This window comes from Hevea brasiliensis, chromosome 6, assembly GCF_030052815.1.
Source record: "Hevea brasiliensis isolate MT/VB/25A 57/8 chromosome 6, ASM3005281v1, whole genome shotgun sequence".
NCBI classification, from domain to species: Eukaryota; Viridiplantae; Streptophyta; class Magnoliopsida; order Malpighiales; family Euphorbiaceae; genus Hevea; species Hevea brasiliensis.
In genome coordinates, this window is record NC_079498.1 from 2436302 (window position 1) to 2545445 (window position 109144).

At 30.8% G+C, this 109144-nt stretch overlaps 8 protein-coding genes and 1 long non-coding RNA gene across 14 annotated transcripts in view; 1 reads left to right on the forward strand and 8 right to left on the reverse strand.

Annotated features, from left to right (window-relative positions):
• The window catches only part of LOC110649792 (uncharacterized), a 6023-nt gene extending 1437 nt beyond the window's left edge, over positions 1-4586 (reverse strand). Inside the window, exons 1-7 of one of the 4 annotated variants that reach the window (XR_009149352.1) lie at positions 4130-4584; positions 3789-3975; positions 3552-3685; positions 3357-3469; positions 2915-3164; positions 343-498; positions 65-233 (exon numbers count right to left, since the gene is read on the reverse strand). Coding sequence is in view for 3 of the 4 variants with exons in the window: in XM_058148192.1 (XP_058004175.1) it covers positions 154-233; positions 343-498; positions 2915-3164; positions 3357-3469; positions 3552-3685; positions 3789-3975; positions 4130-4504 (1295 nt within the window). In the remaining variant the exon portion in view is untranslated. Of the gene's footprint in view, positions 1-64; positions 234-342; positions 499-2914; positions 3165-3356; positions 3470-3551; positions 3686-3788; positions 3976-4129 lie in introns of all 4 variants that reach the window. The other 3 variants (XM_058148192.1, XM_058148191.1, XM_058148193.1) reach the window with 3 other exon arrangements.
• Positions 4587-8920: 4334 nt separating this feature from the next.
• On the reverse strand, positions 8921-83988 carry LOC110649795 (uncharacterized). 2 transcript variants are annotated; one of them, XR_009149351.1, is made up of 9 exons: positions 83447-83929; positions 83106-83292; positions 82869-83002; positions 82674-82786; positions 82232-82481; positions 79663-79818; positions 78130-78739; positions 9594-9675; positions 8921-9499 (listed from the first exon to the last, which is right to left on the reverse strand). XR_009149351.1 is itself a non-coding variant. In XM_021804499.2 (9 exons), exons 1-9 carry the CDS (start codon positions 83819-83821, stop codon positions 78984-78986), a joined length of 1494 nt encoding a protein of 497 aa, XP_021660191.2. In that variant the 5' UTR covers positions 83822-83988; the 3' UTR covers positions 78874-78983. The 2 variants fall into 2 exon arrangements, 1 of the variants encoding a protein (XP_021660191.2); XM_021804499.2 differs by lacking the exons at positions 8921-9499; positions 9594-9675; positions 78130-78739 and adding exons at positions 78874-79132; positions 79216-79265; positions 79477-79556 and having other exon boundaries at positions 83447-83988.
• Positions 11848-12901, reverse strand: LOC131180932 (uncharacterized). The gene is made up of 3 exons (XM_058149244.1): positions 12512-12901; positions 12219-12405; positions 11848-12118 (listed from the first exon to the last, which is right to left on the reverse strand). Exons 1-3 carry the CDS (start codon positions 12899-12901, stop codon positions 11949-11951), a joined length of 747 nt encoding a protein of 248 aa, XP_058005227.1. The 3' UTR covers positions 11848-11948.
• On the reverse strand, positions 31163-34615 carry LOC131180726 (uncharacterized). The gene is made up of 9 exons (XM_058148195.1): positions 34241-34615; positions 33917-34103; positions 33711-33844; positions 33503-33615; positions 33119-33359; positions 31802-31954; positions 31630-31709; positions 31490-31539; positions 31163-31407 (listed from the first exon to the last, which is right to left on the reverse strand). The coding sequence occupies exons 1-9, from the start codon at positions 34613-34615 to the stop codon at positions 31277-31279; spliced, it is 1464 nt and encodes a 487-aa protein (XP_058004178.1). The 3' UTR covers positions 31163-31276.
• LOC131168981 (uncharacterized) lies at positions 58694-61387 on the reverse strand. Its single transcript, XM_058148194.1, has 9 exons — positions 60936-61387; positions 60596-60782; positions 60389-60522; positions 60205-60317; positions 59845-60085; positions 59405-59557; positions 59229-59308; positions 59089-59138; positions 58694-59006 (listed from the first exon to the last, which is right to left on the reverse strand). Exons 1-9 carry the CDS (start codon positions 61308-61310, stop codon positions 58891-58893), a joined length of 1449 nt encoding a protein of 482 aa, XP_058004177.1. The 5' UTR covers positions 61311-61387; the 3' UTR covers positions 58694-58890.
• Positions 66004-69174, reverse strand: LOC110643359 (uncharacterized). The gene is made up of 9 exons (XM_021795712.2): positions 68702-69174; positions 68409-68595; positions 68176-68309; positions 67861-67973; positions 67529-67775; positions 67050-67202; positions 66745-66824; positions 66316-66365; positions 66004-66177 (listed from the first exon to the last, which is right to left on the reverse strand). Exons 1-9 carry the CDS (start codon positions 69089-69091, stop codon positions 66044-66046), a joined length of 1488 nt encoding a protein of 495 aa, XP_021651404.2. The 5' UTR covers positions 69092-69174; the 3' UTR covers positions 66004-66043.
• LOC131180933 (uncharacterized) lies at positions 75126-77575 on the reverse strand. Its single transcript, XM_058149245.1, has 9 exons — positions 77221-77575; positions 76900-77106; positions 76679-76812; positions 76470-76582; positions 76111-76354; positions 75848-76003; positions 75665-75744; positions 75515-75564; positions 75126-75432 (listed from the first exon to the last, which is right to left on the reverse strand). Exons 1-9 carry the CDS (start codon positions 77573-77575, stop codon positions 75302-75304), a joined length of 1470 nt encoding a protein of 489 aa, XP_058005228.1. The 3' UTR covers positions 75126-75301.
• A 4159-nt stretch (positions 83989-88147) lies between the features above and the next one.
• On the reverse strand, positions 88148-103735 carry LOC110672177 (vacuolar protein sorting-associated protein 41 homolog). Of its 2 annotated transcripts, none has more exons than XM_058148197.1 (19): positions 103329-103735; positions 102118-102387; positions 101849-102028; positions 101420-101680; positions 100536-100668; positions 100350-100440; positions 99317-99419; positions 98591-98694; positions 98425-98518; positions 98176-98331; positions 98029-98091; positions 97768-97833; positions 97376-97576; positions 96236-96313; positions 96013-96132; positions 95347-95427; positions 95143-95228; positions 88828-88909; positions 88148-88733 (listed from the first exon to the last, which is right to left on the reverse strand). In XM_058148197.1, exons 1-19 carry the CDS (start codon positions 103575-103577, stop codon positions 88323-88325), a joined length of 2829 nt encoding a protein of 942 aa, XP_058004180.1. In that variant the 5' UTR covers positions 103578-103735; the 3' UTR covers positions 88148-88322. The 2 variants fall into 2 exon arrangements, with proteins under 2 accessions (XP_058004180.1, XP_058004181.1); XM_058148198.1 differs by having other exon boundaries at positions 103245-103381.
• Positions 103736-105219: 1484 nt separating this feature from the next.
• Positions 105220-105953, forward strand: LOC131180943 (uncharacterized). Its single transcript, XR_009149608.1, has 2 exons — positions 105220-105766; positions 105870-105953. It is a non-coding gene; the product is annotated as an uncharacterized LOC131180943 (long non-coding RNA).
• The last annotated feature ends 3191 nt before the right edge of the window (positions 105954-109144 follow it).

Consider the following 109144-nt stretch of genomic DNA (forward strand, 5'->3'; position numbering starts at 1 on the left):
CTTGCCTGCCTATACCCAGTTAATCATGAACTCAAGACATAATTTGTATGGTGAGGAATCTCACCATATTTATGTTTTGAGTGTGATGTACTAGGTCTAAATAAGGAAATTTCTGTAAGTAATTGGTTCAAGGAAGTTCTTCAGGTTTTTTACCCTCCTGCGCTCCACGGATCACGGAATCCATTGGAGAAAATGATATTGCTCGCAAAATTTTCAAGTGCAGATTTTATATCCTGAAGATTAATCAGCACATAAATATTTCCAAGTTTCCATATTCAGAGAGAGAAAAATTGCTAAAACTCAAAACTCTTTTTGAGATAGGGAGGAAATTGAGGAGCTTACACGGCCACCAAATTGTACAGGGACCCAACTGGGCCTTGGGGTGACACCGAAAACTTCTTGGCAGGTTTTTGTGAAGTTATTGAGATCAAAGGGTGATAACTCGAACATTGTGTTATTGTTATCAACCCCCCTTGGTATTACCATCTCGGTGCATGTCTGAAAATTTTATGAATATTGTTATTGTAAAGTTGCTAGGAGAGGGGAAAAAATGACACATTGATACTACCCCCTATCACGGTTCAATTCGGGGCAATTTGCCAAAGGATAGCTACCGGAAAAAAAATTTACCAAAGGGGTGCAACTTTAAAATTATTTATTAAAAGGGGGTATTTAAGCTGATGTTGACGAGAGAGAGAGAGTTGTTTGCTAGTAGATAGCGATCAGTAAAAAAAAAAAAAATATACATATATATATAATTACTGAAAAAGTAGCTAGATGCTACTTAAAGTAGGGTCTGGCTATTAGAATCTACTCTAAAAAGTTATCAACTACTTTTTTGTCTTTAAAAATATATATTAATTACTTTAAAGTTTTTTAAAAAAATTTTAATTACAAAATCATTCACATATTTTATAAAATAATCCTAAATATTATAAATATTTACAAACAAGCTCTTATATTTTTATAATTAATAAACATATAAGGATTAATTTGTAAAATTAAAAAATTAATATTTATTATATATAAAAAATTTGAAAATTGTACATAAAATGATAACTATATAACATAAAAAAATTTTAAAATACAAATATTATTTATATGTAAATGAGCATTAATATTTATTTGGCAAATTAATAAAATTAGTATAGTGAATAAATTATATTAAATATTTTATAAATATTTGAAAATTGATATTATTTAATATTTATTAATAAAAAAAATATGAATAAATAATGGTTGAAATAAATTAATTAAAGATAAATAAAATAATAAAAGTAATATATATATATATATATATATATAAGATTGAATTATCTTATAAATTTTAATATATATATAGATTTGATGAAATCTGATTTAAAAGAAAAAAAAAAAAGGAAGATTTTTGGTTGAGTTTCAAGGACATTTTCATAAATCTTCAGGATTTCACTCTAAAAATGGTAACTTAGAAAAAAAGATAATATAAGTAATATATAAATATTTTAGTGAAAATCTATTTAATTAGGAAGAATATATAGGATAAAATAAACGAAATAAATTAAAAAATATAATCAATTGTCATAACTCGATTGTCTAATTATCAATTTTTTCTTCCCATATAATTTTTTATTAATAATTATTAAAAATTATTTATTATATACTAATTATCAAAATTTTATGTTATTAAATATTGAAACTATATTTAAAATATGTTTACATTATTTTTATTATTTTGTTTATTTTGATTTTTTTAATTTCATATTTCACAAATATTAATTTAATATTTATAAATTATTTTATTTATTTTTTAAATAATTTATTTCAAAAATTATTTATTCATATTAATAATATTTATCATAATTTAATATTTTGTTAAATTAATAATACTAAATAATAATAATTTTTAAATATTTTTAAAATATTTAATATAATTTATTCAATATACTAATTTTATTAATTTGCTAAATAAATATTAATGCTTCTTTACATATAAATAATATTAATATTTTTAAATTTTTTTTATATTATATAGTTATTAATTTTATGTACAATTTTCAAATTTTTTTATATACAATAAATAATAACTTTTTAATTTTACAAATTAATCCTTATATGTATATTAATTATAAAAACATGAGGACTTGTTTGTAAATAGTTATAATATTTAGGATTATTTGTAAAATATATAGATGATTTTATAATTTAAAAAATTTAAGGACCTTAAAGTAATTAATACATATTTTTAAGGAGAAAAAAGTAGTTGAATATTTCTTAGAGTAACGTCTAATAGCCAGATGTTATTTTAAGTAGCGTTGAGCTATCTTTTCTGTAATTATACTTTTTTTAAAATTTTTTATTTACCGGTCACTGCCTATACTAGCGACCAACTATCTTTCTTCTACATGTCAGCTAAAACACCCCCTTTTAGTAAATAATTTTGAAGTTGCCCCTTTAGGTAAATTTCTTTTTCCGGTCGTCACTTCCCCTTTCAGTTAAAACACTCCCTTTTAGTAAATAATTTTGAAATTACCCTCTTTTGATAAATTTCTTTTGCCATTAGTCACACTTTGGTAAACTGCCCTTCAATTCGAGTCTAGAATCGATTTGGTTTAACTTAAGTTTGGAACTAAACTGTTTTCTTTCTTTTTGAATTAGATTAAAATTAGTTGATTGGGTGTAATTAAGAATCAAACCGATTTTTCTTAAAAAAATTAAAAAAAAAATTAATTATGCCATTAAATCAAAACCAGGCATTTATATATTTTTATAAGAAATTCATTATTTTAGTAAATTTTTTTAGCGATCAAATCGATAAAAAAAAATTACAAAAACAACATAACTAACTAAAAACAAAAAAAAAACAAAATAACCTAATTTGTTTGATTAATTATATTAAAATTCCAATTATAAATGAAAAACAATATATAAATACCTGCCATGACCATGCACTCTGTCTGGATATAACTGGAGGTTCATATACATAAAGGCACGAACCTTCTCCAAAAATAGTACTGGCATTGAGACCAGCAGCAACTCTTCCAAGAGTATCAGTCCCTTGAGGTGCTCCATCAATGGCCTTACACAAATTCTCTACATAATAATCTGGAGGATTGTCAAATTGTGCTGACAACTTATAAATTAGCGCTAGGTAGTCCTTCAGCTCTTGTGATGAGTTCAAAGGCCTTAAAAAAGAAAGGATGGAGAGGTCAAATCAGAAAAAATAAGGAAAAAAAAAAGTTTACGTTGCTGATGAGCTTTAACTTAGGTGGGACTGGAGTTGTTTCAAGAACTTCAACTCCAGTTCAAGTTTTCATCAAACCCAATTATATTAAAAAGAAAAATCTACACAGTAAACTAAGTTCTTATTGAATTACATGCAAGAATTGAAGATGTTGCCAAGGGTTAGAAGACCATTAGTTTCAGCTCCAACTCTATCAATTTCGGACCAGGACTTTTTAATGGTATTGTAGCAACTTTCACTGGTATTCTGCAGAACTCAAAATTAGCATTGAAACAATGATCAATCTAATCGAAGAACAAGCTTTGTTGGATTAACTTCTTATACGTACTCTGAAATTCCTAGATACAACAGCATGGTATCCATCCTGTGGTGTGATATCCTCAAAGTACAGTATTGGAGCAGATGATGCCAAAGCACCAATTATAATATGAGGGTATTTCAGACGAAACCAGGATGCGAGCACTGAATAATTTTAATTAAGCAAGAAAATATCAATATAACTTATGAGATTTTCAGGCTCAGTTGGTATATATTCTTGCAGGCAATTTCAAGTTCATGTACTTACTTCCACCATAAGATGCTCCAACCGCAATAGCTGGACAATTTTCTGCCGACAGGTTCTTCTTAACGTCTACTATCACCTGTGCATAATCTGCTAAGGCTTGTTCTGAGCTCAAGTATCCAAGGGTGCTGGAATTTTGAAATGCTTGATTTTCAGATCCAAAAGGCATTGATTTTCCATAGTAACGATGCTGCAACGAAAGATATCGCCATTAGTTGTTAGTCCAGCATAAGGAAATTAAAATTGTTAAACTAAATGCAGATGAAAGCCTTATAAGACTACAACAATCAAGCCCGGTGATTTTTGTTACATCAAGATCAAATGAATAAAGACAGTCTAATTACCTCTATATACAATAGCAAACCTTTAAAACCAGCAGCAAGATCAAGAATGAAACCCTCAACATCATATGTTATATCGTCCTCTTCACCTGTATAAACAAAGATAGGCGAGCTAATATTTGCCCCACCCCAGTACTTGTAATTCAAAATATATCTGTGCTGAAATGTAGCATAACTCTCTGGTTTATAGTTGAAATGATCGAGTGTCTGTCTGTAGTAATGTATTTCATATTCTGGTGGAAGATCGCTAAAGGACCTGCTGGCGGCTAATCTTTTTAACCCACCTAATCCAGCAAATATCCTAGGATTTACTGCAGATGCACATACTGCTGCAAGCAGCAGCAACGCAAGCCATAATTGAAATGAAGGTAGTGCCATTTTAAGCTATGAACCTTCTGCTCTCACACTATCTTGTTTGAATATTTAAAGTCCCTCTCTTGCCTTTATCTTTGTAATCTTTTTATGCCATTTGATTTACTAAATATCATTAATTCAACCCCTTGAGTGATGATTATGTTTGGATTTTAGCTTCTAGCTGGCTAAGATTAAAATAACATGGGTTGAAAACAAATTTTCAAAAAAATTATTATAAGTATATCTATTTATATAAATATAACAAAGTTGGTCTCAAAATAAATTTTAAGAAAGAGTATCAAGCGACAAGCTATTAAATTTTTTCTCTATTTATCCATTTTACTCCCATTCCTCTAACAATTTTATAACATCAATTGATAATGTATAATGCATGTAATAATAATAAAAAAAATTATAACAATGGTTATAACTTAATTAATATAGGAAATTAAGAGTCATAGTATTAAATTATATAAATTAAAACCACCTTTTTATAGTTCATTATAATTATAAAATCATATACTTAATTACTTATAATAAACAAAATAAAAATAATTACAATTTAATTAATATACTCGAAAAACTAAAAGTCATAATTATAAATTATATGAGCCAATATCACACATTAAAAATCAAATTACTTTCTTCCTAATGTAAGTAGAAGATATAATATCCTATCAAGATTTTCTCTCAAACTTATCAAATGATATTTTAGTAAACAAGACATTAAAAAAAATATAAAAAACAATTTACACAAATAACACAAAAGTAATTTTTACCTTGTAAAAATTTATTTATATATATTTTATTGGTATCTCATCATATGTTCTTTATATTAATTTTCAATTTATATTTATTCTCCCTATATACTTTTTTACAGTTTTTTAAAATTTTTTACAAGCTATTTTTAAAATATTTTAAATATGCAATATAAAAGATAGAAAAAGTTATATAGCTATATTTTGATTTAATTAAATAAATAGTGATTAACCCACACAATACTTCCTTTAATATGTCTCTGCAAAATGGACGAGGAAAAATAGAATAGAGTGTTGAAGCCATTAAAATCACTTGTCTTAATATATAGAAGCAATTGACTATTAATTTTGTATTTGTATACTTTAATTTTGGTTATTTTTTGAACTTTTTGAAAAGTAATACTCCTAAACATTATATCGGTGGTTGTGTATGTCTTCTTGAGTGAAATCTCTTCTAAAGCTTGATTGCGATTAGGGATAGCAACTCCACTAATATTTTAAATACTTAAATTTATTTTAAATTTGATTAAAATTTATTATAAATTATTTAATTTTTTTAATTCAATTATTATTATTCGAATAATTCCTAAACCCATTTAATTTTATATATTTTAAATAATAATTTACATAAAAATACATTTTTATTGATAATTTTAATAATTCTATAAAATATTTAAATTTTATTTATTTAATATATAATATATAAAAAATTTAAATATTGGTATAAAATATATATCTTATAATTAATTAATTATTTATATAAATAAATTTGAAAATAAATATTTAACATATAAAATTCAATCCCATCTGAGCCTAATATAAGGATTATTTTTTAAATATAAATTCGTATCAAATCCGATTATATATTACCTCATCCATTTTAATAGAGTTTGATTAAATCAATTATCTAAAAATACCGACCTATTGCCATCCTAATTGAGGCGGCAATTGTGGCAACACCCATAAACTTGGAGTTTTCTTTAAATTTAAAATTCAAAGTTAAGGTCTATATAATCTTGTAATTTTGCTACCCAATTTCCACTCTATCAAGCTCTTAAATGTTTGTGGACCATTTAGAAAAATGCATGTGGAATATATAGCAAGTCTCCAATGAATTGAGAAGGGAGATTATGAATTGATTGAAAAGAACAAGTCAAGTCAATGCCTTTTATTTCTACAAAATGGACTAAGGAAAATAGAATTAAATGCTGAAGGAGCCAATAAAATTCATGCCTTGGTTGTCACGGCCATATTTTTTTATCTTGATGGAAGCATCCTGGGAATGGATGAGAAGACTAATGATTTGGAGCTTTCAAAATCGATATTTGGTATCTTAAAGCAGCAAGCCAAAAAGATAATAAATTTTAAAAATAGCAATTATTTATTTATTTCTAATAATATTTTCCTAATTCTCAATTTCCTTAATTAAAATTAATTTACTAATTTTAATACTGTATTAAATTACTTGGCTTTCAATCATCACTCTAATATCTTTTTAAATTTTAATTTAATCTAATTCGATATGGTAACTGAAGATATATTACTTACTTAAAAGACTATTAATTTTAAAATAAATTTTATAATAATAATAATAATAATAATGTAAAGGACTGTAGACGAGCAAGCATAGGCATTCTTCATATCAAATGGGAAACTCTTTTGATTGGGACTCCCTTTAGAAAAGTATAAATAAATAGTATTCCATTTTGTGGAAAGCTTGGCATGGTTCCATACGATCCAAGCTGAATTGATTTTGATCTCTTTGTCTCGTTGTGCAACCAATCAGTCATGGTCATTTGCATTTGCAAGGCACTTAGATGAAAAATAAAAAATTGCAAGCTGAATTGATTTTGATCTATTTGTCGTTGTGCAACCAATCAGTCATGGTCATTTGCATTTGCAGGGCACTTTGATAAAGAATTAAAAATTTATATATATAAAATGTTGAGTTAGTGGCTCAAATTAGCAGTATTACTAAACATTTAAGCTCAAAATGAAGCGAACGTTGTCTCCAATTGTTATTGTGATGTATTTACTGTTTGTATTGTCCCTGTGGTACAATACGATAATTTTTTAGTCAAGATATTTTTATTTTTATTGTGATCATGTTCAATAATATTAGTTATTCTAACAATTATTAGTTATTAATGATTAGATATTACTATTAGTAATTAATTGTTTATAAAACGACTTAAAGTAAAAGTATTCGGTAAAAATAGCAGTTACATTACTTTAGTCAAAACATTCTCCTAAAAGCTAATATAAATATTATATTATCAAATAGTATAAATAAAAAGAAATAGTGTTTTAACTTGAATAAAAATATTAAAATTAAAACGCTAAACACTATTTTAAAATAAGGGCACATTATCATGTTTTGAGTACAAGGGATGCCGGCTATATATTGATAACCTAATATGATGTGTTTGCTTGAATTTAATCATAGCAAAAGACTGCAGTGACTCTGCAGACGTAGGCACATTATCAAATCACGTAAAATCTATATTCTTTTATTTTTTGATTACTCTCTTCGATTATTCTGTGTGTGTGTGATATAATTTCTCAACAAAAAATTCTGAAATTAGACTAAGTTGTTATTGAATTACATGCAAGCATTGAAGATGCGGCCAAGGGTTAGAAGACCATTAGTTTCAGCTGCAACTCTATCAATTTCAGACCAGGATTGTTTAATGGTGTTGTAGCAACTTTCACTCCAACAATTAGCATTGAAACATTGATCAATCTAATCGAAGAACAAGCTTTGATTGATGAGGTTAATTTTTTTATTTTATTAATATTTATACTTTTTTTAGAGATTAAATATTAATTTTGGGAGGTATAGGTTAATAATTATTCTTTTTAAAGATTAAAATTTACAAGTATAACATTTAATCCCTTCGACTAAACACACCATTAAAGAGAATAATCGTTAACTTAAGCCCTTTAATAAAAGATAAATATTAATAAAGCAAAAATTTAACCTAATTTTTTTGAAGTATTCAAATGACATCAATAAAAAGTTAAAAGTTACGAGAGTATGCTAACATTGTGTCAAACACCCTCTTAGGAGCTTAAGCCTATTGAACTGAGCTTACAAAATCACATACATTTTAGTTTTTATTACAAAAACAATGAACCTAAAATGTTAGCCTAGCTTGGTTATTAGTTAAATGCATATCACTCTCTTTAAAAGATCTAAATTCTGAATTCCTATCCTTCCAATCCTCTACGTAAAATAATTAAAAAAAAAAAAACTATTGTTTATGTTATACGAGAATTTTAAGGCCTATATAAGTGAAATTTGTGCTACCAAAGAGAAAAAGTTATATCCTTAATTAGAATGAATGAATAAAAAATAGTGATTCACGCTTGTGAAGATTATTTTGCAATAAAAAATGAAAAAGAAGACCCAAAATTTTATCGGTTTAATTCCTTTGATCCTTAAATACGAAGAAGGTATGGAATCTACACGCATCAAACTGGCAAATTGCAGCTTTAAATTCAAGTCTTCCTTCGAGGTTCAGGAGAAACTCTTGGCTGGAGGCTGGAGTTCTGCTCACAAATACCTTGATATGCATCGTTGTACAAACACACACGACATACCCTTCCACGTAAAATCAAAACTTTTCCATTTCTAATATATATATATATATGTCTATATATATAATACAACAATTTAAACTATCAAAAATGGCATGTTGATGAATACCACACATATATCATATATTGACACGAAAAAAATGAAAGAAAAAAGAAAAGAAAAGCCTGGTAAAATAGTAAAAACTCCTACAATACCCACCCATTCCCCACTCCCCAGGCTAAAAAGGGGGAAAAAAAGGAACACACTATCTCAACTGGCAGCAGTAGTACACAAAATGCATCGCAATCGAGGACTACAGGATTGAGTATCATCATCTTCTTCATCGTCATCATCATCATATTCATTGTTTTCTCCACTCACTTTTTGGCCACTTACAGTATGCATGGAATCCATTAAACAAGTCATGTGATAAGCATGACAGCAAAAGAATACAATAACCGACACATTTTGTATAGAGAAGGGATCAAAACACATGCAACATCTTGAATCTCCCCTTGTTTTCGACTTGACCTCCATTGTTCTAATGCTCAATGTTCTCTCAGTCGCCTGAGAATCCCTACTATCGTCACTTATCGCTTGCGTATCATATCCTTCACTACTTAAGCAAACTCCCCGTCTTGCTTCCTTGTAGTATTTGACTAAGAGGTTCACACAATCTGCCTGTACATTTCTAAGTAACACCAAAATGCTAATGATGAAAACTATATATTATTTTCTTTTCAAATGAAAAGCAAGGGCATGTGAAGCTTGGCACCTTAAGAATATCATTGCACCCATGTCTAAGAGATGTTTCAGTTCTGTAATCAGTGACAATTTTGACTAGGCAATCCCTAAGCCTGAAAACAACATAGAACAATAGAGAAGTAGACATAATTAGTACAAACATTTGCTAAACAAATGTCATTATTTAAATAAAAGTTGAAGAGTTAAATATTATAATGAGTATATACTTTTCGTTAGGAGCTCAGCCTGTTTCTTATCAGGTTTTATGAGCGAAGAGTCCAAGTGAAGTTGGGGTTGGTTAGGGACCTGGATCCTTGTTAGGGTTTTGGATCCCTAACAAGAGAAATTAGGAGAATAGAAGAAAGAAGTAATGGAGAGAGAAGAAGTAAGAAAGAGGATCGGAAGAAAGAAGAATTAGGGAGAAAATTAGAGAGAAAAGAAGAAGAATGTTATTTCTGAGATTTCAATTATGCTATTACAAGGTAACTCTCCTGTTTTATACACTTTAGCAGTCGTAACTACTTATCTAATCAATTCCGGCTGTTTATTTAATCAATTCCAACTGTTTATTGGCTTCTATAACTGCCATCAACTACTCTCCTTCAGTTACAATAGTCTTTCCCTCCTTTTTATTCCTAAACTTCTTACTATAATACGTAACAATACCTCTCCCATTACAACATTCTTGTCCCCAAGAATGTAAAAATTCAGGGAATTGAGCTAAAAGAGAAGCTTGATCTTCCCAAGTAGCAGCTTCAGCAGGTTGATTATAGCCCATTTAATGAGGCCTTGAAGCACATGTTGTTGGTCTCTTGTAATAACTCTTGTCTGTAAAACCTTCTCCGAAGCAACAATAACCCTTTCCTCTACCATTGTTGGTAATTCTGTCCAAGGAGTTACTTTATCTCCCAGTTTCCTTTTTAAAAGAGAAACATGGAAAATAGGGTGCATAGAGGAACTAGGTGGCAACTGCAATCTGTAGGCCACTGATCCAATCCTTTCCAACACCTGATATGGGCCATAATACTTGGCAACGAGCTTCAATGAAGTCCTAAGGGCAATAGAAGATTGTTTGTAAGGCTAAAGTTTCAAATAGACCCAATCTCCTACAGCAAACTCCCATTCACTTCTCTTTTTTTTTTTTTTATCGGCTTGATGCTTCACCCTGTGTTGTGCCAATGACAAATTTTCCTTGAGAACAGAATTCACATGTTGCCGTTGTTCCAAGTATTCACTCTGCCCCAACAAAGAGGCAACTCTGATGGAATTACTGGCAGAAATGAAGAAGAATACCCATAAAAGCTTCAAAAGGGGACATCTTAATTGCACTGTGATGAGAAGAGTTGTACCACCATTTTGCTAAAGAAAGCCATTTACTCCAAGAAGAAGCTTGCAAGTCGCACATGCATCTCAAATAGGCCTCCAAGCACTGATTTAATCTTTCAGACTACCCATCAGTTTGAGGGTGATATGTTGTGCTAAAAGCAAGTATAACCCCCAAACATTTAAAGAGATCCTTCCAAAAGATACTAGTGAAAATTTTGTCTCTATCTAACATAATAGATTGAGGAATGCCATGAAGCCTAAACACAGAATCCATAAAGATTTTGGCCATCAAGAAGTGTAAATGGATGTGTTAAGGGAAGGAAATGGGCATATTTTGTCAATCTGCAAATAACTACTAGAATAGTATCTTTCCTAATTGATTTCGGCAAATGCTCTATGAAATCCATAGAAATTTGTTGCCAAGGTTGAGTAGGAATCTCCAATGGTTGCAATAAACCAGGGGAAGCACAATGCTCAGATTTGCACCTAGCACAAGTATCACAAGTTTTGATATACTGCATAACATCAGCCAACATACTAGGCAAAAAAAAAAGTCTTTTCAACCTCATGTGAGTAGCATGCACCCCTGAATGTCCCCCAACTGCTAAAGTGCTAACAAATTCTATCTCAAAACTATAGCAGCCCCCACATACATTCTATCCTTATAAAGGATCAGTCCATTTTTCAACTTATAACCAGGATGTGCATCAAGATCCAATGAAAGAGTTCTTTGTAACTTCAATGCTTTCTCATCACCCTCATAACTATGAACCAAATTGGACATCCAAGTTGGTGTAACAGAAGAATTGGACAACTGTAATACATTGACTTGCTAAACTGTCCTATCGAGCCTTCTAGATAAATCATAAGGCATAATCCACTTTATTGTCAACTCCTTTTCTATAGAGAATTTTATAATCAAGGCCCAATAATTTTGAAATTCTCCTTAATTGTAATCCATACTTGTGGGCTTTCGTGGCTCGAATATGTGATCTCCATATCACAAGTGGAGTAACTTTATCGTTACACCAAAGCCACTGTCTTAAAAACAAGTATAATATTAAATAAAAAAATGGCATGAATGAAGATAGATTACTCTAAAATCCTTGGTGACAATGGAATAGTATCCATCCTGTGGAGTAATATCATCAAAGTAAAGAACAGGTGCTGATGAAGCCAAAGCTCCAAGGGCTATGTGAGGGTACTTAAGTCGAAACCAGGAAGCCAGCACTATAAGAAAACTAGTGAAAAAAAAAATTAATAGACTGAATTTAAAATATATTCTATGTAATGGTTGTGAAGAAATTCAGATAAAGAATCGATGACATACTTCCACCATAGGATCCTCCGATGACGATAACCGGAGAATTTTCAGCTTGGAAGCTTTTCTTGACATGAATGATAATTTCAGCATAGTCTGCAATAGCTTGAGCAAAGTTGAAATATCCAAGAGTGCTTCCATTTTTCAATGCTTCTTCTCTTGATCCAAATGGGATTGATTTCCCATAGTATCTATGCTGATGAAAAGAAAAAAGGAAGAGAGGATTGTTTCAATCATAAAATTAGGAATTAATATGCCAATAAAACAGGTTATAATATGCAGGAAAAATCATTTATATATACTTCTATATATAGCAGAAGAGCATTAAATCGAATAGCATTGTCTGATAGAAACCCAATAACAGCAAGATCACCATCCAGTGGTACTTCTGCACCAAAATACACAAGAATTGGTGCACTAGCATTAGCACCACCCCAGTATTTGGAATTGATCACATATCTTTGTTCAAAGGTGCTGTAACTTTCAGGTTTATAGTTGAAATGATCGAGAGTTTGGTAGTAAAAGAATGTTTCTAAATCATCTGAAACTAGTTCAGACAAAATCTCAGCTGGGCCTTCAAGAATTCTTGGTCCTATTGGACTAAGCCTTGGAATATTAAGCCGTGCTGTAGTTGAAGAGATTAAGAGAATAAAAAAGACCAGAAACCATTGAAACAGAAGTATTGAGGACATAGCAGAAATGTGCCCAGTAGAATATTTTTTGTGAGTATTTGCTTGCGAATTACAACTTGTACAAGAACTTGCTTATATAGCTAGAATACGAAGAACTGATAGAATTATGACTTAAAATTCTAGTAGAATTTGGAGAGAGTTTTTCTTAATTTGAGTGCAAGAAATATTCCTTAATAGGATAGAGGAATATTTCCTATATAAAGTAGAATTCTTATTTTAGTATTATTCCTAACTTGAGTGAGACTCCTAATCAGATTAGGATTGAGCGAATTAACACTATAAATAAGAGAATGGTAGAAAAAGGTTATTTGGCTTTCAGCTTATGGAGTGAGGCTGTAGCGCATTGTAGAGAGGGCTTTGCCAATTTCTAAGGATTTGGCTCTGCCTATTGATGAGGGGCTCTGTCCATTGCAGTCCCATGGGGGGAAAAAAGGCTTCGGCTTAAAGTAGAGAAAGGGCATAGAATTTAAGAGAAAGTAATTCTTGTTCATTGGTGAGAGGGCTCTTACCCATATAGTTGAAATCACTCTTTATGGTGTAGCAGTTAAAATAGTAAGTATATTGGGTTATATCTAGAGGAGATTGAGAGGGACTAACTAACATGTTTACTATGAGCAGTTTGATGTAATGTGGGTTCTCTTAGGTGTAATTAGATTTATGAGTAGTATAATTTGAGCTTGTAATTGATGATTTATTATTTGAAAATAGTGAAAGATGACATGCCCGTGGATGTAGTCTTATGTTAAGAGGGTGAACCACGTAAATATTGGTGTTTTGTGTGTTTATTTTATTTCTTTGCAGTTTACACACTTCCGCAATACACAACAAATTGGTATCAGAGTATGGGATAATCTTAGTGAGTTTGGTTGAAGGTGTAGCTGCTGCGAGATGTGAAAAGTCACACATGCAACAATGGTGACGCTGAAGAGTTGAATTTAAGGTGAAACTCTTGATGTAAAATCAAGAAAGTTGATAACATGAAGATTTTTTAAAGAAAAAAAAGTAAATTACACTCAAGATGAAGATTAGAGAGATTCATGATTTGAAGGGTTCAAGCTCAAGCATGGATATGTGATGATTGAAGGCACTAAAGAATTAAAGATATGTAATGGTTTATAGATTTTGAGTCAAGGTGTAGATTGTTAGAATTATGACTCAAAATCCTAATAAAATTTGAGAAGATTTTTCTTAATTTAAGTGTGAGAAATATTTCTCACTATGATAGAGGAATATTTCTTATATAAAATAGAACTCTTATTTTAGTGTTATTCCTAAATTGAGTAGGAATCCTAATCAGATTAGGATTAAAGGAATTAACACTATAAATATAAGAATGGTGGAAAATGTTATTTAGCTTTGAGCTCATGGAGTGAGGGTTTGCCAATTGCTGAGGATTTGGCTCTGTCCATTGATGAGGAGCTCCTGCCTATTGCAGTCCCATGAAAGGAAAGAGGCTTTGGTTTAAAGTGGAGAAATGGCATAGAATTTAAGAGAGAATAATTCTTGTCTATTTGTGAGAGGGCACTTGCCCATATAGTTGAAGATATTCTTTGTGGTGTAGCACTTACAATAGTAAGCATATTGGGTTATATTCAGAGGAGACTGAGAGAGATTAACTAATATATTTACTATGAGCAGTTTGATGTAATGTGGGTTCTCTTGGGTATAATTGAGTTTATTGTTAGTATAGTTTAAGCTTGTAATTGATGATTTATTATTTGAAAATAGTGGAAGATGGCATGCCTGTGGATGTAGTCATATGTTAAAAGGGTGAACCACGTAAATATTAATGTTTTGTGTATTTATTTTATTTTTTTATAGTTTACACGCTTCCACAATGTACAATAAGAACCTTAGTGGTTTACATGAGAAAAGCATATATTGTGCATCCTACCATTAATGTTGGCACATCATGGACTCATGGTGCTCTCGCAGTAAGATGGTGGACTCCAAACCACCATGTGGGTTTTTTTATTTTCTAATACTTTAGATCACTATCTTAGATAATCATTCTATGTGTTCGCATTACACTTAAGTTTTGTTTGATATCATTATTCAGACTGCTATTAAGAAAAATAACTTAAATATATTAATCAAAGGCTATTAAAATTAATTATAAGTAAAATTTAACAGGAATTTTTGGAGAAATGTTTCCATAGATATAATTGTTACAATATAGTGATTTTCGAAAAGGAAAACTAGAAAATGATTTTCCATAAATTTTCAATTTTAAATAGAAATATTGTATTCATATTAAAATATATTCTATGCATAGTCCTTAATAAGTATATCATATTATCTTCTACGTCTTTAATTAAAATAAACAAATATTATTAAGAACTAAATTATATTATATGACTAATCAACTTGTGATTTAGTAATATAATTAAGAATTATAAAATGATTTAATATATTTATGACCGAAATTATTAAAAAATATAAAAAAATAATATTAAATTGTATGATATTAAAAATAATTTATAAAATCATTCTTCATTTTGATTTTACTCGGTTTTTAATAATAATAATAATAATAATTATTATTATTATTATTGAACCAAATCAATAAATATAAATCTGATTTAATACAGTTTAATTCTTACAATAATAATTCTTTTTCAGTTTTAATATGGTCTATTTTACTTATGAGTTTTTTTCATTTCGGGGTTCATTGTGAAATAATAAATTATTTTTAATTTTTTTATTTTAATTTAAATTTAATAAATTTTAATTATAATTTTTTTAAATAATAAAATAATTATTAAAATTAAAATTTTAAAATTATTTTTAACAACATTTAAATTAATATTGTTTTACCCTCAGCCAAAATCCTAACAGAACTCGAACTTTTGACAAAAGAAAGGCCGAATCCTCAAGAATTGGATCTTGAATAATTTTCATCTGCTTATTAACTCAAATTATTACTTTTTAAATTAAATTTTAATTAAAATTAAAACCATCAATAAAAAAAAAAACTCATTGATAATCTAAATTATTAAAAAAATATTTAACTTAACTTATAAAAATTAGTTTATAAATTAATATAAACTTATAAATATTTAAAATTTTAAACAGTTATATATTTGATTGAAATATTTTATCAGTGGTTGATAAGTAATAGGGGTGAGCATTCTGTTTAAACAAAATCAAACCGAATTAAATCATGAAAATCGAATTACAAATTTTAGAAATCGAACTGAATTAAAATGGATGAAAATTGAATCGAATCGAACCGCTCTATTTCGATTCGGTTCAGTTCAAATTGATCATTTTTTATTATTTTTTAATTTAGACTTGATTTTCAAGTTATTTGATCTGATTTTGACCTTGATTTGAACCTAATAACTATTCATCAATGAAATTAAATAATTTATATATATAATTATATATAATTTATAATTTCTCATAAAAATAAATCAAATAAAAAATCAATAAAATTATTCAATTCGATCCGGTTTAACTAATTTTTTCTCTTCTAAACCGAACCAAACCGAAATAATTGAAATTTTTATAATACAAAATCGAACCGAACCGAATTATTTTAAAAATCAAATTGAATTATCAAATTAAAGCGGTTCAATTCGATTTATTCAGTTTAAACCGAATAATGCTATACCCTAATAAGTAATTGATATGTTTGATTAAAAAAAATAATTTATAAGTGCATTTATTATGAAAATGACTAAAAATATACTAAATTATTTTCTCAAATAAATAAATTATATTAACTTAATATTTTATTATAATATTATCAAAATATATTTTAATCATAATATAATATAATATAATTTTAAATTAAATTAACAAATATAATTTATAGACAAATATTTAATTAAAATTGATAAAAATAATTTTGAATTTATTAAAATTGATGTAAATAATTTATTTAAATTATTGTAAGAAAATAAAAATTTTTAACATAAATATAAGAATAAATACTATAAAAATATCTAGAAAAATTATAAAATTAAATGAGAATAATATAATAAAATATTTGATTAAGCTAACTTATAATCACACTCAATTTATCAGTACTAAAAATGAAGATTTATTTTCTCTCAAATTATTATTATTATCATTATTATTATTATTATTATTATTATTATTATTATAATAGAATGACCTGAAAGCCTAGCCCACTTAAGAGCCCAACCCCATAAACCAACGACCTTGGTTAGGCTAGGAAAAGGGAGATACAGCGGCAAAAAGGGTACAACGTCTCTCCACTAGTCAACCCGAGTATGTACAGCCGTCGAGAAGAATCAGAGGGCCATGCAAGGCAAAGACCCGAGAAACAATCCCCAGAACCAACTAGTGAGCCATGCCAAGGTTCTAAACAGTTAAAGAAGACACACAAAACCATGGGGGTGCAGAGTGTGAGAGGAGGGTGGCGACGCAGAGCTCTTCGACATTTCACAAACATATTTTTTTATTATAATAGGATAGTGCAGCAATCTATCCCTCTGGCCTAACCCTTGATGGAAATCATTTCCCTTGCTATAAAATTTGTTTTAATTGGTCATTTATTCCCCACACAAATAAATTCCATTTCAATTTTTTCAAACTATAATTCATTACTACGAAGGATAAGGCATGCCATCATGGGAATAATTAAATGGTAGAATTTTGCTTGAACGATTTGCAAAGTGGACTATATGAGCATCATTTCACTTAGTGATGTCACTTATTATTACAACATTAATCCATCATCATCGATTTTTGTAAGAATTTAATTTAATTTTTACTTTTAATTTTTAAAGAAATTCAATAAAATATAATAAAAATATACCAATTAATTTATAAGTATTCTGTAAAAAAAAAATTCCCATCAAATAGGATAATCAACAAAGCTCAAGTGCAATGCCCATAGACATATATAATAATGCAGTTAGCCACTTAAAATCCTGGCCATGTGTTTGACCTGTTTGTTCTAGAAAAACGAAAGGTTCCTCCTTTTCAAGAAACCAATACATAATTTTTAATAAACAAAATTATGTTCTTGCTTGGGTATCTAATTTTCTGTTACAAACCGACTTCACAGGCCTGTCGACATTAAGATTTAGGCTAGTATAAAGCTCTCGAAGTCCGTAGTAAACCACACGATTCCAAAATCCATAACCAGGATTAAAATTAAGGGTCAATATGTAAATAAAATATTATTAATTTATTTTAGACCAACTCAATCCGATAACTATCATAAAATCCAGAACTAGAGGGAGCCCAACTCAACTCTGATACCCACCATGCACAAATCCCTTAATCCCCATTAATTAATACAATATAGTATATCCATAAATCAATGTCATGGCAGAACTCTAGTTATTAAACAAATAAATAAATAGACACAAACTATTAAACTAAGAAGAGCAACTTGCAGAGGAAAATGCAGGTTAGACTCGAAAAAAATAAATTTACTCCTTCTGCAACCTAGGAAAAATATTTGAATATGAATGAGCGTTCAACTCAGAGAGTTTAGATATTGATTATGAGTGCAATTTCTATAACTATCTAAAACTAGTACAAGCCTATTATGAAATGCATATCCATCACATATAATAAATAATTCACCCAATGTTTGCATGAGAAGTTAATTTGGAGGTACTCACACACAAAGTGTATCACATAAATACATATATGGGAGCTGATCTCCTATATAAGATTTCTTAATCCAATACCTGCTAGTGAGGATAACTCAAGCCAGACTTTCGTTTAATAATCCAAGTGCAGGGGGTCAGCGAGATCAACTTAAAGCCATACTCTCCTCGGCTTATCCATATATAAGAGGATCAAGTCCCAGCGAGTCAAGCTCCGGTCGCGACTATCCATTCTATTTTTATCCATATCCACACCGTACTTACGCTAATACATACACACAGTTCCAAATTATTTTCAGGACGGCAATCATAAATAAATAATAACAATTAAATATGTAGCAATTAAAATGCTCATAATATATTAACTATTTATGTGTATAATTAATTATTTATAAAATATAAAAGCATGTAAGATATATAATTAATATTAAAATTACAAAAATAATCAATATCTAACTCACAAACTGATCGACTCGATTGCAGTTAGTCCGGCTGGAGAAGTTAGCACCGATCACCTATACAGACATAATGACCCTTATCAATTTACTGACAGAATTAACCAATTACTTTAATTAAAGAAGCAAAAATAATTTCCTAAGGTCTTGCCAAAATTTCGGTAGAATCTCCCATATAACTGAACCTAACGCCCCTGTAAGAAAACACAACATCAATAACACACCAGGCCTTAGGCCCGCAACAACAATTATAACATCTATCCGGGGCCTACAAGAATCCTAATCTAAGTTCAATCCTCTAAACTCCAACTCGGGTCACTAACTCCTCTACAGTCCAAATAATTATTTTCAGCACTTCAAAAATTATAAAAATATTCCTGGAGGTCTTCTACATCATCCTTGTATTGATTAAATTTATTTCACTCAATTTAACTAAGTCAGGAATATTTTACAGATTTATCAGCTAGCTTAGCCAAGGTAAAAAATTATACAACTTAAGTTTGGTATTACTTTTGCAAATTCTGCTACCTGAAATGCGTCCGCGATGTTTGAAAATGCTAGAAATGACTATAAACACGAACTATTTTTGGGACAGCCTGCTGGGCACCTAAACAGGGCCGAAAACTCAATTTTGAGTCCGGTGAGCCATTAACGATCCGATCGCACGTAAAAGAAGCCAATATATTATTAATAATTATTATATAATTATTTTTAATTTATAAAAATCAAAAAGGCCTAAAAATCTCACTAAGCAATATGATCGCCTTTTTCAAACGGTGTCCGATTATAGTGAGGTTAGTCACATCTCAAAGTCTGAGTCCATTGGTAGTCTTGAATCATCAATCCAGTAGTTGAATCGTCCTAGATCTGATCGAAAAGCTTAAAAAACCTAAAACTTCTCTCCTTTATAACTTTTTCCTTCAACTACCATTTGATGTAAAATTGATCCCAAAAGAAAGCTTATGGAATGAGGATTCCAACAGCACCAGAATAACGTCCATTCGACGTCGGACGATGCCGAAATCACGCTAGAAAGATTTTGCCTTTATGCGTGCCATTTCTCTTTCCTCTCTTGCCTACCGCTATTGCAGCTATTTCTACTACTCTCCATGTTCATTGGTGTGTCGTCGATCAGTGTGGAGCCGCCAGAAAGATCACCGATTTGTGGCTTTTAGGCCTTATCAAAAAGAAGAAGGAGAAAGAGGAAAGAAATGAAGTGGAGAGAGGAGAGAGAGAACGAGGGGGAGAGGGGAAAGAAATCTGCTGCTTTTCTTTTTTTTTCCCTCACATTTTAGGTGCGCACACTGCCCAAGAAAAATTTTCTTTCAATACTCAAATCTTTTCATGTGCTTCTTTGACTTATATATATATATATATATATATATATATATATATATATATTAACATAACAATAAATTAAAAATATTTTAATTAAATTTATCAAGAAAATATATTTTCAATAATAATAATAATAATAATAATATAAATAACAAGTAAAATAATAATAATAATAATACATGTAAAAAAAATAATATCCATTTAAAAAATATTATTATAAAATATTAATTTAAAAAAATAAATAAAATATTAGTAAATTATTAACTTAATAAAAAAAATATTTATAAAAAAAATTAAGTTGTTACATTTTCAAAGAAGCCTAGACGATTAATGTACATGCCATTATCATATATTAAAATAAACAACCTCTTTCATGTTTAGAAGGTGACTTCGCAGATAATATTTAACTCTTTATTCTTTATATGATGGTGTAAATATTTAATTATTTGAGCTATTAATTAATAATAAATATAAATTATTATTATTATTATTAAAAATTTTGCATAGCATTTTTCTTGCCCACAAATAATAAAATTGAAAGAGAGATTAGCGACCCTAATCATGATCATATCGACTATATATTGGTTATGATTTGATTTTGATAGAAACAACGTCCGCTATCACAATATGCTAGTAATATTTAAAATTTTTATATAATAAAATTGAATTTAAATGGATAAAAAAGAGGTTTCATTCTTGTTAATTCAATTGAATATAACCATCATAATATATTTTTTTAAATATAAACTTCATTACTCTTACTTTCGAGACTTCACTCATTATATCTTAAAAGTGAAAAAAATTGATTATAATAACTCCTAATTAACAAGAATATATAGCTTGAACTTACATCTTATATTTTTCATCCGTTTAAAAAATATGAAAAAAAAAATTTAATTTGATCTGATTAAATTCATAAAATTTTTCATAAGAACTATTATTACTGTCACGACCCAACCTATGGGCCGGACCGGCACTAGGACCTGGGCCAGCCTAAAGCCCCCGAGGCCCGTAGTAAGCCTAACTGTTCATTAACCCAACTCTAAGGCCCATTTGGGCCCAATTTCAAGAAAACAAACGGACAGAGTCCGGCCATAAAATGGACTTACCAACGGGGAGTTTTCGACTCACCCGACCTGTAAACACAATATATAGTCAATTGGGGAGCTCAGCTCACCCTCCACATACTCATCAACATAATAATAAATGGGAGCTCAGCTCCCTCATCCAATCCATCAAACATGCATAGTATATTAAGTTTACAGGTCCCAAAATAATAATTTAGTTTACAGACCCAAATCAAATAAACATTTCTAACACATGCGGAAATTCTAAGATTTAACAAGTTTATACAAACAGTAATAATTGACCTGCGAGGGAGAAAGCAGGTTAACCTCAAAAAAATATCCTCCTGTGGCCTGTAAAAATTTTTGAACAGGAGTGAGCGTTCGACTCAGAGAGTAAAATATCAATTTTAACTATAATCTCTATAACTATCTAAAACTAATGCAACCTGTGGAATGAAATGCAACATCAACAACATTTTCACATCATAACATCAAAAAGGTAATTTGGAGCACTCACGCACCCTGTAGCATCAATCATAATATATGGGAGCTGATCCCCTATACAGCTCTCTTAAATCCAACCTGGTGCCAGCGAAGAACTCAGCTCGGACTTCCACTTAATAACCAAATCGGGGGTCCCAGCGAAGAACTCAAGCCGTGACTACCCCCCGAAGGATCGGGTCCCAGCGAAGAACTCAAGCCGTGACTACCCGTCCTATCCATAGTCCACACCACATCACACGCACGCCAACGCACGCACACTGCTCCAAATTACCACAACAACATCATGGCACTTTAACATTTATCAATGCATCATAAATCGTGCATAGAGTTTAACTACATAAATATATGCATATAAGTGATGCATGGGCATGCTTGAACATATAATAATATCGAAATTACAATTAAAATTAATATTTTACTCACAGACTTGACGGCAATCACTGTGGCGGCTGGGCGGAGGAAGAAGGCTGTCCCGGCTCACCTGACAATTATATTACAATTATTTAATACAAATGACCCAATACAAATCAAGAAAAGACCCAATACGTCCTAAGTCGTGCCGAAAATCCGGCAGAGTCTCCCCTATACCTAGGACCTACCCAACCTGCAAAAGGGCTCAAAACACACTTCTATATCCACAATCCATATATCCACAACTCAATCACATCACACAGCCCCTCCTGGGCCCATCAAATCAATCATTCATCACAATATGTAAAATTTCAATTTAGTCCTTATAATTGATCATTTTTGCAAAAACTGCTCAAATAAGCTCTAAAAATTATAAAACTCTGCCCCGCGGTCCTTAGAAATATTACTAAGCTATTGCAAAAAGAATCGTAATTTTCTAAGCTACCACGAATATTTTATGGATTTTTAATCCTATTTAAGCACTAGAAAATTACGAAAAAGCAAGGTTCGGGTTTACCTTTGCCGATTCCGACTTCGGGAACGCGCTCGGGATGCCTGACAATGGTGGGGTAGCCAAAACCTCGATCCAATTCGGAGACTTTTCCAGAGTCTGTCTGGCCGGAAATTCACAGATCCGGACAACTGTCGAATTTCCGCGAATTGAGGATACCTACACGAAGCCCAATAATAATATATAAAAAATCAGGGGTGTTACATTCTTCCCCCCTTATAGAAAATTCGTCCTCGAATTTTACACAAGGCAGAATAAAGTACATGATTACACATTGAACAGATAAGGGTACTTGCTACGCATGTCCCGTTCTGACTCCCAGGTGCACTCTTCCACTGACTGGCTCCTCCACAAAACCTTAACCATAGGGATCTGTTTTGATCTTAGCTGTCTCACTTGGTAGTCCACTATGGCTACAGGTTGCTCCTCAAATGTCAAGTTCTCCTTTAGTTCTATTACATCTGACTGTAGTACATGAGAAGAATCGGGAATGTATTTCCTGAGCATGGAGATGTGAAACACGGGATGAACGTGAGAAAGGTTGGGTGGTAGCTCCAACCGGTAGGCAACTGCTCCAACTCTATCAGTAACCTCAAAAGGTCCAATATACCGAGGTACCAACTTGCCCTTCTTTCCAAATCTCATGACTCCCTTCATTGGAGAAATCTTCAGGAATACATAGTCGCCCACTGCAAACTCCACATCCCTCCGTCTCTGGGGTCTGCATAACTCGTTTGCCTCTTGAAAGTTGTTTTACCCTTCCCTGATTAAAGGAACTATCTCTGAAGTGTACTGCACTAGGTCTACATCATGCACCTTCGCTTCCCCCATTTCCGTCCAACACAGAGGAGACCTACACTTTCTTCCATATAATGCCTCATAGGGTGCCATCCCTATGCTGGAGTGGTAACTGTTGTTGTAGGCAAACTCCACCAAAGCTAGCTGCTCATCCAATTGACCTCCAAAATCCAAGACACTCATGCGAAGCATGTCTTCCAGTGTTTGGATTGTCCTTTCGCATCATGCATGCGAGGGTGGAAAGCCGTACTAAAGTTCAACTGTGTGCCAAGTGCCTCCTGCAACTTTCTCCAAAACCGAGAAGTGAACTGGGGCCCTCTGTCAGATATTATGGAAGCTGGAACTCCATGCAATCTGACTATTTCTTGAATGTAGAGTCGGGCGTACTGTGCCATAGAATATGTAGTCTTCACAGGCAAGAAGTGAGCTGATTTGGTCAAGCGGTCTATAATTACCCATATCGAATCATATCCTCGCGTGGTACGAGGCAACCCAGTCACAAAATCCATAGTACTCATTTCCCACTTCCATTCTGGGATAGGGAGCTCTTGCAGCTTCCCTGACGGTCTCTGGTGTTCAAACTTCACCTTCTGACAAGTCAAGCACTTGGACACAAAGTCTGCTATGTCTCTCTTCATGCCATTCCACCAATAGCTATCTTTCACATCATGGTACATCTTGGTGGAACCTGGGTGGACACTGTACAGTGTGTAGTGTGCCTCTCGCATGATTTCATTCCTGAGGTTGTCCACATCGGGCACACATATCCTAGAACCTTGCACTAGGGCGCCATCATTGGCAAACCCAAACTCACCACCTTCACCTTGCTGTACTCTTTCTATGATCTTCATCAATTGTTGGTCTCTGTGCTGGGAAACTCTAACTCTGTCCCTCAAGTCTGGCCTCACTGAAAAGTGAGCCAACAATACCCCATCATCTGAAAGATCTAGGATTAAACCTTGATCCATCAACTCATGTACCTCCTGAATCAACAGTCTCTTCTCTGCTGAAATGTGCGCCAAACTGTCAGAAGATTTTCTGCTTAAAGCATCTGCTACTACATTGGCCTTCCCAGGGTGGTACTGGATGGGGCAATCATAGTCTTCCAGAAGCTTCATCCATCTCCTCTGTCTCAAGTTTAAATCCCTCTGTTGGAAGATGTACTTTAAACTCTTATAGTCGGTGTATATCTCGCACACTTCACCATACAGGTAGTGTCTCCAGATTTTTAGTGCAAAGACTACAGCCGCCATTTCCAAATCATGGGTGGGATAGTTCTGCTCATGCCTCTTCAGCTGCCTTGAAGCATAAGCCACTACTTTTCCATTCCGCATCAAAACACACCCTAGGCCAACTCTGAAGGCGTCACAGTACACGGTGTATCCTTCACCGCTCATAGGTAGTGTTAACACAGGGGCAATGGTTAGACACTCCTTATCCTCATCATTATAACTGACTCTATCGAGCTCTCTTCCTGTCCTTTGCATCTTATCCACTTCCCTTTTCCTATTTTTGGTATTGTTGGTATCATTTCAACCTGCTGTACTTATTCCTTAATTTTAGTCCTATCTCATCCTTACACCTTTTCCTTCAAAGATGTCTATCCCATCATCAACTTTAACTTTCTTTTTATTTCTTAGTCTTATCTTGAATACTAGTTTCATTACTTCAAGAATTCTAACCCTATGATTTACTCCTAAAGACATTCTTCACCTTCTGTAACACTTATAATTACCCATAGAAAAATTTTTTTTTTTCTTGTATCCCCTTTTTTTTTTTTCCAACTTAACTATCAGAACATTATCATTCCCTATCAGCCTTAGTAGGAAATTGCTTATCCTGGATGAATATGAGCCCCATAAACTATAAGTTCCATCTGAACTAACACGGCTGTAGGAAATATGTGTCATGCCTTAATTCCAAACAAGATACTTCACGTGTTCATTCTCATTAATATAATCATATATCTGCCCATAGCTTTCTAAACTTCAACCTCAAATTACCCATCAAGAACAATTTCATCTATTGAATCTCAACCATAAATAGTACTTCCTCCAAATTTCATAGTTTAAAACAGTTGCAAGCCTTAGTAGCTAACTCAATTTAACTCACATTACTCTGTTCGTCCTTTCATACTTAATACTAGGTATGCACTTACTGTCATTCTCATATCAGGAAATTATGTATGAATTTGTGCCTACCAAACTCTCAATAACTAGGTCTCCTTGACTCAGTTTCTGTTCCTTATATAACCTTCTAGAACCAAAAGCACAAGCTAAACTTGAAAAGAAAGAAAATATCCTCTTATATTCAACTACACCCGATTGTCATATTATAACGTTTCACCTAAGTTTCTTGGTCTTTCTCTCCAAATTTCATCATCTCCTAGCACAATTATGCTCTACCTATAAGGTATCATCTGCATGAACCCTTTACCGTACCATTTTCCTTCTTGACATAATAATTTATAATTTATTAACTTTACTTATACTCGACCTATGATTCATATCTATCATCGTTTTTATTGTGCCATTAACTTTTGTTGATTCCTGAAAGATTTCTCTCACTAATAAATTATTCCAACACTAATTCCACCCTTATCTAGGGTCATTAATTTGATCCTTGAACTTTCTAGTGATTTATAACCATCCAGACTTGTCACTTTTCGTTCTACCCCTACTATTGTCCTGTCGTTATTGCTTCACTACAAAGTGATTCTGTTGATCACACTAAAAATGTTTGCCTGACATTCATAACGAACCTCTAACTACCTTCTCACTATCTCAAAAGTCTAACCTAAAACCTATGTGTCATTATCTATCATTCTTTTCCTCTCATCATACATATTTGATCCCTTAGACTGACTTTTATTCAACTTACTGCTTACTAACTTCTCTTTCTCTACCTATTTAGGTAGTCCGCAATACCATCGCACACCTTCTAACATTTACTCATTATTATTGTATTCCATACCTCCATCACTTTTCTCACTAATGTGGTCCCATTTTGGGTTTTCCATCCTTGTCATTCTCCTTGCCAAGAATAACGCTTAGCCTATCCTATATCTTAACTTTGTTCCTTTTATTATGCGCTCTTTAGGTTGTCCTTTCATTTATTTCCTTTATCTTACCCAAAATAGAACTTGACTATTCTATCCCTGGTTCCATTCTTTTTCCTAACATAATAGCGATTACTTGCTAACTATATCTTCGAGTCTCTATCGCGTTATCATATGTCCTGCTACTCAGATTTGGTCCTTTGACCACTCTAGCTAGTACTTCCACTAGCATTTAGATTATATTGCATCTGCAATCAATTGTCCAAACTTTCATTCTGCACTTTCTTTATCCATTGGCCTTCTGTGATTTATCTTCGCTAATTTATTACTCTTAACACTATTATAATTATTATTATTTTCCATGTTTACTCAATTCCAAAACTTAAGATTTCGGGCACCCAAACCCGTCATCCAATTCAAAGGATTTACATCCATCGTGATCTGATTATATATGATTCCTATAATGGAACTTGTATCCTCTCCAGGATACCCGAGCCAACTACTCTCTACCACACTCTACAGTCCCATCTGGGACACTATTCCATAAGTCATCATTATCAGTAATAACCTTCGATCCATTCTGAAAAGATAGGACTATATCCTAACTTGCTGCAACAAAGGTACTACATCTACCACCTTGCCAGAACCATGTCAAGTTAATGACTCTTTTATCATATCATAGCTCTATAAATCATCAATTCATAGTTTTGACCTTCTCTAGGTAGTAGAGTTGTACTTTATTCCATACTGATACACACAAGGTATACTATTCTCACTCTATAAGTGTCACCTTTACTTTGCAACTAGTCAGAAACCTCTGGTCTGATGGCAACTATTGATGTAACTCTAGCTCATGCTGGGGTAACTGAGTCACTGACTCTAGTTATCACCCAACTGTGACCTTTCAATATTCTAACTCTAGACTCTTAGCCAGGAGTTCCCAACTCCTCTGCAAATATAGAACTCTGTTCTGGCATAACTGTACCAAAACAGAAGCCATCTCAAACACCCTCATTATGGAGCACCACGGGGATGCACGCAGCTCTACACAATAATCTCATGTCGGTACTGTAATCTGCAGCTTACAGAGCAGACATCGAGAACATTGTATAGTTACTACGATACGTCTGCCCCGACTAGGTCTCCTAATTTCTTATCTCTCACGAATCTTCTATTATCACAAACTTATTCTCGACCGGGTCATCTACCGATGACCGCCAGAGTAGTATCCTCATCCTTATCTAGGCAACAGCTGTACTTTTAAGACTCACTTTTATGTACTCGTGCCTTACACGAAATGGGCACACCATTTAAACCCATACTGACAAAAATATAACATTTCTTGGAGTACGTATCCTCATGATAGATCTCACATGTCTACTAACTCTATTTCACATTTCTGTGTACTCCACGAAAATCAAGACACTAACTGAGGTAATCTTATATTTCCCGAGGTATAACGTAGAATCTAGAAACAAAGAATTACAGAAAAAGACGAAACAGAATCCTATACTCCGCATGTGACTCCTAGTAGACTCTTCCCAACACTTAGATGATTTTTCCCTATGAATCTGGAGCCTAAGCTCTGATACCACATTTGTCACGACCCAACCTATGGGCCGGACCGGCACTAGGACCTGGGCCAGCCTAAAGCCCCCGAGGCCCGTAGTAAGCCTAACTGTTCATTAACCCAACTCTAAGGCCCATTTGGGCCCAATTTCAAGAAAACAAACGGACAGAGTCCGGCCATAAAATGGACTTACCAACGGGGAGTTTTCGACTCACCCGACCTGTAAACACAATATATAGTCAATTGGGGAGCTCAGCTCACCCTCCACATACTCATCAACATAATAATAAATGGGAGCTCAGCTCCCTCATCCAATCCATCAAACATGCATAGTATATTAAGTTTACAGGTCCCAAAATAATAATTTAGTTTACAGACCCAAATCAAATAAACATTTCTAACACATGCGGAAATTCTAAGATTTAACAAGTTTATACAAACAGTAATAATTGACCTGCGAGGGAGAAAGCAGGTTAACCTCAAAAAATATCCTCCTGTGGCCTGTAAAAATTTTTGAACAGGAGTGAGCGTTCGACTCAGAGAGTAAAATATCAATTTTAACTATAATCTCTATAACTATCTAAAACTAATGCAACCTGTGGAATGAAATGCAACATCAACAACATTTTCACATCATAACATCAAAAAGGTAATTTGGAGCACTCACGCACCCTGTAGCATCAATCATAATATATGGGAGCTGATCCCCTATCTGACTCTCTTAAATCCAACCCGTGCCAAGATCTCAGCTCGGACTTCCACTTAATAACCAAATCGAGGGTCCCAGCGAAGAACTCAAGCCGTGACTACCCCTCGAAGGATCGGGTCCCAGCGAAGAACTCAAGCCGTGACTACCCGTCCTATCCATAGTCCACACCACATCACACGCACGCCAACGCACGCACACTGCTCCAAATTACCACAACAACATCATGGCACTTTAACATTTATCAATGCATCATAAATCGTGCATAGAGTTTAACTACATAAATATATGCATATAAGTGATGCATGGACATGCTTGAACATATAATAATATCGAAATTACAATTAAAATTAATATTTTACTCACAGACTTGACGGCAATCACTGTGGCGGCTGGGCGGAGGAAGAAGGCTGTCCCGGCTCACCTGACAATTATATTACAATTATTTAATACAAATGACCCAATACAAATCAAGAAAAGACCCAATACGTCCTAAGTCGTGCGGAAAATCCGGCAGAGTCTCCCCTATACCTAGGACCTACCCAACCTGCAAAAGGGCTCAAAACACACTTCTATATCCACAATCCATATATCCACAACTCAATCACATCACACAGCCCCTCCTGGGCCCATCAAATCAATCATTCATCACAACATGTAAAATTTCAATTTAGTCCTTATAATTGATCATTTTTGCAAAAACTGCTCAAATAAGCTCTAAAAATTATAAAACTTTGCCCCGCGGTCCTTAGAAATATTACTAAGCTATTGCAAAAAGAATCGTAATTTTCTAAGCTACCACGAATATTTTATGGATTTTTAATCCTATTTAAGCACTAGAAAATTACGAAAAAGCAAGGTTCGGGTTTACCTTTGCCGATTCCGACTTCGGGAACGCGCTCGGGATGCCTGACAATGGTGGGGTAGCCAAAACCTCGATCCAATTCGGAGACTTTTCCAGAGTCTGTCTGGCCGGAAATTCACAGATCCGGACAACTGTCGAATTTCCGCGAATTGAGGATACCTACACGAAGCCCAATAATAATATATAAAAAATCAGGGGTGTTACAATTACCACAAAGGAGGTCCAAGATTTCCCTCGAGTTTAAAATAACAAATTGATTAATGAGTTTTAATTTAATTTTGTAGGCATCATTTTCAAAATTATGAGGTCTCAAGTTCGAGTTGAAGTTAGAGTTATTTATAAAAATAAAAAAGCTAAATTCTAAAAGAAAAAAAATTCAAACACATGGGTATACGTGATGTGAAACCTCAATCAAATTTATACTAAACATGCATATTTCTTGATTAAATTGACCATTCATGTTGGTTTTCTTGTCTTTTTACTGAAATATATTTTTTATTTATTATTGTTCACTCTATTTATACTAAAATAAAATTAATTAAGCTTTTTCATAATTTAAAAACTGTATATAATTTTTATTATTTAAGAGAAATGTTAGATTTTTTAAAGGTTTTTTTAAAAAAACTTTGATGAAAAAATCTTTTTAACCTATCAATTTAGTGGATTTAAAATATTTTTTTTTTAATTTTCAAAATTCATACTTTACAAAATTATGAATTTTTTAAATATAAACTTATAATTTTAAAAAATCTTACATTATTTTATATTTTCTTTCGTAACAAAATGTTTGATATTTTAAAGAAAAATACTAAGTTTGTTTTGGGGTTGAGGTTGAGCTGGTTGTCTTTTTATTTATTTGCAGCCCAGCCAGAGAGGCTAAAGCAACAATCGAGGACAAATGGGCTAGAACAGTGCAAGCCGAGCTCACTATGGCCTAGCTAATCAATCCTTTGCAGTTGTTAATGACCACTTGTGAGTCTCCTTCGATGACGACTCGGTGCAAATCCTTGGCTATAGCAAGTTGGACAGCTTTCCTGCAAGCCAAACTTTCAACAAGCAGGGGATCCTCAATGTGTTGATATATATAAAGTTTTTAATAGTAATTAACATAATTTTGTATTCATAATATATTATTTAATTTTAAATTTTAAAATAATTAGTTGATTAAATATTGAAATCAGTTAGTTTTATTTCAAATCACATAAATCTATTAGTAGTTATAATTTAATTTCAAAAGCAAAAAATAATTTACTCTTTTTTTAAGATATGAAATTATTAATGTTTGTTGCATGATCGAATAGGAAGAAAAATTGAAAATTTAAGCAAGTTTTGGTATATTCATCTTCACAAGTCTCTGTAAACAACATGTAGAGAACTTCACACCAGCAATAATATACCTTCTTCACATCAAATACGAGAGAATGTTATTGAAATCTCACTAGGACTCCCTTTCAAATTTGATACAATGGTCACTGACAAGAAAAGTATAATAAGTACACTATTTGGCGGAAAGCTTGGCATAGTACTCTGCAATCCAAGCCGCAATGATTTTGATCTCTTTGTCTCGCTGTGCAACCAACCAGTCTGGATCATCTGGAGTTGGGAGATCTATGTCCAAGCAATGGGCTCCTAATTACGAAAACAAAATCTCAATCAAAATCTTGCATAAATAACTATGAAATTGAAACACTTTACTAGGAAAAGAAAATACCTTGTTCTGTATACACCGCAACAACACTGTCTGATATGTCTTCTAGAACACTGCAGTAGATTTTCAAAGAAGAAGATTGAATTATACACTTATAATATGAACAAAACGTATAGCAATTGAGCAGAGATATGATTGTTTACCCTCCAATGCTATATGGGTCTCGAAGTCCATTGGAGAAAATGATGTTGCTTGCAAAATTTCCTAGTACAGTTTTTATGTCCTGAAGGTTTTTGTTAAAAGTATTGTTATGCTCTGATTTTCTCGAGTTAAAAGAAAGAAGAAGGAATAAGACATAGCAAGTGAAAAGCTTACATGGCCGCCAAATTCTGTTGTTATCCAATGAGGCCTAGGCACAACTCCAAAATCATCTACACACTCTTTGGTGTAGTCCTCCATATCGAAAGGTTCAGCTTCGAACATAGTCTCATTACCACGTCCCATTGGCATTACAATCTCAGTACATGTCTGAAAGATGCAGGGAAAAAAAAAGCTGTATCACTTTTCAGAAAATGGATTGCAAGTCTAGTTGGTAAGGATGGAAGATCCATTTCCTTATCAACCAGATTCAATTCCATTCCCAATGACAGCAGTCCAAGAATAATAATCTTAAATGTACCAAGCCGATACCGTGGAGTGCCCCTTAAAATTGGCCAGGAGGGAATTAAGTTTGCTAAATTATACCCAGAGCGGAACCAAAAGAATTTTGATTAGAGGCCAATTATAATATATCAACAAAATATTCACAAATATATAGTGCATCATAAAATATTAAATTATAAATTTTTTTTACCGATTTAAAAAAATTATAACAAAACTTTTATAGTAAATATAAGTATTACATAATTATAGTTTTGATAATTATATATCTTCATAATATAAATTCTATTATTCGAAGAAATAAAAATAGTTCTCATCAAAGTATTATATTAAATATTTGCATAAAATTTATAAACTCGAAAATCAAAAAATAAATATAAACCTTAAATATCTAGACTATATAGCATAATAATATAATATTAAAAAAATAATCGTCATTAAAATTAAAAAGATATGAAAAATAAAGACTAAACATGTCAAGCTAAAATAAATGTATAAGTTGATCAATTCAAAATTTACATTCCAGTTGAGATAAATATTGTAGAGAAGAGAAAACTAATGAGAGAAAAAAAACAAAGAAAAATTAATATTGTACCATTAGAAAAAGAGGGAGAGCAAAAATGCAAATTCAAAAAATCATATCTGATTTAAAATTATATGATAGAAAATTAATAGATTGACCTTTATTTAATTTTGAAATAACACATAACGATCAAATTTTAATTTCTAAATATAAATATTTGAACTAATGACAATCAAGTAATTTTGAAAATTCAATTTAAAATATAATAAATAAATTATAAATTATTAGGATAAACAAAAAAATTTAAGGACTGATTAAAAAAAAATTATATTTTACCATACATATTTAAGCTTTTTTTTAAATTTTTGGAGGGGTTAATAAAAATTTTAAATGACAAAGTAATAAAATATTAAATTTTATTCCACCTGGTAAAAGAAATTAAAAATGTTTTGTTTTGGGGAGGGGGGAAGGAGCAAATTGGAGATATATAGTTGTATGATATAATATACCTGCCAATCCCATGCATCCTGGTTGCTTTGTTCATATGAAAGTATATCTTGGCATAAACCCGAACTATTGAGACTACTGAGACCTGCAACAACTCTTCCAAGAATATCAGTTCCTTCTGGTGCTCCATCAATGCCACGGCAGGTATTCTGGACTGGATAATCAGGAGGATTATCGTACTGAGCAGAATCCTCATACATGAATCCTAAGTAGTCCTTGAGCTCTTGCGATGAGGTCAGAGGGCTTGAAGATGGATACAACAAAAACAAAGCATAATATTAGCAGAGATTATGAGCATTTGTTCTTCAAAGAATATCAGTCTCATATTCCCAGAGGTTATCAGTCTCATATTCCCAGAGGTGCTTAGTCTAGCCCTTACTGATTACCTGCAAGTATTGAACAAATTGCTAAGTGTCGTTAGCCCATTTGGTTCAGCTGCCACTCTATCAATCTCTGACCAAGATTGCTTTATTGTGTTGTAACAACTCTCACTAGTCTCCTGCTCCAATCAGTACAAATACAGGATAATTAGATCCTGAAAATTCCTGTATTATTTAACTAAGTTCTTCCTGTATTATTTAACTAAGTTCTTACTTTAAAATCTTTGGTGACAACAACATCGTATCCATCTTGAGGTGTGATATCATCAAAGTAGAGTATGGGAGAGGAAGATGCCAAAGCACCAATGACAATGTGAGGATATTTGATACGAAACCAGGATGCGAGCACTAATCAATAACAAGAACAAGAAAATATTAGTATTTTTTAACAACAAAATCTTGTAGTCTAAATTGACTTACTTCCACCATAAGATGCTCCAACTGCAATAGCTGGACAATTTTCTGCTGACAGGTTCTTCTTAACATGTACTATCACCTGTGCATAATCTGCTAAGGCTTGTTCTGAGCTCAAGTATCCAAGGGTGCTGGAATTTTGAAATGCTTGATTTTCAGATCCAAAAGGCATTGATTCTCCATAGTAACGATGCTGCAACGAACGACATCGCCATTATTGTTAGTCCAGCATAAGGAAATTAAAATTGCTACACTAAATGCAGATGAAAGCCTATAAGGCTAACAATCAAGCTAGGTGATAGATCAAATGAATAAAGACAGTCTAATTACCTCTATATACAATAGCAAACCTTTAAAACGAGCAGCAAGAACAATAATGAAAGTCTCAACATCATCTGTTACTTCGCCCTCTTCACCTGTATAAACAAAGATAGGTGAGCTGGTATTTGCCCCACCCCAGTACTTGTAATTCAAAATATATCTCTGCTGAAATGTAGCATAACTCTCTGGTTTATAGTTGAAATGATCGAGTGTCTGTCTGTAGTGATGTATTTCATATTCTGGTGGGAGATCGCTAGAGGACTTGCTGGTTGTTAATCTTTTTAACCCACCTAATCTAGCTAATTTCCTAGGATGCATTGCAGATGCACATACTGCAGCAAGCAGCAGCAATGCAAGCCATAATTGAAATGAAGGAAGTGCCATTTTAAGCTATGAACCTTCTGCTCTCATACAATCAAGTTTAAATAGGTAAATCTAGAGCGCCTTTCTTTTCTTTATCTTAATCCTTTTATGCTATGTGATTTACTAAATATCATTAATTCAACCCATATCAGGCGACTGTCCGGTTAGGACAATGAAACAGACCCGGATCGGCCCGGGTCAAATATAAGACCAGACAGAAACCGGTTTGAGAGGGGGCTGATTATGGCTCCTCTCTTCTGAACTAGAACCATAACCAGCCTGAAATCAGTAGGTTCAAATCGACCATTCGATTTGATTTTAATTTGATTTAAAATTTTTATAATTATATTTCTTTTAATATTTTTCTTAGATTATATAAATAATTTTAAGCATCTTTAATTCATAAACCATTCTCAAATAAGATACATAATCATTTCGTCATAAAAATTGAGATAACAATAGCGATAATAAATATAATTAGAAGAAAAAAATTAAAAGGAAAAAATTAAATAAAAAATTTTAATACTTAGCATAATTGACAATACTTACTATTATTATAAATAATAATCCTTATATATTAATTGCCACGTGATAACACCAAGAGTAAATTTATCATATGGTGGATGCATGCATCTATCAGTAATTTTAATTTATATATCTTTTACACAATAATTAATGAAAAAAAAATCTCCACTTATATTTATAGGAAATTACTCTATTATTTTTAATTAATTTTGCATTTTTTTTCTTAATTAATAATTAATTTTCACCCATTTTAATAGGAAATTCCTCTACTAATTTTTAGCATATTTCCTTTTATTTCTTAATTGCTAAATTAATTTCCACCAATTTTAATAGGAAATTCCTCAACTATTCTTAATAGATTTAATTTTTTTCCCTTAATTAATAAATTAATTTTCACCTTTTAAGATATTTTCTTTAATTGTTTTTGTATACAGATATTATTACATAAAAATACCTTATTTAATTTTTAATTATTTTTCTTACATGTATTAATAGAAAAAATTGATTTCTTGTGTGTATAAAATTATTAATTACATATCATAATTAACTTGAAATTAATTTAAAATTTAATCATTATTCTAAAAAAAATTAAAAATAATAATATTTTATTATCTTTGTACATTTCACATAATCATTGTTATACCCTTTTCTTTTCTTCTTTATATATTTAGAGGATACTAATATAATTTTGATATAGATAAAATCATAAAAATAAGATATGGAGTAATTAATTAAAAAATAAGAAAAATATTTATTAAATACGTTAATATATATCTAAATAATAAATAATTAAAAATAAATATATAAAATAAATTATTAACTATTATGCAAAGCATAAAAATTTTAAATCTATAAAAAAACAATTTGAGAAAATAAATTTCTTAAATATCATTCAATTTCATAATTTATTAGTACCATTTATTATCGTTATATTCACTTCACACAAAAATTTAAAGTTTATTTTTTAAAATTATTCAGAGAAAAATTAATTACTATGCGTAAATTAATTTTAAAATATATTTAAGTATAAATATTGAAAAGTATATAAAATATAACTAAAAAAATTTAATATAAAATAAAACATTAATAATAACCATGCACTTATTATTTTTAGAAATATAAGGAAGCAAATAGCCAAATCCAATTATTATAGATTTTTATATTGAGATACGTCAATGTAGTTAATATGTATTAATTTTAAAAATGTGAGATCACAAATTAATAACCATTAATAATGTTTATTATTATTATTATTATTATTATTATTATTATTATTATGGAGGGTGACATATAATAAATAATATTTTTTTATAAATAAATTTAAAAAAGTATACAAAAAATTTTTTTGAATGTTATATTTAATCGTAAAAGGTCTTAATTTTTAAAAATTAAATTAAAAAAAATATTTAAAATTATAAAAATAAAGTAGTAATATAAATAATAATTTTAATTAAAAGAGAAATAAAAAAGAATTGAATAAAAATTAGTATAAGAAAAAGTTATTTATAGAGGGTGACATGTGACAAGCTCTTTAAGGACAATGCCACGTTGCAACATTATGTGAATATCCTTCTTTTTATATATATGACAAGGGAATTGTCCATGCTAATACACGTAACTACTGATAATTTTAATTTATATATTTTTCTTTTATAGTTAATATATGAAAATAAAATAACTTCTTAAATTTTTTATTAATTTTTTCATGTTTTATTTGTATTACATTTTATACATACTAAACTTTTTTTCTCTCAAACATTTTAATAAATATTTCGAAATAGAAATAATACAAATATAGTAATATAATAAGAATATTTGTTAAAGATATAAAATCAATTGAAGTTGGTTGAACCATATGATTATTTTCATCATTTTAAATATCAAATTTTTATTACATGCACTTAATATATTAAAGAAATATAATATATTTAAATATTATCTTTATTTACTAATATTAATATAATCTTAAAAGTAATATTAATGATTTGAAAATGTATAAATATAGTGTAAAAGGAAAAATATATACATATATATGTGTGTACTATATAAAATTATAGGTATGTATAATAAATATATGCTTATATATTCTAACTTATAATAATGGCTACGTATTAAATCATTTATAATTTATATGTATATAATTAGAGAATTAATAACTTAATTAAAATTTAAAGTAATTGAATAACTAATTAATAAAAATAAAAAAATTTATTGAAATTAAATAAATTATATTTTATAATTAAATTACCACTTGAAATAATTTTATAATTTTATGTAGCAACATCAAAGATATATATATATATATATATATATATATATATATATATATATATATATATATATATATATATATTAAAAAAATATTATTATTTATATCTTTCATTAAAAGAATGATATAATAATTTGTACATAATAAATTTTACTTACAAAAATCTTTGACAATTAGTTATTAAATAAAATAATTATTTAAAATATAAAAATTAAAATAGTAACATAATAATAATGATACTTAAAAAAATGAAAGATAATTAAATACAGTGTGAAATGATAATAATTACTAAGTAAGGTAATAAATTATTTATATAAAATGAATGCAACAATATCATGAATAATGCAATGTGTCAATTCCTTTGAAATATATATATATATATATTATTTTAAGATATATAATTCTTAATTTTTATAATAAAATATAATATTAAAACATTAAATAAGAAATTTATAGAAATGTAATAATAAATAAATTTTTTAATAATTTAGTCATGAAAATTAAAATAACAATTGCAATAATAAAAATAATTAAAAGAGTAAAAAAGAGAATTTAAAAAAAGGAAAGAACTAAATATTTAGCATTAGACAATAATTATTATAATTAAAAATAACAATCTTTATATTTTAAGTGTTATGGGGCAACACTAATTAAAAGAAAAAAAAAAGAGAGAGAATTAAATAAAAAGAAAGAATTAAATATTTAGTATAACAGATAATAATTACTATAATTATAAATGACAATTTTTATATGTTAAGTGTTACGTGGTAATATTAAGAATAAATCTATTTATATGTTAACACAAAAAAAAAATTATACCTGCTTTATATATATTGATAGAAAATATTTTTATTATTTTAAGATATACGATTCTAAATTTTATAAAAAAATGAAATATCAAAACATTAAATAAGAAAGTCATAGAAATGTAATAATAAATAAAATTTTTAATTATTTAGTCATGAAAATTAAGATAATAATAGTAATAATAAAGATACTTAAAAGAGTAAAAAAGATAATTAAAAAAATAAAGAATTAAATACTTAGCATAATAGATAATAATTATTATAATTATAAAAGATAATTTTTATATGTTAACACAAAAAGTAAATCTATCCACATAGCAACACCAAAAAAAAAAAATTTGTCTTATATATATATATATATATATATATATATATATATATATATATATATATATATATATATATAATTATTATTTTTATTATTTTAGGATATACAATTCTTAAACTTTAAAAATAACATAAAATATTAAAATGTCAAATAAGAAATTTATAGAAATATAACAATAAATAATTTTTTATTAATTTACTAATGAAAATTGAGATAATAATAATAATTAAAAGAAAAAAAATAAATAAAAGAAAGAATTAAATACTTAGCATAATGTATAATAACTATTATAATTGTACACGATAATTTTTATATATTAAGTGCCACGTAGCAATATTAGAAGTAAATTTATCCATACGGTAATACAAAAAAAAAAATTATCTGCTTTATATATATATAGATAGAAATTATTTTTATTTTTTAAAAAATATACAATTCTTAAATTTTTATAATAAAATGAAATATTAAAACAATAAGAAATTTATAGAAATGTAATAATAAATAAAATTTTTAATCTTTTAGTCATGAAAATTGAGATAGCATTAGCAATAACAAAAATAATTAAAAGAACAAAAAAATAAATGAATAAAAAGAAATAATTAAATACTTAGCATAATAGACAATACTTATTATAATTATAAATAACAATCTTTATATGTAAAGTGACACATAACAATGCTAAGAATAAATTTGTCCACATGGAAATAACAAAAAAAAATTGTGCTTGTTTTATATTTATATAGAAATTACTTTATTATTTTAAAATATATTATTCTTAAACTTTTATAATAAAATGAAATGTTAAAACATTAAATAAGAAAATTATAGGAATGTAATAATAAATAAATTTTTTTAGTCATTTAGTCATGAAAATTGAGATAACAATAATAATAATAAAGATAATTAAAAGAAAAAAAAGAATTAAATAAAAAAATTAAATATTTAGTATAAATAATAATTACTATAATCATAAATGACAATCTTTATTTGTTAAGTATCACGTGTCAACACCAATTAAAAGAAAAAAAAAGAGAATTAAATAAAAAGAAATAATTAAATACTTAACATAACAAACAATAATTACTATAATTATTATGAATGACAATCATTATATGTTAAGCGCCACATGATAATGCTAAGAGTAAATTTATCCATATGGCAACCCTAAAATTATTTTTACCTGTTTTATATATATAGATAAAAATTATTATTTTTTTAATTTTAAGATATATAATTATTAAATTTTTATAATAAAATGAAATATTAAAACATTAAATAAGGAATTTATAAAAATATAATAATAAATAAATTTTTTAATCATTTAGTCATAAAAATTAGATGACAATAATAATAATAAAGATGATTAAGAGAAATCTATTCACATGGTAATACTGTAAAAAATTACATATATATATATTATTTTTATTATTTTAAGATATATAATTCTTAAAATTTTAAAATAAAATAAAATATTAAAAAAATTTATAGAAAATAAATTTTTTAATCTTTTAATCTTAAAAATTGAGATAACAGCAGCAATAATAAAGATAATAAAATAATATAAAAGATAATTAAATAAAAAGAAAGAATTAAATACTTAGCATAATAGACAATAATTACTGTAATTATAATTGACAATCTTTGCATGTTAAGTGCCACGTGACAATACCAAAAGTAAATCTACCTATATGGCAGCATTAAGAAAAATTATGCTACTTTATATATATATATATATATATATATATATATATATATATATATAAATTTAAATTTTACTATCAATGGATATTTTAATTTTTATTTAAATTTATTTTAAAACAATGCAAATTTAAAATTTAATTTAAATTTCAAATTAATGAATATATTAATGGAGAAATTTATTTATGTCAATGGATAAATTTGAAAATGATTTAAAATTTAAAATATCGATGGATATTTTAACATTAACTTAAATCATCCCCATTATTTTCATTTATTAATTTTATTAAAGAATTAATTTTGTAATAACTTTTATTTATTTTTTAATTGGATATTAATTTTAAAAATAAATTTTTAAAGAAAATTAGAATTTTGATTTAAAATTTAATTTTTATCTAATTTTTATAAAGATTAAAATTTAAATTAAAGTTTAATTTTGTGGAAAGCTAGGCATGGTTCTCTGCAATCCAAGTTGAATTGATCTTCATCTCTGTCTGCTTGTGCAACCAACCGGTCATGGTCATTTGCGGGGGCCGTGCCCTTTGATTAAAAAAATAAAAATTTTATCTACATTTGACAAAATATTTGTATTTGTGAACTATTATCTTATAAATTTTAAATTTTATTCTTTAAAAAAATATTTATATAAGCTTTTTTAAGGATATAAATTTTTAATATTTATATTTCTAATAATTAATTAATAAGTATTTTTCTCATTAAATTTTATAATAATTATTTTAATTATGATTTAACAGTTTATATCAAAATAATTAACTAATTTTAAATGATTCTATATCTTTAATCAATATTTTTATTATATTACTATATTTTTATTATGAAATCTACATTGAGATAAAAAATTAATAAAAAATATAAAATAATATTGATTAATAAAAAAAAACTTGAAATAATTAATAAAAAAAATTTAAGACTTTATTTAATTTTCATATATTAAAATTAAAAAATATATATGTAAATTAATATTATTTATATATTAAAATTATTAATAGCATGAATATTAACATAAGTAATTCTCTAGTTTACACTATATTTCTTGATTAAATTGACAATTCATACCATGTTGATTAAAATTTTGAAAAATAATACTTTATAAAATCATGAATTTTTTAAATATAAACTTATAATTTTAAAATTTTGAAAAATCTAGCATTATTTTATACATATTTTTTCTTAACAAAATGTTTAATATCTTAAAGAAAAATGCTATGTTTGTTTGGGGGCTGGGTTTGAGCTGGATGTCTTTTTTCTTTTATTTATAGCCCAGCCACATAGGCTAAAGCAATGATCGAGGACGAATGGGTTAGACCAGTACAAGCCCAGCTCATTATGGCCTTGCTAATCAAACCTTTGCATTTGTTAATGACCCCTTGTGAGTCTCCTTCAATGACTACTCCTCGCGAATCCTTGGCTATGGCAAGTTCGACGGCTTCCCTACAAGTCAAACTTTCAAGAACCGGAGATCATCTAGGGGACTTCAATGTGTTAATACATATAAAGTTTTTAAAAAGTTGACATAATTTTGTTGGTAATTTTTAAATTATTATTAAAATTCAAAAGTTTTTAAAAAATAAATGTTTAAATTTAATAAATAAATTTCCAGTGAATAATTAGTTAAATATGTATTTTAATATCATTTTAAAAAAATAATTTACCTTTTTTAATCTGACTGAAATTTTAATAAAAAAAAAATATTTTCTTAATAGTTATTTTTTATGTATAAGATAAGATTTTAGAATTTAATATTCAAAATTATTTAAATGAAAAGTTGATTTTATTTTAGTGTTAATTATAAATTTTTTTTAGTAGTAATTGATATAATTTCATATTTAATATTATATAATTTAATTTTAAATTTTGAAATAAGTAGATTAATAGATTTTTTTATTATTTTTTGAATGAGTTAATTTTATTTCATACAAAAAAAAACAAATTAAAAGAGCATATATCATGTGGCGATTTTTAAATTATTATTATTAAAATTCTTAAATTTTAAATATAAGAAATATTTTTAAAAATAAATATGTTCAAATTTTATAAATAATTTTCTAATGAATAATTATTTAAATATATATATATTGATATAATTTTTAAAAAATAATTCACCATTTTTAAAATTTAAGTGAAAATTTAATTAAAAATAATATTTTGATAATTATTTTTTAATATGACATAAGATTTTAGTGGTTCAAATTGGAAAACAATTAAATAGAATTTAGATTTTATTTGAAGTGTTAATATATAATTTTTAACAATAATTGTTGTTGACCCCGCAAGCTCAAAGGAGCATAGATTTTGATGATACCAAAACTCAACTAGAATCAAACTAACATTGTTTTAAGTGTTGTGTATTTCAAAGAAAAAGGACAAAAGGATTTCATGATGGATTCGTGCTTATGAAGAAAGGATGACATTCTAAGGATAACACAAGACGAAGCAAAAGAGATAAAAGAAGAAAATGTTACCTTCCAAGGCTGTATTGGAAATCAGAATTGAAGGTACATATAGTATTAGAGTTAGTTTTACTTCTTAGGATTACTTGTGAAAAGAATTGAGGAGTAAAAGTCAATGATCCTTATTTTCAATCCCTCAAATGATTTTTTCTTTGAAACATCATTATTATTGGCCTAAAAAATGTTTAACTATGATTTGGTGTGAAGTTTTATAGTTTTGAAAGTTATGCAGAAAAGTTTTCCTGGTATGCTAACTGGTTTGCTACTTATTTTAGTATGCTAACTGGTTTGCTATTTTCTCAAGTACGCTAACTGTTTCAACTCTGCACAACATCGCAGAAAACGACAAAATAACGGCTATTTTCTTGAAATTCGTATCTATAACGTTCAAATGAGTTCTGCAACGGTAAAAAACGTTCCAAAGCTATAAATACACCTTCCTTTGGCCATTTTGCACTTAATGAAAGTCCCTCTACTGTTCAAAATCTTTAAAGCTTTCATTCAAAGTGCTCAAAGTGATTTATTGCTCATCATTGGCTTATTTACTCAACTCTTCTTTATAGTTTCTGTTGTAATTGAGTGAGAGTGAGTTTTTAAACACATTATTATCATTTGTGAGAGGTCTTTCAAGCACCTATTGAAGCTTGGTTGTGATAAGTGTTTGAGATAACACTTGGTAGAAGTGTGAAGCTACTTGTAAAAGCTTTGTTGAGAAGATTTGTAAAGGGCTTTGTCTCTTGCCTTGAAAAGAGAAGAATAGTGGAGTGAAGACTCAAAGTGGGATCTTTGAGAGAGTGGATGTAGGCTAGTTAAAGCCGAACCACTATAAAAATTCCAGTGTTCATTTTCTCAACCCTTGCTCTTTACATTTTTGCAATTTAGCTTTATGAATGATATGCTTTTGCTGATATGAAAATTGATATCATATCTTTGTTGATCTTGCCGCTATCCGAGAAAAATAGTTTATCGCAAAATCACGATATCCGATATATTCGCTGGTTATCTCACAGTCTTTGTCGGATAGGATATCCGTATATCGCTTCTAGTTCTTTGTGATAAAAACGTATTCGCCATCGATATATTTACTGAATGCTTATATAGTCTGTTATATCAGTATACTGATTGCATATAAGTTAAACTTGAATCAACTTGTTAATTGAGTTATATTGTTCATATTTAGCATTAGTTAATTAAGTTGAACTTAGCTGCAATTTTCAAAGGTTTTGAGCAAGAACCGAAAATTGTTTTTAAAGTCCAATTCACCCCCCTCTTGGACATATTTTGGGACATCAATTTGGTATCAGAGCTTGTCTCTCTTGCTTGAGGATTAAACCCCTTAGAGTGATCCACACACATGGCTAGTTCATCTAGAAATTCTCACGTATACACGCCTCTAGCTGAAGGTTATTCCATCACTAGACCACCACTTTTTAATGGCACAAATTACTCCTTTTGGAAAACTAGAATGAGAAACTTTATACAATCTGTTGACATTGATGCTTGGAGAATAGTTAAAGATGGTCCTTATATTCCTTATAAAACCAGTGAAGGAACTGTACAAATTCCTAAAGCTGAAGTTGAATTTGATGATAATGATTGGAAGAAAATTTCTACAAATGCCAAGGCTATTAATATTCTTCATTGTGCTCTTGATATTAATGAGTATAATCGTGTTTCAGGATGTCAAACTGCAAAAGAGATATGGGACAAACTAGAAGTCACATATGAAGGAACTGATGTGGTAAAAGAGTCAAAGGCAAACCTCCTCATCCGTGATTATGAATTATTTGAGATGAAACCTGGTGAAACTATTGCTGAGATGAGTACCAGATTTACAGACCTTGTAAATCTACTTAAAGCTCTTGGAAAGAGATTTGAAGAACAAGAACTTGTAAAGAAAATTCTGAGGTCTCTTCCAAAGACGTGGGAAGCAAAGACTACTGTTATTCAAGACACCAAGGATTTCAGAAAATACACCTATGATGAGCTGATTGGTTCTCTCATTGCACATGAGATGATTTATAAGAAAGATGAGAATGAAGGTGATCAAAAGAAAAAGAAAGGGATAGCTTTCATATCCGAAAAAGTAGATGAGAAAAAGAAAAATGTTGCTCTTAAAGCTGGTTCAAGTGATGATTCAAGTGCTTCAAGTGATGATGATGAAGATATGGCTATGATAGTCAAAAGATTCAAAAGAGCATTTAGAAAAGGTGGAAGCAAATACAAGAAGTTCACAAAGAAATATGCTCCAAAGACTCCAAATCATTCAAGTGAAATAGTTTGTTATGAGTGTAACAAACCAGGCCACATTAAGCCAAAATGTCCTACATTGAAGAAGAAAAATAAGTTTAGAAAGGACAAAAGCAAAAAGGCAATGGCAGCAACTTGGAGTGACAGTGATTCTTCATCAAATGATGAAACAAGTGACAAAGAGGCTGCAAACACTTGTATGATGGCAATTGAAGAAAAAGGTGAAAGCTCACACATCGAAGATAGTGAAAATGAGGTAAATCTTGAACTTTCTAATGTTGATGAATTAGAACTTGCATTTGTGAAGACATATGATAAGTATAGAACTTTTAAAAAGAAATGCAAAATTTTAGTTCATGAAAATTGTGTTTTAAGATCAGAAAATATTTCATTGAGTATGGTTTCAAAGGAAAATGAATTTTATAAATCTCAAATGAAATTATTTAAGGAAGTTAATGATGAGCTTCAAAGATCAAAAGAAGTATGTGAACAACTTCTTGAGAAAAACAGAATTCTTGAGGAAAATGTTGAATCTTTGACAAGAGATTTATCTAAATTTACAAAAGGAAAAGAAACACTTGATATACTTCTTGGGAATCAAAGATTTACAAATGAAAAATCTGGAATTGGATATGATGGATTTATGAAGTATGGAAAATACAAACAATTTTTTGTTAAAGCTACATCCTTTTCTCAACCAAGTATTACATGCTTTTATTGCAATCACAATGGTCATATGATTAATGCTTGTCCTATTAGGAAAGGAACCTTTAAGGCAAAGAAAGTATGGGTGCCTAAAGGAACCCTACCTAATGTTACTAACATTCAAGGACCCAAAGTTGCTTGGGTACCTAAGAACAGATTAATCGATTTGTGTCCGCTAAGGAGTATCTTGGAAATGTAACATTGGTACATTGATAGTGGCTGCTCTAGGCACATGACAGGAAATAAAGGCAAGTTTTCCTCTCTTACTTTGAAAGAAGAAGGTTATGTGAAATTTGGTGATAAAAGCAAAGCTAAAATTGTTGGATGTGGAACTATTGGTAAAAACCCTTGTATTGAGAATGTTGCATTAGTTCAAGGATTAAAGTATAATCTTTTAAGTGTTAGTCAATTGTGTGATAATGGTTTTAAAGTGATTTTTACTTCAACACATTGTGAAATTCATGGAAATAATGTTATGTTTGCTGGTGCTAGAATAGATAATATTTACTTACTTGATTTAACAAGTCTTGAAGAAAATTGTGAAACATGTTTTATGACTTCAGATGATAGTGCATGGTTATGGCATAGAAAATTAGGACATGCTAGCATGAGTACACTTGCTAAACTCTCTAGAAAGAACCTTGTTAGAGGACTTCCAAAGCTAAAATTTGAAAAAGAATTTCAATGCAAAGCTTGTGCACTTGGTAAACATACAAAATCATCCTTTAAATCAAAAAATGTTGTAACTACGTCTAGACCATTGGAATTATTACATCTTGATCTTTTTGGTCCAATCACACCTAGAAGTCTAGGAGGCAAGGCATATGCATTTGTAATTGTTGATGATTTTTCAAGATTCACATGGACTTTCTTTCTTGCTCATAAAGATGAAACCTTTGATATATTTGAAGCTTTTTGCAAAAGAACTCAAAATGAAAAAGGATATTGCATTACATCTTTGAGGAGTGATCATGGAAAAGAATTTGAGAATAATTTGTTTGAAAATTTCTGCTCTCAAAATGGTATTTATCATACATTTTCAGCTCCTAGAACTCCACAACAAAATGGAGTTGTTGAAAGGAAAAATAGATCTTTGCAAGAAATGGCAAGAACAATGCTGAATGAAAATAGTTTACCAAAATATTTTTGGGCATGTCTTTGGTTGCAAATGTTACATTTTGAATAACAAAGACAGCAATCTCAAGAAATTTGATGCTAAATATTGTGAAGGAATATTTCTAGGCTACTCAACAAATAGCAAAGCATATAGGATTTTCAATAGAAAAACATTGACCATGGAAGAATCAATGCATATACTTTTTGATGATGCTAACACTTCCTTGCAAAGGAAAGATTCTTGTGATGATGAAATTGAGCAGATTCTAAATTCAAAGAATTCGAATAATGATGAGCTTGAATCAAAAGAACAAGTGGAGGATGATCAAAATGACAAAGAAGAAGAACTACCTTGCTCCACAAATGTTGAAATTCAAGATGACTCCCAACCAAATGTGGAAGAACTACAAATTGAGGAACCTCAACATCAAGATATTCCACAAGAATGGAGATACCATAGAAATCATTCCAAAGATGACATTCTTGATAGTCCATCACAAAGAATGATGACAAGAGCTCAACTTAGAAGATATTTTGGTAATGTTGCTTTTGTTTCTCAATTTGAACCCAAAACATATGATGATGCTCAAAATGATGAAAAGTGGCTTTTGCTATGCAAGAGGAATTAAATCAGTTTGAAAGAAACAAAGTGTTGACTCTTGTTCCTAAACCTAAAAAGCATTCTATTATTGGAACTAAATGGGTATTTAGGAATAAGATGGATGAAAAAGGGCATGTAGTCAGAAATAAAGCTAGACTAGTAGCTCAAGGATACAACCAAGAGGAAGGTATTGATTTTGATGAAACTTTTGCTCCGGTTGCTAGAATTGAAGCTATTAGAATGTTGTGTGCATTTGCTTGTTTTAAGAATTTCATGCTTTATCAAATGGATGTTAAAAGTGCATTTTTAAATGGATATATTGATGAAGAAGTTTATGTAGCTCAACCTCCTGGTTTTGAAGACCCTCACTTTCCAAATCATGTTTACAAGCTTACTAAAGCTCTCTATGGTTTAAAGCAAGCTCCTAGAGCATGGTATGAGAGACTTAGTAAATTCTTGCTTCAAAATGATTTCAAAAGAGGAAAAGTGGATACTACTATTTTCATTAAGAAAATTGGAAAAGACATGCTTATTGTGCAAATTTATGTAGATGATATTATTTTTGGTGCTACTAACCATTCTCTTTGTAAGAAATTTTCCAACATGATGAAAAGTGAATTTGAAATGAGTATGATGGGTGAACTTACTTTCTTTCTTGGATTGCAAATTAAGCAAATGAAAGATGGAATTTTTATAAATCAGTCTAAGTATATAAAGGATATGCTAAAGAAGTTCAAAATGGAGGATATGAAGAGTATTGGAACTCCCATGAGCTCAACAATTAAATTGGAGAAAGATGAAAGAGGTAGATAACAAATTTTATAGAGGTATGATTGGTTCTTTACTCTACTTAACAGCATCTAGACTAGATATTCATTTTAGTGTATGTTTATGTGCAAGATTTCAGTCATGTCCAAAAGAATCTCATCTTGTAGCAGTTAAGAGAATTTTTAAATACCTCATTGGCACTCACAATATTGGCTTGTGGTATCCAAAATGTGAATCATTTGATCTTATTGGTTATAGTGATTCAGATTTTGCTGGTAGTAGATTAGACAGAAAAAGCACTTCTGGAACTTGTCAATTTCTAGGTCATGCATTAGTTTCATGGCACAGTAAAAAGCAAACTTCTGTTGCACTTTCTATCGAAGGTTGAATATATTGCACTGGAAGTTGTGTTGCATGATTTTGTGGATGAAACAACACTTGAAGACTTTGAAATTAAATTTGATCACATTCCCATAAGATGTGACAATACTAGTGCTATAAACCTATCAAAAATCCTGTTCAACACTCTAGAAGCAAGCATATTGAAATTAGACATCATTTTATTAGGGATCATGTTCAAAATGGTGATATTCAAATCGAATTTGTCCCTTCTGAAAAACAGCTTGCTGACATTTTCACAAAGCCACTTAGTGAGGAAATTTTTTGCAAAATAAGAAGAGAACTTGGTATGATTGATGCTTTTGATTAAGTTTTGATGTATTCTCATGTTTCCATATGAAAATGAAGTGATATATGTTGATTTGCAGTGTTGAAAATGTATTCTGATATTTTTGGTGCAATTTGAAAAATTCTGGGTTATATCAGATATGAACAGTAATCTGCAGAATTTGCTCTCAGTGGCATACTAATCCGTTTGCTAATTTTCTTGTTTGCTAAACGCTTTACCACTGCTCCTACTTTTTCGTTGGCAAACTGGAAGTCAGGTCTGATTGCTCTAAAACTCTAAAATTATTTTTTTTCTCGAAGCGCCTATTCTGCATGTTTAAAGCCCATATGACTTAAATACCCCTCTACTTAAAGTATTGCATCATTATGTATTTAAGGGCAAAATGGACTTTTTAACACTTTGATTTGCGCGGGATTAAATTTTTCTTCTGAACCATTAGTCTTCTCGCCGTCTCTCCTCTGCTACACGCTACCTATTCCCTGCAAAAACCTACAGTTGCGTCTTTTCAGTTTTTAAAATTCAAAACTCCTCTTTCCGTCGTTTCGTATCTCAGAACCCGAACGACTGCCTTTCTCTTTCCACTCACAAAACCATTTCGGTCGCACCATTCCAAGCCATCGTCTCTCTTCATCGTTCTCAAATACTTCCGAAACCCTTTGGCAGTAAATCGATTAAATCGATCATTTACAGAAAGAAAATCCCCGAAATTTTTCGTTTCCTTTATTTCACTGAATCTGCCGAAAGAAATCATTTGCTGTTGGTTATTTTTCTTTGTCGATTCACACTCTCTATTTCAGTATATTTCAGGTATAAAGTTTAAACCGTTAATGGAATCGTGTTTCATATTCTTCTATGCCTGTTTTGTTCTGCTTTCGTAATATGCTGATAATTTTTTTTTCCTGCTTGATTTGCTCTCGCCTGTTTGTTCTGTTTTAGCGCTCTGTTGTTAATTTTTTTTGGGCATTAACATTTCGTGAAATATGGTATATAAAAATAAATCGACTGCCATGGATTCGTAAGAACCCGAATATTTTTTTTTCCTTGCTGTCTGTTCTAATTTTTTCTGTCATTGCGCTTTGTTGTGATAAATGGATGTTGATATGCTTAAAATTGATTATATATATAAATATATATATATATTGGCTGCTCACATCGCTAAATTTATAATCTCAGTCTTCACTGTCCTTACGGCCTATTTTACTTCTGAGATTGACTATGGCACGAGACAAAGGAAAAGGGAAAGCCAAAATCACCACATACTCATCATCAAACTCAACTGACGCAAGTATCCCTGCGTCACCACCTCCACAAAAAGATGCTCCTCTGGTAATTGGTAAACCAAAAGAAACAACCAAGAAAAGAACAAGCGAGCCAGTCCAAGAAAAGGGAACCAAAAAGAAAAAGATTTCAAAAGCTCCAGTTGTGCATATGGAGAGGGCTATTCATGAGCCAAGGTACATTCACTGGCCTGCTTTTGTTGAAGTTTCCGTTCCTTTGCAATCTTTGTTTGAGTATCAAAAATGGGATAAACTGTGTTCTGATACTGAAGGAGTGTATGTGGACTTAGTGCAAGAATTCTATAAAAATTTGAGGGTTGATGATTCTGACAAAGATGAGTCTTTTAAGGTAAAAATGAAAGGGACAATTTATGAAGTGACAGTAGCTAGATTAGCTAAAGCCCTAGGAATTCCAAACAGTGGGAACAAAATCTGCTCCCACAAAGATGTTTTTGCTGTTGGTGGATTTAACAAACGGGATTTTGAGGGTGAAGTGTTTAAAGGAGAAGTGAAGGATAAGACTAGCATTACCCATGCTCATCAACACATTAAAATTCTTCATAGTTTTATCATTTATGTGTTGAATCCTAGAACCGGCAGTCCCAACTATTTGAGTACCCTTGACCTCTGCATAATTTGGCATATAGTGAACCAAATTGAGTTTAATCTTGCCTATTTTATGCTGAAACAAATCATGAAATGGAAGCCACCCTATAAGCTACCCTATGCTCATCTTCTAAATGGTCTATTTAGAGACTTTGGGATACCTTTGGAAACTGAGAAACTTAGGACCAATATGATCCCAATCACTAGCTTGCAAAAAGATGATGATGGTAGAAAGCTTAGATTTGAGCAAGGTGCTAGCTCCAAAGATAGTGCAAGTGGTACTTTCAATGTTGAAGGTATTTTGGAGGAAGTAAACAATTTGAGAGAATTTGTTGAAATGGAACTTGGAGAGCTACAAAAATTTAGAAATTTTCAAACTATTCTTATGAATGCTCTTGACTCTAAAGTTGATGGATCTTTGATGTTGATGTACAAGATTGTTGAAGAGTTGTTTAAAATCAAAGTCCATTTGGGTATTTCAACCACTGAGGCTGGAGAAACCAGTAAGGTTGCTACTGGTTCTGTTCCTCTAGCCGAGAAAGTGAAAGAAAAGGAGAAAGAGAAAGAAACAGAGGAAGAAGAAGAAACAGAAGAGGAAGAGGAAGAAGAAACAGAAGAAGAGGAAGAGAAAGAAACTGAAGAAGAAGAAGAGAAAGAGGAAGAAAAGGAAGAAGAGGAAGAAGCTGAAGCAGAAAAAGATGAAGATGAATCTGATGATAAGAATGGTAATGGAGGCAGCAAAGAAGGTAGTGGGAAAGATATGAGTGACTCAGAGTCCAAGGTAACTCGAGACACTGCCTCGCAAAAGGAAAGGGCAAAACAAATCAACAAGAACAAAGACGCAAATGTAAATAGGAAACCGTAAACCCTCCGCAAAAAGACTAAAACTGGCAAAAAGTCTGCAGCTGAGTCTGGTACTACTGAGTTAGCAGCTGGGCCTATTGTTCCTTTGACACCCGGAACTGAATTGGCTGCTGCAATTCTTCAAACTTTGAGTGACAAACCTATCAAGCCCAAAAAGCTGAAAATGGGTGCTCCAAAACCAATCAGAAGAAGTTCTAGGCTGAAAGGATGAACTGAATTTTAATTGAATTTTGTCTAACAGTCTGTCTGTTAGTTTGCTACTTAGTCTGCTACTTAGTCTGCTACTTTTGGTTTTTCTGAACTTTAAATTAGTTTGCTATATCAGTTACTATTTTGACTGTTTATTCACTGCACCTAAACTGAATTTTGACTTATTCACACATGCATGATTTCTCCCATATTCTTTTGATGCTGACAAAAAGGGGGAGAAAAGTAATGAATGAGTAATCTTGTTGATATTACTTGTGGTTGATATAGTTTGTGATTACTCATGGTTGATATAGTTTGTGAATAGTATATTGTTGATATAATTTTATGATGTGCATATTGTTGATATCACTTGTGAATGATATATACAGTTTGTGATTAGTGTGTATATTGTGCATATTTAGTTAGTATATTTAGTCACACTTGACTCTTTAAGAAAATGCTTATGAATATTTTATTGAAATTATTAAGGGGGAGTTATTTGTGATTAATTGTTGATATAAGCACATACATAGGGGGAGTTATTCTCACATACACATTCATACACATACTCACACTTACTTACATTTACATGGTGATTCAATTGAGTTTTGTCATCATCAAAAAGGGGGAGATTGTTGACCCCACAAGCTCAAAGGAGCATAGATTTTGATGATACCAAAACTCAACTAGAATCAAACTAACATTGTTTTAAGTGTTGTGTATCTCAAAGAAAAAGGACAAAAGGATTTCATGATGGATTCGTGCTTATGAAGAAAGGATGACATTCTAAGGATAACACAAGACGAAGCAAAAGAGATAAAAGAAGAAAAGGTTACCTTCCAAGGCTGTATTGGAAATCAGAATTGAAGGTAAATATAGTATTAGAGTTAGTTTTACTTCTTAGGATTACTTGTGAAAAGAATTGAGGAGTAAAAGTCAATGATCCTTATTTTCAATCCCTCAAATGATTTTTTCTTTAAAACATCATTATTATTGGCCTAAAAAATGTTTAACTATGATTTGGTGTGAAGTTTTATATTTTTGAAAGTTATGCAGAAAAGTTTTCCTGGTATGCTAACTGGTTTGCTACTTATTTTAGTATGCTAACTGGTTTGCTATTTTCTCAAGTACGCTAACTGTTTCAACTCTGCACAACATCGCAGAAAACGATAAAATAACGGCTATTTTCTTGAAATTCGTATCTATAACGTTCAAATGAGTTCTGCAACGGTAAAAAACGTTCCAAAGCTATAAATACACCTTCCTTTGGCCATTTTGCACTTAATGAAAGTCCCTCTACTGTTCAAAATCTTTAAAGCTTTCATTCAAAGTGCTCAAAGTGATTTATTGCTCATCATTGGCTTATTTACTCAACTCTTCTTTATAGTTTCTGTTGTAATTGAGTGAGAGTGAGTTTTTAAACACATTATTATTATTTGTGAGAGGTCTTTCAAGCACCTATTGAAGCTTGGTTGTGATAAGTGTTTGGGATAACACTTGGTAGAAGTGTGAAGCTACTTGTAAAAGCTTTGTTGAGAAGATTTGTAAAGGGCTTTGTCTCTTGCCTTGAAAAGAGAAGAATAGTGGAGTGAAGACTCAAAGTGGGATCTTTGAGAGAGTAGATGTAGGCTAGTTAAAGCCGAACCACTATAAAAATTCCAGTGTTCATTTTCTCAACCCTTGCTCTTTACATTTTTGCAATTTAGCTTTATGAATGATATGCTTTTCGATATGAAAATTGATATCATATCTTTGTTGATCTTCTTGCCGCTATCGAGAAAAATAGTTTCTTGCAAAATCTGGCGATATCCGATATATTCGCTGGTTATCTGTTGTCTTTGTCGGATAGGATATCCGTATCTTGCTCTAGTTCTTTGTGATAAAAGCGTATTCGGTTCTTGATATATTTCTTGAATGCTTATATAGTCATTATATCGATTATCGATTGCATATAAGTTAACCTTGAATCAACTTGTTAATTGAGTTATATTGTTCATATTTAGCATTAGTTAATTAAGTTGAACTTAGTGCAATTTTCAAAGGTTTTGAGCAAGAATCGAAAATTGTTTTAAAGTCCAATTCACCCCCTCTTGGACATATTTTGGGACATCAATTTGGTATCGAGCTTGTCTCTCTTGCTTGAGGATTAAACCCCTTAGAGTGATCCACACACATGGCTAGTTCATCTAGAAATTCTCACTGTATACTCCGCCTTAGTGAAGGTTATTCCATCACTAGACCACCACTCTTTAATGGCACAAATTACTCCTTTTGGAAAACTAGAATGAGAAACTTTATACAATCTGTTGACATTGATTCTTGTAGAATAGTTAAAGATGTTCCTTATATTCCTTATAAATCCATTTTAGGAACTGTACTATTTCCTAAATCTTATGTTGAATTTGATGATAATGATTGGAATAAAATTTCTACAAATGCCAAGGCTATTAATATTCTTCATTGTGCTCTTGATATTAATGAGTATAATCGTGTTTCAGGATGTCAAACTGCAAAAGAGATATGGGACAAACTAGAAGTCACATATGAAGGAACGATGTGGTAAAAGAGTCAAAGGCAAACCTCCTCATCCGTGATTATGAATTATTTGAGATGAAACACAGTGAAACTATTGTTGAGATGAGTACCAGTTCTGCACCTTGTAAATCTACTTAAAGCTCTTGGAAAGAGATTTGAAGAACAAGAACTTGTAAAGAAAATTCTGAGGTCTCTTCCAAAGACGTGGGAAGCAAAGACTATGTTATTCAAGACACCAAGGATTTGAAAATACACCTATGATGAGTGATTGGTTCTCTCATTGCACATGAGATGATTTATAGGAAAGATGAGAATGAAGGTGATCAAAAGAAAAAGAAAGGGATAGCTTTCATATCCGAAAAGTAGATGAGAAAAGAAAAATGTTGCTCTTAAAGCTGGTTCAAGTGATGATAAAAGTGCTTCAAGTGATGATGATGAAGATATGGCTATGATAGTCAAAAGATTCAAAAGAGCATTTAGAAAAGGTGGAAGCAAATACAAGAAGTTCTCAAAGAAATATGCTCCAAAGACTCCAAATCATTCAAGTGAAATAGTTTGTTATGAGTGTAACAAACCAGGCCACATTAAGCCAAAATGTCCTACATTGAAGAAGAAAAATAAGTTTAGAAAGGACAAAAGCAAAAAGGCAATGGCAGAACTTGGAGTGATGGTGATTCTTCATCAAATGATGAAACAAGTGACAAAGAGGCTGCAAACACTTGTATGATGGCAATTGAAGAAAAAGGTAAAAGCTCACACATCGAAGATAGTGAAAATGAGGTAAATCTTGAACTTTCTAATGTTGATGAATTAGAACTTGCATTTGTGAAGACATATGATAAGTATAGATCTTTTTAATAGATATGCAAAATTTTAGGTCATGAAAATTGTGCTTTAAGATCAGAAAATATTTCATTGAGTATGGTTTCAAAGGAAAATGAATTTTATAAATCTCAAATGAAATTATTTAAGGAAGTTAATGATGAGCTTCAAAGATCAAAAGAAGTATGTGAACAACTTCTTGAGAAAAAGCAAATTCTTGAGGAAAAGTTGAATATTTGACAAGAGATTTATCTAAATTTACAAAAGGAAAAGAAACACTTGATATACTTCTTGGGAATCAAAGATTTACAAATGAAAAATCTGGAATTGGATATGATGGATTTATGAAGTATGGAAAATACAAACAATTTTTTGTTAAAGCTACATCCTTTTCTCAACCAAGTATTACATGCTTTTATTGCAATCACAATGGTCATATGATTAATGCTTGTCCTATTAGGAAAGGAACCTTTAAGGCAAAGAAAGTATGGGTGCCTAAAGGAACCCTACCTAATGTTACTAACATTCAAGGACCCAAAGTTGCTTGGGTACCTAAGAACGATTAAGCGATTTCAGTGTCCGCTAAGGAGTATCTTTGGAAACCAGAACATTGGTACATTGATAGTGGCTGCTCTAGGCACATGACAGGAAATAAAGGCAAGTTTTCCTCTCTTACTTTGAAAGAAGAAGGTTATGTGAAATTTGGTGATAAAAGCAAAGCTAAAATTGTTGGATGTGGAACTATTGGTAAAAACCCTTGTATTGAGAATGTTGCATTAGTTCAAGGATTAAAGTATAATCTTTTAAGTGTTAGTCAATTGTGTGATAATGGTTTTAAAGTGATTTTTACTTCAACACATTGTGAAATTCATGGAAATAATGTTATGTTTGCTGGTGCTAGAATAGATAATATTTACTTACTTGATTTAACAAGTCTTGAAGAAAATTGTGAAACATGTTTTATGACTTCAGATGATAGTGCATGGTTATGGCATAGAAAATTAGGACATGCTAGCATGAGTACACTTGCTAAACTCTCTAGAAAGAACCTTGTTAGAGGACTTCCAAAGCTAAAATTTGAAAAAGAATTTCAATGCAAAGCTTGTGCACTTGGTAAACATACAAAATCATCCTTTAAATCAAAAAATGTTGTAACTACGTCTAGACCATTGGAATTATTACATCTTGATCTTTTTGGTCCAATCACACCTAGAAGTCTAGGAGGCAAGGCATATGCATTTGTAATTGTTGATGATTTTTCAAGATTCACATGGACTTTCTTTCTTGCTCATAAAGATGAAACCTTTTATATATTTGAAGCTTTTTGCAAAAGAACTCAAAATGAAAAAGGATATTGCATTAAATCTTTGAGGAGTGATCATGGAAAAGAATTTGAGAATAATTTGTTTGAAAATTTCTGCTCTCAAAATGGTATTTATCATACATTTTCAGCTCCTAGAACTCCACAACAAAATGGAGTTGTTGAAAGGAAAAATAGATCTTTGCAAGAAATGGCAAGAACAATGCTGAATGAAAACAGTTTACCAAAATATTTTTGGGCAGAAGCTGTAAATACAGCATGCTACATTTTAAACAGAGTTTCCATTAGAGCTATTTTAAAGAAAACTCCTTATGAACTTTGGAAAGGAAGAAAACCCAATATTGCATATTTTCATGTCTTTGGTTGCAAATGTTACATTTTGAATAACAAAGACAGCAATCTCAAGAAATTTGATGCTAAATATTGTGAAGGAATATTTCTAGGCTACTCAACAAATAGCAAAGCATATAGGATTTTCAATAGAAAAACATTGACCATGGAAGAATCAATGCATATACTTTTTGATGATGCTAACACTTCCTTGCAAAGGAAAGATTCTTGTGATGATGAAATTGAGCAGATTCTAAATTCAAAGAATTCGAATAATGATGAGCTTGAATCAAAAGAACAAGTGGAGGATGATCAAAATGACAAAGAAGAAGAACTACCTTGCTCCACAAATGTTGAAATTCAAGATGACTCCCAACCAAATGTGGAAGAACTACAAATTGAGGAACCTCAACATCAAGATATTCCACAAGAATGGAGATACCATAGAAATCATTCCAAAGATGACATTCTTGATAGTCCATCACAAAGAATGATGACAAGAGCTCAACTTAGAAGATATTTTGGTAATGTTGCTTTTGTTTCTCAATTTGAACCCAAAACATATGATGATGCTCAAAATGATGAAAATTGGCTTTTTGCTATGCAAGAGGAATTAAATCAGTTTGAAAGAAACAAAGTTTGGACACTTGTTCCTAAACCTAAAAAGCATTCTGTTATTGGAACTAAATGGGTATTTAGGAATAAGATGGATGAAAAAGGACATGTAGTTAGAAATAAAGCTAGACTAGTAGCTCAAGGATACAACCAAGAGGAAGGTATTGATTTTGATGAAACTTTTGCTCCGGTTGCTAGAATTGAAGCTATTAGAATGTTGTGTGCATTTGCTTGTTTTAAGAATTTCATGCTTTATCAAATGGATGTTAAAAGTGCATTTTTAAATGGATATATTGATGAAGAAGTTTATGTAGCTCAACCTCCTGGTTTTGAAGACCCTCACTTTCCAAATCATGTTTACAAGCTTACTAAAGCTCTCTATGGTTTAAAGCAAGCTCCTAGAGCATGGTATGAGAGACTTAGTAAATTCTTGCTTCAAAATGATTTCAAAAGAGGAAAAGTGGATACTACTATTTTCATTAAGAAAATTGGAAAAGACATGCTTATTGTGCAAATTTATGTAGATGATATTATTTTTGGTGCTACTAACCATTCTCTTTGTAAGAAATTTTCCAACATGATGAAAAGTGAATTTGAAATGAGTATGATGGGTGAACTTACTTTCTTTCTTGGATTGCAAATTAAGCAAATGAAAGATGGAATTTTTATAAATCAGTCTAAGTATATAAAGGATATGCTAAAGAAGTTCAAAATGGAGGATATGAAGAGTATTGGAACTCCCATGAGCTCAACAATTAAATTGGAGAAAGATGAAAAAGGTAAAGAGGTAGATAACAAATTTTATAGAGGTATGATTGGTTCTTTACTCTACTTAACAGCATCTAGACTAGATATTCATTTTAGTGTATGTTTATGTGCAAGATTTCAGTCATGTCCAAAAGAATCTCATCTTGTAGCAGTTAAGAGAATTTTTAAATACCTCATTGGCACTCACAATATTGGCTTGTGGTATCCAAAATGTGAATCATTTGATCTTATTGGTTATAGTGATTCAGATTTTGCTGGTAGTAGATTAGACAGAAAAAGCACTTCTGGAACTTGTCAATTTCTAGGTCATGCATTAGTTTCATGGCACAGTAAAAAGCAAACTTCTGTTGCACTTTCTACTGCAGAAGCTGAATATATTGCAGCTGGAAGTTGTGTTGCACAGATTTTGTGGATGAAACAACAGCTTGAAGACTTTGAAATTAAATTTGATCCCATTCCCATAAAATATCATTATTAAAATTCTTAAATTTTATATGAAAAAACACATACATTATATGAAATTTTTAATGTTTGTTGCATGATCTAATAGGAAGAAAAATTGAAAATTTAAGCAAGTTTTGGTCAATTCATCTTCACAAGTCTCTGTAAACAACATGTAAAGAATTTCAGACAAGTAATAATATACCTCCTTCCCATCAAATACGAGAGAATGTTATTGAAGTCTCACTAGGACTCCCATTCAAATTTGATACAATTTGGTCACTTGCCCTGTTTGGTGCAAAGCTAGGCATGGTACTCTGATATCCAAGCTGAAATGATTTTGATCTCTTTGTCTCGCTGTGCAACCAACCACTCAGGATCATCCGGAGTTGGGAGTTCCATGTCCAAGCAATGGGCTCCTAATTACCAAAATAAAATCTCAATCAAAATCTTGCATAAATAACTATGAAATTGAAACACTTTACTAGGAGCAAAAAATACCTTGTTCTGTATACACTGCAACAACACTGTCTGATATGTCTTCTAGAACTCTGCAGTTGATTTTTCAAAGAAGAAGATTGAATTAACATTTATAATATGAAGAAAAAGTATAGCAATTGAGTAGAGATATGATTATTTACCCTCCTATGCTATATGGGTCTCGGAGTCCGTTGGAGAAAATGATGTTGCTTGCAAAATTTCCTAGTACAGTTTTTATGTCCTGAAGGTTTTTGTTAGAAGTATTGTTATGCTCTGATTTTCTTGAGTTAAAAGAAAGAAGAAAGAAGAAAGAAGACATAGTAAGTGAAAAGCTTACATGGCCGCCAAATTCTGTGGTTATCCAATGAGGCCTAGGCATAACTCTAAAAACATCTACACACTCTTTGGTGTAGTTCTCTATATCGAAAGGTTCAGCTTCGAACATAGTATCATTACCACGTCCGATTGGCATTACAATCTCAGTACATGTCTGAAAGATGTAGAAAAGAAAGCTATAACACTTTTTAGAAAATGGATTGCATGTCTAGTTGGCAAGGATGGAAGATCCATTTCCTTATCAACCAGAATTCGATTCCCCTCCCGATGAAAGCGCTCCAGGAATAATAATCCTAAATGTACCAAGCCGATACGGGGGACTGCCCATTAAAATTGCCAAGGAGGGATGTAAGCTGGCTCAATTATGCCCCTTAACATAAATACCCAAAAAAAAAGCCAAAAACCAAAAAGGAGATCATAGAGTTGTATGATATAATATACCTGCCAATCCCATGCACTCTGGTTGCTTAGTTCATATGAAACTATACCTTGGCATGAACCCCAACTATTGAAACTATTAAGACCTGCAGCAATTCTTCCAAGAACATCAGTTCCTTCTGGTGCTCCATCAATGCCACGGCAGGTATTCTGGACTGGATAATAAGGAGGATTATCGTACTGGGCAGCATCCTCATACATCATTCCTAAGTAGTCCTTGAGCTCTTGCGATGAGTTCAGAGGGCTTGAAGATGGATACAACAAAAACAAAGCCAAATATTAGCAGAGATTATGAGCATTTGTTCTTCCAAGAATATCAGTCTTGTATTCCCAGAGGTGCCTAGCCTAGCTCTTACTGATCACCTGCAAGTATTGAACAAATTGCTAAGTATCGTTAGCCCATTTGATTCAGCTGCCGCTCTATCAATCTCTGACCAAGATTGCTTTATTGTGTTGTAACAACTCTCACTAGTCTCCTGCTCCAGTCAGTACAAATACAGGATAATTAGATCCTGAAAATTCCTGTACTACATAACTAATTTCTTACTTTAAAATCTTTGGTGACAACAACATCGAATCCATCTTGCGGTGTGATATCATCAAAGTAGAGTATTGGAGAGGAAGATGCCAAAGCACCAACGACAATATGAGGGTATTTGATACGAAACCAGGATGCGAGCACTGATCAATAACAAGAACAAGAAAAGATAAGTAATTTCTTAACAACAAAATCTTGCAGTCTAAATTGACTTACTTCCACCATAAGATGCTCCAACTGCAATAGCTGGACAATTTTCTGCTGATAGGTTCTTCTCAACATCTACTATCACCTGTGCATAATCTGCTAAGGCTTGTTCAGAGCTTAAGTATCCAAGGGTACTGGAATTTTGAAATGCCAGATTTTCAGATCCAAAAGGCATTGATTCTCCATAGTAACGATGCTGCAACGAAAGATATCACCATTACTTTTTAGTCCAGCATAAGGAAATTAAAATTGCTAAACTAAATGCAGATGAAAGCCTATAAGACTATAGCAATCAAGCTAGGTGATTTTTGTTACATCAAGATCAAATGAATAAAGACAGTCCAATTACCTCTATATACAATAGCAAACCTTTAAAACGAGCAGCAAGATCAAGAATGAAACCCTCAACATCATATGTTACATCTTTCTCTTCACCTGTATAAACAAAGATGGGTGAGCTAGTATTTGCCCCACCCCAGTACTTATAATTCAAAATATATCTCTGCTGAAATGTAGCATAACTCTCTGGTTTATAGTTGAAATGATCGAGCGCCTGTCCGTAGTAATGTATTTCATATTCTGGTGGAAGATCGCTAGACGACTCGCTAGCAGCTAATCTTTTTAACCCACCTAATCTAGCTAATTTCCTAGGATGCACTGCAGATGCACATGCTGCAGTAAGCAGCAGCAATGCAAGCCATAATTGAAATGAAGGTAGTGCCATTTTAAGCTATGAAACTTCTGCTCTCATAATATCAAGTTTAAATAGGTAATCTAGAGCGCCTTTCTTTTCTTTATCTTTATCCTTTTATGCTATGTAATTTTTTTTTAATTGGTGAATTTTTATGAATTTTTTGTAATTATAATTATTATTATTTTTGGAGAATATAATTTATATAAAAATGAGTTTTTTTTTAAAGAAGTGAGTTTATTATGAGTTAAAAAGCTATATTGATGCATGTATATTATGCAAGATATATTGATATGGAAATTGAACTTTTTATAGATTTTTTAATTATTTATGAGAAATTATTTGTATTTTAAGTTAGATAAATTTGGGGATTAAGATGAAAGAATATTAGGACTAAATAAGAAAATTTTTTTTGTTGGATTTAAAATGAATAATATTAGAATTTTATTAGCATGTAATAAATGTGGATTGAGACGCGAATACGGATTTATTAAATTTATTATAAAAGAAATTATTTTATGAATTTTGATTTGGACTAATTAATAGATAGTCAATTTAATAATTATTAGTGGTCCGAATATGATATTATTTAAATAAAAATAAATGTTGATCTTCTATTTGTAATTTTGTTGAATTTAAATTTCTTTAAATAATATTGATTCAAAATTCATATCGAAATTGAAATCAAAATCAGATCAGAATCATCTCGAATCAAATTAGGGTCCAACTGAAACCATAACCATAAAAATGAGAATCGAAATTGCTTCAAAACCTAACTGAAATTGTCTTGGAACCAATTTGAATGGCTAAACCCAGACTAATTTTGATTCAAATCTTCAAGGACCAAGAAACTGCCGGTTCAGGCATAGAATGGAATCAAAATCAACCCTTGGCTGGATCTAATTCAACCCCTTAAATGATGATTATGTTTGGATTTTAGGTTCTTGTTGAAAACAAATTCTCAGAAAAGATTATCATTAAGTACAGTGGGAAAATAGAATAGCGTTAAAGCCATTAAAGTCAATGACTAGGTCTTCATGGCCATACTTGTCTTAATAGAAACAATTGACTATTAATTATATTAGATTTTTTTTACCTAAATCAAGTTTATCATAAACCAAAGATACATGATATATGGTAGGATCGACTTATTATGTACATAGGTCTCATATATTTGTGTCTTGAATTATGATAAACTCGATCTAGGTAAACATTTTTCATGAATTTATATACTTTAATTTTGGTTATTTTTTGAACCTTTTGAAAAGTAATACTCTCAAACATCATATTCATTGGTGGTTATAAGTAGTTTTCTTGAGTGTAACTTGGATTGAGATTAGAGATGCCAAAAAGGATAGATATTGTAAAAATCATTCAACCTGAATTTAAATTTATTAATATTTTAAATATTTAAATTTAATTAAAAATTTATCATAAATTATTAAAATCTATCACAAACTTAATTATTATTGTCAGAATAATTCCTGAACCTATTTAGCTTTATATATTTTAGATAATAATCTATATAAAAATATATTTTTTATTAATAATTTTAATAATTCTATAAATATTTAAATTTTATTTATTTAATATACAATATATAAATTTTTTTAAATATTATTAAAATATATATATTTTTTATATTTAATTAATTATTTATCAATTTATATCTTTCCTATTTGTTATTCATCTAGTTTTATAAAACTTTAATTTGAATTTTTAATTTTTATAAACTTAAAATGAATTTAAATTTTACTATCCCTGGATATTTTATATTTTATTTAAATTTATTTTAAATCAATGGATATTTAATTTAAAAATAATTTAATTTTTAAATTAATTGATATATTAATGGAGAAATTTATTTTATACCAATGGAAAAATATGAAAATAATTTGAATTTTAAAATATCTATTGATATTTTAAAATTAATTTAAATCATCCGCCTTCTTTTCATTTATTAATTTTATTAAAGATTAATTTTGAAATATTTTTTTTATTTTAATTGTATACTAATTTTAAAATAAATTTTTAATGAAAAATAACATTTTGATTTAAAATTTAAATTTATATTTAAATTTTATAAAAATTAAATTTTAAACTAAAGTTGAATAATAATAAATTAATAAAAATAGAAAATTAATAAATTATTTTATTAATAAAAATTTTAAAAATTAATTAATTTTTAATAAATAATTATCAATTTGACCATAAACAATTAGATTCTTAAAGGAAAAAAGAAAAAGGAAAAGAGATAAAATGATAATTTTTTTTTATTAATTTTAAAAATATCACTAATATGATGATGCTTTTTTATTAATATTGAGAATATTTTTAATAAGTTAATATTTTTTTATTAATGTAGAAAATATGTCTAATATGGCATGATGCTTTTTTACTAATATTGAGAATATCTTTTATATGCTGATGCCTTTATTAATGTCGATTAAAAAAACTCCTAATAATTTTTTTTATAAGCATAAATCTCTTTGTTGTAGTGCCAAAAATCAGCTATTTCAGATTGAAGAGATTTTTTTTTTTTTGAGAATAGGAAATTTGACATATCATTAATAAGAATAATAAGAGAAGTACAATATAATGTTCTCATAAGAAAAAAAAAATGGTTAATTAAAATATTATGTTCAGAGATGATTTAAATAGAGTAGAATAACCTTTCAAATAGTAACTAGATTTTGGAAGATCAAAGAAAACTTTCGCAATACTGTGCTTTTGGAAATTTATTACCTTAATGATTCACAGAAGATATGAAACCACCAACCATCAATAGAAATTGATAGCTGAGTATTTCAAATTGCTAAATAATCTATTCAAATATTAAAAAAAATAAAATAAAATCTCAATAAAAACAAAATCTCGTTAAGGGGAGAAAAATAAAACCCTAATAATGAAGAGAAATATAACTTCAATATTGGAGAGAGAATCTTAAATCTGTTTCTAAAAGACACAAATTGAAGTTAAGATATTAGAATAAAGTAAATCTCTTCTTTTTTATTTAAGAAAGATGATATTTTTCCCTTAAGTGATATTATTGATATAAATTAATGAGTTTATATATTTTTTTCTATTAAAAGAAAAATTATGTTATTTTTAAGAAATTTTTTTAAATAAAAAATAATTTTTTAAAATTTAATAAATTTTTAGAAAAAAAATATAAATATATAAAAATAAATATAAACTCATTAATTTATTGGCTAACATTTCTCACCTTTTTCTCAGGCAATCATAATATGCAATGATCACCATCGATAATGGCTTCAAAAATTTACTATTTTTATGTAATTTTTGATATTTAACAATAAAAATAAAATTTGACAGTCTAGATATATGAAAAATAATATTAAAAATTAGAAAATTAATTTTTTAATATATTATTTTCCACGAAATATATAAATAAATTAAAGTGAAGTGAAGTTACTCTCAGCCTCACAACATTAAAAATGTTATCCATAATAAGGCACAAATTTGTCAATTTGAAACTGTCACCTCAAATTGACAATATTGGTGGAAACGTTTAACAAAAAAAATTAATTAAGTTGTTGAAATATCATCTATCTCAAGCATAATAATAATAATAATAATAATAATAATAATAATAATAATAATATAAAAGAAGATAACCTAATGTGATTTAATTTATTGATTAAATATAAATCATCTAATTTGCATGTGTAATACAACTTGCATTTGCATTTGCATTTGCATTTGATGCATATGCAACAAATTGATGGGAATGTATGGAAAAGGTGGAAGTATGAGAGATGCATGCTGGGTGTTTGATAGAATGCACAAGAGGAACATGGGTTCTTGGCATTTGTTGATAAGCGAGGATGCAGCAGATTGGCAGGGCAATAATGGTATGCTGTTGTTTGAGTCTGTCATTGAACTAAGTCTTCCACTGATTGCAGCTGGGGAGACTATAAGCTGTAAGATTCTTACCATTGCAACAGGTGTTCGGTCTTTGAAGCTTGAAGAATTTGGAGTGAGTGGATCAAATGTTGAAAATGTTTGTTCTTTATGAGATTTAACTGATGCGTGTAAAAGAGAGTGCTAGAATCCCAAGGAGAATGAGATGAAATTGGGCAAGGACACAGGAAGAAAATATGGTTCCTGTCCACAAAGAAGCTGAGCATGGGAATATATGTGCGAACCATGTCTGAATTCTTCTGAGTTCCTTGAGGACAAAGAACTTCTTGAGGGGAATGCATTGATATGATACATTTGGCAACAAAAAATGTAGGGGAAAGGAATATAAACATTCTGAAGTTGTTATGCTTTCTGTTCCAGTATAGGCGGAACTGGTAGATGATTTGTTAGGAAATCTGTTACTTCTGCACGTGGCTGAGTGATTAGCTATAATAAGTGAGATTCTGTAAGGCTAGGCATGCTTGTAATTCCTATTGTTGAAAAGATTCCTTTCTTTGATTTGTGTTCTCAGTTTCTCTCCTTTCTTTGTATGTATTCTTGAATATCTGTTTTTTGCTTTCTTCTTCTTTCTGGATCACATCAATTTTCACGAACTTTTCTTGTTCAAGGGTAACAAAGTAGACATTTCTTTCTTGATTTCATTAGATTCTTGTCCTTCAATCTGAATATATTTCATCCTTAGAGAATCAGTTTTGACTGATATGTCCTTGATATCATCTTCGCAATTATTTGCCATAATGTACTCAAATGTATACAAAACTCTTAACTTCAATTTCCACTAGTCTTTATTCCAGAATATAACAAGTTTGATGTGGTTTTCATTACTGATTCCTTAGATCATCATAATAGTCATTAATCCATCCATCAATAATTTTGATCTCAACTTCTCGTTGTGCCACCAACCACTCTGGATCTGTTGTTTTGCTCGCAACAAGTATGTCCAAGCAATGAGACCCTGCATGCCAAGTTTTACGTGTTAGTAACAATTTTTATGAAGGCTTGATGTTTTATAGTTAAATTATTTATGGGCAACTCAGGTCTAATTATTTATATATTGAACATGCTTTAACATGAAGTATATATGAGAATATACCGTTGACAGTATGAACAGCGGTAATGGTGTCTGATAAATTCTCCAAAACCCTATAGTAAACATAGATTGCAATTGTAAATCAAGGAAGGTGATATACATAATAAACAATGTTTAATAATACAAAAGCATTCTCAACTGCATCTCAATTTGAAGAGTTCCTTCAAATTAAAAGAAATAAATATTTTAATTTCTCTCTTCATTTTCTTTTTAAAATTTCAACATAGTCCTGCTGTCCAACATAAAACTAAATTGACAGAAGGATTAAACTAAAATTAACCTTTGAAAAACAGAGTTGAAAAGAAAATTTAATAAATTTTCAACTTCAAAAATCTTTATGGAGTTAGATAATAATTGTGAGAGATGTATCATAAATAAATGCATAGGTAAATAATAAAATCATGAATTTCCCTGTTCAGTTTTTGTGTTTACCCGCCACTACTATAAGGATCTTTCAATCCATTGGAGAAAATGATGTTGCTGCCAAATCTCTGGAGAATAAGTTTTATACTCTGCAATTGCAAATAAAGAAAAAAAAAAGAGAAAATTAAAGGAAATGTAATAGTCAATTTAATTTTCTTTTTTTATATTTACAATCAGATATTTTTAGCTCAGTTTTAACGTATTAAAATTGAATTTCCTCTTTGAACAATTATAAGGGTGTATTAAAATAATGAAAAGTGAACGCAGAATCTTTTATATAAGAAAGAAGTTAGAAAAGAAAAAGAAGAACATACATGACCTCCATAATAGGTAGTGACCCAGTTAGGTCGAGGTGGAACACCATACAAATCCTTGCAGTCTTGGATGTAGCTTTGGAGATCGAATGGTTTAGGTGGGAACATGGTGTCATTCCCACGGCCAATAGGTATCACCATCTCGCTACATGTCTACACAAAAATTCCACATAAATCAATCAAATCTTTGCATAATCAGGTTCAATTTCAATTAGTACACTCGAGTGTCTGTCTCATAATAATTCGAACTCTGAAAACAACTAATGCTATCATTTTTTTTTATTGGAACTAATGCTTTCATTTTAATGTCGAAACTTTCAGTTTGTGGAGGATATTCTGAAAGTTATCATTTCTTTGTGTTGGAGCACTCACGGTCACAGAAGAGTATTATTATTATTATTATTATTATTATTATTGTGGTTGCCACTACTGTGGAAAGTGGTGGGAAAGTGAAGATAAAGATAATGTAATTGATTTACCTGCCATCTCCACCCCACGCTTGTTTCAGATACATTAGTGGGTGCATTAATATAGCAGGATCTGTTTCCTGTGTAAGCAAAAAGACCGGCAACTATTTTGCTCAGAGTATCATTCTCAGAGTTTGTGCTACTATCTATGCCTCCGCAGATTATGTTTACAGGATATGTGGGTGGCTTATTGTACTGAGCAGCAGAACTATACATGGAGTCCGAGTAGTTTTTGAGCTCATCAGAGTCGGTTAAGGGTCTAGAACATTAAACCAAAACAAAGTAAATGAATCACAAGAATGGATATGAATTACAAAAATTGTATTAATAAATAATGTTATTACTTGCAAGTCTTGAATTTCTTGCTGAGGATTGAAAGGCCATTGGGTTTAGAAGCAATTTCATCAATTACTGCCCATGACTTTTGTATTGTCTGTAAGCAAGTCTCACTTGCTTCCTGAAAAAACCCTTTCAAAAGGTTAAAAGAACGTACTAAGGGTGAATTAGTCCACGAAATATTCCGTACTTGTGGGCTTTCGTGGCTCGAATATGTGATCTCCATATCACAAGTGGAGTAACTTTATCGTTACACCAAAGCCACTGTCTTAAAAACAAGTGCAATATTAAATAAAAAATTGGCAAGAATGAAGATAGATTACTCTAAAATCCTTGGTGACAATGGAATAGTATCCATCCTGTGGAGTAATATCATCAAAGTAAAGAACAGGTGCTGATGAAGCCAAAGCTCCAAGGGCTATGTGAGGGTACTTAAGTCGAAACCAGGAAGCCAGCACTATAAGAAAACTAGTGAAAAAAAAATTAACAGACTGAATTTAAAATATATTCTATGTAATGGTTGTGAAGAAATTCAGATAAAGAATCGATAACATACTTCCACCATAGGATCCTCCGATGACGATAACCGGAGAATTTTCAGCTTGGAAGCTTTTCTTGACATGAATGATAATTTCAGCATAGTCTGCAATAGCTTGAGCAGAGTTGAAATACCCAAGAGTGCTTCCATTTTTCAATGCTTCTTCTCTTGATCCAAATGGGATTGATTTCCCATAGTATCTATGCTGATGAAAAGAAAAAAGGAAGAGAGGATTGTTTCAATCATAAATTTAGGAATTAATATGCCAATAAAGCAGGTTATAATATGCAGGAAAAATCATTTATATATACTTCTGTATATAGCAGAAGAGCATTAAATCGAATAGCATTGTCTGATAGAAACCCAATAACAGCAAGATCACCATCCAGTGGTGCTTCTGCACCAAAATACACAAGAATTGGTGCACTAGCATTAGCACCAACCCAGTATTTGGAATTGATCACATATCTTTGTTCAAAGGTGCTGTAACTTTCAGGTTTATAGTTGAAATGATCGAGAGTTTGGTTGTAAAAGAATGTTTCTAAATTATCTGAAACTAGTTCAGACAAGATCTCAGCTGGGTCTTCAAGAATTCTCGGTCCTATTGGACTAAGCCTTGGAATATTAAGCAGTGCTGCAGTTGCAGAGATTAAGAGAATAAAAAAGAACAGAAACCATTGAAACAGAAGTATTGAGGACATAGCAGAAATGTGCCCAGTAGAATATTTTTTGTGAGGATTTGCTTGCGAATTACAACTTGTACAAGAACTTGCTTATATAGCTAGAATACGAAGAATTGATAGAATTATAACTCAAAATCCTAGTAGAATTTGAAGAGAGTTTTTCCTAATTTGAGTGTGAGAAATATTTCTTAATAGGATAGATGAATATTTCCTATATAAGTAGAATTCTTACTTTAGTGTTTTTCCTAACTTGAGTGGGACTCCTAATCAAATTAGAATTGAGCAAATTAACACTATAAATAAGAGAATGATAGAAAATATTATTTGACTATCAGCTCATGGAGTGAGGCTGTAACCCACTGTAGAGAGTACTTTGCGATTTGGCTCTGCCTATTGATGAGGGGCTCTGCCCATTGCAGTCCCATGGAGGGAAAAAATGCTTCAGTTTAAAGTGGAGAAATGGCATAGAATTTAAAAGAGAGTAATTCTTGTTAATTGGTGAGAGGGCTCTTACCCATATAGTTGAAGACATACTTTGTAGTGTAGCAGTTAAAATAGTACGTATATTGGGTTATGTTTAGAGGAGATTGAGAAAGACTAACTAACATGTTTACTATGAGCAGTTTGATGTAATATGAGTTCTCTTGGGTGTAATTGGATTTATGAATAATATAATTTGAGCTTGTATTTGATAATTTATTATTTGAAAATAGTGAAAGATGACATGTCCGTGGATGTAACCCTAGGGTCAACCACGTAAATATTGGTATTTTCTGTATTTGCTTTATTTCTTTGCAGTTTTTATTTTATTTCTTTGCAGTTTACACTTTCGCGATACGCAACAAATTGGTATCAGAATATGGGATGGTCTTGGTGAGTTTGGTTGAAGGTGTAGCTGCTGCTAGATGTGGAAAGTCGCACATGCAACAATGGTGACAGTGAAGAGTTGAATTTAAGGTGAAACTCTTGATGTAAAATCAAGAAAGTTTATAACGCGAAGATTTTTTGAAGAAAAAGGTAAGTTACATCCAAGATGAAGATTGGAGAGATTCATGATTTGAAGGGTTCAAGCTCAAGCATGCCTCAACATCATATGTTACATCTTTCTCTTCACCTGTATAAACAAAGATGGGTGAGCTAGTATTTGCCCCACCCCAACACTTATAATTCAAAATATATCTCTGCTGAAATGTAGCATAACTCTCTGGTTTATAGTTGAAATGATCGAGCGTCTGTCTGTAGTAATGTATTTCATATTCTGGTGGAAGATCGCTAGATGACTCGCTAGCAGCTAATATTTTTAACCCACCTAATCTAGCTAATTTCCTAGGATGCACTGCAGATGCACATGCTGCAGCAAGCAGCAGCAATGCAAGCCATAATTGAAATGAAGGTAGTGGCATTTTAAGCTATGAAACTTCTGCTCTCATAATATCAAGTTTAAATAGGTAATCTAGAGCGCCTTTCTTTTCTTTATCTTTATCCTTTTATGCTATGTAATTTTTTTTAATTGGAGAATTTTTATGAATTTTTTGTAATTATAATTATTATTATTTTTGGCGAATATAATTTATATAAAAATGAGTTTTTTTTTTTTTTAAGAAGTGAGTTTATTATGAGTTAAAAAGCTATATTGATGCATGCATATTATGCAAGATACATTGATATGGAAATTGAACTTTTTATAGATTTTTTAATTATTTATGAGAAATTATTTGTATTTTAAGTTAGATAAGTTTGGGGATTAAGATGAAAGAATATTAGGACTAAATAAGAAAATTTCTTTAGTTTGATTTAAAATGAATAGTATTAGAATTTTATTAGAATGTAATAGATGTGGATTGAGACCGAGAATAAGGATTTATTAAATTTATTATAAAAGAAATTATTTTATGAATTATGATTTGGACAACTTAATAGATAGTCAATTTAATAATTATTAGTGGTCCAAATATTATATTATTTAATTAAAAATGAATGTTGATCTTCTATTTGTAATTTTGTTGAATTTAAATTTCTTTAAATAATATTGATTCAAAATTCATATCGAAATTGAAATCAAAATCAGATCAGAATCGTCTCGAATCAAATTAAGGTCAAACTGAAACCATAACCATAAAAATGAGAATCGGAATTGCTTCAAAACCTAACTAAAATTGTCTTGGAACCGATTTGAACGGCTAAATCCAGACTAATTTTGATTTAAATCTTCAAGGTCCAAGAAACTGCCGGTTCAGGCATATAATGGAATCAAAATCAACCCTTGGCTGGATCTAATTCAACCCCTTAAATGATGATTATGTTTGGATTTTAGGTTCTTGTTGAAAACAAATTCTCAGAAAAGATTATCATTAAGTATAGTGGGAAAATAGAATAGTGTTGAAGCCATTAAAGTCAATGACTAGGTCTTCATGGCCATACTTGTCTTAATAGAAACAATTGACTATTAATTATATTAGATTTTTTTTACCTAAACCAGGTTTATCATAGACCAAAGATACATGATATATGGTAGGACCGACTTATTATGTACATAGGTCTCATATATTTGTGTCTTGAATCATGATAAACTCGATCTAGGTAAACATTTTTCATGAATTTATATACTTTAATTTTGGTTATTTTTTGAACCTTTTGAAAAGTAATACTCTCAAACATCATATTCATTGGTGGTTATAAGTAGTTTTCTTGAGTGTAACCTCTTCTGAAGCTTGGATTGAGATTAGAAATGCCAAAAGGATAGATATCTGAAAAAAATCATTCAACCTGAATTTAAACTTATTAATATTTTAAATATTTAAATTTAATTAAAAATTTATCTTAAATTATTAAAATCTATCCCAAACTTAATTATTATTATCTGAATAATTCCTGAACCTATTTAGCTTTATATATTTTAGACAATAATCTATATAAAAAAATATTTTTTTATTAACAATTTTAATAATTCTACAAATATTTAAATTTTATTTATTTAATATACAATTTATGAAAACTTTTTAAATATTATTATAAAAATATATATTTTATATTTAATTAATTATTTATCAATTTATATCTTTCCTATTTGTTATTCATCTAGTTTTTTGAAACTTTAATTTGAATTTTTAATTTTTATAAACTTACAATGAATTTAAATTTTACTATCCCTGGATATTTTATATTTTATTTAAATTTATTTTAAATCAATGGATATTTAATTTAAAAATAATTTAATTTTTAAACTAATTGATATATTAATGGAGAAATTTATTTTATACCAAAGGATAAATATGAAAATAATTTGAATTTTAAAATATCTATGGATGTTTTAAAATTAATTTAAATCATCCGCATTCTTTTCATTTATTAATTTTATTAAAGAATTAATTTTGAAATATTTTTTTATTTTAATTGGATACTAATTTTAAAATATTTTTTTAATAAAAATAACATTTTGATTTAAAATTTAAATTTGTATTTAAATTTTATAAAAATTAAATTTTAAACTAACGTTTAATAAAAATTAAATGAATAATAATAAATTAATAAAAATAGACAATTAATAAATTATTTTATTAATAAAAATTTTAAAAATTAACTAATTTTTAATAAATAATTATCAATTTGACCATAAACAATTAAATTCTTAAAAGAAAAAAGAAAAAGGAAAAGAGATAAAATGATAATTTTTTTATTAATTTTGAAAATATCACTAATATGATGATGGTTTTTTTTTATTAATTAGAATATTTTTAATAAGTTAATATTTTTTTATTAATGTAGAAAATATCTCTAATATGGCATGATGCTTTTTTACTAATATTGAGAATATCTTTTATATGCTGATGCCTTTATTAATGTCGGTTAAAAAAACTCCTAATAATTTTTTTTATAAGCATAAATCTCTTTGTAGTTGTGCTAGAAATCAGCTATTTCAGGATTGAAGAGATTCTTTTTTTTTGAGAAGAGGAAATTTTACATATCATTAATAAGAATAATAAGATAAGTACAGTATAATATTCTCATAAGAGAAAAAAAAAATAAATATAGATAATTAAAATATTATATTCAGAAATGATTTGAATAGAGTAAAATAACCTTCCAGGTAGTAACTGGATTTTAGACGATCAAAGAAAACTTCCGCAATACTGCACTTTTAGAAATTTATTACTTCTATGGCTCACAGAATATATGAAACTACCAATCATCAATAAAAGAATAAGTCGTACTATCAAACTCAATTGATAAAAGAGCATCACATATACCTGAGTATCTCAAATTGCCAAATAGTCTATTCAAATATTTAAAAAAAAAAAAGTAAACAAAATCCCACTAAGGGATAAAAACAAAATTTCGTTAAGGGGAGAAAAATAAAACCCCAATAATGAGGAGAAATAGGATTTCAATATTAGAGAGAGAATCTTAAATCTGTTTCTAAATGACACAAATTGAAGTTAAGATATTAGAATAAAGTAAATCTGTGCTTTTTTATTTAAGAAAAATGATATTTTTCCTTAAGTGATATTATTGATATAAATTAATGAGTTTATATATTTTTTCTATTAAATGAAAAATTATGTTATTTTTAAGAAATTTTTTTAAATAAAAAATAATTTTTTAAAATTTAATAAATTTTTGGAAAAAAAATATAAATATATAAAAATAAATATAAACTCATTAATTTATTGGCTGCCATTTCTCACCTTTTTCTCAGGCAACTATAATATGTAATGATCACCATCGATAATGGCTTCAAAAATTTACTATTTTTATGTAATTTTTGATATTTAACAATAAAAATAAAATTTGACAGTCTAAATATATGAAAAATAATATTTAAAATTAAAAAATTAATTTTTTAATATATTATCTTCCACGAAATATATAAATAAATTAAAGTGAAGTGAAGTTACTCTCAGCCTCACAACATTAAAAATGTTATCCATAATAAGGCACAAATTTTGTTCTACCAAGCTTTTCTGTTGACTACACAATTCATTATAGTGGACCAAATTTGTCAATTTGAAACTGTCACCTCAAATTGACAATATTGGTGGAAACGTTTAACAAAAAAATTAATTAAGTTGTTGAAATATCATCTATCTCAAGCATAATAATAATACTAATAATAATAATAATAATATAAAAGGAGATAACCTAATCTAATTTGATTTATTGATTAAATATATATCATCTAATTCCCATGTGTTAGATTTGATTCCTCACTTTTTTAGTATCATATAAAAAGATATAAAAAATTATAAACAAACGACAATATATATATATATGTGTGTGCGCGCGCGCACGTGTGAGAAGATCAATCAATTTGATAAAGACCTAAGAGCTTTATTTTAGCAGAAAATGTTTGGCTATGAATTTGAGTAAAATGAGTCAGAAATCAAAAAGTTAAAGGCTCGGATTGCTCAAATAGAAGCTGACTTAGTCAAAAGGATTGACAAAATAATTTTTTTTTTGAATTATTGATAATTATAATTGGCCCTCAAAATAAACCTCCTAGCTAGGCCATTGATAAACAAGAAAATTTAGCAAAACACAACCTCAAATTTTTTCTTTTCTAGTGAAATTCATCACAAAGATCTTAAAATTAAAAATTTAATTTGACTGTCTTTAGGAAAATGTAAAAACTTAGACCTTTAATGTTGATGAGGCTGAATTTTCTGCTTTATATAGCTTTATCATAAGTTCATTCTTCTCCTCATGCTGCAAATATACAATGGCCCCCTCAAAAGAAATGTTCAGGCTCCGCCACTGGTCATTTAGAATTGGTAGCTGCTAATTACCATAACAAATCTCAATCAAATTCTTGCATAAATAACTATGAAATTCAAACACTTTCTTAAGAACACAAAATACAATGTTCTGTATGTACTGCAACAACACTGTCTGATGTCATTAACAGAGTTTTTCTTAATATTACTTCTCTAGAAACAGGGCTGATTAATTCAAAATGAATGGCTACAAGTTAATTATGACTTGAATAAGGCAGAAAATTAACTTAACTTTGATTTCGACTAAATTTAGTTGATTTTAAGAATTTCATATTTATTAATCAAAATATCAAAAAAGAGAATTCATTTATATATAAAATAAATTTCACATCCATTCCATCCAAACACAGTCACAGTGTTATTGAAATCTCACAAGGACTTCTTTCAAGTTTTGTCATAACATTGGATACTATTTGGTCTCGAGATGTATGAAATGGAGATTGTTTTAGCCAGTAATCTATTTGGTGGCAAGCTTGGCATAGTACTCTGCAATCCAAGCTGAAATTATTTTGATTTCCTTATCTCTCTGTGCAACCAACCAGTCAGGATCATCTGGAGTTGGGGGATGTAAGTCCGAGCAATGGGCTCCTAATTACCATAACATAATCTAAATCAAAACCTTGCATAAATAACTATGAAATTGAAACACTTTCCTAGAAATAGAAAATACCATGTTCTGTATGCACTGCAACAACGCTGTCTGATATGTCTTCTAGAACTCTGCAGTTGATTTGTCAAAGAAATAAGAATGAATTAGCACTTGTAACATGAATAAATATATTAAAACTTATAGCAAAGTAGTAGAAATCTGGTTCTTTACCCTCCAATGCTATAAGGGTCTCGGAGTCCATTTGCGAAAATGATGTTGCGTGCAAAATTTCCCAGTACAGTTTTTATGTCCTGAAAGATTTTCATTGCAAGAGTTATTATGTTCTGAACTTCAGATTTTCTGGAGTTATAAGAAGAAGAAAGAACAAGCATAATAAGCTAGAGAGAAGCTTACATGGCCACCGAATTCTGTTGTCATCCAATGAGGCCTGGGCACAATACCAAAAACATCTAGACAGTCTTTGGTATAGTTATTTATATCGAAAGGTTCTGCTTCGAACATAGTCTCATTATAACCATATCCTATTGGCATTACAATCTGAGTACATGTCTGAAAGAAGCAGAATAGAGAACTATGACAGTTTTCAAGAAATGAAGATTGTGGGTTTCTATGATGTATCAGAGGAGTGAATTTGTAAGTGGTTTAGAAATATATACCTGCCAATCCCATGCACTCTTGTTGCTTAGTTCGAATGTAAATATATCATGGCACGAATCCCATCCACGAAATCTACTTTTGAGACCTGCAACAATTCTTCCAAGAATATCAGTTCCTTCTGGGGCTCCATCAATTCCACGGCACGTGCGCTCTACTGGATAATACGGAGGATTGTCGTACTGAGCTGCACTGACATACATGATTTCTAGGTAGTCCTTGAGCTCTTGGGACGTGTTTAGAGGGCTTTTGTTAAACAGAACATTAAAGCCTAATTTTAGCAGAGATTATGAGCATACAAGTATGGCATTCAGATAGGTTTTCTTGTTATGGCATTCAGATAGGTTTTCTTGTTGATTACCTGCAAGTATTGAACTTATTGCTGAGTGTCATTAGCCCATTTGGTTCAGCTGCTATTCTATCAATCTCAGACCAAGATTGCTTTATTGTGTTGTAACAGCTCTCACTAGTATCCTGCTCCCATCAATGCAAACACTGGATACTTAGATCCTACAAGCTACTAAATCCTGAAAGTTGAAACTTTCCAATATTATTTGACTAAATTCTTACTATAAAATCCTTGGTGACAACAACATGGTATCCATTTTGTGGTGTGATATCATCAAAATAGAGTATGGGAGAGGATGATGCCAAAGCACCAATAACAATGTGAGGATATTTTATACGAAACCAGGATGCAAGCACTGATCAATGACAACAACAAGAAAAGATTAGTCTGAGTCCGGAATTTCCCAACAAGAAAAATTTTGCAGTCTAATTAATTAACTTACTTCCACCATAAGATGCTCCAACTGCAACAGCTGGACAATTTTCTGCTGACAGGTTTTTCTTAACATCTACTATCACCTGTGCATAATCTGCTAAGGCTTGTTCTGAGCTTAGGTATCCAAGGGTACTGGCATTTTGAAATGCCTGGTCTTCAGATCCAAAAGGCATTGATTCTCCATAGTAACGATGCTGCAACAGTAATATACTTATTCACGCAACAGGAAAATAACTGTAGTAAATGTAGATGAAATCCTGTAGAAGTAAGACTATCAAATGAGGTCAAATGAATAAAGAATGCCATACCTCTATATACAATAACAAACCTTTAAAACGAGCTGCAAGATCAAGAATGAAAGTCTCAACATCATACGTTACATCAGTTTCTTCACCCGTGTAAACAAAGATGGGTGAGCTACTATTTGCTCCACCCCAGTACTTGTAATTCAATATATATCTGTGCTGAAACGTAGCGTAACTATCTGGTTTGTAGTTGAAATGATCAACTGTTTGTGTGTAATAATGTATTTCATATTCTGGTGGGAGTTCATAAGAGGGCTCACTGGTAGTGAATCTTCTTACCCCGCCAAATCTAGTTAATTTCCTAGGATGTACTGCAGATGCACAAACTGCTAAAAGCAGAAGCAATGCCAGCCGTAGATGAACCGAAGGCAGTGCCATTTTAAGCTATGAACACTCTGCTCTCATACTATCATGTTTAAATAGTTAAACTAGAAGTCCTTTCTTGTCTTTGGCTTTGTAATCTTGTTATGCTATGTGCTTTACTAAGCATCATTAATTTGACCATCCAAAGATGGATTATGTTTGGATTATAGCTTCTTGTTAGACTTAAAATTTTAGATAGCCGGCCAAGACAAACGCCTTCCAAAAATGTCAATAGGTACATAACAATTACATGGGTTGAGAACTAAGTCTAACAGGATTATCATAAGCATACTAATCTATTTAGTTATTGTTGTTCAAGCCAATGTTGTGGGAAAAAAAAGCACCTTCTAAAATTTATTAATTAATATTGATTTGATATATTTAATTATAAAACTCCAACACAACAAGAATAATAAAACCTTTATCTCAAACTAATTGGAGTCGGTTACGTGAATCATTTTTCACTATTCGACTCTGTTTAAGATCAATTCTGCACCAATATTCAAAGATAACATAATAAATAAGCTATGGATGGAATTGATAGGATCCTGTCTAGTCATTCTACTCACGTCCTTCACACAATGTGACAAGCAGACCCACGGAGAATATTTTAGCCGACTTTTGTTGTCAGGCTTGCTGGGAAGGTTGCCATTGTAAGTGATATATCTATCTCCTGATGCACATGCAGTCGCTATAAGTTGCCATTTGGACCTGCTGGGGAATAGCAAGATCCAAAGAGTGAGAACCTGATGATACACCCATCTTAATCAGAATCTTGTAGCCAACTACATAATTCAGACACTCAATTACAAGGTATATCAGACACCTACAGAACTCAGTCAAATAGAGTTTCCAGAAGTTCTGAATCTTTTCAACTACCACTCTGCTGAAAATGATGTTGCTTGAAAATATATAATTGAACGTGATTCACTGTCATCTGGGCTTGAAGTTTGATCAACGGACTATGATTTATGATCTTCTAGTTGATGAGGTGGCTTGTATATATCATGTTAAAATGCTGCTCAACCAAAAAGTTGAAGCTTATACGTATCTCTATGAATTGAACATTTGTTATTTGACAAACTCTGCGCAGTATTTTCGGAAGTCAGTGGGACAGTTGGCTCCACTGCCCCATGCGACGTCCGCCGGTGGCAATATAGGAAATGAAAACCTGATCACCTGCACTATGAGAAAAGCACTCTATTGTTGAACTAGTAATCCAACATAGTTAGGCAAGTTTTTCTCTTTATTGAAACAATGATTCATGATAACCATCTCAAATAAAAATTAAAAAGGGCTAGTTTTTCTTTCAATTACACAAATAAAAATTATTTATTTCCTATTCGATAATTTATTTTGTTACAAGTATAAGCAGAATCTAGACTCTTTTTTCTTTCAACCAAAAGGGAAAAGGAATACTCTTTTAGCCAGTTCTGCCGCGAGTCTTGCTAGCAAGTTTGGCATAGTACTCTTCAAGCCAAAATGCAATGATTTTGATCTCTTTGTCTCTCTGGTCGACCAGCCAGGCAGGGTCACTTCTTGTAGGACTTAATAGATCCAAGAAGTGAGCACCTAATTACCATAACAATTCTCAATTACCAAACCTTAGCTTAGCATATCATATCTACAACCAACTTGAAGCAAATAAACTGTACCTCTATCTGTATGTATAGCAACAACACTATCTGATATGTTCTCTAAAATTCTGTGAGTCAAGAAATCAAAAGAATTAATAAATGTAGACTAATGTAAGGACAATTTCTTGCCTGCCTATACCCGGTTAATCATGAACTCAAGACATAATACGTATGGTGAGGAATCCCACCATATTTATGTTTTGAGTGTATGATGTACTAGGTCTAAATAAGGAAATTTCTGTAAATAATTGGTTCAAGGAAGTTCTTCAGGTTTTTTACCCTCCTGCGCTCCACGGATCACGGAATCCATTGGAGAAAATGATATTGCTCGCAAAATTTTCGAGTGCAGATTTTATATCCTGAAGATTAATCAGCACATAAATATTTCCAAGTTTCCATATATAGAGAGAAAAATTACTAAAACTCAAATTCTTTTTGAGATAGGAAGGAAATTGAGGAGCTTACACGGCCACCAAATTGTACAGGGACCCAACTAGGCCTTGGGGTGACACCGAAAACTTCTTGGCAGGTTTTTGTGAAGTTATTGAGATCAAAGGGTGATAACTCGAACATTGTGTTATTGTTATCAACCCCCATTGGTATTACCATCTCGGTGCATTTCTGAAAATTTTATGAATATTGTTATTGTAAAGTTGCTAGAAGAAGGGAAAAAATGATACATTTATACTACCCCCCATCACGGTTCAATTCGGGGCAATTTACTAAAGGATAGCGACTGGAAAAAAAATTTACCAAAAGGGTGCAACTTTAAAATTATTTATTAAAATGGGTGTTTAAGCTTATGTGAAGGAGAGAGAGAGCTGTTTGCTAGTATAGATAACGATCAGTAAATAAAAAATTTAAAAAAAATATAATTGCTGAAAAAGTAACTGGACGCTACTTAAAGTAGGATTTGGCTATTAGAGGCTACTCTAAAAAGCTTTCAACTACTTTTTTATCCTTAAAAATATGTATTAATTACTTTAAAGTCTTTAAAAAAAAATTTAATTATAAAATCATTCATATATTTTACAAAATAATCCTAAATATTATAACTATTTACAAATAAGCTCTTATATTTTTATAATTAATAAACATATAAGGATTAATTTGTAAAATTAAAAAATTAATATTTATTATATATAAAAAATTTGAAAATTGTACATAAAATTATAACTATATAACATAAAAAATTTAAAAATACAAATATTATTTATATGTAAATGAGCATTAATATTTATTTGGAAAATTAATAAAATTAGTATAGTGAATAAATTATATTAAATATTTTATAAATATTTGAAAATTGATATTATTTAATATTTATTAATAAAAAAAGATATGAATAAATAATTGTTGAAACAAATTAATTAAAGATAAATAAAATAATAAAAGTAATATATATATATATATATATATATATATATAAGATTGAATTATCTTATAAATTTTAATATATACAGATCGGATGAAATCTAATTTAAAGGGAAAAAAAAAGGAAGATTCGTTTCAGGTAGATTTTCATAAATTTCCAGGCTTTCACTCTAAAAAGTGGTAGCTTAAAAAAAAAAGATAATATAAGTAATATATAAATATTTTAGTGAAAATCTATTCAATTAGAAAGAATATATAGAATAAAATAAACGAAATAAATTAAAAAATATAATCAAATGTCAACTTGATTGTCTAATTATTAATTTTTTCTTCCCATATAATTTATTGATTAATAATTATTAAAAGCTATTTATTATATACTAATTATCAAAATTTTATGTTGTTAAATATTGAAACTATATTTTAAATATGTATACGTTATTTTTATTATTTTGATTTTTTTAATTTCATATTTCACAAATATTAATTTAATATTTATAAATTATTTTATTTATTTTTAAATAATTTATTTCAAAAATTATTTATTCATATTTTTATTTGTTCATATTAATAATATTTATCATAATTTAATATTTTGTTAAATTAATAATACTAAATAATAACAATTTTTAAATATTTATAAAATATTTAATATAATTTACTCACTATACTAATTTTATTAATTTGCTAAATAAATATTAATGCTTCTTTACATATAAATAATATTAATATTTTTAAATTTTTTATATTATATAGTTATTAATTTTATGTACAATTTTCAAATTTTTTATACACAATAAATAATAATTTTTTAATTTTACAAAATAATCTTTATATGTTTATTAATTATAAAAACATAAGGACTTATTTGTAAATAGTTATAATATTTAGTATTATTTTATAAAATATATAGATGATTTTGTAATTAAAAAAAATTTAAAGACCTTAAAGTAATTAATACATATTTTTAAGGAGAAAAAAGTAGTTGAATGCTTCTTAGAGTAACGTCTAATAGCCAGACACTATTTTAAATAGTATTGAGCTATCTTTTCCGCAATTATACTTTTTTTTTAATTTTTTATTTGCTGGTCACTACCTATATTAGCGACTAACTATCTCTCTTCTCCATGTCAGCTAAAACACTCCTTTTGGTAAATAATTTTGAAGTTGCCTCCTTTTGGTAAATTTCTTTTTCCCGTCGTCACTCCCCCTTTCAGTTAAAACACCCCATTTTAGTAAATAATTTTGAAATTGCCCCATTTTGATAAATTTCTTTTTCCAGTAGTCACACTTTGGTAAATTGCCCTTCAATTCAAGTCTATAATCGATTTGGTTTAACTTAAGTCTGGAACTAAACTGTTTTCTTTCTTTTTGAATTAGATTAAAATTAGTTGATTCGGTGTAATTCAGAATCAAACCGATTTTTCTTAAAAAAATTAAAAATAAAAATTTAACAATGCCATTAAATCAAAACCAGGCATTTATATATTTTTATAAGAAATTCATTATTTTAGTAAATTTTTTTAGCGATCTAATCGATAAAAAAAATTACAAAAACCACATAACTAACTAAAAACAAAAAAAAAAACAAAATAACCTAATTTGTTTGATTAATTATATTAAAATTTCCAATTATAAATGAAAAACAATATATAAATACCTGCCATGACCATGCACTCTGTCTGAATATAACTGGAGGTTCATATACATAAAGGCACGAACCTTCTCCAAAAATAGTACTGGCATCTAGACCAGCAGCAACTCTTCCAAGAGTATCAGTCCCTTGAGGTGCTCCATCAATGGCCTTACACAAATTCTCTACATAATAATCTGGAGGATTGTCAAATTGTGCTGACACCTTATAAATGAGCGCTAGGTAGTCCTTCAGCTCTTGTGATGAGTTCAAAGGCCTTAAAAAAGAAAGGATGGAGAGGTCAAATCAGAAAAAATAAGGAAAAAAAAAAGTTTACGTTGCTGATGAGCTTTAACTTAGGTGGGACTGGAGTTGTTTCAAGAACTTCAACTCCAGTTCAAGTTTTCATCAAACCCAATTATATTAAAAAGAAAAATCTACACAGTAAACTAAGTTCTTATTGAATTACATGCAAGAATTGAAGATGTTGCCAAGGGTTAGAAGACCATTAGTTTCAGCTCCAACTCTATCAATTTCGGACCAGGACTTTTTAATGGTGTTGTAGCAACTTTCACTGGTATTCTGCAGAACTCAACATTAGCATTGAAACAATGATCAATCTAATCCAAGAACAAGCTTTGTTGGATTAACTTCTTATACGTACTCTGAAATTCCTAGATACAACAGCATGGTATCCATCCTGTGGTGTGATATCCTCAAAGTACAGTATTGGAGCAGATGATGCCAAAGCACCAATTATAATATGAGGGTATTTCAGACGAAACCAAGATGCGAGCACTGAATAATTTTAATTAAGCAAGAAAATATCAATATAAATTATGAGATTTTCAGGCTCAGTTGATATATATTCTTACAGGCAATTTCAAGTACATGTACTTACTCCCACCATAAGATCCTCCAACCGCAATAGCTGGACAATTTTCTGCCGACAGGTTCTTCTTAACATGTACTATCACCTGTGCATAATCTGCTAAGGCTTGTTCTGAGCTCAAGTATCCAAGGGTGCTGGAATTTTGAAATGTTTGATTTTCAGATCCAAAAGGCATTGATTTTCCATAGTAACGATGCTGCAACGAAAGATATCGCCATTAGTTGTTAGTCCAGCATAAGGAAATTAAAATTGCTAAACTAAATGCTGATGAAAGCCTTATAAGACTATGACAATCAAGCCCCGTGATTTTTGTTACATCAAGAACAAATGAATAAAGACAGTCTAATTACCTCTATATACAATAGCAAACCTTTAAAACGAGCAGCAAGATCAAGAATGAAACCCTCAACATCATATGTTATATCGCCCTCTTCACCTGTATAAACAAAGATAGGTGAACTAGTATTTGCCCCACCCCAGTACTTGTAATTCAAAATATATCTGTGCTGAAATGTAGCATAACTTTCTGGTTTATAGTTGAAATGATCGAGTGTCTGTCTGTAGTAATGTATTTCATATTCTGGTGGAAGATCGCTAAAGGACCTGCTGGCGGCTAATCTTTTTAACCCACCTAATCCAGCAAATATCCTAGGATTTACTGCAGATGCACATACTGCTGCAAGCAGCAGCAACGCAAGCCATAATTGAAATGAAGGTAGTGCCATTTTAAGCTATGAACCTTCTGCTCTCACACTATCTTGTTTGAATATTTAAAGTCCCTCTCTTGCCTTTATCTTTGTAATCTTTTTATGCCATGTGATTTACTAAATATCATTAATTCAACCCCTTGAGTGATGATTATGTTTGGATTTTAGCTTATAGCTGGCTAAGATTAAAATAACATGGGTTGAAAACAAATTTTCAAAAAAATTATTATAAGTATATCTATTTATATAAATATAACAAAGTTGGTCTCAAAATAAATTTTAAGAAAGAGTGGCAAGTGACCCGCTATTAAATTTTTTCTCCATTTATCCATTTTACTCTCATTACTCTAACAATGTTATAACATCAATTGATAATGTATAATGCATGTAATAATAATAAAAAAAATTATAACAATGGTTATAACTTAATTAATATAGGAAATTAAGAGTCATAGTATTAAATTATATAAATTAAAACCACCTTTTTATTGTTCATTATAATTATAAAATCATATACTTATAATAAAAAAATATAAAAATAATTACAATTTAATTAATATACTCAAAAAATTAAAAGTCATAATTATAAATTATATGAGCCAATATCACACATTAAAAATCAAATTAGTTTCTTTCTAATGTAAGTAGAAGAAATAATATTTATATATTTTATTGGCATCTCATTATATGTTCTTTATATTAATTTTCAATTTATATTTATTCTCCCCATATACTTTTTTACATTTTTTTAAAATTTTTTACAAGCTATTTTTAAAATATTTTAAATATGCAATATAAAACATAGAAAAAGTTATATAGCTATATTTTTATTTAATTAAATAAATAGTGATTAACCCACACAATACTTCCTTTAATATATCTCTGCAAAATGGACGAGGAAAAATAGAATAGAGTGTTGAAGCCATTAAAATCACTTGTCTTAATATATAGAAGCAATTGACTATTAATTTTGTATTTGTATCCTTTAATTTTGGTTATTTGTTGAACTTTTTGAAAAGTAATACTCCTAAAAATTATATCGGTGGTTGTGTATGTCTTCTTGAGTGAAATCTCTTCTAAAGCTTGATTGCGATTAGGGATAGCAACTCCACTAATATTTTAAATACTTAAATTTATTTTAAATTTGATTAAAATTTATTATAAATTATTTAATTTTTTTTAATTCAATTATTATTATTCAAATAATTTTCAAACTCATTTAATTTTATATATTTTAAATAATAATTTACACAAAAATATATTTTTATTAATAATTTTAATAATTCTATAAAATATTTAAATTTTATTTATTTAATATATAATATATAAAAAATTCAAATATTGGTATAAAATATATATTTTATAATTAATTAATTATTTATATAAATAAGTTTAAAAATAAATATTTAACATATAAAATTTAATTCTATCTGAACCTGATATAAAGATTATTTTTTAAACATAAATTCATATTAAACCCGAATATAGATCACCTCATCCATTTCAATAGAGTTTGATTAAATCAATTATCTAAAAATACCGATTTATTGCCACCCTAGTTGAGGCAGGAATTGCCCCAACCCATAAACTTAGAGTATCCTTTAAATTTAGAATTCAAATTTAAGGTCTATATAATCATTTAATTTTGCTACCTAATTTCCACTCTATCAAGCTCTTAAATGTTTGTGGACCATTTAGAAAAATGCATGTGGAATATATAGCAAGTCTCCAATGAATTAAGAAGGGAGATTATGAATTGATTGAAAAGAACAAGTCAAGTCAATGCCTTTTATTTGTACAAAATGGACTAAGGAAAATAGAATTGAATGCTGAAGGAGCCAATAAAATTCATGCCTTGGTTGTCACGGCCATATTTATTTATCTTGATGGAAGCATCCTGGAAATGGATGAGAAGACTAATGATTTGGAGCTTTCAAAATCGATATTTGGTATCTTAAAGCAGCAAGCCAAAAAGATAATAAATTTTAAAAATAGCAATTATTTATTTATTTCTAATAATATTTTCCTAATTCTCAATTTCCTTAATTAAAATTAATTTATTAATTTTAATACTATATTAAATTACTTGGCTTTCAATTATAACTCTAATATCTTTTTAAATTTTAATTTAATCTAGTTTAATATAGTAACTGAAGATATATTACTCACTTAAAAGATTATCAATTTTAAAATAAATTTTATAATAATAATAATAATGTAAAGGACTGTAGACGAGCAAGCATAGGCATTCTTCATATCAAATGGGAAACTCTTTTTATTGGGGCTCCCTTTAGAAAAGTATAAATAAATAGTATTCCATTTTGTGGAAAGCTTGGCATGGTTCGATACGATCCAAGCTGAATTGATTTTGATCTCTTTGTCTCGTTGTGCAACCAATCAGTCATGGTCATTTGCATTTGCAAGGCACTTTGATGAAAAATTAAAAATTGCAAGCTGAATTGATTTTGATCTCTTTGTCTCGTTGTGCAACCAATCAGTCATGGTCATTTGCATTTGCAGGGCACTTTGATGAAAAATTAAAAATTTATATATATATATATAAATGTTGAGTTAGTGGCTCAAATTAGCAGTATTGCTAAACATTTAAGCTCAAAATGAAGCGAACGTTGTCTCCAATTGTTATTGTGATGTATTTACTGTTTGTATTGTCCCTGTGGTACAATACGATATTTTTTTAGTCAAGGTATTTTTATTTTTATTATGATCCTGTACAATAATATTAATTATTCTAACAATTATTAGCTATTAATGATTAGATATTACTGTTAGTAATTAGTTATTTATAAAATGATTTAAAGCAAAAGTATTCGGTAAAAATAACCGTTAGATTACTTTGGTCAAAACATTCTCCTAAAAGTTAGTATAAATATTATATTATCAAATAGTATAAATAAAGAGAAATAGTGTTTTAATTTGAATAAAAATATTAAAATTAAAACGCTAAACGTTACTTTAAAAGTGATTAATAAATAATGCCATATAAGGGCACATTATCATGTTTTGAGCACAAGGGATGCCGGCTATATATTGATAACCTAATATGATGTGTTTGCTTGATTTTAATCATAGCAAAAGACTGCAGTGACTCTGCAGACGTAGGCACATTATCAAATCACGTAAAATCTATATTCTTTTGTTTTTTTATTACTCTCTTCAATTATTCTGTGTGTGTGTGTGTGATATAATTTCTCAATAAAAAATTCTGAAATTAGACTAAGTTGTTATTGAATTACATGCAAGCATTGAAGATGCGGCCAAGGGTTAGAAGACCATTAGTTTCAGCTGCAACTCTATCAATTTCAGACCAGGATTGTTTAATGGTGTTGTAGCAACTTTCACTTGTATTCTGCAGAACCCAACAATTAGCATTGAAACATTGATCAATCTAATCGAAGAACAAGCTTTGATCGATGAGGTTAATTTTTCACTTCATTAATATTTATGATTTTTTTAGAGATTAAATATTAATTTAGGAAAGTATATGTTAATAATTATCCTTTTTAAAGATTAAAATTTACAAGTATAACATTTAATCCTTTCTACTAAACACACCATTAAAGAGAATAATTGTTAACTTAAGCCCTCCAAGAAAGGATAAATATTAATAAAGTAAAAATTTAACCTAATCTTTTTAAAGTATTCAAATGAAATTAATGAAAAGTTAAAAGTTACAAGAGTAACAATTACCCCTTGCTAACATACATTTTAATTTTTATTACAAAAACAATGAACCTAAAATGTTAGCTTAGCTTGGTTATTAGTTAAATGCATACCACTCTCTTTAAAAGATCTAAATTCTGAATTCCTATCCTTCCAATCCTCTACGTAAAATAAAACTATTGTTTATTTTATACGAGAATTTTAAGGTCTATATAAGTGAAATTTGTGCTACCAACGAGAAAAAGTTATATCCAAGTCTATCTTTAAAATCATAAGATTTCAAGTAGTCTCAATTAGAATGAATGAATAAAAAATAGTGATTCACGCTTGTGAAGATTATTTTGCAATAAAAAATGAAAAAGAAGACCCAAAATTTTATCGGTTTAATTCCTTTGATCCTTAAATACGAAGAAGGTATGGAATCTACACGCATCAAACTGGCAAATTGCAGCTTTAAATTCAAGTCTTCCCGCGAGGTTCAGGAGAAACTCTTGGCTGGAGGCTGGAGTTCTGCTCACAAATACCTTGATATGCATCGTTGTACAAACACACACGACATACCCTTCCACCTAAAATCAAAACTTTTCCATTTCTAATATATATATATATATATATATATATATATATATATATATATATATATATATATATATAATACAACGATTGAAACTATCAAAAATGGCATGTTGATGAATACCACACATATATCATATATTGACACGAAAAAAAATGAAAGAAAAAAGAAAAGAAAAGCCTGGTAAAATAGTAAAAACTCCTACAATACCCACCCATTCCCCACTCCCCAGGCTAAAAAGGGGGAAAAAAGGAACACACTATCTCAACTGGCAGCAGTAGTACACAAAATGCATCGCAATCGAGGACTACCGGATTGAGTATCATCATCTTCTTCATCATCATCATCATCATATTCATTGTTTTCTCGACTCTCTTTTTGGCCACTTACAGTATGCATGGAATCCATTAAACAAGTCATGTGATAAGCATGACAGCAAAAGAATACAATAACCGACACATTTTGTATAGAGAAGGGATCAAAACACATGCAACATCTTGAATCTCCCCTTGTTTTCGACTTGACCTCCATTGTTCTCATGCTCAATGTTCTCTCAGTCGCCTGAGAATCCCTACTACCGTCACTTATCGCTCGTGCATCATCTCCTTCACTACTTAAGCAAACTCCCCGTCTTGCTTCCTTGTAGTATTTGACTAAGAGGTTCACACAATCTGCCTGTACATTTCAAAGTAACACCAAAATGCTAATGATGAAAACTATATATTATTTTCTGTTCAAATGAAAAGCAAGGGCATGTGAAGCTTGGCACCTTAAGAATATCATTGCACCCATGTCTAAGAGATGTTTCAGTTCTGTAATCAGTGACAATTTTGACTAGGCAATCCCTAAGCCTGAAAACAACATAGAACAATAGAGAAATAGACATAATTAGTACAAACATTTGCTAAACAAATGTCATTATTTAAATAAAAGTTGAAGAGTTAAATATTATAATGAGTATATACTTTTCGTTAGGAGCTCAGCCTGTTTCTTATCAGGTTTTATGAGCGAAGAGTCCAAGTGAAGTTGGGGTTGGTTAGGGACCTGGATCCTTGTTAGGGTTTTGGATCCCTAACAAGAGAAATTAGGAGAATAGAAGAAAGAAGTAATTGAGAGAGAAGAAGTAAGAAAGAGGATCGGAAGAAAGAAGAATTAGGGAGAAATTAGAGAGAAAAGAAGAAGAATGTTATTTCTGAGATTTCAATTATGCTATTACAAAGTAACTCTCCTGTTTTATACACTTTAGCAGTCGTAACTGCTTATCTAATCAATTCCGGCTGTCTATTTAATCAATTCCAACTGTTTATTGGCTTCTATAACTACCATCAACTACTCTCCTTCAGTTACAATAGTCTTTCCCTCCTTTTTATTCCTAAACTTCTTACTATAATACGTAACAATACCTCTCCCATTACAACATTCTTGTCCCCAATAATGTAAAAATTCAGGGAATTGAGCTAAAAGAGAAGCTTGATCTTCCCAAGTAGCAGCTTCAGCAGGTAGATTATAGCCCATTTAATGAGGCCTTGAAGCACATGTTGTTGGTCTCTTGTAATAACTCTTGTCTGGAAAACCTTCTCCGAAGCAACAATAACCCTTTCCTCTACCATTGTTAGTAATTCTGTCCAAGGAGTTACTTTATCTCCCAGTTTCCTTTTTTAAAAGAGAAACATGGAAAACAAGGTATATAGAGGAACTAGGTGGCAAATGCAATCTGTAGGCCACTAATCCAATCCTTTCCAACACCTGATATGGACCATAATACTTGGCAGCGAGCTTCAATGAAGTCCTAAGGGTAATAGAAGATTGTTTGTAAGGCTAAAGTTTCAAATAGACCCAATCTCCTACAGCAAACTCCCATTCACTTTTCTTTTTTTTTTTTTATCGGCTTGATGCTTCACCCTGTGTTGTGCCAATGACAAATTTTCCTTGAGAACAGAATTCATATGTTGCCGTTGTTCCAAGTATTCAGCTACAGCCCCAACAGTAGGCAACTCTGATGGAATTACTGGCAGAAATGAAGAAGAATACCCATAAAAGCTTCAAAAGGGGACATCTTAATTGCACTGTGATGAGAAGAGTTGTACCACCATTTTGCTAAAGAAAGCCATTTACTCCAAGAAGAAGGTTGCAAGTCACACATGCATCTCAAATAGGCCTCCAAGCACTGATTTAATCTTTCAGACTGCCCATCAGTTTGAGGGTGATATGTTGTGCTAAAAGCAAGTATAACCCCCAAACATTTAAAGAGATCCTTCCAAAAGATACTAGTGAAAATCTTGTCTCTATCTAACATAATGGATTGAGGAATGCCATGAAGCCTAAACACAGAATCCATAAAGATTTTGGCTACTGAAGAAGCTGTAAATGGATGTGTTAAGGGAAGGAAATGGGCATATTTTGTCAATCTGCAAATAACTACTAGAATAGTATCTTTCCTAATTGATTTTGGCAAATGCTCTATGAAATCCATAGAAATTTGTTGCCAAGGTTAAGTAGGAATCTCCAATGGTTGCAATAAACCAGGGGAAGCACAATGCTCAGATTTGCACCTAGCACAAGTATCACAAGTTTTGATATACTGCATAACATCAGCCAACATACTAGGCCAAAAAAAAAGTCTTTTCAACCTCATGTGAGTAGCATGCACCCCTGAATGTCCCCCAACTGCTAAAGTGCTAACAAATTCTACCTCAAAACTATAGCAGCCCCCACATACATTCTATCCTTATAAAGGATCAGTCCATTTTTCAACTTATAACCAGGATGTGCATCAAGATCCAATGAAAGAGTTCTTTGCAACTTCAATGCTTTCTCATCACCTCATAACTATGAACCAAATTGGACATCCAAGTTGGTGTAACAGAAGAATTGGACAGCTGTAATACATTGACTTGCTAAACTGTCCTATCGAACCTTCTAGATAAATCATAAGGCATAATCCACTTTATTGTCAACTCCTTTTCTATAGAGAATTTTATAATCAAGGCCCAATAATTTTGAAATTCCCCTTAATTGTAATCCAGTATGTAGCCTTTGCTCTAAAAGATGCTTGATACTCTCATGGTCAGTCTCTATGAAGAATTGACCTTACTCCAAGTAATGTCTCCATTTAGAGACAGCAAGGGTAATGGCCAAAAGCTCCTTTTCATACACAGATAGGGTCTGTGATCTAGGACCAAAAGCTTTAGAAATAAAAGCAATAGGATGATTCTCCTGTTGCAATCCTGCACTCATTCCCCAGTTGCTAACATCAGTTTTAATGACAAAATTTTTTGTGAAATTTAGCAAAAAAAGAACAGGAGCTTCAGTTATAGCTTGCTTGAGCCTGTTAAAGGCTTCTTGACCTGCTGGACCCCATTGGAAAGCATCTTTCTTCAATAAATCTGTCAAGGGTTTACTGATGATACCATAGTTCCTTATAAACTTTCGATAGTAGCCAGTGAACCCCAAAAAACTCCTCAATTCCTTAATAGAAATAGGGGTTGGCCAAGTAATCATGGCATGCACTTTTTTTGGATCTGTTGCTACCCCTTCCCCTGAAATTATATGACCCAAATACTCCGCTTTAGTCTTCCCAAAAGAATATTTAGACATTTTTTAATATAATTGCTGCTCTTGAAGAACCTTAAACACCACTTCTCGGTGCTGCAAATATGTTTCCATATTAGAGCTATAGATTAAAATATCATAAAAAAAAAAGAACAAACTTTCTCAAATAAGGCTAAAATATGTGATTCATCAATGCCTGGAAGTTTGCTGGGGCATTGGTAAGCCCAAAAGACATCACAGTAAACTCATAATGGCCTTGGTGAGTTCTGAATGTAGTTTTGGGTATGTCTGGAATATGCATTCTTATTTGATGACACCCTGCTCTAAGGTCTATCTTGGAAAAAACACAAGCTCCATGCAATTCATCTAATAGATCATCAATCATACGAATACGGAACTTATCCTTAATTGTTTGATCATTCAATTTCCTATAATCAACACAAAATTTCCATGTCCCATCTTTTTTCTTCACCAAAAGGATTGGAGAAGAATATGGACTAGTACTAGGCTGAATGATTTGAGATTGCAGCATATCAGAAAATAACTTCTCAATTTCAGCTTTCTGAAAATGGGGATACTTGTATGGCCTAACATTAATGGCCTGAGAAGTTGAATTCAATAAAATGGCATGATTGTGGCTTCTAAATGGTGGAAGGCCTTGAGGTTCCTCAAAAATACTATGATACTTTTGCAATAGCTGCTGCAAACCCTCACCCACATCCATTGTTGCTGCCGCATTAACCACAGAATCCTCTTGCTCAACTTCTGAAACTCAAACTCAAACTAAGCCTTTATTCAAAAAATTTGAGGTCAGCTATATGGATCCTCTTTCTGCGCTCTAAACGATTTTGGGTTAAATCCTCGGAAATGTGTAATACTTCTAGATCATGTTGTACTACTCTCATCCAAGTCAGTTTAGGTCTATCCCTTCTTTTCTTTCTATCCTCTAACCTAATGTGCTCTACTTGTCGAACTGAAGCCTCTGTATGTCTACGCTTCACATGATCAAACCACCTCAATCTCCCTTCTCTCAACTTATCCTCAATTGGCACCACTACTATCTTTCTGCAGTAATTCAGAAATAGTATCACAGGATTTCAAAACAGATCCTGAAGAGGAATCATTCAACTCTTGTATAACAATTGGTTTCCCATCACCGTTCAATATAACCCTTGAAGCTTTAAAATCAAACAAAACTGGATTAAAACTTTTAAGCCAATCAACCCCTAAAATCATATCAAAACTTCCCAACTACAGAATCCTCAAGTCAAAGTTGAAATGATGAGACTGCATCTGCCAAGAAAGGTGTTGACATTTGTGTTCACAAGTAATTTTCCTCCCATCAGCAATAGAAATATTGGCAGCTAACATTTTCACCATTGGCAGCTTCAATTCCTCAGCAATTTTCCTATCCAAGAAGCTATTAGTACTCCCTGTGTCAAGAAGAATCACTACCTGTCTACTCCAATGCTTCCCCAAGACTTTAATAGTTTCATTCCCTTGCCTTCCTTCCACAGCATATACTGACAGCATAAGTTCACCCATATTTTCCAACTCCTAAGATTCCTACATATTCAAACCTTCTTCCTCATTTTCCCCTTCTAATTCCTCAATCTGCATTGCCATTGCAGTCTTAGGCTTACATAGCTGCCCAAGTACAAACTTCTCCCCACACTTGTAACAAGGTCTTGGGTTGGTTTTAGTGGTTGAATTAGGTTGATTGGAAGGTTTGTTGACTAAAGAATTGGCTGTAACAACAAGGGTAGTATTGCCAATAATCATTTTATTCAAAGGGAAATTTGGCTTAGGAAGAAAATTAATAAGAGGTGGTCTTGGAGGGTAAGAGTATAACTGATTAGGTCTGGAATTTTGGTAGGGTTGGCTAGCATTTGCAGAATTAAAGTTATTACCAGAATTGTTATTGTTAGGTTTGCTATAAGAAATAGATCTTAAACTTGTAGTAGCATAAGAATTCTTAGCAGGACCTTTGTACCTTCTAGTATCATCCAGGAGCTGCTCTTGCAATCTAGCAACCTCAATAGCTTGAGGAAGAGTAGTTGGTTTCATCATTCTTACCATAAGCCTCACCTCATCCTTCAAACCCCCAATAAATCCCGAAAGAAAATAGGATCCACCCAAATATGGCATAACCCTCTCCATTCTAATCCTTAGATCCTCAAAAACATCTTAATATTCATCTACAATTCCCTCCTGCCTTAACTTCATAAATTCCTCAATAACATCTTGTAACCCTTGATCCCCAAACCTCTCACAAGTACTCTGCTCAAATTCCTCCCAAGAATGACTCTTTTCCCTATTCCAATTATGAAACAATCATCTGCCTCATCAGTTAAAAACAGACTAACAATCCCAATCCTTTTATCCTTTGGCACCCCATACACATCAAAATATTTAACACATTTCCTAATCCAAACCCTAGGATCATTTCCATCAAAAGTCATCAATTCAATCTTAGGCAAATAAGGGTTTGATCCCTCATTACTAAAAGAATTATTAGAATTGCTAGATCTACCTTGAGAAGGAATGGCTAATAGCCCCCTGTTTTCAGGCACTCCAGATTTGTCCTCATCACTGCTACAAATTCCCTTCCCTTTTTCTTTACTTTTTTTCTCCATCATAATGCTCATGAAAGTTCGAAATTCCTCCTTGAAAGAAATAAGTTCCAGAGAAATTTTCTTTGCCTCCTCCTTCATTCCTCAAGTCTCCTCTCAGAGATCTCTCATTTTCTCCTCTAGCTCAGCAATCTTGACCATGTAAGAACTCACCACTATAGATATAGTCATATTTCCAACTCACAAGAACCAACAATTGAATCAATCCCACCATGTACCAGCTCTGATACCAAATGTTAGGGTTTTGGATCCCTAACAAGAGAAATTAGGAGAACCGAAGAAAGAAGAGGTAATTGAGAGAGAAGAAGTAAAAAAGAGGATCGGAAGAAAGAAGAATTAAGGAGAAAATTAGAGAGAAAAGAAGAATTATTATTTCTGAGATTTCAGTTATGCTATTATAAGGTAACTCCCCTGTTTTATACACTTTAGCTATTCCAGCTGTTTATCTAATCAATTCCAGCTATTTATTGACTTTTATAACTGCCATCAGCCACTCTCCTTCAGTTACAACAGTCTTTCCCTCCTTTTTATTCGTAAACTTATTCCTATAATACGTAACAATCCCTCATGGCCTAAACATTTAATAACTTGAAAGAATTGTGGAATCGTTGTTCGGTTTCTGAACTCAAAAAAATAAAATTTCCAACTTGTATTTATTCCTTTCCTTCTCTCATCATCATCTAGGGCTTATCTGAGAATCCTAAGCATGTATTAAACTTGCGGAAAACTGATCTAGGAGACTAGGATCAGATTCAATAATTTTTTGGTCTCAAAGCAGCCCCAACATTCACTCAGATTACATCAATTGCCAATAAAAATGGAAGGGATAACTTGAAATCAATAATCAATAAGAAGAAATGTATAGCCAAAACTTGACAATTAATTCCAGGAATACTCACCGAGGAATTTCCAAGCCATTAGGCACCATATTTACAATATATAGGGGGTCAAGATTGCCAACTGTATGCTCCAACAACACTCCTACCTGCCAAGCAGCACAACATGCTCAGGAAAAAGCTCACAAAGAATTGCATAAAAATGCCTATTTACAAAATGTGTGAAATGTGTTAGCATACAAATAACAAATTATGTTCTTAATATACCATTTCAGGTTTGTGAAGACACTGCTTAATCAATTCTTCCCAAAGTTCATCATCATGCTGCATGGTTACAAATTCTACAGCCTGTATACAAAATCATAATGCTTATCTGCACCAATATTCAAAATTATCACAAACAAAAATAATGATCTTTGAGGACAGTGGCGAATCAGGTAAAAAAAATTTTTTTTGGGGTCAACATATAAAAAATAAATAATAAAATACTATAAAAATATCAAAAATACAATAATAATATCTTATAATTAGACTCAACGAAATCTAATACCCTAAAAACTATTAAAAATTATATCATTATTAATGCTATCAAATACATATCTCCCTATATAAATAACTAAACAATCACTTATCAATTGATCACACATAGAATTACACCATTTTGTCCTGATAAAGTTCATTGTTGAAAATAGATATAGTAGAGTTTTAAATTTTAAAAGTAAATAAACCTTTGAATACACAACATACTTCTTTGTCTCAACTAATTTTAAATTTTAGCAAAAAAAGAGTTAAGTAATTAAATTAATGAGGGATCTATATATATATTTTTTCAAAAGAAAGAGGGGTTAATTGACCACCCATTTCTTGCAGTACATGTACATCCACCACTACTTGAGGAACAACTGAGATGTTTTAAGTAAAGACATTAGATACCTCTTCAATATCTCCTAATTCTTTTATGATGACAGCTAGGGCCTTTTTTGAGTTTCCCATTCTTCCAAGTATGAAGACTTGCTCCCTCAAAAGATCTCTTTTGACACAAATGTCGTAAGCCTGATATAGTTGAATGATAAATTAATTGTCAAATAATCGAGAAAACAATTGGCCATTCATCAACTTAGAACATGAGGATCTGGTAATTTATTCACATTCAAACCTTCTCAAGTGTGTAATGTTGGCTGCTACGAAGAAAAGGAAGTAGCATTTTTGGATCATAATCTGCATAAAGTTCTACCTGCACAATAAACATAAAAGTTGATGTTAGACATTGCAGACAATTCACACATGTGCAGTGCACATCAGCACTAAACAGACATGAGCAATCCAGCAGCTAAGGATAAGGCTAGATACAGTGACATAGAAATAATTTATGTTTATAATTCAAATAGACAAATATGATTGGAACTCAATTTTATGATTCAAATATACAAATATGAACAAGAAAAATCACTAGAAATATCCCTGCCAGTTTTTCTAGGCAAGAAAGGAATCTTACAGCATAAGCTTCATTACAGGAAATAAAATAAAATAGACCTTTACTGAAAGGAAGTTGCTTCTTACCGTCTTTTCAAATTCAAACTAGAGATTGATTTGAATGGCAAGACAGGAAAATTCAACATATTCAAATCAGCCGATAGAATGGAACAGCATCAATTAGGGGAGGCAACAGTAGAGACAAACTTGAGCACAACTCATCCACGAAAAAAATTGGATTTGGCTATGCCTTAAATGCACTCATACCAAAATCATGTTGACATATTTCTAACAGAAGATACTTGTGCAGTGTCACATATTAACCAGCCTACAGGAGTTAACAGGTTATATAAATCATAATAAGGGGTTGTGCACGTCAACCCATCATGACATGCTTATTAAATCAATTACGCTTGTTGTATCTCATCACATCACTGATATAATAACTGAATCACATTCGTGTTTAGTTTTTGGAGTGATACAAACAATCATGTATATGACAATACCCACTTCTGCATGATACAGACAACACTTCACGTGAATCAGTAAACTATTACGCAGAAAGCTACACTTATTTGACAAATGGTTACAAACAATTTATGTACCTCCATAACAGCCCAAAAAATGCCGTTATGATACATTTTTATATGTTCACCTCACTTCAATTTTAATGCTGAGTTGATAAGGTTCGTGTCATTTGATATCCTTATCCAATAACATTTCAAGCAAAACAAAATCTTTAAAGACAAGAACTAAAGCTTTGTTATTAAGACAATATTCACAATCAGAAAACTACAGTGCCTAACTAACAGCCTTCACATACCTGCATATCATGAAAATCCTTTCCAGCATGTGGATTTGCCTCGAATAATGAATGCAGATATACATGCAAGAAATATCTTGAATCACACTTATTTCTAGCAGCCAGCAGTTGCGAAACAACTTCAGCTGGGGGAATTAAGTCCTTGTTTTGGATAAACAAAGGAACAGCACGCTTGCAATCCAGTATCATCAATTGGACAACCTGCACAAGAACAAGCACAAGAGAAAAATATTAGGAAAAGAATCCATTTGCTCTGCCTTCTTTGGAATGTAAAGTTTCAAATAGAGAAGTGAATCTTTAGGTAAACAGTGATAACAGAATAGCAAAACCTGTAGGGGGAAAAAAAGGCAAATAACATCATAGTCATTTCAACTTATTTTGCACAGCCATACCTTTTCACGAATAGCATCATGTAAGTTGTGTTTTTCAATGAATTCAAATATACCCGGTTTCATAAGCTGAAAAACAAAAACCAGTAAAACAATAAATAAAATGACATCAGAATGATTAAATTGATGCAATATTTTACTTTTCAAAATGATTAAATTGATGCAATATTTTACTTTTCCAAAACATTTAGGCAGACATAATTACAGTGTTGCTGACTCTGTGCATAAGTTTGCAGGAACATAAGAATAAACAGAAATACTTACATCAGCATAAAGTGAACAAGCTTTCTCATATTGCCCACCAATTACATACAACTCGGCTAGCGCCTGATATAAAAGCAGACTGATTAAAGACAGGTTGAAGTTAAAAGTTCTTTATCTCAATTGACATGCAGAAACTCTCAGCCTGACCTCTTTGAGTGCATCAGTCATTGAAGAGGTGTTTAGCTGAGGTTCTATAGCAGAAATGACAGGTAATGCAGAATAAATCACAGATGGCCAAGATTTAACAGTTGATAAAAGATCCTTATGAAAAGATGAATTTGTTGCCAGTGCTACAAGTGCAACCTGTAGCATGAAAAACAACAAGACACCTTGATCACAAGCTGGCATATTAGAAGAGGCATAACAGGACTATATAAACACATTTCTTCCGCAAACCTCGTAAGCAGTATCACGCAGTCTTGGGTTTTCTGTTGGTATATATGGAACCAAAACAGGAAGCTGACGGAGATGAGCAAAATGGAAAACCCACCTGCAAAAAAGCAGTCCACGATCATTATTAACAAGGGATGTGGTAATATTTAGTAATAGTTGCTTTATTTACCTCTCCCATGCTGTTGCAGATCCTTGTAACAATTTGGGACACAAAGATGCAGCTTCAGCATATTTCCTTTCCACAATCAAATGATCAAGATATCTAGATCCCACCTGATCACGTAGCAGACCCATTAAACCATCATGCAGACTAAACTAACGTAGAAACTAAATGGCTTGGCCCCTAATTTACGGCCAAAGACTAGAGCTAGGGTTAATTTTTAGGCCTGAGTAGTTTGAAACTGAGCCTGCCTGGACCAAATAGATATGTTTCCATTTTTTATTTAATATTATATTAAAATATACATGAATCGAAATTATATATATTATATTATTTTACAATATATTATGATATATATTTTTAAAATGTATATTGTAGCATAATATGTGTAATGTAATAATTTATTTATCCATTTTTATTAATAAGTAGATGAAATAAATAAGTTTTTATTAGAAACACAAAAAAAAAAAATTGTGGCCAGCCCAGACCTTTTTTCCCTCCTTAGGCCAGGCTTAAGATCATAGGTTGGGCTCAACCCTAGCCAAGCCTAACTAAACTCTGGACCTCAGGGCCTTTGATTTTGGTAAAGTTTGGCTAATGCCTACCACTAGTGTTGACTAGTATGTACAAACTTACATATTATATCCAGGGGTACAAAATCCTAATTACCTATGGCATACATATAAAGACAGAAAAGTGCTCTAAAATTCTTAGCATTATAAGAGAAAAATGTACCTCATCAAGGAGTTCACTTCGAGCCTGACCTGCTTCAACCGCAGCTAAAGCTTTTTCATGCCAACCATGTTGTAGAAGCCATGCAATGTGATCTTCAGCATCCCTAACAAAACATCATTTTTCTTTAAAAATTTCTGTTTAGAGGATCATTAGGTTTCCACTTCTAGAAACCAGGACAGTGGAATGGTTATGCATTACCTTATAGCTTCAACCAAAATTCAAGATATTTCATCAAAGCCTAGCATAATTTTCCACACCATCCAATTGTTAAAAGATTACTGCTGATCAAATCTCAAAACTAGAATTCAACTTTTTATGAATGCAACATAATTTGTTAAGATTTGGCTTCCATTCTAGATATTCATACCTATGATAAGCATATAAGAAACTATAGATTGATCCTACTATACATTTATAAGTTTCTTTCCATGATATACTGCTTTTAATCAGTTTACAAACACGTCAAACAGACAGTAATATAAATACGATACTAATCATCTATAAGGTTCTCCATCAACCAAGTTCTTACTATTTCAACCATCATCATGAAAGGAAAAAAAAAATTGAAAAAAAAGGGTGATGTTCTAATCATGTCAGTCCAATTTTCTAAATACTGTTTATCAATAACATACACACTATTAATGTGACAAAGTCCCATAAACCAGTGACCTAAAAGTAAGCATTGAAGAAATAATACAGTGGCCCAATTTACCACCATAAATCAATAATGGAAGTTATATTCTGTGATCAATTGATCATGACATCATACATCCTGATTCTTAATTCCTTTTATACTGTTAATGCATTATAATTATTGAAGCAACTTATACATGAAAGGGTGATAATGAAAGATAAGCATGTATAGATGAAATTATAATTCAAAACACAGACTTAGATTTATGTTTTAAATGTCAATTTTTTGCTTATATGTGCATCTGTGAATAAATTCTAACCAAACTGGAGTAGAAGCCAGCATATGTCCCTTTTCACTTAAATCAGATATGCTCAAATCTGAGAAGCAATTAATACGAACCTTGGTTTTGCAATAACCACATCCTTTGGGGATACAATGTAATACAATGGTTCATCACCAGCAGCCCATTGACCGCCAGCATAGCTGCTACCTATATTCACATCAAAAGCATCATAACAACTTAAATGTAGATCACCTAGCATACAAAGACCACAAACTTCGAAGTTCAAATACAAAAATGTTAACCTGAGAAAGGAGAATGAGCAAGGGAATAGTCCTTTGCCTTGTAATGCTCGAATCCATGCACAGGTAGGGCATCTGTTGCCAGTTCATCATTATTCCACGTAACTACGCGTACTTCTGGTCTCTGTGCATTGCCCTGCTTAAATTAGGAAGAAAAAGTTAGAAAAAATAGTAGTTCTTGAATAGCTGAAAGTGATTTAAATCATTTTTACTACAGGAACAAAGCTGCTTCATAGTCATACGGTCAAAGACCATACCATTTTGGTGTCTAAAAGCAAAAATCATTAAGGCTATTCACATATCATGCTAACTAGCATAAATGAAATTTGAGTTGGTCATGCTTACAGGCATATAAACAAAACCAAATAATGGATGCTAAAAAAAGCAACATTAATGAGTGCAAAAATAACTTGTTCAACTGATAAACTAACTACAGAAACCAACGCGTCCCTCTTGCAAACAAGTAACATAGCAGGAAGGGATGTTTAAATTATATTTTAGACCCAAAAAGGGGGCTTAGATTACTCATTACTCAACATTTTCAAGCAGGAAAATCCTCATTCATCTCATTAATGGGTTCAATAAATAAAGCAAAGCCTGGATGCTGAAAAATAAAGTCTAAAAGCTTGAAGATGAAATGATACTAGCCACTCGAAAATAACCTTCATAACATAGAGTCTTCAAATGCAGCATGATCTCCTATTACAAATATTCTTACTTCTGTAATGGCAGTAAAAAGTTGGCAGACCAAAAAATTAACTGATGAAATTGATTTGCAACTTACCAAAATGACAATTCATATGTTTTCTCTTTTGTCTTACCACTTAAAAGGTACTAGGTCAAGAATCACAATTCATATACTTAACACAACATGATTGAGGAAATACCTGTCTTGATGGAATGGCGCTGCTAAATTCCTTCTCTCCATCTTCTTGTCCAGAAATATAAGCTAGAACAACCAAAGAATCACCAAAAGGAGCAATTCCTGAAATATAATAGCTGGTTTGAAAAGATGCCACAATATCCACCTTGTTCATACTAGCTGCTGGAATGTGCTTATATGTCCCATTGGTTCCATTATACTCATTTGTTCTTATTGATGCAATTTTCACGGATGTTCCCCAGCCAATAACCAAGAGGGAATCGTCCTGAATGTGATAGAAGGGCACCAAGGAAAAGCATAAATTTTGGGAAAAACAACACGCTCATTTTATTTCCAAAACCACAAAAGTATAATAGATAACAGATAAAATAAAGTAATACAAAAGATGGTTGAAGCTGTTTGGACTATTACAGACACTTGCGCTTTGACTAACCTGCCAAACTAAGTGAGGGAGCAAAAGCTCAGGGCGTGGACTTCCTCGTGGTCTTTCGATGAATGTTATTCGTTGATCATTGGCAGCATCATAAACTTTCACACCTGCATCATTAGCCCATGCAATAAGACTTGTTCTCCACTTTACAGCATGTATCGGACCTTCACCAGAGTGCAAAACCTGAAAAATAGATTAATTTGAAGCATTAAAAACTGAAAATTTAACCAAGCAATTCTACATAGGTTATCAAACAGTGAACTTGTACAGACCTGGTCTCGATAGCCCAGCCATTTCTTTGAATTAAAATACAAATGACCTGCTAAACCACCGGCTACAAATCTTCTAGACGTCTTTCTAGAATATTCAGGGTCCAAAGCAATAGCCTTCATTGGACGATGATAATCAAACTTCATTTTCTCGTCAGTGAAAAGGCTATGTATTACAACAGACCCATCATCTGAACAGCTTCCAACATATTCACCATCTATATCAAAGCTGAGGTCATTGACCGCAGCAGTATGAGCAGCAAATTCCTTAACCTGAAAAGTAATAAATCAAGAACACAATAAGTTTGGGCCCATAACAAATGTGGTGTCCATTGTCAGCTATAAACCATCCATAAGGTTTCTTTCTCTGCACTAATATTGTCATTTAAAGGTCAGTAGACTAGCCAAACTGTCAACCTTACTGCACCTCTCAACTCTCCTCCACTCTCCCCCCAAACCCCCGCAGACCATAAGTTCTTATATTGGAAGTATTTTGCATTTACCACTGAAACTTGTGAGGCAAGGAGTATTTGGTTTTGTTCTCTGACATGAATGTGTGAAGGTTAGAAAACAAGCTTAAAATTTTCCACAATTTTCTACCATCCTGTAAACAGTCGCATATGATATACACATTATGCTACAGTGCTTTGGGTATCCCTTATGGGAAAGCGGATTCTAGGGTCAAGACAAGAAGAGCTGTGTTCAGAGTAGAGAGACAAGGTGAGTGCGATTAGGTGCAAACTTTAGTAAAAGGGCAGCACATAATTCGTACTCATTTGAAAAACAAAAAGCAGTATCACTCAAGGGTTGCTGAAGCTAAATCTTATACTTAATCATGTTTTGATCGTTCAACGTTCCCTCTTATGTGAATAAACAAAGTTTCCCTTTTCAACTTTCTTAAAATATTTAGATTCAGAAGCTAAAATACTATCAATAACAACTAGAATCCGTTTCATTAAGACAAGGAAAAGGTGAAAAATACTTGGTTTCACATACTGATAAGCTGGCAAGTAAGCATGCGAGCTAAATATAAACATAACAAATTTTGAGATGTAAAAACAATAAATACGTAAAAGAATAAGTAAAAATACCAAGCAAACTCAAATATCCCTAAAGGTGAGCAGAATTACCATCGAAAAATAAAATTCCAATCCAAATTGAGATCCAAAAAACTTCAATTCAACAATTTCACAGCTCAGTCACTCATTAATCACCTGGTTGCCAAGGAAATCAAGCATGTGAACGGTGCCGTCGAGTGTCCCGAGCGCGATCATGCGTTCCGCCACCGCAATACACGACGCCGCATCATTGGATAGAAGCGTAGGTATGCTACCTCCCATTCTCTGATACTTGAGCCTGGGTTCTTCTTCCTCGTCGTCCTCTTCCTGTTCTTCATCCTCTTCTTCGTCCTCTTCCCGCTCATCGTCTCCGTCGACGCCGTTCTCCGACGGAAGAGGAGCCATTTGGAGAATTGTGGAATTCGTTATGGAGAGAAAGGAAAGGAAAGAGGAAATGATTTGAGAGAGATCTGCTTTGTTTGGGTGACGATGTGTATGGGCGAGGCCGTGAGTGGTTTGGTTAAAAATGGTTGTTTAATTATTTATTTGCAAGCCAACAAAAGAGTGATGACAACTGAAGAGTGACACCTGTATACTGCTTCTACGCTCTCTCCTTGGGTGCTTCCTCTGATTTGATCGGCCCAATTACTTCCCCTCCTTCTTCATTATTTTTTTATAAATTAAATATATTGTATTATTCGTAAATTACTAATACTACCCAAGCAAAATAAGGTCACACAATTAAAACGTAAGACAAAAATTTAATATAATGGTCAAAATGTCAAACAATAGAGTAGAGTTAAACCGAGTTAAAGATCACTAAGTAAATTGAGTCAAACCGAGTAAAAGATTATTCAGTCACACCTGAATTGGACATAAAAAAGAAAATAATGTTATTCCTCAGGAAATAAGCTGAGCAAAATCAAGCAATCAGGCAAAAATAATGTCAAATAAAGGACCAGCTAAATTTTTAAGAGACCAATTTGCTTTTAAAATTAAAATAACGACTATTTTTTTTTAATTATGTCCATAAATATTAAAAGCAAGAAAACAATAAATACGCATACATTTTATCTAAATCAATACATAATTATTGTATTATTTTTTTTTTTCAGATTAATATTATTAATTTAAGTGTCAAAATGATTGGTTAGAACTATCGACCCCACTCAGGTCTACATGGCAATAGGATCGAACATTTAAAGCTCACAACAGCATCAATTATATTAGTAATATTATATTAAATTAAAAAAAAAACATTATATTCATTATTTTTTTAATTATTGACTATTATTTAAATTTAATTATTTAATTATAACTGATGAATCAAATAGACTCTCAATGACTTAATCACATTGAACAGATGATAATTGGTTATTTTATTTTCTATTAGTCATATGTTGGTCAATATTAACTCATATTTTCGAATAATAATTAATTTATTTTGATTTTCCCATGCCAAATTCCATATCTTTGGACCTTAGTCACCTTTTTTTAATACAGAAAGTAGTCGTGCCATCAAAATCACAAGGATTGAGCCCCTCTCAAGCTACCTACCATGGCATGGTTATGTCAAGGAGAAGATGCTTGGTAGGTAAGGAGAGGACCGAGGAAGGTGCTCATGACACTCGCGAAAAGGACCATTTTTTTGGTGGAATAAATGGTTCCCTTATAACTCAGTGGGTAGAACTGTAAAAGAGAACACTACGTGGACCTTCTTAAATGAGATCATTGTTATACTTTTTATCCTAATCATATACCCAACGAAAACGACATGTAAATGAAAAAAGAAAAATACAAAAAATTATATTTTATCGTATTAATACATGACTAATTATGATTTAATTTTTATTAAATTAATATATAATATTTTATTTTTAAAAAATGTGATTCAAAATCGTTAGCTAGACACTGACGTAGCAAATCTGCGACACTAATATAGCGATGAATGACAAACGTGACGTTAGTACACACTGGTTTTTAACCTTTTTCCCCCCTTCTCTCATTGAGAAGGTTCCCTTCAGTCCTAGACATCCGAGCTGGACCACCTTACCAGGCTCAAAAGTCCCTTTATCAAGCTCAAAAGTTCCTTTAATAATAGGGTATCAGTAAGTGGGAGTGGGGGACAGAAATGCTTTCAGGCAAACATGCGCAGAGATAAAGCAAGCATAACGAACGAGGCACATGAATTCTCAGTGCCGTGATGAAGAATTTGTCGACAAGCTTAAGCTCAAGTTTTGATCTTAAAAAGCCTTCATGGGAAGTATTTATCAGAAGTAACATACTGATACATGAAAATCAACTGGTAACCATGACATTAAACTTTCGCCTTTTTATATATGCATTCAGGATTGTGAAGGATGAAGAACTTGTCCAGAAGCTCATAGTCAAGTTCTGCTATCCCAACATGCCAGTTGCGTCCTCTGTAAATGCTTGCACGTTTGGATGTGTACAAGAAAAGCATTCTTTCTAAACCACAGGTGGGGAAGACATGACAAGAGAGGAAGACATGACAGGAGAATACAGAGGGTCCAGATGGAGGTGGCAGGGGAAATTGGCTGGTTGTGCAATGAAGCTGAATGAAGCAGACAATGGTAGTGTGAGGAAATTTCTGTTTTCTTTTCGTCATTGTAGAGGATGCCAAATCTAATGTTTGATTGATGGTAGTAGCATCAACCTTTTTAACATTACTTTTAGATTTCAAGCAGAGGGATATCTGTAATTTTCAAGGGAAAATCTGCTGTTCAATGGTGGTTTTGGTAAGAGAATCCTTTTCATCTATGCCGTAGGAGGCAAACGCTCAAGTTGTTTAATGGCAAACCCACCAAAGATGAATGTTTCAATCTTCTGACTGGTAAGTAAAAGTTTAAAGAAATATCAATTATTTTAAAATTTTTATAGTTAAAATATATAAAATTTAATTTTAAACTAATTTTTAAAAAACAACTTTAGCCAAGTTAATACAAAGTCCTTAAGACTGACTACTAGCTTGAAAAAACTCACTGATGACCCATAGAAATACATGAAAGCGCACATTTAACTATCATTCAAATTAAATTAAAAAAATAATAATTTTTAATATTTTTCTTAAAACAAATAAGTTTTAACAATCTCTAACAAATTTCTTCAGAATTTCCTTCAGTTACATAGATATAAAATTGGTAGAAAAATTATTAAAATTTGAACTACTTATCTTTTAAGAGAAAAATAGAAATTGGGATGGCCAAATGTATAACTATCTATCTATTTATAAAATAGAAAGTCACGGGTTATTTTATTTTATGACATTGTTATGTGGTAGTATTTATTATATTGTCACGTGATTTTTCTCTATTAAATTTTATATTTTTAATTAATTATTTATTTAATTACTTTAAATTATAATTAAATTATTACTTCCTAAATTATATATATAACTTATAAGTTATTTAATAGTTATTTTTTAATATTATAATAAGTAACTATTATTATAAGATAAATTATTATACATTAACATATATTATATTAATTACATGTATTTATATATTTATATATATATATATATATATATATATATATATATTTTATTCATGTCTATTATAAAAACTTTTATTAAAAAGTTTCAAAAATAAAAATAATAAATAATAAAATATACAATAATTAATAAAATTTTAGGATATTATATTTTTTAAAATATTAAAATATAAATATAAATTAAAATTATTAATAGTCACATACATTAATATGGGTAATTATTAGTTTATAATTAAAATCAAACTAGAAATTTGAATGAACTAAAATAATCATATTAATGTGATATTTGTCTTAATTTATAAGTGTATCAAACCGGCTTATAAACTCTAAATATAGGTTCATCTATTTATTTTTAACAATTTTTGAACTTATAAATTGAGCTTATAAGTTAAAAAAAATTAAGTTAGGAGATCACTTTTTTATTTTAGTACTTTTAAGTTAATTTAACTAAATATTTTACTATATTAATCTTATTTAATTTTTAAAATCTTATTATAAATCTCATTTAATATTAATTTTTAGTCATTTTAATAATAATGTGCTTATAAGTTATTTTTTACCAAACATTTTAATCATTTTTCAACTACTTATAAGCATTTTAATCAAATATGTAACTATTTAAAATTTTAAATGCTTATAAATTTAAATTAACTTATAAGTACTAATTGATTTTCATAAATTAAGCTAAATGCCCTTTAGTTTGTTAGTATAATTCAGGACAAATTTATTTTTTTTTATTAAAAAAGAAATTTTTTAAAAGAAAAATTAATAGTTAAATCTAATTGACTCAAAATTATTTTAATTTAATTATTGGCCATGTCTGCTTAAAGAGTGTTTGTAACACCCCAAAATTTTAAATTTTATTATCTTATGAGCATTTTTAATATTTTAATTTTATTTAAGTTTTAAGAAATTATTTGAGATTTTTCGGATTTTAAAAATCGGGTTCGATTTTCTGAAAATATAAACTTTGATGATTTTTAAAAATTAATTTAAAGACCACGTGGCAAAACTAAAAATATATTTGGAGTCTAAGAATTTTTCTGAGTTTTCTGAAATTTTTTCGGAATTTTTGGACCTCGTTTTCGGTCCCGAGGCAGAGTAAAAATTCAAAATTTTGTATTCTGAATCGAACCGGCCGAATCGAACCGGACCGGATCGGACCGATCGAATCGGACCGGCCTTCTTCTTCCTTTTTCTTCCTCTCCCGCGCGCGTTTCTCCTCTTCCCTTTCTCTCTCTTTTTCTCTCTCCTCCCTCCTCCCCTTGCCGCGCCGCCACCTCCCCTGCCACCCCAGCTCGCCGGCGCGCCGCCTCACCCCTCCCCCACGGCCGGCCGCCGCCTGGAACGCCGAAAAACGGCTCCTGAAGCGACGCGCACGCGCGCGCGACTTTTCGACTTCCCGGCCAAAATCCGGCCGATCCGGCCACCAATCGGACCGGGTCTTGTGTCTAAACTCATCTACTCGTCGAGAGCTTTCCATAGACACTAAGAACACCGAAATCCATCGAGCGGTTTGTCCAATTTTTGCCCGGAAAGTTTTAGCCCATTTTGACTTTTGGGCTAGATTTCTCACAAACCGTAAACCCCACGAGAAAACAGAGAGTACCAGAGCGCTCCACTCGTCGAGAGCTTTCCGACGACATAAATTTCGAATTTTTCCGACACCGTTTTTCGGTGGGTCCCAGGGAACTTCGCAATATTTTTCCGAGCATTAAATGAGCTTAGAAAATTCTGAAAAATTTATGTGCTAACCCCCGTGTTATGGGCTTCGTGTAGGTATCCTCAATTCACGGAAATTCGACAGTTGTCCAAGTATGTGAATTTCCGGCTAGACAGACCCGTTACCGAAAAAGTCTCCGAATTGGATCGAGGTTTTGGCTACCCCACCATTGTCAGACATCCCGAGCGCGTTCCCGAAGTCGAAATCGGCAAAGGTAAACCCGAACCTTGCTTTTTCGTAATTTCCTAGTGTTTAAATAGGATTAAAAATCCATAAAATATTCGTGGTAGCTCAGAAAATTATGATTCTTTTTGCAATAGCCTAGTAATATTGCTAGGGACCGCGGAGCAAATTTTTAAAATTTTTGGAGCTTGTTTGGGCAGTTTTTGCAAAAATGATCAATTATAAGGACTAAATTAAAATTTTACATATTGTGATGGATGATTGATTTGATGGGCCCAGGAGGGGCTGTGTGATGTGATTGAGTTGTGGATATATGGGTTGCAAATATAGAAGTGTGTTTTGAGCTATTTTGCAGGTTGGGTAGGCCCTAGATATAAGGGAGACTCTGCCGGATTTTTGGCAAGACTTATGATGTATTTGGTCATTTTTCTTTGTTTGTATTGAGTCAAATTTATTAAATGATTGTAATAAAATTGTCAGGTGAGCCGGGACAGCCTTCTTCCTCCGCCCAGCCGTCTCAGTGACCACCGTCAAGTCTGTGAGTAAAATATTA

Coding starts and splice junctions, on each gene's coding strand:
- LOC131180932 (XM_058149244.1), bottom strand. CDS start 12,901: ATGTCCTCAATACTTCTGTTTCAATGGTTTCTGGTCTTTTTTATTCTC. Junction 12,406..12,511: donor CTCTTCTGCTATATATAGAA/GTATATATAAAT, acceptor TCTTTTCATCAG/CATAGATACTATGGGAAATC. Junction 12,119..12,218: donor CGGAGGATCCTATGGTGGAA/GTATGTCATCGA, acceptor GTTTTCTTATAG/TGCTGGCTTCCTGGTTTCGA.
- LOC131180726 (XM_058148195.1), bottom strand. CDS start 34,615: ATGGCACTTCCTTCATTTCAATTATGGCTTGCATTGCTGCTGCTTGCT. Junction 33,845..33,916: donor TGGAGCATCTTATGGTGGAA/GTAAGTCAATTT, acceptor GTTATTGATTAG/TGCTCGCATCCTGGTTTCGT. Junction 31,408..31,489: donor TGCGGTGTATACAGAACAAG/GTATTTTCTTTT, acceptor TTTCGTAATTAG/GAGCCCATTGCTTGGACATA.
- LOC131168981 (XM_058148194.1), bottom strand. CDS start 61,310: ATGGCACTACCTTCATTTCAATTATGGCTTGCATTGCTGCTGCTTACT. Junction 60,523..60,595: donor TGGAGCATCTTATGGTGGAA/GTAAGTCAATTT, acceptor GTTATTGATCAG/TGCTCGCATCCTGGTTTCGT. Junction 60,318..60,388: donor TTGTCACCAAAGATTTTAAA/GTAAGAAATTAG, acceptor TGACTGGAGCAG/GAGACTAGTGAGAGTTGTTA.
- LOC110643359 (XM_021795712.2), bottom strand. CDS start 69,091: ATGTCCTCAATACTTCTGTTTCAATGGTTTCTGTTCTTTTTTATTCTC. Junction 68,596..68,701: donor CTCTTCTGCTATATACAGAA/GTATATATAAAT, acceptor TCTTTTCATCAG/CATAGATACTATGGGAAATC. Junction 66,366..66,744: donor GATCCTTATAGTAGTGGCGG/GTAAACACAAAA, acceptor TGTTTACTATAG/GGTTTTGGAGAATTTATCAG.
- LOC131180933 (XM_058149245.1), bottom strand. CDS start 77,575: ATGGCACTGCCTTCGGTTCATCTACGGCTGGCATTGCTTCTGCTTTTA. Junction 77,107..77,220: donor TCTTGCAGCTCGTTTTAAAG/GTTTGTTATTGT, acceptor CTGTTGCGTGAA/TAAGTATATTACTGTTGCAG. Junction 75,745..75,847: donor CAACAGAATTCGGTGGCCAT/GTAAGCTTCTCT, acceptor AAAATCTTTCAG/GACATAAAAACTGTACTGGG.
- LOC110649795 (XM_021804499.2), bottom strand. CDS start 83,821: ATGGCACTACCTTCATTTCAATTATGGCTTGCGTTGCTGCTGCTTGCA. Junction 79,266..79,476: donor GATCCGTGGAGCGCAGGAGG/GTAAAAAACCTG, acceptor CTTGACTCACAG/AATTTTAGAGAACATATCAG. Junction 79,133..79,215: donor TGCTATACATACAGATAGAG/GTACAGTTTATT, acceptor TATGGTAATTAG/GTGCTCACTTCTTGGATCTA.
- LOC110672177 (XM_058148197.1), bottom strand. CDS start 103,577: ATGGCTCCTCTTCCGTCGGAGAACGGCGTCGACGGAGACGATGAGCGG. Junction 100,669..101,419: donor GCGCCATTCCATCAAGACAG/GTATTTCCTCAA, acceptor TAATTTAAGCAG/GGCAATGCACAGAGACCAGA. Junction 98,092..98,175: donor TGACTGATGCACTCAAAGAG/GTCAGGCTGAGA, acceptor CTTTTATATCAG/GCGCTAGCCGAGTTGTATGT.